Below are 124,614 nucleotides of genomic sequence, written 5' to 3' on the forward strand. Positions count from 1 at the left end.
TAGTCTTCTTCACTCTCTATTCTGAGTCTTTGTTTGCTTTGTCTTGTTCACTCTCTATATTTGTGTCTTTCTATCTCCAAGGAAAACCTCTAGTTTTTGTGGGTGAACTAACATACATACCACAAATATTTTTATAGAAAAGACTATTGCTGGACTATTAATCTTAGGAAAATATTTCATGAATCTAGTGACACCCTCAATTGTACGAATTTTTCATCTTGTAACACATTATCTAGACCGTGCATTTTCAATATTTTTATATGTTTATAGATCTACTTGATTTTAACCATTTTTGGAGCTTAAAATTTTATAATTCAATATGAAAATATGTTTTAGATAATCTTTAAAAAACATTACCACAAATTTCCATATTATGATAAAATTTGGAGGTGCAGCTTAATTGGATTGAAAACGGTTGCAAGCTTTTAGAAAGTAGGAACCACACCCTACAATGAATTAAGCCTTTTCTTTTTGGGGTAATTACTATAGGTATGCCCATTGATGTGTTGCAACTAAAACTAGATCCGAGAACATCGGGTTCGCAATCTTAAAATTATTGGAGCGGGCATCTAATTTGTTTGGGAACCACATCTACAATGTTACGAAGCGAGTTCTATGAGAAAATGGGATCGAGATCCGTGATAAAGGGGAAGCAATCTCCGTTGTGAATGGGAACATGATCTGTGTTTATAAGATATGGCAACGAGATCCATGAAGTAGATAAAGCGAGCTCCATTATGAATGGGAGCGTGATTCCGGATTTAGAGGGAGCGAGCTCCTAAGTGAATGGGATTGAGAATCCAAAAAATTGAAGCGATCCCAAAAAATTTAAGAACAGGTTCCAAGCGAGATCCCACCACTGGAACGCCAGAGCAAGATTCCAGAGTGGGAGCGCCACCCTAACCCAGTAACTATGGGTTGGACATTCCAATTTAGAGTTCATATTTTATGTAATTTTATTTCTGAATATAGCATTTTGTTGTTATATTGTGGTGAGATTTGACTCCCACCAATTCTCTCTCTCTACATGATCTCTTTGTGTGTGTTTCTCTTACTAAGTTGCAGTCCCCACATCAATGTTCAAGAAAACGGATTTAGCTGCTTAGGCGTTCTCGGCTCCTGGCTGGCTAGGTGCCCTCGTAGAAAACAAAAAAAACTGGGGAGTTCTTAGGGTGTGGCTTTAAGCCTTAGGGAGTTATTTGGGAAATTTTAGAGCCCCAAACTTGTGAAATAAGCAAAATGTACTAGTACAACCACATAACGGATTTACAGATACAAGTCTCAAAGAGATTGTAACTTAGAAGACATTAAAATGCTTTAAATTTCAAATGTAATTGTAGGAAACTAGAAGCCTAGACTAGAAATGATACACAAAGTCAACAAGGAAAATTCAAAAAACAAATATATCAAGTGATCAACCAAACAAATTTATGACTTCAGCAGCATCGCCATACAGGGTGCTCAATTGGATCATGAAGAGAATTTGATGATGACGTTTTCATAATATCATCATCAGAGCCATCGTCCTCCTCAACATATTGAGTGTCATCACTCGTCTCCTCTGAATCTACTTCTTCCTCTCTTCATCATTTCTTGATGTCATCACCCTCTTCCTCTTCTTCACCATTGCCTTCCCTTGCTGGGCCTTCTCTTTCCCCTTCCCCTTCCTTTGGATTTGAGTTTGAGCCCAAGTGGTATGTGTAGGGGCATTGATGTCCCAGCAGCCTCATAACCTAGCCCCATGTCAAGCCCTCTCCAAGGAATACCTTAGCATCCCTGGCATCAACCAACCACTCTCATGTGTCATCAATATTAAAAGCTTCAATAGCCTCTCTTTGATCGTGCTGCAGTTGTTGATGGCACTCTTGTAAGTTCTGATTATATTGAATAAAGAATAGGTCGTTCAGTCATTTTCGCTCTAGTTTGTTTCTCATCTTTGTATACACCTAATGGAGAGAAAAAAAAAAAAAGAAAAAAAAAACTCACTTAGTTACTAACTTACTAAGTACTAACTAGTCTACTAATAAATATGTATGACAAATTTAATAAATAATATTATTATTTCAAAGGTGATGAAGTTGCGCTCGCATCCAGAAGAGCTGCGAGTTAGATTTAATATTTTCATGGCCATCTGCCACAAATGAGAGGTGCTTCCACCATGCACCTATTTCATGTAAATCTAAAATTGTGAATGTATAATTCAGTGGATTAGATGTATGGCCATCTAGTTAATTGAAATTAAATACTCAAATTATAAAATCAAACTGAAGTTTTAAATTTACTAGGAGGGATCATGGACCTTTGCCTGATTTTCACCTCCTTACCTAGAGATCCAGTAGCGAGCCTTTATAAATCTAACTCCATTATTGTCGTATCCTGCACTTGAGGATCAAGGTTGAGCTTCACATTCCAGTAGTTGAAAGCGTCCATGAACTCAAGCCTACTATGTAACTCAACATCGATGTAAAAGTAAGTAGGGTTAAGGTAGTATCTTGCTTAGTGTAGGAGTCTCTCGAGCTGGTAGTTCCATTTAGTCTTCAAAAACTTCTCATACCTCTTTTCATCCCCCAAAGATCTCATGATTTCTTCCTTTGCATCCTCCACGGCTTTAGAGATATGCCCCATAGCTGGTTTCTTTTCAGCATCAACCATCTTGAGAACCTTTACCACTTGGACTTGGTCCATGATAACATCCATGACAACTATTCAATCAACTTTCTTGGACCACTTGGACTTGGTCCAATCCTCAGACACAAATATGGTCCTCTATTTGTCTTTCTGCTGAAATAAAGATTGCCACGACAAGTACGAGGTGGCAAATCTAGTCACCCTAGGTCTGACAAAGCCTTTGTTCTCGTGCCTCAACATGGCTAAGACCTGACCAACAAAGAAATCATAAGTAAACTACTCTCAAATCCTCAATAAACGAATGCATTAAAAAAACACAAAATAAGTAACAACTAACAAATTACTAAAGAAAGTAATATAGTACTAAAATGTATACATGAGTGTGACTGCATAAATATACTATAACTTTCTTTGCCTTTTCGATGTTGTCATTAATAGCACTTATTACCAATGGCCTCAAGCATGAGGTCTACGCAGTGTGCTGCACAAGGTAACCAAAAAATATGCGGCCACTTCTCTGTCAATAACTTGGCGGTCGCCTTGAACCACTTTATCCTCCCCTATATGTTTTATACACTGGTCAACCAACTTAAAAATGAACTCTGTATCATGGAACTTATGTGAAGCATCAATAGATATCTTGAACATTATCCCTAACGGACAATTCACCTTCAAATTCATGATGCTTATGTACTTCTTATCACTCCATCCATCGGTCATTACTGCGCAACCATATACATCCCACACTTTGGTGTGGGCCTTCAAATAGTTATCTGTTAGCTTCACTTCTTTCTTGAGTATCAGTCATTTAAGCTCATAAGTACTTGGAGCCCTCAACGCTGACCCAAACTGGCCCACCACTTCCAAAATAGCCTAAAAGTCACTCAAGTTAGCAACATTAAAAGAAATGCATGCTTGGAACATCCACCTCCACACATATTGGATGGCCCTTTCTCTATCGCCCTTCTTGAAATAGGTCTCTAAGCTTGTTTCATCCTTTTCTCATGGCAGTACCTCAAGATTAGGGCAGGGGAAGCAAGTCCATTGGCTCTCTTTTTCTTAGTCTACTAGAAGAACTAACCTCAGTATACATGTCTTTTTCCTCTCTTCGAACTCGAAGAACGTCAACAATCCTTACAATATCATCTCATCTAATTCTCACCTCTTGTTTCTTGGCATTCACCCTCTCCAAGTTCTTTAGCATCTTGTTCCTGTCCTCAGCAGATACTAGAGTGCATGTGACAGGCAGGTACTAGAGTGCATAATGTCACATCCCTTTAATGCTGGCTAGATGCTTATTCAATTTATTGATGCTGGCATTATAATATTTTTTGATGAACTTGCACTCAATCCTATTCTTGTCAAGGGGATTTGGACAAGTTCCATGCTTCCAACTTGGATTAGTTGGCCTACTTGATGCACTAGAAGTCATTATCTTCAATGAATAATAATTGATCAAGTATCATCAATGTGAATTACAATCAATCACATAATTAGAAAACTTGTAAAATACATAAGATTAAATAATTAAGACATTAACTATTACTTTACAATAAGACTTAAATGAATACTGAATATATAAGACTTTAGTTTCACATTCACATAAGACTTAACGCATTAAGATATCATATATTCAATTATTTATCAGATAAACTAAAATAAAAATAATAGAATATCAAAATATGACACATTGTACAAAAAAAGAATCAACTATTCATAAGAATATGATATATGCTCAATTTCATAGCCCAAATGAGAAAAAAATCAATTAATCACAAAAAAAAATCTTTTAATTACAAACATGTAAATATATCGTAAACAAAAAGTTAAAAAAAAGATTACATGATTCATAACATAATATGTAACAAAATAAAATCAAAACACTCTTTCAAATATGATAATACTTTAAAAATATCAAAATCAACCGATGCTGATGTAAACCTCGTCTATTGGGTCGTCAAAAGTTCTCAAAATCGATTACTAGAAGCTCCAAACCCACCCATGAACTACTTCCTTTGTTTTGGGAAGAAATCGAAAAAATAAAAATTTATTAATCTTTCTATAAATCACCAAAGTGTAGTTTTTGGGGGTTTTTTCTCGGCCTAAAGGCCACAGGTTTTGTTTTGGGGTTTAGAATACCCCCCAAAACCCTTTTCCTTTCTTTTTAGGGGGAAAATTTATATTGTTTAATCCTCACCGAGGGTTTTTTTCTCCCCACTTGCAAAGTGTCATAGGGCGGCACCTAGGCGTTTTTTAAAATTTTTTTGCGTAGGCGGCCGAATTTTCAAACATTGCTCAGAGTATAACAACATCATTTGGTATCATAGCCTAAGTTGAGGCTTGGACAGCATTTTATCTTTATTAACACATCCTTTTCTATGGCAGTAAGAAGGGGGAGAGGTGTTCTTGGAAACTACGGAGTGAACAATGCAAGAGACGAAGAATTGGAGGCACTTTGAAGGTAAGTGGAGCAGTTAAACTTGCAACTCAAGTGTCAAGAAGTTTGCAGTAAACATGAACTTAGCCATGAAAACTCAAGCGATAAGTCAAAGACCCAGATGGTGACAGACCTGTCATTCATGGTATGATCATTATCGATAGTTTGGTGCACTATATCATCGACCTAGGTGCTAAGTTGATGGTGATTTGGGTAGGTATTATGCAACTCTATCCGAGAACAACTATGGATAAACGTTGTTCTCATCAAATAGTTCTCAGGATCAACTTTTTGTGGACTGGGACTTACCACCAGTCTTTGACAAGTACCTGGATGATGATTTAGTCATGAGAAGAAAGTTCTCGATGGTGACTTTAATGGCAATCCAATCACTAAAGAGGATCAAGAACAACATCCTACTCTTATGGCCTGTTTGATAACTAGAAGCAAGTTTAGGAACTGTAAATTAGAAGTTCTTAAGTTCTGTGAACTTAAGAACTTCCTGGTTTTTGTGTTTGATAACCTCCCTGGGAAGTTAAGAAGTTCCTGGATTCTGTTTTTGATAATCTCCTGAGAAGTTAAGAAGTTCCTAAGTTTTGTGTTTGATAACCTCTTGGGAAGTTAAAGAAGAACTGTGTATCTGTATTGGATTAGAGAAAAGACTGGCTTTCATCCCATTAGCAAGAGTTACATTTTTCAAATGTCTACCACTAACACAGCATGATAAAATTGCATTTTGGTTTCCAAACCAGCCTATAGTCCTTACCAAAAGAAATATCATGGGGCAGATATCATCTTGAAGTTTCTTAAAAATCAGTGGCAATCATGTAACTTATTTTCTGTTTTTTTTTTTTTGCAAAAAATAGGTGCTCATAGTTTTTTTTTTTGCAAAGAAGTATGGACATGTGTGAAGCAAAATCCATAAAGAAGTGTAGCCTACCTTTGTGAGATTTGTAGTCTCTATTTGACTCTTGTAACAATTTTTTGTTTGTACGATTTTGTGTTTCCACGATTTTGTTTTTGTGCATTCACTTCTTCAATATATTTTTTTTGACAACTTTTCTCAAAATATATAGTACTTATAAACAATGAAAAGAAAAATGCAAAATGTTTCATATCATGGCATTGGAACCAAAAAGATCTTTTCTAAAAAAAAAAATGAACATTTCAAGATTTGCATGCTATGTGGCCCAATGGATAAACTACGAATGAATTTTGAGAGTTAGAAATGCACAAAACTTGCAAGACACTTGGGGTCAAAATATTGAAACTCTATGGAAGCATTAGATGTTTTAGAAAAGGGATGTATAATATCCAATGCTCTACAAAAAACTATACTCCATCGAGGTAATCCACATTTGATGAAATTATGAGTGGTGATGAAGAGGTAGGACCCACCATTGTGATCATATCCTGTTCTAGGGGGTTTCAATCCCTCTTTATACAATTTATCATTTCATTGGACGAGGACCACCCCATGGAATATACAAATGAGTAGCCATTGGATATATGATACACTTTCATTCTAGATATGTAATAACAAATCATAAATGTAATAACTTCAGCACTGATGCATCTGTATAAAGCAACATTCACAATTGATGCGTCTATAAAAAAAAAAACTATGTACAAAACCAGTTCATTCAACAATTAACCTATAATAGTTTAAACAAACATAATTCAAAATAGAAATAACTAAGAAATCAACCCATTCAAATACACATGCACAACGCAAGTAGAACGGAATCAACCCATTCAACAATAACCTGCAATAACTTGAGCGCTACATATATTCAGCATTGATGCATATGTATCAAGCAACATTCACAATTCAGGTACCCATAAACAATAACCTATAAGAAATCAACCCATCCAAATGCACATGCATAAGGCAAGCAATAAGAAATCAGCTCATTCAACAATAACCAATAATAACTTGAGCACTACTTATATTCAGCACTGGTGCATCTGTATCAAGCAACATTCACAACTCATGCATCTATAAAGAAATCAGCCCTAAACACTTTTTTTCACCAATTTTTGCTTAGAAAAATCTCAAAAAAAGCTCTCAAAAAAAGCTCAAATATCATAGCTCAAATAAAAAAAAACTATTTTTTTCTGATTTTACCAATTTAAAAAAATGAAAAACCTCATAAAAAGCCCTTAACGGTAATGTATTCGTACTCTGATCAGAGCTCAAAGATCAGAGCTCAATAAAATTTATAATGTATTCGTACATTAAACACTTAAGGGTGATGAATGGATGATTAGGAGCAAAGAATAATCATCATTTATGAGATATCTTCTCTACCCAAGTAGTATTTATATTTAAGAGATAAAATCAAGTTTATGACAAACATAAGTTGCATTGTGTTGTTTAGTCAAGAAACTAGAGATGGAAACAATTTATCAGTATCACATAGATAGTCTGAAAAATTCTAAAATCTCATCTAACAAGTAATGATAAAAAAGAAACAAGTTATAATTATAGCTAAGCCTCTTTCAAACAATGCAAACTAAGCACCTCAAATGATATAACGGAATATGTTTGCCATTTAAGTCATTTGTCAAAGAAATGCAAATAATGACCCACATGAATTGGTTAAAGTTTCCCATATCTACACAGATTTTTCCACTAGTAAAAAAATAACAATTCTGAAAACATGAGAAAATGAGTCCTCAGATTGCAATTATAGAATACAAGAACCCCCGGGCAGCCAAGAAACATAAATACATATTAGTTCCATTTCACTGAATTTCTACCACAAAATATAAAAAAAGGTCATAATTCCTAGAAGTCGAGTTTTTTAAGTTCTAAATAAAACTAGAGAAGCCTAATGAAATTTGTTTGTTTGATGGTGAGACTCATGAAAATGAAGCATTCAAGCAAGTTTCCCCGAATTTTTTACCAAAAGCCGGATAAAATGGATGAGTTGAGGTGAGGTGTTTTGTTTCCAAAAAAACTTGATGGGCCCTAAAAGTTCCACAACAACATACGATCCAGGTAGCATAAAACTGGAGAAAAATGGACAAAATCGAAAAAGAAATAAATTTCCTCAATAAGAACAGAAAATTTGCAAAGACAGACTAAAATGTTTTATGGAACCTGCAAGTCCCACATTGATTTGATTCAAAGTAGGGAATAGATAAAATGGGTCTTAGGGGGAAAAAAAAAAAATTTAAATATAATATTTGGAAAGAAGTCTTAAAAACCTTGAAACATTTTGGAAATAAGCCTTAGAACCTGATAAATTAATGAAAAAAATTGCTGAAAATACATTTTTTTCTATGTTTTTCCTCTGAAATATATGCGATGGGCACAATCAACTCTTTATAACTCAAGTTCTCTAAGTTTCTAACCGATTCACAATGAAATAGAAGTAAACAAAAAGAATGTTTCCCAACCAAGATCTTTTACGACATAAGGTATGGTTTAGTAGTTGCAGAATCAGAAAATCGTATCTTGGCGAAAAGAGAAACCCCAATCCAACAAAATGGAAGAAACAAAGCCATAAATAGAATTTTTCTTAATCAATCTCTTTACAAAAACTAAAGTCCCAAGAATTGCATATGCATAAGGCATAAGATTATGGAACCAAAAAGAAAAAAAAAAAGAAAAAAATAACAAGAACCAAATTCAAGAAAAGGCTAACTTTCTCACAAAAAATAACCAATTGCAAGAAAACAAATCCACAAGAAACACTTTTTCATACAAGCTCTGCAATTTAATGCCCCAACACTGGTAGAATTGGAAGTAGAAGCTACATAAAAAAATAGAAAAAACTAAAACCAATAGTAAATTGCAAGATATACAAACACACAAAAAGCCTTTTTTCTTCTTTTTAAAAAAAATTAAGTTCTGCATTGTCAAAAGTTCCTAGGAGCTGCAAATGAAATTGAGAAGAACCTAGACTAAATAATAATAACGATAACCCTCAAAATAAAGAACATGAAAGAAGCAAATGAATCCATGAAAATAATTCTTCTCAATCAAGCTCTGCAATTGCAAAAACTAAGGGCCAAGCATATAGAAAATGAGAAACTAGAAGATGCACAGACAAGAAAAACCCTAGAACTAAGAAAAGGCGGTACTTGCTAAAATTTGGTAGAGAAAGATCAGAGATCTGCCATGAAAATACACACACTCTCTCTCTTTCTCTCTCTAAAGCACTCACTTTCAAACACACACTCTCTCTTTCTCTCTCTAAAGCACTCACTTTCAAACACACACTCTCTCTTTCTCTCTCTAAAGCACTCACTCACTCACTTTCAATAGTGTTTGTATAACGTTAGACGCACAGTGCATTTCATAAGCAAGTAACATCCATTGCCCATTTTCAATAGTGAGAAAATAACAGAGAAAAAGAGACAGAGAAAAAAAAAATTAAGAAGACCCAAATTGGGAGTCAACAGAGAGGGAAAACCCCACAAAAAAACTTGTACCCTAAAATCATGGGGTATAAGAGCTCTAAACTTCAAGACCTCAAGAACAAACACCGAGATTAATAATAAGAGTCATTTGCTTCAAGAGCTCAAGAACAAACACAATAATCAATAACAGAGAGAATAAAGTGCATACCTCAAGATCAATGGTAAGGATCACAGGTTTGCCTGAGATAATGGCGTGTTGGCTCAACGGCGGGATGGGAAGTTACGAAAAGAGGGATGCTCAATGGGGTGGGTGCTCAACGGCGCAGAGAGGAGTGCTCAGTGGGGTGGGTGCTCAGCGGGGTGGTGTGCTCAAAGATTAGGGCTTTATCGAAGGAGAAGCGTGCTTTAGGTTATCGAATGGGGAGGAAGTTTAGAGCTTCCTATTTGAGGTTCCGACCTTTGGGTTAGAACTTTTTTTTACATATGGTGTGGGAAGATTAAAACATTTAATTTGGGGTTCTCATTTTTATCAAACACGAAAAGTTGAGAAGTTTTCAATTTCCATAAGCCACTTATCAAACACGTCCTTCGAGAGGATTATGTGGATGCTCCTGCATTTTTATAAAGAACTAGGTGGACATGAAGGAGTTGATTGCAAAATATTGGAGATAACTTGTCTCTTTATCCTAGAAGGAATAAGTGAGATAAATGATATTTATGATGGAGGGTAAGAAGTAGACAGGGAAACAATCAGAGGGATAAATGGTAAATAACTTCTTTCTGTCAATTATGGTAGTGATAATCAAATGTATTTTCACTCCAATGACTTTTTTCTACTACTTTATGACTATTGCCTTTGGTTGTACCCTTGCTCTCTATTTCTTATCTAAACCGCGGATGCCATGGAAGATATGCTCAACGGAGCTGATGCCATTTATATTGGTTGTTCTTATTGATGAGTTTGTAATAAGTGTATAATAATGCTCGCAATGCTAAAAAGAAGGATGAGCTATTATTTAATCCTAAGTGCAAGATCCCGATAGCAACTCACCGACTTCGAATTGAAAAAGGTTGTGGTTGTACCACAGGACTTATCTTAGCCTATGTTTCAAAGTTCATAGGCGAGAATTCTCAAATGAGTTTAAGGCTACCAATATTATAGACTTGCCCTATAGAGATAGTTGTTCTCACTTAGTATTATGGTGTTTCAAATACAAACGCGAGGGCGAGTTGTCCCGAACCCAAAGAGGATGAAGTAGGGCCCAATATGAGACCCCCAAATCCAATTTGGACTACTAGTTTCCATGTGCCTATAATGGTGTAATAGTGGGTTTCGAAAGTCCTGAAAGGGGCAAAGAGAGAGTCAACATTAGGAGTTTCCAAGATTTGGGAGTTGGAGTATGTTTAGCAACTTGGTGGATTGGGCAATGAGAATGGGTTAGCTTTTAATACATATTGGAAACTTGAAAGACAAATAGTATAAAAGGGGTTGGACATTCCAATTTGGAACTCATGTTTTATGTGATTTCAATTTTGAATATAGCATTTTGTTGTGAGATTGAACTTTGACTCCCACCAATTTTCTTTCTCTACATTCTCTCTTTGTGTTTGTTTCTTTCACTAAGTTACAGTCCCTACAGTTTAGCGACATAATCTCTTTAATGAAATTTTGACCCTAAAATTTGAGGGAGGGATGACTGATTTTTCCCTCAAATCTCTCTCAAACCCACCCACGTTCTTTCATCTATCATTTTTCCCCATCCTCTTTGTCTCTCTCTCGCTCTTTGCCATTCCTAATCTACGGTTCAATAGGTGGTGACTAAGGAGGGTTTGAAAAGATCCAGATAGGATAGATGCTCATGGATGAACAAGAGAAAAAGATGAAAGCATAAAAAGTAATTCAACCAAAAAAGCATTGATGGTTAACCTAAGCTAGTAAGCTTTCAGACTTAATGGGATGGGCTTTCAGACTTAATGGGATGGACAGTACATACCTCAAATACGACCCAACACGGTATATTTGATATCTATATTTGATCATTCTCATTTTGTTTCTTAGAGGATCGAAAATTGGACTTAAAATTGCCCAAACACTTTGTTTTAAAGTCTTGGGTAATTTAAAAGTTGGATTTTTGTACTAAAGGCAAATGGGGAAAATAAGGTCACAATTTTTAGAAAATTCAATCCATACCCCACAAAATGGAAGATTTTTTAATTTCAAAGATTATTTAGGGACTACATAAACTTGCCCACAAATAATAGGAAATAGAGATGATGTTATCTAAAAACATAATAAAAAAAGATGCAAAGAAGATGCATAGGTGGCACCACAAGACGAGGCTGCAGATCTTATAATTTAATAGACAGCAATCATAATAGGACTTTACGGCCGTTATGGAGATGTCCAACAAATAAAATAAATAAATCACTTTAAAATTTAATGAAAACTATAGGCTATTCATTTTAAGTACAAGGAGGTCATAGTCATTCATGACTATGAGATGTGAAATCCAACAATTGGGATTACATTACAAAGTTTAAAAAAAATTAGGAACTTTTAGCCCAATCAATGTGCACTTCCAATCGCATGATTTCACATCCGTCAATGGTGATTGTATTATCTTTCTAGGAAATGTATATTATCTAATTATGTACTTCTTAGATAAAAATATCAAATAGTTGAACCGGTGAAGTTTGTTAGTGATATATTAGCCTCTCTATTTTCAATTCTCTGGCCATGGCTTGAAATTTAAAGTATTCTTCTTATTCATGTGCACTCGCACACTTGTAAAATATACTTAGTTTCTATTAAATAATGTTAAAATTATTAAAAAAAAAAAAGGAAATTGCGCCAGAAAAGTTTTATGGAGGCGATGCAACTTTCATGAGCTGTTAAAAGCAAGTCGTAAAATCGCTAAGATGGCATCTCCATTGAATCTGAATTAAAAACCATATCATTTCATTGGTTAAAAAAAAAAAAAATTCAGTTCGAACAGATAAAATGACATCTCTATCAAATTCAAACTAGAAACCCATATCAAGCTATATATAGGGAAATTCACAAGGCTCATGAGAATCAAACCCATGAGCTCTTAAACATACAAAGATAACCCAACAATCTAGAATATTATGGGTTAAAGAATCTAAAAAGAGAAAAAAAAAAAAAAAAAAGGGGGTGGCTCATGGGAATCAAACCCATTAGCTCTTAAATTTACAAGGACGACCGAGCCATCTAGAATATTATAGGTTAAAGAACTTTAAAAAAAGAAAAAAGGACGGGGAGGGGGAGGGGGAGGGGGAGGGGGAGGGGGAGGGGGCATGCGAATCAAATCCAAAAGGGGGGGGGCGCTCATGCGAATCAAATCCATGAGCTCTTAAACATAGATAGACATCCCAACCATGAGGCATATTATTTTATTTATTATCATGTTTGTTCCCTAAGGTTAAAGAGCCTAAAAATAAAAATAAAATAAAAAAATCCCTAGGGTTAAAAAGCCTTAAAAAATACCAGTGGGAAAGAAGTGAAGATAGTAGAAAAGAGAAAAGTCTCAGTCAGAGAGTGATGAGAGGTTTAAAGAGAGAGTCTAAAGACGGTCTAAAGAGGATTTGAAAAGAGGATCTAAAGCGGATTCTAAAGAAACTAGAAATGATAAATACGTAAAGAAAGGCAAGATACTACTTTAAATGGATAAAGATATGAAAATAAAAGTACATGAAGCTTTAATGACTAAGGAGATGCATAACTAAGAATTAACGAGATGTACTCAATAATTGAGAAAGAAGCTAAGATGAATGGACAAGTAAAGGGAAGAAAGAGACATTATGAGAGAAGAAAAGAAGCAAAGGGAAAGCTTTACGTATAGGTAAAAGTGGGTAAATGAGACAAAAATACGATAGATAAACACTTAGTTTTAGAGATGGATGAATTATTATTGCAAAAGGAAATAAGAAAATATGGAGAAACTCAGAAAGAGACAAAATTAGATTAAAGGGAACAAAAGGGAAGCATAGAGAAAAATATTTTTTAGTTTTGTATGTGTTTTTGTTTTTTCTTTCTTTTTTTAAAAAAAATAGGGTTATTTGGTAGGGCAGGTAATGGAGAGGTAGAAAGTAAATAAGGGAGAAGTTAGATGAAAGGGTTGAGTATTGTGCTCAACCGCCAACAATTAGTCAAGATATTCTTTTAAGGGTTGTGACTTATTAGTCATCTCGATCAGATCAGCTACTAAAACAGTTAACAATACATGACGGTGTTCCTAACCGATATTACGCTCACAGTAAAAGAGAGCTTTGTTATCCTAAGTTTCGTCAAGAAGCACAGTCAGATAAGTCCACCAAAGGACTATTGGATCGTGATGAGTCTATCGGGCTTGGTTACCCAATTCTTTGTACGAAGCAAACTCAACTTCACTTCTGGTTCATTTTACACAAAGGGTTACATATATATAGTGAAACATAACCCGATTTACCACACATTGGTTTACAAAACTATGGGCTAAACCATAAATGAAAAGCAAAATCATACAGTACCCTAGTATCAAGTAGATCCACATGTCACTTAAAAAAGACCCATACAACCCTAGTATATCAAGTACTTCCACATGTCACTTATTTGTGCATCCATTTAAAACAAAAATGAAAGCAACAAGTACACAACAATAATTACATACACTCGTTACTCACTCTTCCACATACTGAAAAGGTAAATAGTAAAATCACTCATAAAAAGAAGATACACTCTTTATAAAGTAAAACTACTTCAGGAAAACCTTGTGTTATTTTTTTATGAGATATTTTGAGATGATGCTGGTGACTCATCTTCAATAATGTTGTTGAATTCTTTATAATAAGTCATACAAAAATGTCATCTGGCTTAACAATTCTTGCAATTTTTAAAATTTTTGTAAAAGCTATCTAATAGCTACATTGATGCCGATGGCTTTATAATGGATGGTTAATGATTACAAATAATTTCATCTTTATATCTTCAAATAAAAACTTGCTCAGTGAAATTAATTTTTTAAAAATATTCGCATAAATCATTTTTTCTATATGTATATCTTAATAATTTTATCATAAACTCTCTAGCAATATGATCAAGATATAGTTGTCTTTTGAAAATCAGCAAGTCATCCAATACTTCCTTTTCAATAATCCAGGCAATTAATTCGGGTTCTAAAGAAGTCCATCTGAAATTGTTTATTATTATACTGATTCTTCTGCCGGATGTGAGAAAGCAATCAATATAATGGTAATTTCTTGTAGTTGAATAAGTATTTTCTAGTACAAGAGAAAAATAACTCCTTACCTTTTGACAAATTTTTTGGCTTTTTTTCGGGGTTTTTAAAGACCATGTCAGCCACTCATTTTCTAGATCATTCTTATCATTTTTATTTTTCTTATGAGGGCATCTTGAAGATGATGGTTTGCTCCCGAAACCTTTTCAACTGAAAATTTATAATGGGAAAGGATGATTGTCACCATGTATATCTTTGTAATTTTAAACTACTAGCAATTTTCTTTTTCTTTATACTTATTAGATTGGAAGAGTCAGTTATGAGAATAAATGTTTTTTCAATTAAACAGGTGTAAAACTTTTCGACTCCTCTGACAACAACCAATATTTATTTTTCAGCGGGCCAATAATTCATCTCATGCTTCTTGACTTGGCATAGAAATGGAGAAAACAAAACAAAACAGCAGTTACAGAAGTTTTGGCACAAAGATCACTTGAGAATAAAATATGGAAAAAATTCTAAATGCTATTGTCCTGAACCAGCAAAGCACGAAAAATGAAAGCTGAAGAAAAGACATAAATTCAGAAGAAAGAAATTCAAGAAATTCAGATTTATGAGAAAGTCAAAAGTAAGAAAGTTCAGAAAAAAAAAAAGACGCTTGTTTTGTCTGTGGAAAAAAAAGGACACTTTGCAAAATTGTCCAAAAAAATTATAAGAGGAAGAAAACTTATACTGTTCTTGGGTTTGGGTTTTGGGCTGAGGTCTAAGTAAACCCGTTGCATATCCGTTTGCTACCCCAAAAACCATGTTTCCTACAACCCAGTTGATACCTCCAAGTAGATAGAAAGACAATTTCCAGAACACTAGTTATTCCCTGATTTGCATAAAAGAATGAGACCTCAGCCCCAAACCCAAACCCAAGAACAGTATAGGCCTTCTTCCTCTTATAACCAAACAACACAAAATACCCCACAAATTCCATCGCAAATGCCTGAACAAACCCAGACAAAAGTAGAAACCCACTCAGAAAACGTCCCTCCAAACATGCTATATGAACCATTCATGCCAGAAATCCATGCCTCTTCTGTTCAAAAACCTATGATTTCCAGAAACCAAGAAGAAAGAAAAAATCCTCACAACAGAAGTTGCAAGAGAGGTATGAGTAAAAGGATCCCACAGTTGGAATATTGGGTGAGTGTGAAGAAAAATTTAACTATTTTGTTGAATATAGTTCTCTCTCATACACTCCAGATATTTCTGAAATATTTCCAACTAAATTAGAAGAATGGAATCCTGATCCGGAGCGAGAAATAGCAGTGAATCTATCAGAAGAAATAAAGCAAAATTTTGGAGCCATATAATTGACAATCCTTCCCCAGAAACCGTTGAATCTGCTTGGTACTGTTCAATCTGTCAGGAAACTCAATCAAATGCTTTGCAACATGTGTTTGGAGATGATATTTACCATTGGAGAAATGCATGCCTAAAAATCAATTTCAGTCTGAGCAATAAGCATCCCCATACCCTGCTTGCTTGGGAATGATGCGCTGGCCAATTTTCATGTCCTTGGAATATCTCATAACCCACATATTTTAAAAAAGTGATGTCCCAAATCTTTCAACCCCTGCAAAACCATCTCCTGATATACATAGATGACCTTTTACTCTTCAGCAAAGACATGCAGCATCATGTTATTCTTCTCCAGGAATTCTATGATATCTGTAAGAAATTTGGCATTATGCTTTCTGAAGAGAAAATCAGACGCCCACTGGGAAGCGGTATCAGAGCCTCCAGTAGAAGTTGAAGCTTGTAAAAGAGTTCTGTCTGTGTGTTAATGAAGGTGTGTTTGTTCCTTTTATGTTCCTTATCCTTTCTCTTTAACTGTTGGGGATTATAACAAGCTTAGTAATTGGAAGATTGGGCCATGCCAAAGTTTAAAGAGGATCAATGACAATGCCCTATCAGTTAAAACTATCAAGCCATATGAAGACTTATGATGTTTTTAATGTCAAGTATTTAATTCTTTATGCATGAGATTCCTTTAGTGAGGAAGAACTAACTCAAGGATGAGTTCTCTCCAACCAGGGGAGAAGATGTAATTAAGATGATTGTGCTCGACTAACTGAAGCGATCGGATTACAGTCAAAAGAAGTAATGTTTTATATTTTAATTTATTTTAGTCAGATTTTAGAGAGAGAAATTTTTTTTTTTTTTTTTTTGGATGATCCTTTTGATGGGGGGATAAAAGGAAAATCGACCATGTACTGGTGGAAGCTTTTGGCGTGGATAAGTTCTCTTGCGCTTGTGGGTGTGGGTGTGTAGCGGAGAACTTAGATTTGCACATGTTTCTATCTTCTTGTTAATTTCTTCTTAAACTTTTGTTTCTTTTTCTAAAATGTAGTTGTTTTTGTCCGGTGTTATTAACTAGTAATTTCCGGTCATTAGGTTAGATCTTTGCTCGGCTGCATCATTAGATTGGGTCTTTGCTTATATTTATCTGTTTAGATTAAGTCGTATATCTTCTCTATGTTTACTCATCCTTAGTTGATTAGATTAGGTTTTAGATCTTTGTAGCATATCCTTATCGGATTAGATTAGGTTTTAAGATTTTTATCTTTCTTGCATTATCCTTATCCTACATCAGTAACTAGGTTGTTCGCTTCTTGCTTGTTTTATTACACCCTTTGGCACCTACCACTTGTGTATTGCTCTTCCACACATTCTTATCACACGCAATTTGCACATATTAAAAGGAATTTCAAATGATTTTTTAGAACCCCTATACTGGCACCAGCGTCATGCCGGCACCTAGTCAAACCTAATCGTAACCATTTTCATCAGTTGGTAACCTTGACCAGACCTACCTACCTATAGTCCACTAGTGCAAATTGTTTCAACCTTTATTGTGTGCCTTCTTTATATATCCTACGTTAGAACCATGTCAGTGGTCTGTGGTGACTCAGGCAACGAGTCCACTATTTCCACCAAACCCCCCTGGCTAAGGCAGCCCATTGGGCCCTATGGCACTATCCCTTGGGTCTACCTTGAGAGTCGAGTCAACCCAAAATGAGATTTAGTGGATCCATAATTTTGCATCCTAGGCTCAACATTGAGAACTCGCCTTCTACTCCACAGAGTCTAATGGCTTGGGAAATCTGCATGGCTGACCACTCTGCACAACCAGGGCATGAGGCCCGGGTTGCGTTGAAGGAGGTAAGCATGTAGGACTAAAATCTCCAATTTTAAGTCAAAACGGAGGTTCACACCATCGACAAGGCCCTTGCACCTCCTAACTCATTTAAACCTTAGGGTCAACTTGACTAGGGTCGACTCTCTCGGTGCAAGAACTTGGGTCAACAAGGCCAAAACTCATCCAATATTCATTCTAATGTTTCCAAGAGGTGAGGTTTGAGCCATCACGGCTCATTACATGGATTGATCTAGAGCGCGATTATGAGATCTACCAGTCCTTAGTTGCTCAGCTTAGGAACCTATCCTTGGTTTGGACCTTCTTATAGGCTATTGAACTATTTGGACCTCGACCAGGCCCATCTCTAGCCTTTGGTCGTCCATAAAGTCAAGGTCAAAGGGTTCCCCAGCCCAAGACCAACATAGTTGTTTATACTTGGATATTTGCTAATCTTTGAATGAGATTGACATAAATCTCATGCGGAACGAGTTATTTTTAAAGATCCATACCGAGATTGTGGTTGCTCAAATTATAGGCTCATAAACATTGCATATCTATACAAATCCTGTCATTTTTTAAGTCCACTAGCAATGCTAGCTCCAAATCAACATACAAGACCTTAAAAGCTTTATAAAAATTAACTAAATATAATAAACAAGGAAATAACCATTAAAATAAAATAAAACATAAAAATAAATGAAAAAAAGAAAATGAATAAAAATTAAAAGAAAGAGAGAAAAAGCACATACGTGGGACCCAAAGGGGGACCCGTATCAGGATTATGAGCTGATTTATACATTTTGATGATTTTCCTTGCCTTTTTAAAGAATGGATCTAAGGTTTTGAATTTGGGATAACTTGTTACTAGGATTGGATCTTAATTTGAAAGATGTTACGAGGATCTGGGCTTAAGAGCTTTAGCTTAAGGCTTTTTAGGGTTTTTTCTTATTTTTTTGAAAGATTTTTCTTATTTTTTAAGGATTTTGGGGATTTTCTATTTTTTTAGGGTCTTTGGAAAATTTTCCTCTATTGTTTTAGTCTTTTTAGGATTTTTCCTAATTTTCTTGAATGTTTTCTAATTTTCTAGAGGTGATTACTTAATTATTTGGAATTCATGGATTTTTTGAATTATCTGGGAATTTTCTTAAGGAGTTTACTAAGAATCTTTTCAGTTTTTTTTTTTTTTTTTTTTCATAATATCGTTTTTGGGATTTTAGAGGGGAGTATTTATAGGCTTGAGCTTGGGTTAGGGTTGAAATTTATTGTTTTAATCTACTAGTTCTAGTTGGATTAGGATTAGGCTAATTTTTGGACTTTTTTCGGAATATTCTAGTAAAAAAACACCTTAAATGTTGCCAAAATAAGACTCAAAATACATTTCGGTGATGCGCGGCCTTCATTCGGCAAGTTGCGCGCTTTGCACGTCAATCGCCCGGCACATGTCAAATAACATGGGGGACTAAGATGTCATGTTTTTTAACAATTTTTCATGTGGCCATAACTTTCTAACCGTCAGTTAAATTTGGGCGATTCTTGGACTGTTTGAAAGCTTATGATCTCCTCTATAATTTAGAGCTAAATTTAGGCAAATTTGAGTTACCAGCCTATAAAGCTAGGACTTTAGGGTTCAGTTTCAAGTTTCTGGGTGTTAGATCAACCTTCAGGTTAGTTTTTGGGGTTCATTAGGTTCATGGGTGTCTAAAGTGATTTTTTGAGTATATTAAGATAGATTTTGGGTAATTCTAAAGGTCTACGTTCACTATGGCTCACTAGAGTTATTGTACTCCTTAGGACTTAGATAAGGATTTTGGGAACTTCTTTTAACTAGAATTTCGAGGGGTTTGTCTACAGTTATCCCTCTTTGGCATTCACGTAGGACGTCAAGTGAATAGCAAAGAAGTAAACACCCGAGACACGATAGAAAAAAAAATTGATGAGTTATCTTTTGAATGACCAGTGCCTTCAAGAAAGGCGGTACGCCAATGAATTTTTTTTATCTGTAAGACATTGAACTGGAATTGTACTATCTTTGCTTATGGTCATGAGTTTTAATTATATGGGGATTTGAATTAAGAGATAAGTGATAGTAATGATGACTTTCTGGCTAGTTGAACTTCTGCTTGAAAGTATATACAAAGACTAGAGCAAATTTTCAAGTCGAAAAACAAGGAAAAATGGACACCTTCAACAAGCCACTTGCTAAAAAACAAGCTAAGTGAAGAACTTACAATCATTTTACATAACAATTACAACCATTTCTAGCCTTGTATAACCACTGTAAATAAATACCAACTCCTTATGGGGCAATTACATATAAAGCAAGACTAGCTTATAAATTACACTTTCATAGCACAAATTACATAAACTATGTCTCAAAGCTTAAATACATCTTGCAACTAATCTAAACAAAATTCCAAAGAATAAAATCAACTAAACTGGGAATTAGAATGCCAAATTAAAATAGGGAATCCATGTTTCGAACCCCTTGTGCCGGGGCTACGCAATCGGGCCCTATAAGGACTTAATTCTGTACCTTCCGATTGTATAAAAGTGGTTCAAGCTCACAGGACTGTCTAATCCAAATGGGAAGAAGTTACACACCTTAAAATCACTTTTGAAAATCTCAACATATTGGCATTACCATCCAAAACATAATGAAAAAGGTTTGAATCGAATCGGATAAAGAACAAGAGAGTTATGGCCAAACTATACACGGTGGTCCCTCAGACCACCAAAGCAGTCTTGTATGGAAAGATTATGAACCCCCATAAGTAAAAACATGATGAAAAAGTTCTGAAAATGGAGTGACACTTTGAGACTAAATTATTTGATGGGTTTGAAGCAAAGTAATTAATAGATACTATGCATGATCATGGATTCTCATGCATATAGCCTATAACTCATGAAGGACCACACTATGAATAAACATGATGCAAAAGATGATCAAATGAAGATTTTAAGATCAATGAAAATTTTTTAAATTTAAAACTTCAGCAACTATAGATGCGAAGGATATGATCTTATGAAAAAAGAAAATGCACACTATGGACTTAAGCATAAGAAAGGAGGACCACCATCAAGATCATCATTAATAGAACTCTAAAAGCTCTCTCTCTTCAATTTTCTCTCACAAAACCTTAGAAGAAGTAGGGAAGCAACAATTTTCTAAAATATTTCAAGAGTTGAGATAGATAGGGTTTGAGATCTCATGATGCACTTTTATAACATGGGTGTAACTTTGGATTCAATCAATATCCTTGATGCAGTAATCCAAAGGCACATGAGAAGCTAATGTACCTAGCCACCCATCCCCATTCAACCACTAGGATGAAGGGATGAGATTTCACACCATTATCACTCAACCTAACCCTAAGTTATGCCACTTTACCATTTTGTCCTTGGCCCATGTTTTTGTTCCAATTGTATCCAATATGGCCTTACAAAAATACCCTTAGTTTTTTCTAATAATGTATTAGAGTAGATAATCACAAAGGCTAAACGGCAAAGAAGTAATTGATAAAGCTCACATATGTGTAAATATTTTACTTTATCAAAGCCAATCACTTTATAGATCTAGAATTTCAAACCAATCAATTTAAAGATAATGTCCCCATCACACATCTATGTGAAGATATTTTTCAACTCAAATTTGAAAATGTATTTTCTCTTTAATATCAAATAAATTAATTAATTAAACTTCACACATGCCATGCATGACCCATGTGTGAGTTAATCAAGACATGTGAAAAAAATATAGGGCCTTAATTTATAACATTATATAATAAAATATAACAATATATAACAATACACCATAACACAACCCCTTATAAAATAAGCAACCAAATGCCAATCTAGTCCCACACCTAGGAATCTATGCCCATCTGGGCGGTGATCCTAGAGTGAGGTGTGGAGTGCTATGTAGCAGCCCTATGGCCACTCGGACGCCACATGGCACTACCAGGTTAGAACTAAAGTGGAATTTGAGCCAAACAATATGAAAACCCTCATTTTTTTATCAGTTAAAATTCTGAAAAATTCTTTAAAATTCAAAATAAATATTTAAAGTATTTTTTAGCAATTATTAGGTTTTTCTCATAATTATAAAATCGGACAAAATGTATAATGAGATCTCAGGTTAATAACTATAGGTATCAGAGTACTCCATTGGGCTAGTCCCGAGTGATGTTCTACCGAGTCTCAGATCGATCCAATAGACCTATGTTCCATAGTCTAAAACAAAGACACATAATTGGTCATATCAAAACCGCTGAGCCAAAACTTCTGATCATTTGGCTCTCAATAGATTACAGGTGTACCCCTGTTGGAAATAATCCAACTCAATTACAGGAGTCCTCTTAAAGAACATGTGCACTGGCTCTTCCAAACTCGGATAATGCATTTGGAAGAGTGACTTCCCGTACGAAATGAAAATGCACATGCCATGCAATGGTCTCGTATCAGGATACAGACTTATGTCCCATAAGTCTTGACCATTCAATACAGGACGAATACTCAATAAGTACTCGGGGTCTTTTTTTCTCATTTGGATTCTCCGAGCCCTGGCCGATTGCAACTAAACATGAGGCTAACTTATAAAATCCTAACTAAGAGGTGAACTCACATCTCCTTGAGAAATTGTTTTCTCAACACGTGAACTCCCGATGCCTCATTCGTACTCGGGGTAAAAGAATCTGGGTTCCATTTCGCAAGACACCAAGATTTCAATCTCTCAATCGCTCCCACTGAATGAGAGACTACTGGAATTTAGACCTTGATAGGCCATACTTTCAACACTGTTTGCCTTTGACTCTAAATTCTTAAGGTCCACAGGTTCAGGTTAAGGTTTTGGGAACCTATGAGTTCCTAAGGGTTTTAATCAAAACTTCAAGAATTTCAAAGAAGGCAGAATCATGGCAACATCATATACGAGTTTTTCCAACTCATTCACTTTAGAAAATATTTTTAACGATTTGAAAAAAGGAGAGCTTTTTAAAAACATAACCAGGTGCATAGGCATGCTATTTTAACAAAGAAAAATAAGATTTTTGAAATCTAACAAACACATAGGGAAAAATTTTGAAAAGAGAGAATTTTGAAAACAGATTGGTAAGCTATTGAGGTTCATGCTACCTTGGAGCTCTTTTTCTTTTTTGTCCAGCATGAGTCTGTCAAACCTTGTTTGCGACTTTCAGTACCATAAAGCATTAAGTACTCTTTCCTCACACAAACATGGCTCTTGAATGACAACTCAAGGGAGAGTTTCTTGAAGTTGTCTTATGTCTTGGATGATACTGGACATTGCACATGAGTACTCAAAATTTTCTTGGACTTCTAGTTCCATTCCTCTACTACTACTCATTTTGAAGTTTATAAATTGGTTTCTCAAAATAAGAATCCTAATAAACATGAAAATTCTTCAATATCAATCCCAATAATATAAGATTTTTTTTATGATGGTGATTTTGGATATAACCATATCCAACAATGATCACATTTGAGGTAAAATATTGAAACCCTAAAATAGATAATCAACATAAGAAAATTAAACCATATGAATAGAAAGATAATATAAAGGATTAACTTAATACAGAAAAATCAAACCTTAATACCAAAAATCAATGAGGGAAAGCACTCATCGTCATCGATGGAAAAAAAGAGGGCCAAAAGAACCTCTTAATGAGCGATTAGTCAACTTCGTGAGCGTTGTGAGAGCGAGCCCTTGTCCTGCGAGCAACAGAGCTTGGTGAGAGAGAGTAGGATAGGGTTTCAATCTTTTACACACAACCCAAAGGGGCATGCGTTTCATCTGATAATTTCCGATTGCAGGATGAATTACCCTTCAACCGCGTAATTAGAAGAGGAGAGAGATGGCGCGCACAGTGTGTGTAACAGGGGCGGCAGGATATGTGGGTTCATGGCTCGTGAAGCGCCTTCTAGAGGAGGGATACACAGTCAGAGCCACCGTTCGTAAGACGAGTAGGTCTTCTTTTTCCTACTTCAATTGAAGTACATCTCTTTTACTGTTGTGTTGTTTTGATCAGTTTATATAAATAAGCCCGTTGCTTGCTTCATTGGAGGTCTCCGTCTGCATATGTAACCCATTTAACATGAATATTCAGAAAACAATAATAAAATAAATATCCTATAAAGATATCCTGGGGTAGCTCTGAAAGGGTTACTGTAATTGTATGCGAACTCAGAAAATAATAGTAAAGTTAAGAACATTAAACGATATTCAAGGGGTAGTTCTGTAGTAGTTGCACATGGTGCATCTCTAAAGGCCAAACCATTTTGTATATTGGAAGATTAAACATGAGACAATGTTAAATTTTGGAAACAGAGACTTGCTTCATTGTTCGATATTGCAGTGAACCATGCGCTACAATAAATCTAATACCTTGAAACCAACTGCCTATAACCAACAAATTGATATCAAAAAACTCAAAACACCCAACAATGATATTTGGGAAAATAATTTGGGAAAATTAGTACAAAACCGAGAGAAAAAAATAAAAAAGAGAAAGGAAAACTGAAAATAACAACAACACTCCACAAAGCACACTCCAAAAACCATAACATTATAAATATATGTGGTTCATCCTAATCGCGCTATCTCCACGGGCAACTGGTGGGTTATCTCACAATTGCAATGGCTAAGCACAACTGATTCCCCTTTCTACTGCCATTAAAGAACCACAAAATCAATCTACATCGTCCATTTCATCACCGGTGCTACACCTACATTGCAAAATGGCGATGGAACCATCCAATCTAAGGCACAATGATAGTTACAGTTTTCCCCAAAATCCCCAATGACAACCTTCACAAAAGTGTTCCATCAAAATCTTGCCTCTGCAATATGAACTTAGCTATCACGTAAAGTCTATATACTAACCAAATTATCCTTAATAAAGAGAAAAAATTCATGTTGGGGGTGATTTTGGATCACTGGCCCTACATTAACAACTTCTCGATGCCATTTCTAGGATAGGCCCTTATTTAGGAACTTCTATATCCGCATTGTTTTAGAGAGATTTAATTTGGCGCTTTTTGAATTATCAAGCCAAGTCGTACTTCTTTTGCATTTCCTTCAAGGGGCAAAAACATTGTGAAGGCAAAGCCCATAAGATATAAACTCCACCTGTCATGAAAAGAAGATTGAAGAGAATAGGGACGCAGAAGCAACCATTTTATGTGTGTATCTATGACTCATGGACGCATTTGCTCATGGTTTTATTTGTATGCAGACGTCTTGCGAATGTGTGTCTAACATTCTAGAAACCAAGACATTTTTTCTCGACATCTCATCTACAAATCTCACTATTGAAAGTCTTTATTTTCATCTTTTATACTGCTCCTCCATTCTTGAAATGGTATATGGACTTGTCTTGTCAAAAATGATAATTTTGAGATTAGTTTTTCTGGCAACTATATATGTGTTAGGTACTGACATACATATCCATATTTATGCAACAGACATACATGTATATCTGTGTGTGTGTGTGTGGTGGGTGGGTGGGTGGGTGGGTGGGGGGGGGGGGGGGGGGGGGGGGGGAGGGGGGCGAGTTCATGATCCTATATACATGTATTTTATTATTTTCTTATTCTTTATATTTTAAGGACATTTTCTTCATTCCTATATATTTCAGTTTTTACATGGCAATAATTCAATTGCTGATGCTATGGATCATTCATTTGTCATAGGAGAAGACAGAGCATCTCCTTGATTTGCCAGAGGCAAACATGAAACTCACGCTTTGGAATGCAGACCTTTATGACGAAGGTATCTTTGATGAAGCTGTCAAGGGATGCGATGGAGTTTTCCATGTTGCGACACCAATTGCTTTTGAATCAAAGAACCCTGAGGTGAGTTTTCTTTTCAATTTCACTGCTTATTGGCATTATTTGTTTATTTGGTTACTTCTTAAATGACTCAAAATAGTTGAAAAAAGGCTCTGATGATGATGGTTATGAATTGGAATAATTTTCAATTCATGAACACAATTTTAAACTATCAAATTCTTAAATATTTGGTTAATAATTTAGTTTTCCATTGAATAAAATAATAAAAACATCGGAAACTAATTTTAATATCTATTTTCAAAAGATGTTAATTTCAGATCATTTTGGTTCCTTTCATTAGTGGTTTAGAACTAATAGGTTTTAGACCTCTTAGATTCCTTGCAATGAGAGTCTGGAACTGTTTGTTTCGAACTGCTTTGAGTCACTGTAATAAGTGATTTCAGATAGTTAGGTGCTCTGCTTGGATTCTTTACGATGTGCAGTTTGGAACTATTTTGGGGAAAAATAAAAAAATATGAAAAGTGGAACATGAGCCCAAATCCCCACTGACTTACCACTTGAGAATGGGTTGGGGCCTTGGTAGTAGAACCAACGAGCCCTATGATGAAGCCTTTGACTTCATTCTCACCAAAGGGTAGGGGTCCAAATCCTTGACTTACCCCTTTTTTTTTTTCTCAATGATTTACCCAAAAAAAATAAAAAAGTGAAACATGAGTGTAAGTGTAAAGTATGGGGGAATTTTTAAATATCACCAACTATAAGGGATATTAAATGTAAGTTTTCCTTTTTAAAATTAAATCTCAATCAACTTAATAAAATGTTATGTTTATTAAAGTTTAATTGATAAATCTAAATGAGTTTAGATTTATAATTATAAATTTTATATTTGAGAAATATCATTAATTAATGAAAAAAATTATTATAAGGTTGCAACCTTCAACTATTAAAGTGTGGTGCACCAAAAAAATCCTCTAGAAGAGAGTGTTTCGATGTTGGAAAATCCACCAATCAATCATCTTGACTTCGAGATGTGTGGATATAAAAGAAAAGAAATTTAAGTCCTAAAAATGGTTCATCTTGTAACAAGTTATCTAGACCATCTATTTTAAATATTTTTAGGTGTTTCTATATTTGCTTGATCCGTAACATTTTTGAAATTTTAAATTTCGTAAATAGGGATAAAAATAAATTTTCAAGCCATCGTAAGGTTTTCAAAACCAGAACTACATCTCCAAGCACATTTTAGAGGTGTGCCTTAGTTCTACACTGTAAAGGGGGTGCCATATACAAAACTCACCCTTAATTAATTAAAAAATAAATTTAAGTCAGAACTACTTTTATAGCATAGGTAATACACGTGCCACTCACGTTTTCAATTATCTAATACTTTACAAGAAAGTACTCCCATCAATAAATGTCAAACTTTGAGTCTCAATTAACCGTTTGTGATGATGACATCACCGTATTAATAAAATTATCATTAATATCACTTATAGTTTTTGTTATTACAAAAACATCTAAAATTCTATTTCTTGGGAAAGTATTCAAAGAGAGCATTTACTTTTAATACAAGCATGTCACAATCAATCTTTTCTGTTAGATTTCAAATTGGGTGGTTGTGAGTGTGATTGACTCGACTCAAAGTTCAAAAAAATATTCTCGAATTTTGTGATACACCCAAGCTATTCAATTTGACATATAATGACTAGTAGCAATTGTGACCTCCTTGTAAGAATGGTAAATGGTCTTATTCTATACAATCCCTTATTTTCTACATGACAACTTGTTTTTATGGAAATATTTTGTTATACCCAAAATAGGCCCGCAAAGGTTAGGCTCTACGGATCTATTAGATCTGCAGTGCATATGACACTTCCCAATTTGGGAAGAAGTACCCAAAAAGGGGCCACATTTTGGTAGTGGCGCAAAAGACAATGTTGTTATATGATCTCCATAACGGGGCAAACACCACCACAATTTTGTAAGATCATGTTGGGACTCTTGGTGATCCCTGCATTTTTATGAAGTGCTAAAAACTTCAATGTTCAAACAAAACCGTATCACCCAGTGCTACAGAAATATAGAGCTGTGGATCTTATAGATCCTTTAGAGAGCTCCAGGCAGTACAATTATAATGGGATCGTAACAATGTTATATGATGAAAATTTTCAAGAAAAATAGATATGCATGTAAAAATAAAAAAAATGGTTTTTTGTAATTAACAAATTATGAGGAATATTAGCGATAATTTTGATAATTTTTGTTTAAAGCCTAGGCATTACATTTATTTCATTTTAATTTCTAATTAATTTTATATATTACTTAAAAATATAAAAGTTTTTTTTCAATTACATTCAAATGCGTAATTACTTATATAGGATATCAAATTGTTACTCAAAAGCTAACACACATTAAAATTGTAATTTCGTGTTAGTAGGAATTCTATTCACAATTTAAAATTAAGTTAATAGCATAAAAAAAATAAAAATAGAAAATGTAGTTTTCTAAACCATTTTAGGTGAACTTTTTATTTTACAACATTATTAAAACCATTGCTATCTATTCTGAACATAATATCTATTGATGCTCCCTCAATGCGTACTCTAAGTTTTAAACAATGGATTTGTATATTGCTAAATTGAAATATCATCCCTACATTTTATTTTATTTTCAATAATCCATACGTTCCAAAATGGAGACTAAAATTTACATAAAAATATTCTGAAAATGAGCTTTCTACATGGAGAAAATATATAATGTGATAGTGCAGGATCATTGTCACACAAATTTCTCTATCTCGTTCAAATAAAACACCTTTACTGACGCATTGCATGGATAAAGATTTACGTTAATTGCTAATAAGACAAATAGAACTACTAATTTTATTTTCCTGTCAATTAACATTATTTTTGTCTGAAAAGACAATAGATTTTTAATCGTTTTGAATAAATTTTTTACCAATTTATAATTTCTTCAAAGGAACTTTTCTTAAGATCCAAGGAAGCATTCATTCACTATAGGATTATCTATTTTATGTTTGCAGCAATGGAAATCCTTTTATGTACAAATGAATCAATATTGATTGTGCATTGTGAAACGAAAATAGAGGGATATGGGTAAATGGAAGAAAGAGAGAAAGAGTAGAAGAACGACTTATACAAAACTATAATTAAGTAAATTTTAATTTGCATATTTTTATCAATTTTTCTTTTGAAGTTTGAAATTTTTATCATAGAATTAAATTTTGAATATTTAAAATATAACTAAATAAGTTCATTTTATGTTATGTTAGGGTGCTCTTACATATGAGTATTTTTTTAATTTACTCAGTATTTTTTAACACTCATTGCCCCTTGTTTTGTAATAGAAATTTTGAGTAAGAGCATTTTTCGTCATACTAGGAGCGGTAGGATAGATATTTCTATAAGAAACAGGTGCTATTTTACTAGTGATATTGCTAACAGGAAATTGTTTCTGTATCAATGAAAAAATAGACATAATTTCATTACTTACTGGATCTTGTTGGTTCTTTGATTACCTTGTCATTTTATTTGAGGAACCTATATTTGTATTGACTGGTCACCACTCAAACTTTTTGATGTATCTATTGCATTGCAATCTTAAATAACAGAATTTTACCTGTTAGTGCTTCCCTTTGCTTTTTCTCAAGTCCCTTTTTTTTTCCCTATTAATTTAGGTATTCATATTAAGTTTAGTTATTCTTTTGCTACTTTCCAAGAAAAAAGAAAGGAAAAGAAAAAGTGAGTATAGTTCTTCTGAGAGATGCTGGGTGCAGGTGCTTTGGGTATCTTATGATAGGAATAGGAAAGTCCGTCTCCAACCACTTCTTCATGATTCTAGGAAATCTGCAAAACAAAAGGTGTCCCATTTGATGAAAAGCGATATTGGCAATCATGCCTCTAAAAAGAAGAAAACCTCTGAGAATACGTTGTCTAGATCCCCGTTGGTTCTTCCCATTTTATCATCAAATGAAGGAGCGCCATCTGAAAAAGATGCAGAGGACCAAACAATTCAAAACTTCAGTCATGCTTCTCCACATGATCATGATGAATACATGATTGATAATTCTATCAATGAAGATGGGGATATGGGTACTTTTATCAATCAGTTTACCCATTCGAAGTTGAAATCATCACGCAAAAAGAAATTTCAATGGTCAGATGGATCAGATAGTTAAGAAGATTTTGCATTCAATTGCAGTTTCTTTTCTATTTATGAGGGGATCACCAAAGTGATACATGTAATTTTCAAAATTAAAATGATGCATTTATGCAAAACAGGCGCATGGTGATCAAGTATGCAAGGCACCGTGTGGCTTTGGGTGCAAAATTTAATCGTGTTGACTGGACAACTATACCTAATTTACCTGCACCCCCAGACACTTGCAGAAGAAGAATGGCGATGTTAAGACAAAGCAGTTCAGTGAGAAGAGCTCTTATGAGTCTTTGTAATCTGCTTGCTGATCGATATGTCAAGCAGCTTAATGAGACTCCGATAAGGGAAGTCACGGATGGTGTTTCTACTCAATTAGCCATTCATGGGTCAAATATTCATGAATTTCATTGGGGTGATTTTGACGATCCAAGTATTAAGTTGGCTGTGGAGGAAGTGATCAGGAGTAAGAATATGAAGTTGGATGCTACTAAAAGAGTTCGGCCCAAAAGCAGAAGATGTGGGTTGTCTTCAAAAGAAGGGAGATTTTCTAACTAAATAACAGCAAAGTTGGCCATTTTTACAACATTTTCTAACTAAATAAAACTTAATAAATAACAAGATTGCTCTATGTAAATGGGACCGTGTGACCATATTAATGATTTTGTAAAGTGGTTTTACAAGTTAATTGGTTTTTCCCTTTTCAATTTTTTTTATGAACCTCCTTAATTATTTTATTAAATGATGCCCATATTACCTGTTTAGATATATGAAACATTAACCAGCAAAAGTATTTTGTACTTTTGATAATTTAACCCACTTAAGTTACTCAAGCAAACTAACTTCACTGCCCTTACTTCAAAGATTCTTGGAATAATTATCAAGAATCTTTATGATGAGTTTAGGACCCAGAACAAACATAGACATTTATTTTTTGTTAAGGGACTTAAGTAAATCCAAATTACCAAAATGCACATTTTTTAGTTCCCAACTTAAAAAAAGAAGAACTTTTTTTATTAAAAGATAACTTTTGAGTTTACAACTTGGAGCAATAGTCATTAAGTCATTTGATTAGAGTGTATTAAGATCCTTAACTTATTGATATTCTCAAAACGGAACATAAACTGTAATGTATCGATAAGGTTTGAAAGGTGCCCACCCTATACTATACAAGTAAGACGTACTTCTAAATTTTTGCTAGAAGATATAGTTCTGGTACCAAAAACTTTGACGGCAACCTTAGTTATGAAATTTAAAATTTCAAAAAAAAAGGTGGATATCAAATGTATCTATGGAAACTTGGAAATCTTAAATATAAACGGTCTAGATTACTTAAAAGATGTACTATTATTAGGATTGGAAACTCGTTTTTTCGTTAGATCCATACATGTTAATGTCAAGATGATCAATTGGAAGGCTTTTTAACTTCAAAAAACTCTTTTTTACTAAATTTTTGATGTTAACCTTACTTCAATAGTATAAGATTGTGGCTTTATATAAACTTTTTCTTACATGTCTATAAAGGAACCATTTATCTTTTATACAAGGAGGTCACAATTATTTTCAGTCCCTTGAATTTCAAAATGGATGGTTGTAAGAGAGTCATTGATTAGATATAAAGTTCCAAAAACAATTTGTCTGAGATTTTGTGTCTCACTTCAAACTATTTAATTTGACATCTAATGAATACAATTAGTGTTGACCTTCAATTATGAAAGATAAATGGTCTCTTGATAGTATACTGTAAATATACTACGATAGATTAGCAATAACACTAATCGATGTGGCTCTCTCTCTCTCTCTCTCTCTCTCTCTCTCTCTCTCTCTCTCTCTCCGAATTGTTGAAAAACTTGTGATTGGCCGCTGATGCATATTGTTATCGACCCGGTTTCTATGTGGCCAAGCCAGCATATATAGAAATGCGGGTCTATTAATAAATTTATTTTTGAGATGGATTTTTGGACTTAATATTTAAGGACATGTATCTCTAACATGGAGATCACGAATATGAAACAATAAGTAAATTTTAAAAACTAGACTAGTAAGAAAACATTTGGACCGTTAGTTTCCATTGTTTTTAGATGGAACATCTACTTGCATTCATCTTTAAGATGATGCTTTACACTTTTTGAACCGCATATGTCGTCATACAGTCCAGCCCGCATGAAACAATTTTCCTATAGTGATGGGCCTCTTCTTTCCTTTTTTATTTTTTATTCACTACAAATATTATACAAAAAAACCACCATCATGCTAGAGTTATACGAAACTGCATGTCGGATTGAACAATTGCCACCATGTCGCTCCATAGAGAACTGATAACTTTGTGCGGTTAACTTCTTGGCAAAAAAAGGCGAGCTTGTTAATAGGTTTTTAGATGCATGTAGTTTTGTGTCTCATGAGGCAAAACTGAGTCGACAATAATATCGACAAAAACTATAAGCATTTTTAAGATGCTAGTCTACATTCTGACCGGTGTATTATATTCTTACCAATGTAATGCTAGTAATCTAGTGAGGACATGGCTATCGAACCCCACACAAAATTGTGTATATCTGACCCAAGAAAATGTTTCCCTTTTATGACCGAAGAATATCATCATTTGGTAGTAAACCAATACCGCCAAATTGACGTTTTAACTTAATTTTTTACCAGCTATGAGCACAATATGAACCACATTATTTAAACCAGCTTGGAGAGATAAACGGCTTGGATTTATATATTTACCCCTAGCAAGCATAACAACCTCTCAATTTAGCATGGATGGTGGAGATTGTGCAAAAGAGATGCCATGGTGAATAAAAAATGTCCTTTAGCAGACACAAATTGAATTAGGCCCAAACAACTAATGTAAAACTTGACAAGAACTAAAACAATGCTATTGCACAAAATATTCAGACTAATGTATTTCATTCATTACAGGGTAATCTTCTTCTCTTTATCTATGGTTTAATCTTCTTCTAAGGAAAATTAATAACATTTATCAGCAATAATATTCAATTCATGAGTATATTTTTTCAATAAAAAAATATACAAAAAGATCGATCATTTACTTTTAATACAGAAAAGTCATAATCATCATATCCATCAAATTTCAAAATAGGTGATTGTGAATATGTCATAGGCGATTCAAAGTTTAAAAAAAAAAAATTCTTGAACTTCGTATCACACCCGAAGCAATTTTTTTGAGATATCTAAGGAAGTATCAAAAAAGCTAAAAATGCATAAAATATAAAAATAAGTTTTTTTATGGGGAACCAGGCAGATATATGTTCTTCTCAAAACCGATTCTATTCTTGTTGATTTTCGATCCAGATCAAATGATTTTCAAGCTCACTAGAGACTTTTCAAACATTAAATGATTTCGCTAATTACGTGGAAAACATAACATGCAACCCCAAGACTTGGTCAAATTGTTGCTACAGGGATAAATTTGGAGATTGTAAAAAGAAAAAAGAATATGAGATCCATTCGCTTCATCTGTCTTAGAGAAATGCTCTAATAGAATCATTGGGTATGGGTGTTTGTATAGTTTTTCAAAAGTTTATCGCCCTTTATTTTTTTCATACGAAACGGTTACATTGAATTATAGGGTATGGGTTTTGATATAGAATCCAAAAAATATATTTTGATTTACTTCCTTGGGTAAAACCTTATTTAGGAGTATTTATGACGAAATTATGAGTATATAACCTCCTCCCCTAGCTACGTCTTAAAACAAATGTTAAAAAAAATGGCATCCCTATATCTTCCCATTATGGTTGGCAGAGAGATCCAATTGATTCAAAACTTAAAATTCAGCTTTCATTATTTGAAAATAAAGTGGATTTCAATATCCAAATGATTCTTCTAAGTGAGTCTTTCGCCAGAGTAGATATATCAAGTGGATAAAGTTCAGTAATTATTACTAAAATACTTCTAAAAAAATTAAGTAATAATTACTATAATATCCCTACATATATGAGCAATATACAATATCTTTCTCATCCACAAAGTTTTGTGCAAGTGCTTGATTTTATAAGAAAATTTTGTAACCAAATAAATTGGAACAGGTTTATTTGCAGAACATGATCACGCACACACGAAAAAAGAAAAAGAAAAAAAAAAAAAAGGGAAAACATGATAATGTGACATGCCGTGCTCAGTCCTTATTAAAGGTAGGTGCGCCCGCGGGATGGACCTATTCCAAGGAGTCCCTCCTTCCAAAAGATAGGATTTGGGTCCAAAAATTTGAAGGCTTACAATTTGTACTAGGAAAATCATGATTATTACAAAGGAATAGCAAAATCATGAATATGAAAAAAATAAAAAAAAGAGTTCAGACCCTTAAAATGGTTTATTTTGTATTGTTTTCTTTCCTTCATTTCAAATTTTCAATTATTCAAGGATCAGATCTGCGTCATTTTTTAAGCTTCAAAGTTTATGGAAATGAGCAGAAATTAACTTGCAATGATTTGAGATTTGTTGCAGGTCCTAAATCTCTTGAAATCAAGGCAAACGAGAGCCAGCTGATTCACCAAATACTTTGTTGTATTAATAACCCAAGATTTAAAAGAGACAGAATCGTACATCAAACATCTGTAAGTTCAACAATTCGGAGTTTCTTTCTTAACCTTCTGCAGTGTTCGATTACAGGTCATTAACTCCTTCTGGTTAACCTTCTGCAGTGTTTGATTACAGGCCATTAACTCCTTCTGGGCTTAACTGAGCACTAATTTATGACAGATTTAGTTTAACTATCACACCTGAAACCAAGTAATTATTACATAAAAAATTGAAGGATTTCGATTTTTGAATAAAATCGATAACAGACGGCTTGGACAGGGGAGTCTGTTGGATCGTAAAAGATAAAAGATGGAAATTGGGTTCATATTCAAAAAAAAAAAAAAAAGGGAAAAATGGAGTTCAGAGAGAGACCAATTGCTCAAACATTTCAAGCCACATTCGCCGAAAAATAAAAATAAAACAATTTGATTAAACTTAACTCCAACTAAAATCCTCATTTGTAGAAAAACAAAAATACATTAGTGATATTGAGAGCTATCCTCATTTGTAGAAAACAAAAATTGTCACATTAGAGAAATTGAGAGCTAATCTCAATCAACGCCATATTTGCACTGAAAGTCTTCACCTTCAAGGAGCTTCTCGACCACATCAGAAGGGAGCCCAACAAGCTCCAATGTCTTCTCCCACACTCTCTGAGATGTCTCCACATTGTGCGCTTCTTCCGAGGGATTTGTGGGCCGGCAATCGCAAGAAAGATATGCACAAGTTGGCCAATCGTCAGCCTTCAGAACCCCACAATACTCAGACACTTGAGGATCCGTAGCTGCAAAGATGGCACTTCTTGCACCTGAGATGCACCAGTAAGATATAATCAATTTAAATTTTTAAAAGCACAAACCACAATGTGTTGTATACTAAGATGGTTTGTTGGAATGGTGATTCCAAAAGGGCAAAATCGGTACTTTCAAAAGCATAAAGAGAGAGAGAGAGAGAGAGCTTGTAGACATCACTTTGGAAAAGACTCTGACAGAATCATTTAAAACTGTCTATTCTATTAAGTTCAGAAATATTTAACAAACTTTTGGAAATATTTAACAAAAGCAATCAATGCACCATACATTTCTTTGAAACAATATATGACATACAAACCATTCGCTATAGATCATGCCACACTAGAGGCAATGCTCCCATGTGACATATCACAATGGATATGTATATGCATGTGTGTGTGTGCATATATGTGTATTGGTGTAGTTTTTTCTTTGATAAATGGGTGTGATTATTACTAGGTACCTGATTCGGATGATGGGGTATACTTAACCTCTCAACCCCTGAAAAAACTGGGTACCTTCAATAAGACCAAAGGCCCAAACAGTATATCGTAAACAAACCAATATGAATAATGTGTTAATATTTTTCCAATGCGTTTTTTGGTGGGGAACTTTTTTAACCTCAAAGTACAGTTCATATTTGAAAAAGGATTGGCATTTGATCCAGTTCCGAAAATTTGTGGGTTTCGAGCCAATTTTGCATCCTTTCAAATCAACAATTTATTATTTCAGTGATTTCTCTAGCAAGGAAGCAAACACTAACCTTCTTGAGCATTGAACAGGAAATATGGAATCAGCTGGTAACCAGCTTGAATTATCCGAGGCTGTGTCCTCGCCTGTATGCAAGGAGAATTATATACAAGAACTTAAGTGCAGACCAAAAATAAGAAAAACTGTGCTAGATGCTCAAGAATTCCATCACAATAAAAACAAAAGAGAGCTACAACCACGCATGCGCATACATAGAACTTACAATGTTCGTGTGGACGATGCCAGGAGAGACACAAATGATGCTAATTCCCGCTTCTGAAGGTAGCTTTTTCTGGAGAATGCTGCTGAACATGATCTGAAACCACCAGAAATTACATCACATTGTGCATCCAATGTTTTACACCAGCTTTCCCCATCAAAAATATATATTGTTTTTTTGGTAGTTCAGCAGTAGGAACCGAACTTGAGATGTAGCATTGCCAAAGTCAACTGCTAACAGCACAAGCCCAAACCCAATTCCTAAAAAACCAATTATCAATAAACACTAATAGTGGCCTCTTTCCTGAATTTCTAACGTAAATGTCCATGCTGATCCAGTATGTTGCTTCCTTTCACATCACTCATTATAATATCACATATTTCACCCACTTCTATATATTACAATGCAATGGATATGCCGGTGCCAGACTTTACTTAAAGCATATCATTTTAGTACTTCCAGGGGGTTTAAAATTTGAACCCTATAACCAGGTTTCAGTTAGCCTGGCTGTTCAGTATAAGCCAAGAGAGAAATGAAAATAAAAAGGAATCAACATTTTCTTTTCCCCTTTTTTGCTGCCGCAAATACGAGTAGAAATCAAGTGAATCTTGTACCTGTGCAAGCTTGCTCCCTGTGTATCCAATCATACTGCCATACCTTCTCCTACCAGAAACCAAATTGAGATCATCTGGGTCAACAAACCCTAAATGATGCATCTACAAACACAACAAACAGAAACACACATTATTATGTGAGATACATTACGAAAGAAAAAAAAAAGGCCAGCTTGTTTGCTTTTTCGGGACAAACATCAAGCATTTGAATCCTTGACCTCCCCACCCAAAATGAAATGACTACCACTAAGCTCAAGTTCAAGGGCAACATACTAAGAAATATACATGAGATCTACTGGGAAAACAATAAGGAAAACTATAAAAATCTATTTTTCACAATAAGCATAAATCGTATTCCAATTCACTTGCTACTATCTTCATAGAGTTCAAAAGCAATCTAGGTCATATTTTGCAATTAGTTTGGATATTAAATTTTATTAATCTGCTTTTTCATAGTGCAATTTTTGAACAAACTTGTTTTCTTCTGAATTGTGTTGAAATAGAGTAGCCACCATCAGTACATTCTATCACCTTAAGAATCAAAAGATATCTTGTAATTCTTTTCCGTAACCGGAAGTATCTATTTGCATATGAACCTTAACTTTACAAGTAGAAATGCAGAAAGCTACTCTAACACACGTGCCGATCTTTTAAAGTAGAACTGAATACCAAAACTACTGCAATAATTATCAAAGGGGAAAAGAAGTCCATAACGCAATTGGATGAAGTGATCCTGAAGATTATTTAAAGAGAGATCTTAACATCACAAAATATATTACTGCCAAAATCATGAAAACTCCATCTCCTTCCATAAAATTGGGGCATTCTGAGCAATCAAAGAAAGCAGCTGCTCCCTATTAACTTCTGATTCAGTGGGCAATAATGTTATCCTCGAAAGAAACCAAAATTATCTAACTTCCTTCCTAAGATCGGTAACAAATATTAACATGTGGAAAAATGGGATAGTCACATCAAGAAGAAGTCAAGGCAACACATCCCTGTGAATTAAGGACCCCTATTGTATGGTTCTCTTACATCATTTCACAACAGAGTTCTACAATTCCCTACTTCCCTTTATATCCCAAAGTAAGAGGCAATTAGTGGCACAATCACATGTATATTTGGCAAACCAGGAACTTACAACAGAGTTGACATTAACTATCCGGCTCGGAGTCCCTCTGATCAAAGACGGAAGGAGCAAAATAGTAAGAAGTGCTGGGCCAAGATGGTTCACTTGCATATGTTCTTCATATCCATCCTTTGAAAATCGCTGGGGTGCTGAAACATGTAGATAGACTAAATTAGTACTAGAAATTCATTCTTTACTTCTATCAACGTGTTCAAATGATCAAACACTCGTAATCTACAAAGTGTGTAGTATGAATGTTACACATGCAATCAAATTAACATGGTTAGGCAGAGCAGAGAAAGACCAGGAGAGAACCAGCATTTCAAAATAGTGAATTCAATTTGAATATTCCACACCTCCCACCCTATTGCAGAGACCAGGGTAGAATATGTAGTACCCTTAGCTCCTACTGGATTTCTTTAACCATAGTCAACGGTAAAGACTGGCTTGTTTGCCCATGTGCCATGTGTCCCTAACAACAAGTTGATGTTGCATGTATATGAATTTATTTAATTAAAATACTTTGTCACCCCAACTCTTTAATTTTGCTGACCATGATGATCTCTAACACATGTTAAGTCTTTTTGTTTCATTGATTGTCAGAATGTGCTCAATTCTACAATGCTTTGAATACCTTGAGAAAATATTTATTAAAAAATGCCTTGAAGATAATGATTGACTTGACATAAATTTTAAACATCAATACCACAACGATGTGATACAAATATTTTTTAGCTTAGTTACTATCTTGTTCAAGAGTCCCTGCATAACAATATCAAGTAGTATCTTCTGGTAAAAAGAAAACCATCATAGTGAAGCAAACTGTAAAAGTGAATAGGCATATACAGACAACTATTACAGAAATTCCGGACTCCACCACGATGATGAAAGTAACTAGAACTCAGTATTCTTCCAACATCAAGAAAAGGTAAAATCAGAAAGGAATTGTCATAAATTAAACATTACGCGTACAAACCTCCAATTGAAAATATCCCAGCATTGTTGATCAAAACATTCAATGGTAGTAATCGTGCATTCCATGCGCGTGCAAATCTTACAACAGAATCAAGGGACTGAAGATCAAGCTCCATGACCTGGATATGAGTCACAAATTACAGGATTCTCAGTCATCCCTCCCCCCCCCCCCCCCCCCCCCGACACCAAAAAAAAAAAAAAGAGAAAATGAAAAAGGTGAATCTCATAATATTGCACTGAGAGCAACAAGTACAGGTCAAATAACACACTAATCATGTCTGGTATAAATAGTTATTGGTCATACATAGTTTTTCATCTAGTAAGATGTAGAAATTATGCTGGCACAAATTCCATATTCATGCTATCAAAGGTTGTTGAACAAAGTCATAAAAGTGCTCGCCCGGTCATGAAGACCTAACCACATTACATTATGGTAAAAAATGGAATGTTTGTACTGTCAAAGGTTGTTGAATAAATAATGGTAAAAAGTGGAAAGTTTGTACCATCAAAGGTTGCTGAAGAAAGTGACCAAGGGCATCTTCAGGTTCCAAAGATCTAGCCAGGCAATTCTTGGCCACCATTTGATACAAACTTACGTTACATATTTGTTTCCTTTTTCTACTATTATCAATGGCTATTAACTAAAGGAGGTGCACAGGAAGTACATCACATTAGAGTCCCAAAGTTCAAGCCACCAAGTGACAGTAACTCTGGCTTGAGAATCACCCTCCTCATTATGCTACCTACAAATGTGCATCATGCTCATCAATTCTTCAATTTTCTACAGCTACATCTCTGCCAGTTTCATGGAATTATCTATAGCAGTAAGGTCACACATAGCTGGCAATTTAAGTGAACTACTTTAAACTCTATAAAGGCACATGGAATTTCCTTAAACATCAACAGCAGGGACATTTAAGAGAAAATTTCAGAGTAAGTAAGTTATTTAGGTTTCAGAGGAATCTTATTTGAGCTTTCAGGGTTATAAATCCAGTATACCAATGTAATCAGCAAACAGTCACAAGGCTTATTACAAGAACAAACCATGCAATTTAAACAGGGAGATAGAGGACAGTTTAGATCAAACATAGATGAAACACCACGCACAAGTTCAGCCACCTAATATTGGAGGCTTGCATAACTTCCCAAAACTAAAAAATCTTTACTAAATATAATCAATAAATAATTGCATTCTGTGCACCAAATAATTTCTTTTCTAGGTACTTAATCTTGGGAGAAAATATCATGGAAGAAGATATAACAGTGCTTCATAATCCAAGGTATGGTATTAAAGTACTTTGTGATTACTTGGAATCAAAATTTAAGCATGTGTCTTGGTCCACTCACAACATAACAGCCATATGATTGCTTTCAAAATATATAGAAGCCATGAAGTGCATCAGTTTTCATCAGATTCCATTAAGCTACAGTAACCAAATCCCTGCGTCTACTTTGAGCATAAACTTCATGATTGACTAATGGTATTGCAACATAAAACCAATGCAAAACCTCAATATTTAGAGGAACCCCCATCCCAGTCCATTCTTCTTGCCACTTCTGGATCAGTTCCTCACCAGCTTTTGTGTTTCTACAAGCCATGATCAAATGCGCCCCTGACTCTGCTAATTGCCTGTGTTAAGAGTAAGATTTGCAGCAGAAATAGAATGAAAATGGACATAGAGCTAAATAAAGAAAATTATTTGTGACAAGATGAAAATGAACGTAGTGTAAAATAAAGAGAAAAATGTGATAATAATGACAATAAGCATATTATAATTACAAAAAAATGTAAACTCTTTAAGCATCATCAATTTTGCTATGAAAATTTAGTAAATTATGTGATTTTTTAATAATAATAGGAGTAGAGAAGAGGAAGTAGTTAAGATTGACAGCCAGGAAGTACAAAAAAGACCGCACTTTTGATATCTTGGGCTAATAATTTAGGAAAATGGTGAGATTGACGAAGATGTTGCACATAAAATTAAAGCTGGGTGGGCAAGGTGGAGATGTGCAACTGGAATTTTAAGTGAACGCTACATACCAATGAAGCTGAAGGGTAAGTTCTATAGGATAGTTGTGAGACCAGCTTTGCTTTATGGGGGCAATGTTGGGCGGATAAAAAACAATGTACCCATAAAATGAGTAGATGAGTGATAAGACAGGAAGGGATAGGATCCGAAATGAATCCATTTGAGAAAGTTTAGATGTGACACCAATAGGTGATAAGATGAGGGAGAGTAGACTTAGGTGGGCTAGCCATATGCGGCATTGACCCAGTACAATACCTGTTAGGAGGTGCGAGTTAGTTCAAGTGGAAGGATTGAAAAGGGCAAGGGATAGGTCCAATAGGACGTGGTTGGAAATAATCTGAAAAGATATGGGGACTTATAACCTCACTGAGGATATGGCCTTAAATAGAGAAAAATGACTGACCAGGATTAGTGCAGCCGACCCCAATTAAATGGGAAAAACATATGATGATGATGATGATGATGATGTAATTTAAAAAAAAAAACCAAAAAAGACCTATTTTGGGATCACCAAATTCTAGATCAGTTCCTTAACTTTATGGATTACTAATATAAATAAATAAGATATTAAAGTTTTTGCACTGCTGAACTACAAGAAACCCAGATCTTAGAGAGCTAATGCTGGTTAAATTTATCAAAAGGAGACGAAAGAAAATAAAAAACAGTTCCAATAATTAACCAAAGCAATAGCAAACGCAAAGTTCAACGTACTTCACCGAGAGAAACCCTGATCTCAACAGTACACACAATAGATATCTTTTGAATCATTTACTAGAGGCCAAGGCAAAGAACCAATCCAGACTGACTTTGATTGATGATGAAGCACACAAGGTAAGAGAAGAGAAAAAGACAACTTTTTATTTCAAATAAATTTGGCTACATTGGGCTCTTTACAATAATTAATCTTCTTTCAATTTCTGTCTCTATAATTCTATTACTCATTGTAATATTTTGACATTGTGAAGCCTCGCATCTATGATGTGTCTATACTTGAGATTATACGAAATGAGCCAACAAATATTTTCACAAAAAACCATATCAAGAAGACAATGAAAACAATAAACCAGATCAATTTAAATCAACAAAAAATTTAGAAAAATAAACCAAATAGGCATGAGAACTTGCACTATTTACTCCTAATAATACAAAGCCCAAGTCAAGTTTTGTGCATAAAATGCAAATAAATCCAGAAGTAATAAAACTATACGGCATGAATCTGTAACCATTATTCACGTAAACCCTAAATGCTCAAATATTATAATGAGCAAGACCAATTGGCTCAAAAACAATTCAAATGCAAAAAAAAGAAAAAAAAGAGAAGAAGAGGAGATGGGTTAAAAGCTATGGAGCTTACCTGGCGATTTCCAGGCCTATGCCACTTGTTGAACCAGTGACAATGCAGGTGAGATGATGGAGATGGGGTAAATGCAATGGGTTTTGCAAATGGCAAGCCCAAATCCTCTGAAAAAGAATTTCGTAGAAGAGACTGAGCCAGCCTTTTAGCCATTCTATCCAACCAAGAGCTCGCTTCTGTTGGGAAACCATTATCTTTCTCTCTCAAACTCAACGTTTTTCCTTCCCTTCCTGGTTCGAGAAAGCAGTTTGTTTCTCTCTCTCTCTAACCCAAGTTTAATGGATGGTGCTGGCATAGCCGCAGGGGCACGAATTTACGGTGCGGAACTGTATCAGGAGGAATAAAACTCGGGAAAATTGCTTCATGAGGTGGGGGACGCATTTCTACTTTTGCAAAAACGATCGCTATGGGCGGTCCATCTAAACCAGCTTAAACTAACTGTCCAGATACTTTATTTATAAAATTATTGTTTTTAATTTTTAAAATTTATTTATTTTTCTTATTATGATCTCCATATTAGAGATTATATATCCTCGACAATTAGATCCAGAAAACCATCACAAAGTTAAATTGTTAAGGGGAAACTCATTACTGCATGGACTCTTACAATTCGGTCCAAAAAACCATCTTATGCATAGGAGGCTCTATTTCCCCATCCCCTAAAGCCTTTCCCCCTCTCTCTCTATCTAGAGAGGAAATACTATTTCGAGACTCAAATTGAGCATCAAATTCTCTGTACTGTCATTCCATATATATAATTGAATATCACATATATCTCAAAAGTCCAAGAGACATATCCAAGATTCTTAATCTTATTGGATTTCTATTTTTAGGAACTTTGTCGATATCAATATCAATATCAATTTCATAATATATTGAAATATCTCAATCTCACATAATATGGAAATATCTCAATCCCACAAAATATGGGAATATCTTAATTCTACCTAATATAAAAATATCTCAATCCCACAAAATATGAGAATATCTCAATTCCACATAATATGCATCAATCTCAATGAATTCCATAAATTATGAGATTTCTATATGTGTGGTCCATCTAAAAGCAAGTGTAACTCATGGTCCAAATGTTTTTTAATATAAATACTATTTTTAGTTTTCAATTATTTGTTCATATTCATGATCTTCATGTTAAAAATTATATATTCTCATAAAATTATATTTAAAAACATATTTATTCTAAAGCTCGCATTTTAGCAATATATGGGCTGAGCGCATAGAAACTGTGTCCAAAATCCTTTTTGCTGAGGGCAAAAAAAACGGAATGTCGTTTGTAAAACATGGTGTTACTTTATTACGTTCACTTTTCTGGTACCCTTATTCCTTTCCTCCAAAGTTTAATGCATTTTGAATTTGATGTGCAGGAGCTTCCAAGAAAGGAAGAATAGATTTTTCTTAAGTGATCATCGAATGTAATAGTCACAAGCAATTGACTGAAAAAGAATCTAGGAAAAAGACACCCCAAGATATTTTGTGGAAGATAATAGCCAGAAATTATTTCCCATGTAAATTTGAGGAAAGGTCGCATGCCCTCGTCCCTATCCAAGGAAATTAGTAGGGTTGGCAATGGGCTGGACCAACTCTGGCGATGGGTCTTCATAGGGCTGGACTGAGCCCAACCTAGCCAGATGGGGCCGAAGAGGCCTTGGCTCTGTGAGGACCTGACCAGGCCAATCACAATGTAAAAAAAATAAATAAGAGTAAGAACGAAAAAGGGCAAGCTGGGCCGACCTTATCATGCCGTGTCCCAAGCTAGGCCTGCTCAGCCCTTATCGTCCAGGGCCTTAACATTTTTAGTGTCTGCTGACCGGACCAGGTCATGACAACTGGCTCATTTCCAACCCTAGTCCTACAATCTGTGTCTTTCTTTATATAAATTAAAATATATTTCCTCCCTTTGTCATTTTAATCTAATTGGATTGCTAGAATTGTTTTTGTCATAATGTCACGAATTACTATCCTGACCATTTGACCTTTGATTCAAAGTACTTAATTTTTAAATATTTTTATATAAATTATCTTTCATGAAATTTAGAGCCAGCTCAATATTCAGAAAGGAACAATTTAAAAAAAATATGGAAAATATGAATTAAGGTGATGAAACTTATGTTGTCAGAGTCTTCTTCAGTTTGATACGAAAAATGAAACAATTCAGTACTTCGCCCAATATGAAGAAGGCTTCGGACTTCTTTTTTTAGTTTAATATATTACATAGGTTGTTTTCCTTTAAACAACTTTAATTTGATGGCAACAAAACTCGAAATTGCGCCTCCACCGATAATTCAACATATGACCCCTCATAATGTGTGCTTGATGTGTACTTAAACAGTGAATAGCTTATGTGTTGGTTGACTGATTTTCCGAAATTTCTAAACCATGATTATGTAATGGAAATCTATCCCTAGGTGATTGCTCATCTCAGGAGGATTAATAATCGGTCAAGGTGGAGGTCCATGAAGTTTCTTCCAATTATCAATTCTCTGCCAAAGTCCTCTGATACTGATGCATTCCGTGACAACCTAATGTTGGAACCACACGATTCGTTGACAAGCCGGTCGCCATTCAAAAGAAAGTAGATTTTTAGTACCTGATTTTCATGTTCATACAACAGTCGTTGCTTCTCGGAATGGTGATTTGGTCAATGATGATTTTGTTTTCCGAACACCAAGTCCTCTTGCATCAAGGATAAATCAGCTGATGTGCATTGGGGTGTGACTTCTCAGAATTTGAAGACTTTTTGGAGTGAGACTTCAAACATTTATGATGCCCTATCATGGTGGTTAAAAGGTTGATCTGTCACTCCCTTTCAAAAGTCCCCCTAGTGGGAAGGCACCATTACAATGCAACATAATGAATATCAATCCTTCTAGGTCAATGCCATACTGCCTGCTTTGTTTTATGGTCTTTCTGAATTAGTTTATGAAGTGAGCTTATTATGTACATAGGGTCATAGACATTAACCTTTTTGGGAGGCAGATTGTAACTACCCTATTTCACAACTATAAACTTTTCATAGTGAGGTCTTTCTGAATTAGTTTATGAAGTGAGCTTATTATGTTCATAGGGTCATAGACATTAATTTTTTTGGGAGGCAAATTGTAACTACCCTATTTCACAACTATAAACTTTTCATAGTTAGGTTCCTGAAAGAAAGACCTATGTAATCTGATGCCGGGGAAATACAACTTCTTTTTTTTTAAATAATAATCACCCCTTATAAATTTGGCACCAAGATCACTCACAGGTAGTCTTATTACAAACAATAGAAATTTCAAAATTAAATAACACATCAATAAAATAAATCTCAACATACTTGATGTCATTCATGCAACCTAATATTGTGCTTGAGATTATAAAATAAAAGAACAAACAATTTAAAAACAAATATGTCGGAGATTACCTCAACCGAGCTTTTTCACCCTACACCGAGTCACTACATCCAATGGCACAAGATCAGCGATCCAGCTTCAATCTCGAACCGGGAATGCTAAATCCGGCCATACTAGATAACCACCATTAAATCTCTATAAAACCCTAACTCCAAAATAATAATGCTCGAACCCTAATTTTTCCAACCTTTAGATTAGATCTTGAGAGAGGGAGAGTCTCTATGATGGGGCGTGCCCCCTAGGGTCCTTTTAGGAGAGAGAGAGAGAGAGAGATAGAGTAGAGAGAGAAAATAAGAGAGTAGGGAGAGAGAAGGGAGGAGCGTGGCCCCTAAGGAAGATAGAGAGAGAGTTTGTAGGAGAAAGAGGTGCATGGCCCCTAGGGAAGATAGAGAGAGAGTTTGTGGGAGAGAGAGGTGTATGGCCCCTAGGGAAGATAGAGAGAGAGTTTGTGGGGGAGAGAGGTGTGTTGAGATGAGGTGAGAGCACTTCTATTTATAGTGAAATTTAGGTTTAGGGTTTTCATAGTTTGCCTCTTTTTTGAGATTGAATATGGACCATTGATCAAGGTGACTTCTGGGGTGATAGATCTGAGTCATCCATTCTATAGATGGACATCAACATTATGGAAGGTGCATGAACCATTATCCCCCTTTCCTTAAACCATTTTCCCATCAATATATTTAAATAAATTAAATACATTAAATATATAGTGCATACCATAAATTGCATATTCCATCTCATATTTTCCATAAGAATATTTCAATACTATCAAGTCAAGATACTCCTTCAATAATCACGATAAGATATGGTCAATATTTCCTTATCAATATTTGACCACATGCTACAAGATGTAGTTACCATATCTAACAAACATGAAGACAAAGCAATAAGATCAGGTACACAAGGGTGGGGCGTGCCATCCACGTATGGCATGTGGAGCCCCACCTAACACCCACATGGTGGGCCCATGTGCACTCTGGGCTCCCATGTATATTTTTAATAAATATTTAAAATTTAAACAAAATGAATTTTAAAACATTATAACTTTGTAAAATTAATAACTTCATTTTTATAAGTCCAAAAATAATAAATAAAACATCAAATGACTTATAAAAATTCTAATAATAAATCTAAAATAATTCAATAATAAAATCAACACAATTAAATTGATATGATGGGAAGTGGATCCATATGGTTCAGGAATTCAAGCAACGATCACGAGGTACTCCTCCTTCAATTGTGGACTACAGATCACACTTGCTTTATCGAACCGACCCAGTGTTTCTTATGACCCACAGTCCAAGCAGGGAGCTCATTAGCGGGTCACCAAAGTCTAGTCGATGAACCAAGGAGTCGCAATCCCAGTCTGTGGATTACAGGTCCTCCCCTAGAGAGAAGTCAAGGTCATCACGAACTGATGCGACTACAACTCTATGGCGCATAGGGGTATCTCTCGTACATGCATATGCTTCACCCAAAGGTGGATATTAAGCTTTCCCGAACGATCTATCTATATGCATGCTATGTGATGGAACATGGATGAGGTTTTGGCTCCCGTCTCTGTAGGCCTACCATCACACACAAACGTCACACAGTCCCTCAGCTCACTCATCTAGGCATAAGCTCCGACCTCATCAAGGGCTAACCCAAAAACTCTTCTCTACTTATTTTTTATACCTAGGTACCTTGGGTTTTCCAACCGACTGGCCTAGATCATCAAGCACAGTCCGTTATCCGCAAATATCATTTGCTTAGTATGGTCTTCGAGAGACCACACTCCCACTGAGTTTATGTTCCACTATAGTAAATGTTTTTTATTACACACTCATAAGGCCTGTAAAGGCCACATAAACCCAACATCTCCCACTTGGCTTTTGAAGGCCTTACATTCTCTCTTCATCACTTTCTCTCATCCCCATCTCTCTCACATGTCTTACAAAAACATTAGGGACAACTCCCTTAGTCAAAGGGTCTGCAATCATCAAATCTGTAGATATGTAGTTGATCTCGATCTCTTTCAATCTCACCTCATTTTTCAGGTGATAGAAGTATGGCTTGATATGCTTGGAATTCTTGTGAAATCGAGGTTCTTTAGAGACACAAATAGCCGCTGTGTTGTCACAAAAAATTCGCACTGCCTCACAACGTACAGGATGGAAATTAAGTTGATTAAAAAACTTCTTAATCTACATAGCCTCCTTGGCTGCTAGACAGCATGCCACATACTCGAATTCCATGGTGGATAAAGCCACAATATCTTGTTTCTTTGACTTTCAAAAAACCGCACCCCCCCCAAGCATAAACACATACCCAGATGTAGACTTTGTATCATCTGGATCCACGAGATAGCTTGCATCTGAATATCCCTCTATTGCTATTTTAGTTTCCCCCTTATATGTGAACTCCTAGTTCATGGTCCCCTTTAAATATCTGAGAATTCTTTTTACTGCTTTTCAATGCTCTTCTCCTTGGTTGCTTTGGAAATGACTCACCAGATTCATGACGAAGGACAAGTCAGGCCTTGTTCCCGTAATGGCGTACATAAAGGACCCAACTGCGCTCATGTATGACACTCTTTCCATGGCTCTTATATCCATGTCTTCGGTAGGACACATTTTATTATTAAGCATTGTCTTTTTGTCAATTGGGGTTGACATGGGCTTACACATACTCATATCAAACTTTCCAGTATCTTCTTACAATAGGTTGACTGGGAAGTTGGATAGTCTTCTTTCTCTTGTTTCTTATTATTTTGATGCCCAACACATATGAAGCTTCTCCAAGATCCTTCATATCGAAATGTTGTGCAAAGAAATTTTTCGTCTCTACTACTACAATAATTGAGCTACTAACAATTAGAATATCACCCACATATAACGATATAAAGACCACATCACTCCCACTGACCTTTTGATATATGCAATAATCTTCATTATTTGTAGAGAATCCTACAAGAGCAAGAGTCTCTTGGAATTTTATGTACCACTGTCACGATGCTTGTTTCAGGCCATAAAAGGATTTATTAAGTTTGCATACAAAGTTTTCTTTCCCTTTCTCCTCAAATCCTTCAGGTTGGGTTATGTAAATTTCTTCTTTTAAATTCGCATTTAGAAAGGCTGTTTTGACATCCATTTGATTAACCTCAAAGTCAAACTGGGCTGCTATAGCTATAAGGATTCAGATGAATGGAAATTTGGCAACAGGGGAAAAAGTTTCATCATAATCTATCCCTTCTTTCTAGGTGAAACCCTTTGCAACCAACCTAGCTTTGTATTTTTCTATTTTCTCTTTAGAGTTCAACTTTTTCTTGAAAATCCACTTACAACTAATCGCCTTACGTTTTTCAGGTAGGGGGTACTAATTCCCATACATGGTTTTGGTTAATGGAAGCATACTCATCTTTCATGGTTTCTACCCAATATTCACTTTAGGGACAAGTCAAGGCTTCACGATGAGTTCTAAGTTCTGAATCTGGATCTTCCTCAACCTTATCAAAATGTTCTTCAAGGTAGACAAAATGTTTTAGGTAAAGAGGTGGTCTACTGACTCGGTTACTTTGTCTTGGTTCAGGTAAAGATTCACTTTCTTTAGGGAGTTCAAAAACAGGTTGGGTTGGTTTAGAAGTTTCAGGTTCAGGGTCTCGAACTACATCCTTGTTTTTTGCTTCCTCATAAAAGTTGACTTGTTTTCTACTCACCCTTGCTTCAAGGAATTCTTCCTCAAAGAAGTGAGCGTCGCGGCTCTAAAACACCGTACCAGTTTCAAGATTGTAGAATCGATACCCCTTACCATGATATGGGTAACCAATGAAAATGGTTTCACAACTTTGGGTTGCAATTTGATTCTAATTTGATGTGGGATAAGGACATGGGCTGAGCAACCCCAAACTTTCAGGTGTTCAAGGGAGGGAGTACGACCTGTGAAAATTTCGTGAGGAGTAAGTGATGCAGCTTTTGTAGGAGTCCAATTAAGGATGTAACATGTCGTTAATACGGCTTCTCCCCAAAACTCCAATTAGAGATTTGCATGCCCATCATACTCCTTAGCATTTTCACTAAAGTCTTATTCCTTCTCTCAGCTATACCATTTTGTTCAGGAGTATAAGGCATGGTGTACTGATGGATGATCCCATTTTCAATGCATAATTCTTTAAAAAGGTTAGATGAATATTCCCCCCCTCTATCGATTCTAAGGACTTTAATTTTCAGGTTGGTTTGATTCTCTACTTGGGCTTTATATTCTTTGAATTTTTCTAGGGCTTTTGATCTTGCATAAATAAGGTACACATGGCCATATCGCGAGTGGTCATCTATAAAAGAGATAAAAAATCTTTTTTCACTTTTTATGGTCACATTCATAGGTCCACATGTGTCACTATGAATGATTTACAATACGATAATGGATCTTTTTGCCCTGGTGGTATTTTTCCTTACTAATTTTCCTTGCACACAAGACTCGCACACTTTCTATAAATGTCCCTTATAATTATGAAGAATCTTGTCCCTTTTTAATCTTTCAATTCGTTTGATATTAATGTGTCCTAACATCATATGTCATAGGGTAGCATCTAATTCATTAGGGGAGGAGACACGTTTTTTTTTATTTCAATGGTAAATAGCCCGTCTACAAGTCATCCAGTTATGATCACATATTTCCCCTTCTTGACCACCACTTTCTCCCCAATGAAAGTGGTTATGAATCAAACCATAGATATATTAGTAATCAAAACCAAACACTTCCTCATATCAGGAGCATATAGTGCTTGTTTTAGGATCAAGGTGTTCCCACTCTTTAGTTTCAGCTTAAAATCTCCAACTCCAAGTACATCAGTTTTCTGATTTCCTCCCATATAAATATGCTGCTGTCCTGGCCCCATGGGAATGAAAAAACGGAAACATTCTTTAGTGTTTATGACATGAGCTGTAGCCCCTGAGTCAAGACATCAAGAACCTTCCTTGGGGTCAGTTAGCATGGACTCGAAAACCACACATGCCAATTCTTTGTTAGTTCCACCAGATTTGTTGGATCGACAATTATTGGCGATATGACCCACCTTCTAGCAAATAAAACAAGTTCAAGTCTCTCTCTTTGCTCTCTTATTTTCAAAATCTTTTCGTTTGAAATATCTTTTCTTCTCAAAAGTATTTCTTCCATTTCCTTTCTTAAATTTAAAAGATGGCTGAGATTTTACCATATGCACAACATCCCTTGGGGTTTGCCTTGAACTCCTCCTTTCTTCTTCAGATTTGATGGTCGTAATGAGTTCCTCCAATTTTTGTGCCTTTCCTCCAGTAGAGATGGAAGATATGAACATCTCTCATTGTAACAATCCTAAACTTTCAAAAAAAAAAAAAAAAAAAGGGACAATAAACTTTTAATAAGTGATGGTCTATATGAGCATGATGGTCCTTAGGGACCATCACTATTTTCAAAATCTTTTGGTTAAGTTTCTTTTGTTTGCTCCTGCCTTGCCACGTCAAGTGGATGTCGGCTTTAAGCATATAAGGGGTATTGTAACGGTTACACCTCGTTTATGAGGTGTCACTTAATAAAATATTATAATAAGGTGTCGTAAGAGTTTAAATACGAGAGGCGAGGACTCCCACCATAGAAAACTTTTGAAATCTTTCCATTTCTGGTCGAAACACAGTGAGCTCCTCTCCTTAGCCGAATTTTTATCGGAAGCTCCCTCTCAAATATTTTAGGTAAGTGACATCGTCTTCTTGAAAAATAATCTGTTTTTAATAAATAATGATATTTCCGTCCAGGATCTTTATTTTATAAGTTTTGTGTGTAAGTGATATCGTTTTCCTGAAAAATAGTCTGTTTTTAATAAATAGTGATATTTCCGTCCAGGATCTTTATTTTATAAGTTTTGTGTGTAAGTGATATCGTCTTCCTGAAAAATAGTCTGTTTTTAATAAATAGTGATATTTCCGTCCAGGATCTTTATTTTATAAGTTTTGTGTGTAAGTGACATCGTCTTCCTGAAAAATAGTTTGTTTTTAATAAATAGTGATATTTCCGTCCAGGATCTTTATTTTATAAGTTTTGTGTGCAAGTGGCATCGTCTTCCTAAAAAATAGTCTGTTTTTAATAAATAGTGATATTTCCGTCCAGGATCTTTATTTTATAAGTTTTGTGTGTAAGTGACATCATCTTCCTGAAAAATAATCCGTTTAATAAAAATTGTGATATTTATCTATGTTATAAATTTTAAATGCTGTAAATTCTTAGAAAAATAAATTTATTTATTTTTCTTGGCTATTGTTAGAAAATTTTAGATACTATCAAATTATTAGAAATAAATGTGATATTTCTGCTTTTAGTAAAATTGTGATATTTCTTTCTACTGTTTGAATATTTAGACATTGAAAAATTCATGTGCAAATGACTCCCTTATTATTTAAAAATTGGTATTTTTGCAATTGATTATAGTATTGTTGTGAAATATTTATTTGTGGATTGATATCCTATAAATTGTGATAATTCTGTATTCTTGAATTTTTATAAGAGTTTTTTTATACATATTAAATTGGCAATTATGCTAGAATGCCTTTACAAACTGCTACCTTTCTAAATTTGAGCCCAAAATATTTAATTGGTTATTTTTGAAATGTTATAGAGAGTGACTGTTATTAATGGTTTAAGTGAAATTCATATTAATGATTTCAGTGATATGTTGAGTACATGATATTGCTGCTTTCGAATGTTTAAAGAGATTTAGAAATAATTTAAGTATGCAAGTGCACTCATCCGGTTCGCCGGTGAGGTATAAGTGGACCTATCTGAGACGCCGGTACGGATTAAGTGGACTCATCTGGTACGCCGGTGAGGTATAAGTGGACCTGTAGGGATTAAGTGGACCTATCTGGGGCGCCGATAGGGATTAAGTGGACCCATCAGGACGCTGATGGGGTATATAGGTGACCTACTTGGGATGCCAGTAGGGTATTTTGTGAAATCCTTTGAATTATGCACTACCGTTACAGTGTTATATGCATTTCAATTATTCGGATTATACTTAATTATGCATTTATTGAAAGTGAAACTGTTGATGCATTTCTGTTAATAGATCTCATTTTGGAAAATATTGATATCTTTCAATCATGATTATTTTTAGGATTATGATTATGACTTACTGAGTAGCCAAACTCATCAAACTATGGTAAACATTTTTTCAGGATAACTGCGGATTCATTTTGAGTGCTAATCAAGATCAACCTTGGAAGATACTGTTGTTGTGCTAGCTTTCTTTATTTACTTTGTAAGACCTCGCCAATGTAAATTTGTCCTATCAATAGATGTATATATGTTTTGTCTGTCACATCTCAGGAATAACAGTATTGTAAATTCTTGGGGTGTGACAATTATGGTATCAGAGCAATAGGTTTAAGATTCTTAGGAAATTTAAAAAGAATGTACTTAAAATCACATTTATTGTGTGTACAGACCGGGATAAAGTCAAGATCCAGAATAGCTAAAGCCAATATGGAAGGAATTCACAAAGCCTTGAAAAATATGGTTGCTCTAATGCAACATTAGATGGAAAACAACAATCCACCTAGGCAGTCAGTTACAGGAAATGGTGGGAGTAATATCGAACAATTTAAGAAATTAAACCCACCTTCTTTTAAGGGTGTTGTAAACCCACTGGAAGCCGAGGGATGGATTATGTAATTGGAAAAAATATTCGAGGTTATGGAATGTCCTGATGATAGGAAGGTGGCCTTGACAGTCTTTATGTTAGAAGGTGAGGCACAACACTGGTGGCGAATGGCAAAAGGAGTATTGGTCAAAGAAAATAAAACCTTGACTTGGGAAGTATTTCTAGAGGCATTTAATGAAAAGTATTTCCCAGATTTTATTCGAGACCAAAAAGAAATGGAATTTCTAGAATTAATCCAAGAAAATAGGACAGTAGCACAGTACGAGGCCAAGTTTACTGAATTGGCCAGGTTTGCACCACATATGATTAACAATGAGGCAAGAAAGGTGAAGAAATTTGAAAGGGGTCTCAGGCCAGCTATTAGAAGCAGAATATCAGTCTTGAAATTAAGAACTTATGCTGAAATAGTGGATCGTGCCCAAATTGTCGAAAAAGATTTTGAAGATTACCAAAAGACGAAAAATCAGAATAGTCATGTTAGACCTACATCATCTAATCGACAACAGTTTGAAAGGCCAAACAAGAAGCCAAGGCCCTCTCCATTTCAAAACCCAATAGAACCATGTAGAAAATGTGGGAAAAATCATGGATCAAGCCCTTGTTATTGGAATACCGGAGCCTGTTTTAAATGTGGAAAATTGGGACACCAGATTAAACAATGTCCTAGCTTACAGACACAACAGCTTCCAAAGCAGGGAGAGATAGCTCCAAAGCCTCAGATGAAGGGAAGAGTATTTACGATTACCGAGCAAGACACTCAGGCCTCAAAATCAATGATCTAAGGTACTCTTACTATCTTCCAAAAAGTAGCTCATGTTTTGATTGATTCTGGATCTACTCATTCATTTGTGTCACAACACTTTGCATGCCACTTAAAGGTAGAACCAGAACAATTAGAATACATTCTAGAGGTAGCCACACCGATGGGAGATTCAATTAACACCAATATAATGTACAAATCATGTGTAATAAAGATAGAAGAAAAGGAACTGTTGGTTGATTTAATACTCCTAGAAATTCAAGATTTTGATGTAATCTTAGGCATGGATTGGCTTTCTACATACTATGCAAGTATTGATTGTTATAAGAAAATTGTTACCTTTAGTATTCCGAATCAACCAGTATTTTACTTCAATGGTGTCAAAGAAGACTCCCCATCATATTTAATCTCTTGTATTCGAGCTAATCGCCTCCTTCGAAAAGGGTGTCAAGGCTTTCTTGCCTATATCAAAGAAGATGGGAAGGAAGAAATAAATTTGGATACCACTCCGGTTATTCGAGAATTTCCCGACGTTTTTTCAGAAGAATTGCCAGGATTACCGCTTGACAGAGATATTGAATTCTCCATTGAATTATTGTCAGGGGTAGCACCAATTTCTAAGGCACCTTACAGAATGGCTCCTGCAGAACTTAAGGAACTGAAACAACAATTAGAAGAATTATTAGATAAAGGTTTTATCAGGCCCAGTGTGTCACCTTGGGGTGCTCCAGTACTATTTATCAAAAAGAGAGATGGGACTATGAGATTGTGTATTGATTATAAACAGTTGAACCAAATGACAGTGAAAAATAAGTATCCATTACCTAGAATTGATGATTTATTTGATCAATTACAAGGATCACAAGTGTTTTCAAAAATTGATCTTAGATATGGATACCATCAGCTTAAGATTAAAAGTGAAGATGTACTCAAGACAGCTTTCAGGACAAGGTATGGCCATTATGAATTTTTAGTCATGCCTTTTGGATTAACCAATGCACCGGCTGCATTTATGGATTTGATGAATCGGATCTTTAAGCCCTTTTTGGATAAATTTATTGTGGTATTCATCGATGATATTTTAATTTATTCCAAGAATCAGAAGGAACATGAGCAGCATGTAAGAATGGTATTGCAAATATTAAGAGGAAAGAACTTGTATGCCAAGCTTAGTAAATGTGAATTTTGGCTTGAACAAGTGACATTTTTAGGACATGTCATATCAAAGGAAGGTCTATCAGTTGATCCTTCAAAGGTTGAAGCCGTTGTTAATTGGAAACAACCAAGTAATGTGACTGAAGTTCGAAGCTTTTTGGGATTGGCAGGATATTACAGAAAATTTGTAGAAGGATTTTCTCGAATCGCAATCCCATTGACTCGATTGACACAGAAAAATATCAAATTTGAGTGGACAAGTGAATGTGAGGAGAGTTTTTAAGAACTAAAAGTTCGATTAACTTCAGCACCTATTTTAACTATTCCTGAGGGGAGTGGGGGATTTGTGATTTATAGTAATGCTTCACATAAAGGTTTAGGCTGTGTATTAATGCAATATGGGAAAGTAGTGGCATATGCACCTAGACAGTTGAAAGAATATGAGAAAAAATATCCAATTCATGATTTGGAGCTAGCTGCAATAGTATTCGCTTTGAAAATATGGAGGCATTATCTATATGGTGAGCAATTCGTAATATACACGGATCATAAGAGTTTGAAATACCTTTTCTCTCAGAAGGATTTAAATATGCGGCAGATAAGATGGATGGATTTCTTAAAAGATTATGATTGTACAATCCATTATCATTTAAGAAAAGCTAACATTGTGGCCGACGCTCTAAGTAGAAAATCCACGGGAGTCTTAGCTCATCTAATGATCCAAGAAATGCGATTGTTAGAGGAAATAGTGGATTAGCATCCAACTCCGTCCATTAATGGTGTGGTAAGTATGACTGCCAACATTAAGGCGGAACCCCAATTAATCCAACAGATTCGATTGGCACAAAAGAAAGACCCTCAGCTTATAACAATTATAGAAGAGATGAAGCAAGGAAAGAGAGATGAATTCTCTATATGTAGTGAGGATTTGCTAAGATTCAAAGCTCGGGTTTGTGTCCCAAATGATAAGAGTGTAAAGAAAGCTATCTTAGAAGAAGCACATCATTCTCGTTATACGATACATCCCAGAAGTATTAAAATGTATCAGGACCTGAAGAAAACCTTTTGGTGGAATAATATGAAAAAAGAGGTAGCACTATTTGTGTCTAAATACCTAACATGCCAGCAAGTAAAAGCTGAACATCAAAGGCCCGCTGGGTTGTTGCAGCCTTTACCCGTGCCAGAATGGAAGTGGGAGCACATCTCTATGGATTTTGTCTCTGGCTTGCCTAGAACAAATTCAGGACATGATAGCATTTAGGTCATTGTGGACCGGTTGACCAAAGCTGCCCACTTTCTACCGATTCGCACGACGTACACCTTGGATCGACTGGCTCAGTTGTACATTAAAGAAATAGTGTGTTGCATGGAGTTCCTGTCAGTATTGTATCGGACAGGGATACTCGGTTTACTTCTAAATTTTGGGCTAGACTACAGTCAGCCATGGGAGCGAGACTCGCCTTTAGTACTGCCTTTCACCCCCAAACTGATGGACAATCAGAGAGGACCATCCAAACCTTGGAAGATATGCTGAGGGCCTATGTTATTGAACTTACAGGAAGCTGGGATGATCATTTACCCCTGATTGAGTTTGCTTATAATAATAGCTTCCAAGCCAGTATTCAGATGGCACCATATGAAGCCCTATATAGAAGGAAATGCAGGTCACCCATATGTTGGGACGAGGTTGGTGAAAGAAAGCTTTTGGGGCCAGAAATTGTCCAGATAACCACAGATAAAATAGCATTAATTAGTGAAAGGCTCAAGACAGCTTAGTGTCTGCAAAAGAGTTATGCCGATAACCGAAGGAGAGATCTTGAATTTGAGGAAGGTGATCGAGTTTTCCTAAAAATCTCACCAATAAAGGGCATTATGAGATTCGGCAAGAAAGGAAAGTTGAGCCCACGTTACATCGGACCATTTGAAATCCTGGAAAGAATCGGAGGTGTCGCTTATAGACTTGCCTTACCACCCGAATTGGCAAACGTCCATAATGTCTTTCATGTATCTTCACTACGAAAATATCAGCCCGACCCATCCCATATCTTGAAATATGAACCTTTACCGATCAGGAAGGACCTATCCTTCTTTGAGCAGCCAACTTTGATACTGGATAGAAGGGTGCAAGTGTTGCGTAACAAGGAGATTCCTTTAGTCCGTGTATTATGGCAGTACCATTCAAGAGAAGAGTCGACTTGGGAACGAGAAGACGATATTAGAGAAAAATATCCCTATCTTTTTCAATAATCAGGTACATAAATTTAGAGGACTAAATTTCTTCAAGGAGGGAAGAATGTAACAATCCTAAACTTCCAAAAACAAAAAAAAAAAAAAAAAAAAGGGACAATAAACTTTTAATAAGTGATGGTCTATATGAGCATGATGGTCCTTAGGGACCATCACTATTTTCAAAATCTTTTGATTAAGTTTCTTTTGTTTGCTCCTGCCTTGCCACGTCAAGTGGACGTCGGCTTTAAGCATATAAGGGGTATTGTAACGGTTACACCTAGTTTATGAGGTGTCACTTAATAAAATATTATAATAAGGTGTCGTAAGAGTTTAAATACGAGAGGCGAGGACTCCCACCCTAGAAAACTTTTGAAATCTTTCCCTTTCTGGTCGAAACACAGTGAGCTCCTCTCCCTAGCCGAATTTTTATCGGAAGCTCCCTCTCAAATATTTTAGGTAAGAGACATCGTCTTCCTGAAAAATAGTCTGTTTTTAATAAATAGTGATATTTCCGTCCAAGATCTTTATTTTATAAGTTTTGTGTGTAAGTGATATCGTCTTCCTGAAAAATGGTCTGTTTTTAATAAATAGTGATATTTCCGTCCAGGATCTTTATTTTATAAGTTTTGTGTGTAAGTGACATCGTCTTCCTGAAAAATAGTCTGTTTTTAATAAATAGTGATATTTCCGTCCAGGATCTTTATTTTATAAGTTTTGTGTGTAAGTGACATCGTGTTCCTGAAAAACAGTCTGTTTTTAATAAATAGTGATATTTCCGTCCAGGATCTTTATTTTATAAGTTTTGTGTGTAAGTGACATCATCTTCCTGAAAAATAATCCGTTTAATAAAAATTGTGATATTTTTCCTATGTTCGAAATTTTAAATGCTGTAAATTCTTAGAAAAATAAATTTATTTATTTTTCTTGGCTATTGTTAGAAAATTTTAGATACTTTCAAATTATTAGAAATAAATGTGATATTTCTGCTTTTAGTAAAATTGTGATATTTCTTTCTACTGTTTTGAATATTTAGGCATTGAAAAATTCATGTGCAAATGACTCCCTTATTATTTTAAAATTGGTATTTTTGCAATTGATTATAGTATTGTTGTGAAATATTTATTTGTGGATTGATATCCCATAAATTGTGATAATTCCGTATTCTTGAATTTCTATAAGAGTTTTTCTATACATATTAAATTGGCAATTATGCTAGAATGCCCTTACAAACTGCTACCTTTCTAAATTTGAGCCCAAAATATTTGATTGGTTATTTTTGAAATGTTATAGAGAGTGACTGTTATTAATGGTTTAAGTGAAATTCATATTAATGATTTCAGTGATATGTTGAATACATGATATTGCTGCTTTCGAATGTTTAAAGAGATTTAGAAATAATTTAAGTATGCAAGTGGACTCATCCGGTTCGCCGGTGAGGTATAAGTGGACTTATCTGGGACGCCGGTAGGGATTAAGTTGACTCATCCGGTATGCCGGTGAGGTATAAGTGGACCTGCAGGGATTAAGTGGACCTATCTGGGACGTCGATAGGGATTAAGTGGACCCATCAGGACGCTGATGGGGTATATAGGTGACCTACTTGGGACGCCAGTAGGGTATTTTGTGAAATCCTTTGAATTATGCACTACCGTTAAAGTGTTATATGCATTTCAATTATTCGGATTCTACTTAATTATGCATTTATTGAAAGTGAAACTGTTGATGCATTTCTGTTAATAGATCTCATTTTGGAAAATATTGATATCTTTCAATCATGATTATTTTTAGGATTATGATTATGACTTACTGAGTAGCCAAACTCATCAAACTATGGTAAACATTTTTTCAGGATAACTGCGGATTCATTTTGAGTGCTAGTCAAGATCAACTATGGAAGATACTGTTGTTGTGCTAGCTTTTTTTATTTACTTTGTAAGACCTCGCCACTGTAAATTTGTCCTATCAATAGATGTATATATATTTTGTCTGTCACATCTCAGGAATAACAGTATTGTAAATTCTTGGGGTGTGACACTCATGAATTAAGAGAGAATTCATTAAATGAATCACTTGCATAGATTCATTGGGGTTCATGTCTATATCTTCCAAATCTCTTACTAGATCACGAAACACGTGCACATGATCTACAAACTTGTTATCTTCTACCATTTTTAAATCATTGTACCTTCTCATAGCCATAGTTTGTTTCATGAGAGAGGGTTCAGCATACTCTCCATCAAGTTTATCAAAAATCTCACTTGCAATATAGATTGACTCGTACTCAGAAGCATACAAGTTAGTCATGGCACATAAAAGAATATGCTCGCATCTCAAGTTCTTCCTCTTCCAGTTGGTGTATTCATCTTTGATTATTTGCGATGAGTAGTCAGTTGGATGATGAGGTCGATCCTCAAAGAGTACCTAATGCAAGTTTTATTCATAGAGCACAAATTTGATTTTTCTTTTCCACGAAGCAAAGTTGGTCTCATCAAACCTTTCGGTTTTCAAGATTTCAGAGATGAAGATACGAGCAGCTATTATTTTGTATTCTAAAAAAAAAAGAAAAATGACTCCTAGTGGCAATCAAGTAAATCTAGCTCTAATACCAATGAAAGAAAAACCTATGTAATCTTATGCCAGGGAAATACAATTTTCTTTCTTTTTTTTTTAATAATAATCACCTCTTATAATTTTGGCAACAAGATCACTCACAGGTGGTCTTATTAGAAACAATAGAAATTCCAAAATTAAATAACACATCAATAAAATAAATCTCAACTACTTGATGTCATTCATATAACATAATACTGTGCTTGAGAATATAAAAAAAACTAACAAACAATTAAAAAAAAAAATATTGGAGATTACCTCAACCGGGCTTTTTACACCCCACATCGAGTCACCACATCCAATGGCGTAGGATCAGCGATCCAGCTTCAATCTCGAATCGAGAAAACTAATTTCGGCCAAACTAGGTAACCACCCTTAAATCTCTATAAAACCTTAACTCCAAAATAATAAAGCTCGGACCCTAAGTTTCCCAACCCTTAGATTAGATCTTGAGAGAAGGAGAGTCTATATATTGGGGCGTGCCCCCTGGGGTCCTTTTAGCAGAGAGAGAGAGGGAGAGTAGAGAGAAAATAAGAGAGTAAGGAGAGAGAGGGGCATGGCCCCTAGGGAAGATAGAGAGATAGTTTGTGGGAGAGAGGTGCGTGGCCCCTAAACAAGATAGAGAGAGAGTTTATGGGAGAGAAAGGTATATGGCCCCTAGGGAAGATAGAGAGAGTTTGTGGGAGAGAGAGGTGTGTTGAGATTGGGGGAGAGCACCCCTATTTATAGTGAAATTTAGGTCTAAAGTTTCCATAGTTTGCCACTTTCTTGAAATTAAATATGGACCGTTGATCAATGTGACTTATGGGGTGAGAGATCTGAGTCAACCATTCCATAGATGGGCATCAACATTATGGAAGGTGCATGAACCATTATCCCCTTTTTCTTAAACCATTTTCCCATCAATATATTTAAATAAATTAAATCCATTAAAGATATAGTGCATACCATAAATTGCATATTCCATCTCATATTTTTCATAACAATATTTCAATAATATCAAGTCAAGATATTTCTTCAATAATCAAGATAAGATATGGTTAATATTTCCTTATCAATATTTGACCACATGCTACAAGATGTAGTTACCATATTTAACAAACTTGAAGACAAAGCAATAATAAGATAAGGTATTCAGGCGTGCCACCCATGTATGGCATGTGGGGTCCCACTTAATACCCACATGGTGGGCCCATGTGCACTGTGGGCCCCCATGTATATTTTTAATAAATATTTAAAATTTAAACAAAATAAATTTTAAAATATTATAACTTTGTAAAATTAATAAACTTCATTTTTATAAGTCCAAAAATTAGAAATAAAATATTAAATGACTTATAAAATTCTAATAATAAATCTAAAATAATTCAATAATAAAATCAACACAATTAAAGTAATATGATGGGAAGTGGATCCATATGGTTCAGGAGTTCAATCAACGATCACAGGGTACTCCACCTTCAACTGTGAACTACAGATCACACTTGCTTTATCGAATCGACCTAGTATTTTCCATGACCCACAGTCCAAACCGAGGCTCATTAGCGGGTCACCAAAGTCTGGTCGGCGAGCCAAGGAGTCACAATCCCAGTCTGTGGATTACAGGTCCTCTCCTTGAGACAAGTCAAGGTCACCACGAGCTGATGCGACCACTGCTCTATAACGCATAGAGGTATCTCTCGCACATGTCGATGTTTCACCCAAAGGTGGATATCAAGCATTCTCGAACGATCTATTTATATGCATGACGTGTGATGAAACATGGATAAGGTTTGGCCCTTGTCTCTGTAGGCCTACCATCACATACAAGGGTCACACAATCCCTCGGTTCACCCATCTAGGCATAAGCTTCGACCTCAGCAAGGGCTAATCCATTATTTTTTATGCCAAGATACCTTGGGTTTTACAACCGACTAGCCTAGATCGTCAAGCACAGTTCGTTATTTGTAAATATCATTTGCTTAGTATGGTCTTCGAGGGACCACACTCCCCTTTATCCCAAGAGAACAGTTTTGTTATCAGATTTAGATTTACAGAGATCAATAGCATGCATTGTCAATTGTATTTCCAAGTGTTTTGAATCTTTGATCTATTGTAGCCACAGTCTAGGAATTTACCTCGGCCAAGTAGTCGCCTTTTGCCGGAGGTAAGTCACTCGAGCAAGTCCGGTATAGGGTCAAAGGCTTTAGGATTTTTTTAAAAAATAGAAAAACATCAAAAATCAAATAACTTTATTAAAAAAAATTTAAAAATAGAAAATCTTGGAAAATCAAATAACATCTCATAAAGGCAGTAAAAGTGGATAAAACCAAAAGAATCCTTAAAGTCTAAATAGGCTAGGAAAAATGGGTTTAAAAAAAAAATTTGATTTATAATTGGGGGCACTTAAAAAAAACCAAAAAAAAAATATAAAAATAAAGATAATGGCAAAAAACACTCTAGCCGATGGAGTTCGCCCGAGTAACTTGGCCAAGTTATGAAAGACTGGTTCTAGCACTCTCGCCCTTGATAAAATGGAAGATGTTGGTGAAACCACATTTTCTGTGTGCCACTAAGTATGAGGAATTCGTATATGCCATGCCTCTCTTAGCCGTCAGATTTTAATGGACGACTAAGATGGTCTAGATCACAATGTCACACCCAAATACAATTTTATTTTTAATTTTGTTTACAAAATATATTGACACCAAATTTGGGGTGTTACATCCAGTTATAGAATCACGACTATAACAAATATAAAAATATATTCCTGACAGCAAAATGACCAAATTGCCCTTGGAAATTTGAAGGGCAATTTTGTGATTTTTTTTTTTTAGAAAACTTTTTATATTTTTTTTTTGATGCACCGCATTAAGATGATGACATGCATTTATGTACATATTATTTATAAAAAAAATTAAAATCAGAATTCTCTAGGCTGTCAAATCCAGATCAAACAATGAGAAGATCAATTGTGAAATATGGTTGAAGCTATCACATCCATCCATTCAGATTGCACGACTGGAAGAGGGCGGCATAAATGAATTCCCTATGCCTAATGGCATATAGGACGCTTTTGTTGTTTATTAAAGTGTCCACATTAAGGGATCAAAGTAAGGCGCACCATTAAAACCTATTTCTACCCTTAACTATAAAATTTTAAGGAGCAATGATCTAATGCAACGGTTGTATTATAGTATAATGCAACGACACTTCTAGAAAACCATGTTTGTGGTATTTGTATGATCCCAAATTTTGCACACACACTCTCTTCATCTTAGTAATCAATCCTCCTAAAAAAAAGTTCAATTTGATCCCTAGATTTGGTCAAAATGAGTCCCCTCCAAAAACGAATCTAACCCATTCATTTTGTGAATTTTGAGATCTTAGTTTTAATAAACTCAAAATCATTTTTTTCTTTTTTAACATTGTTCATCTAATGGTAATAAAGCCATCCAAAAGAATTTGGAAAATAAAAAAAATCATTCTAAGACCTAGATCTAGGCATCTCACCAAAATACGGCCTATGTTAATTGGGCTAAAAAAATATTTTATAGGTTGTATTTTCAATTTTTTTTTTTTTTTTTTATTGTTCATTAGAACGAAAAGAGTGCATATTTTAAAATTTGGATCAAACAAATAGCCATAAATTGGTTTTTTAAGGTTGTTGCATCATATTACTGTACACTGGTTGCATGATATCATTGCTCAATTTTAAGTTCCAAAATATTGCAAATCAAATATGTCTATAAATAATTGAAAATCTTGAAAATAGGAGTTATAGACAATGAGCTACAAAATTCATTATATTTTGGACTTGAAATCTATTTTCTTTTATAACCATGTCGAGATCTAGATGATCACTTGGAGGGGTTTCATCTTCAAAAGAACCTTCTGATTTTTGAGTTGCACCGTTATTACTTGCATAAACTGCTTTTATCACTATGATATGGGTGAGCCAACCAACCTTCCCTTACGGGAAACTGTTGATAGAAGTCAGCCGTTGCCTGACAGGACCTAATAATGGAATACTGGCCAATCACCATTATCTATGCACAAGATCGATGGTGGATTGCCGGTTTAAGCAACCCAAATATTAATTATAACCAGTATTGCATATATTCCCTGTCATTTGTAGGTTTCTATACATTAAGCACAGTTAAGGAATTCCTAAAATAGATAACAAATCAATTAAACACCATATCTCCACTTCATATCCAAGAGTTTGAAACTTCAAAAAGTGTACATATGATCTTTCAAATTTTGAAATAAACAATTAAAAAACCATAAAGTAGACTGTTTTCAAAGTTCAAATCTATTTTTTTTTCAAATAGTAAAAGAAAAAGTTTACATTAAGGAGAGGCTCTAAACAATTAAATAAAGGCACACCCCAAAAGAGGGGGTTTCAATACCCAACAATTTTCAAATTGAGAATCTGGACCTCAAGATGTATGGATATAAGAAAAGTTGTATTTCAAGTCTTAGAAATAGTGTATCATGTAATAGATTTTCTATACCTTCAATTTTTAAGATTTTTAAGTGTTTATAAATCTACTCAATCTACACTATATCTGAAGCTTTAAATTATAGGAAAATTGGTTCATACTGACTGGACTGTATTTCTACATATGATGACCAGAAAGTGTAAAGAATCCATCTTAAAGATGGATACAACTAGGTGTTCCATCTAAAAATAATGGAAACCAATGGTCCAAATGTATTCGTACTAGAATTATTATTTTTAGTTTTTAAAATTTATTTATCTTTTCATATCCATGATCTCCATGTTAGAGACACATTCCTTAAAAATTAAGTCTTAAAATTCGTCTAAAAAATAAATTTATTAAAAAGCCCACATTTTTATATGTGTTAGCTTGGCTGCATAGAAACCGGGTCCTAAATTTCATAATTAGATATAAAAATAAACTTTCTAAGCATTACAAAGGTTTCAAATATTGAAACAACTTTCGATACTATTTGAAGCCGGCTTTGCTTTAACTATTTAGGGAAAACGACACCCAATAGTAAAAAATGGACAGTCCTCCAAAATTTTGAATCCAAAATATCTCCTAGATGATTTTGAAAGGGTAGGCTCATTACAACCAGTGTACCTTGCACCTATCCTCCATATTTTGTGCCTACCCATGACATGGTCCAGCACATGGAGAGGTCAGAGCGGCACAATTACCTCCACTCATCTGATGAAAGCCATGTATCTTTTTTTCTGCTCTCTCGTAAAGAGCATTGAATACTTTTTGCCTCACTTTTTGACTTTACATGGAATAAATATATTGTGGAAAATAGGTGGCATTCACATGCTCTTCGTCATGAAAGTATTTGTTCGAGAAGGAAGTAGTAAATAAGAAGACGTGTATCCTGAAAATCAAAAGAAAGATTTCGTCACTTTTCTTTTTCTTGATATGTGCAAATTGAAATCTCTCCTTTTAAGAGAATCATTTGAAAAATGGCAAAAGTTTATCTAAAGGTACTATATCTTTACAGCTACCGTTGCAACTCAAAAATCCATCAAAAAACGATGATTTTAATATTGATTATCTCGACGACGAGTTGTAGGACCATGAGCAATAAAACAATTTTAAATCTAACAAATAGTATATTTTACAACATATTATCTACACCGTCCATTTTCAAGATTTTCATATGTTTATACATCTAGTTGATTTTAACCATTTTTAAAATTTAAATTTTATAATTAGATATAAAAATAAATTTTCAGATAATCCTAAAAACATTTTATGTCAAAATTATATACTGTGATAAAATTTGAAAGTCCACCTTACCTCTACAGCTATGGATGCGTCCGTATGCCAACTGCAAAGTGTGGATTGCATCGAGTCGAGGTTCTAAACAATCAAAATAAAACACACTTTCAAATAGTATTGAAAAATCTAATTTTAATATTAAAAATCTTTGTCATAGCCTTAAAATACATTTTTATCTCTAATTATAAAAATTAAAGTTTAAAAAATATATAAATGGAGCAGATCTATGAAAACTAAAAAATCATGAAAATTGATAGTCCAAAATTACCTTACATGATGCACTACTTTCAAAATTTGAAATTCATTTTTTCTTTATCTATGCATGTTGATGTCGTGATTATCAATTGAAGATATTTGAGCATCAAATCAACCTCTTCTAGAAATTTTTTTGATGTAGGCTCTAATTGAATTGTTTAGAACTTATCCCTTTGAAAAAAGAGCGTGCCGACATGCTCCTATAGGAGCATCTTGTGTGCATGCTCCCTCGAGCAAACGACATGAAGGATATTTCCATCTGAAATTTTCGGATCCAACTTAGATTCATGGCAATTATTTTAAAAAAACATAACATTTTGAGTTGTTCACATAGATCTCACCCCGAAAAAACTTAGATAGTCTCTTTTCAATATTTAGACATTGATATTTTGTGATATAGAGCGTATCCTTAGATTGTTTTTTTTTTTGTTTTCCATACTGAAATCAGTTCAAGAGGTAAATCCCAAAATTTGTGGTCCTAAAAGAGACCCTAGATTTATCCAAGGAGTAGTGAACAATGTGCTCCCTCAAGAGCAAAATATCTCTAAAAAAGAAAAAACCACCGACCATATTTGTTTAGGGAAAGGGTCACCATCCCACTTGCTATAAAGCCAGAATAGAGGGCTTTCTTTGCTTCTTAAAATCTCGCTAGCTCTTGTTGGCACCTTTACAACCATCATTCACCTCTGTCTTTCTCAATGGAGAGAACCATTGTTCTGATCTCTTACCTTTTACTTTCAGCTTCCAAATGATCTAAGAGCCCCATGCTTTCCATCTCGTAAAATCCCTGATTATTACCTTTGTTTTCAAAACCATCAAGATTATTCTTTCATTTGGTTTTTTTTACCAGACCCACAGATCCCATTGGTAAAGCAAGAAGTTTATCAAGCAAGAGAGGCAAGAAGTTTATCAAGTAAGAGAGACGGCAGGGAAGGAGATTTGGATACAGCCATGGGAGTTAGAAAGATCACCGGACACCGAGCAAATGTGAGATTGCAGGCAGGCTGTGAAAGAGGAGGAAAAGATGGTGGAAAGAGAGATCAGGGCAAACAAGGAAAGATATGTCACAGAAAGTGGTGTGCAAATCCTTGGTCTCACTATGAACTTGATGAGGAAGTAGTGAAGCAAATTGTCTCCATTCAATATTGTTTTTTAAGTGTGAAGGTTTGCCACTTGCGATCAGCATAGCCCGGTTGTACTTTACCCGGTGGAGATCATCCAGCATATGATGTAGTTACACTCCATGAAAGTGCATGCATGCTAAAAACTGGAGATGATGAAAAGATACAAAGCTGAGTCTGAAGCTTAAAAATTGCATACACGATTGAAAGTGGAGATTAGAAAAATGATGCGAATATGAAAATTTTCATGATGAACCTGGGTGTGCGGATCGCTTCAATTAGGTTGGAGCATGATCCCATATTCATAATGACTCAATGTTGTTGGGTGTTTAATTAAAGAAGTCAACAGACCTTTCAACCAAGAAGCAAAGAGAATCCCATTGATGAATGACAATATGGATATCTCTCCATCATCAAAATGGCCAAAACACATCTCAATACTATTTAAAGGCATCCGTTCGGTACTGCTCACCCCATGAATCAATTTATGCCTGGAATCTTGTAGCGGTCATCCCATTCAATTGACGTCTCCATTCCCCTAATCGCCATCAACAACCTGAGGAAGACCTTGCTAAGCCTACGCTGGGTGGGACCTTAGTTTCTCCGCCCCATCTCGACCTTTCCAATTCACCTAATATCCAACAAGACCCCAGGCTGAGCCCTAGTCCCAACTCAGAGGATTGGTTTCCATTCCCGCGTCCATGCCCACCCCACCCGCCCCAGCCCCAGCCCTGGCCCCGGCCCCGGCCCCCGCCCACACCAACACCACCAGACAACCCCAGCCCCTCCCAACCGCCACCACATCATCAACCACCGCCACAGGCCCCTCCCTCTCCTGACCACCCAGCTCCGGATACCCCTATCGATCCTGGTTTGTGTCCTCAGAATCCCCATCCCAATAATGGGATGAGGCAAGTAGATATCGGAGGCATGTTTCTCGACATGTCCTTGATTGAAGCTTTCCTTATCTGGTGGCACTGGTAGTTAGCATTACACTATAGTACGTGTGAAATATCAATCCTGTATTTCCCTTTCTGCAATCAGACGAATTCTTTGGCAGCGATCGCTACTGCAGTCCATGTAGATTTGAGTGCAATGTAACATTCTTTACCAGTGATTGATTGATACTGTATCAACTTGTACAAGTGCGTCTGTCCTGGATTCTTTTCTTTGTTTCTATTCTCTCTCTTGTTTCATCTTTTTATTTCCCGGTCCTCTTCGTTTCTTCCTTTTGAACCCCATCTCTCTCTCTCTCTCTCTCTCTCTCAATAGCAACAACCGCACATTCAATTCTATGCAGCTCACACTTGAAAGAGGACATCAACAATAAAAAAACTAACACATGATCTTCCCAAAACCAGACAAAAAAAAAAGGAACTCAACTAATATATCCTCTACACAACTACCATCGAATTAGGAATTATAGCATAAGAGAGAGAGAGAGAGAGAGAGTTGAGCGAGAATTACTCAACAACTGTGTTGCGCCTGGTTGTCGAACTCTTGTTAACTTCAGCTCTGCGTTTTTGGTACAGATTTTTCCTTTTCTACCAATTGACAATGATAGCAAGGCATGTCTATTTCACATTCCTATCTCTGACTAATTGCACATACAAAAAACTGAAAACATAAATTGGAAAGAAAAGGAAAAAACAGTGGATTATAACCTTCAAATTGAAACATGGGTATGGCAACACTGTCAATCCAGAAGGAGGGAGGGTTGTTTTGAATGAGTGGCTGCAACTGAATCCTGTCTTCTCCTTGAGAGCTCTGCAACTTGTGAAGACAACGGTATTGCAAGCGCACACTCTCCCCCATGTCAAGAATTTTCAACAGGTACCTGCAACCAAAATTGCATTTTCCTTCATGCAGTTAAATTATATTGAAATTGTAATAAAACAAAAAGGTTCTAAAGGAAGTCAAATACCACCGTAAAATGAGAATCTGAAAACAGGGTTGAAATTGAGGGTAACATGGTGATTGAGGAGTTTTTGGCAATCAACCAGAAAGCCCAAGAGAAATAGAAATGAAAAGAAAAAAAAAGGCAAAAGTACAAATCACAGTAAAATCAGAAGACATTTGATCATTATTTCCACCAAAAAAGATCCTAAAGTTCTCCCACACAGACAAGATATTACGAGTGCACAATAGTTCCAAGTTATTCTCACAATTTGAATAAAGAACAGCTTTCCGTAGTTTTCCATCTTGACGTTATTCTGGCAGTAAGAAAAGTACACAAACTCACCAGCCATTGAGACATTGAGATGTGATCACTGCTTCCCTTCCTACAAATTTATCAGGAGTCCTCCTGTTCCCCTGCATAATTAGTCTTCCTTTAGTTCCCTCAATAAGAATTTACACGGAGAGGTTTTACCGGAACTTAATATCTGAGTGTGTATACTACCTTGATAAGAACTTTCTCATTAACTGCAAATGGATACTGGACTCCCTTTAGGTGTTCAGAACCATCTCCGTCAACACCCATATCCCCATTTTCCTGTAAGATCAATGTTTGAAAAGTCAGGTAAAGGCAACAGGAATCGCAAACACAAATATTTTCTTTTCAATGAGATAAAAGCAATTTTTCAACCCTGGCATCTCTCTGGAAGAAACAATAACAGAAAAGTTGAGCTACTGCTGATTGTTGAATTTCTTCTTCATTCCTTCTGTTTCTTTTTTTGAGGAAGGAGTATAAAAGGAGATACACATAAGAAAGAGTTTCGAATTTGCATGAATACCTTGTTAAGCCTCTTGATTGCATCTGTATGTTCCCCAGCTTCTTTTCGGCGCTTTCGAAGTGTTGCATTGTGGAATAGCCTTCTAATCATCCTCATGTTTTACAGCAGCAGCAGCAGCTCTCAAAGCTGTAAAAAGACATCGGTTATTTTTCTATTTTTAGTTGAAAAATTCAGCTTCTTCAGAAATTAAAAGAAACAGAACAACTATTTAATTACCTACTTATTCTTGGGGGAAAAAAATTGAGCATATGACAATTATTATAGCTAACATGCATCTTACCATGATTTGGAATCAGAGTGGAACCATCAATCTCTGCGCCACAAATATTGCATCTTGACAGGAAACCATATTTAGTTCCTCTTCGGAGCCGCATTTAGTAGTTCAATGGCAAAACAATGCACAGATATCTTATTTTTGAATTATTATCACTTAGAAATACAAAGATTAAACCCACCATAGAAACCATCCTAGTATTAGAAAGATGTACTTTAGATCGAAATTTCAAATATTTCGTTATAAGCAATACTTAATACGTGATAAATAATCCAAAACAGATATGATGGTCATGTTAATCAGAGTATCTGTAGCCAGTCCTAATTTTCCCACATGAAAAGACAATGGCATCCTGCCATGTTTCACCATTAAGGCAACTTATCATTAATAAGGTCAAAGAAGTGCAGGATAAATATATATACATGTCAGAAAACCCTGGGCCAAATGGCAATATGAATAATTAAACTGTGGAAAATAAAAAGAAAACTACAAACGTTGAAACACATATGCAAAATGGTACCTCCCAACCTGTTAAGAAAACGCACTAATTAATGAAAGCTGTAATAGCAATCCAGGAAGGAAAAAACAAAGCCATCACACTTTTCAAAGGTAAAAGAAGGGTTTTGATAAAATGTATACATGGAGGCAAAACATTGTCATGAATGACCAATCCACCTTGGGCCCTAACTCCTGAAAACACTTATTGCACTCTTTATTCTCTAAATTGGATGTGATCAGAAAGAGTCATTGAGGTTGTAGTGTTCATTGTACTTGGTGATTGGGGGAGTGGGTGGGCGGTAAGGGGAATAGCATCAGTTGGTCACGATATCTTCTGCTTATAAACTGTTCTGTTTCAGAGGTATTTTGCTTCGGTTTTTAACATGCACAGTTTTCCTATCTTTTGCAATATCTCTTGCATTACAAATTAAGACAGGAGCATTTGTTACCATTTCAAGGACCTTCCTCAGCATGAGACCACCAAATGAATGCCCGCAGGAGACCACAAAATGAATGCCCACAGGAGACCAACATGGCATCTTCAAGGAATACACTACTGGCAACATCATATAATTATACGCAAATAGTAGCCTTTCATATATTCATTCGCATATACCAACATTTGAGCTTTCAAATTGTCCAGATCAACCCATAAGGAAAGCACAATGTTACGACAGCATAATTCAAGTGATAGATGGAATCTAGCCTTCACCATAATCAATAAACAAACTGCTAAAAACTAATTTCTAAGATGAATATGGTATACAAACATTTTAGTCACTTCAATAAAATTTACAGCACAAGAGAGCATTGAAAGATAACTCTGAACTCTTGATTTCTTTACTCGAGCAGAAATATTCCATTACTACAAAAAATTCGACATTGTCAGCTTTCTTTGATGAATAATATTTTTATAGCGTGTAATGCAGAGCACAAAAGATGGTGCTCCCATTATACAGTACACAGAGAAGCTTTAGAACTTACTAAGTTACTATACACACTGTCACCACGGCACTTCATCTAGGCTGGTGTCCCATGTTAACACTGCAACTGGGTAGATTATAAACAATTAAGTATTGTGTAGGGGCTGACGGTAGGGTTTGAACCCAAGGCCTCCTGGCCTACGGTCCTCTACCGCCTGGTCATCCACTTATTATTATGTATTGAGAAGGATATTTTAGCGTAAAAAAGTGAACATTGCATGTTATTTATATTATAATATAGTCATATGGAGGTGTCTAGCCTTGTCTGCTTTTTAGGACACAATAATAGACACATTGGACATTTGTAGACACCAATAGTCATGTCAATGTTCATGTATCACAAACAATACGTTGAAAATCCATATAGGCACCCCATGCTTTCCATGAACATGAACAACTATCTCAAAAAAGGATACACCATCCACTATGCAGAGATTTTCTAAGACAACCCAATTGATAGCAGAAAAGCAATTAAAGGAACCACAAGATGGAGTATGCAAGCTGTAAAGGAAAAGCTTCAATCAGTCCCAAGTCCCAAACAAGGCCAAACCTTCGTTGTATACCCATCTGAACAAAACTTCATTTAGAAGTTCCAACAATGAGGTTAGTTGCCACCACTCATAATTTGGATGGCTTAATATTGCATTTAGAAGTTTCAATATATATTGTGATTTCTGAAACTATCGATCTGGCCATTTTTTTGAGGTATCTGTCTAGTATAATATGCATAAGACCATAGAAAGGGAGTAGAGAGGTCACTATGGAAACATATCCTTCCACTGAAATCTAGGACTGACATTGCATCTCAGTCCAAATCTATCACATGGGTTTGTGTTCAATGGCTTCAAAAATTCTCTTTCGGGGAGACCAGGAAAGGTATGGTCAAGGTTTCAATGAAGAGATAGAATTGTACAACAGGTCTAGAGAACCAAATGTATAATGTTTATGAACTTAATGATAGTTAGTGTCTACATCAATATGCAACAAAAAACTTTCAAATGAAATGAGTTAGCTTGCAATTTCAAGTGACACAGTAGATAACAGCCATCCAAATTAAAGAGACAGCAATAGTCCATCAAATTAGCTCCAATAAGAAAAGGAGAAAAGTATCAAAGGAGGAAACAAATTACACATCCTTTTAAGTACCTAAACAGGCCACCTCCCTTAACACAATACATATATCAAAATGAAAGAGAATAAGTTTGCATAAAATCAAGGCTATCAGATCAGCAAGAATACAGAAGAGCAACAACCAAAATAAAGGAGCATGAAAGACGATTCACAAGACAAGGGATTTGTCAGTTCAGAATTTTGGAGACAATACATGTAAGGTTCCTAAGGAAGGAGATACTGTTACTTTGAAAGAGGAAAGGAGATACTGTTGAATATATTAAAACATGATTCTCTCATTTCTTTCATTGTCTTGTAAATATGTATTTTGGAGTCAGGAGCATCTTCCAAAAAAGCCAAAAGAAAGGAAAGGGGAAGGGCAAAGAGGGGGAAGCAAGCAGTTACTACAAGGTCTCCTCCTCCCTATTCCACAGGTGAAAAGCAACTCATAAGATGGTATACATTTTATCATTATTTTTTATGCATCTGCTCCTCCAATTCTTCTACGGGTAAGTTTTAGTTCTGAACATACAAAGTACACACTGAAGAGGAGGGAAATAACAAGAAGCTCCAAATCCATGAGCAGGAACAGATTAAGAATATCAAAATTACAAAAGATTGCATTCCCAAACTTGAAGACTCAAAACTACAAAACTACTTATGATAGGGGATCCCAGAGAACACTCCTCAATGTTGGCTCTGAAGTTATGTTATTCCGAGGTTGCTGTCACCCCAAAAAAACATCGAGGATAATTATCTAAAAATGAACACAAAGTGTACAAGACAAAGAGGATAGAATATTCTTTTAACAAATTCTAGAAAAAATGTTCTTAGAGAGGATAACATAGAATAGGGACAACTGACTCATGCAGAACAATGAACTCATCGCTTACCAATAATAAATACATGACAAGTACTTGTATAACTCATAACTACACAAAAGATGCACAAATACATCCGTTAATTAATAAAGAAGATTGAAAAAGCTTCACCATTAACAGCAGAAGATCCTAAATCAACACAAACAAGAAGATCCCAAAGCTAAATTGCACCACACAACTTAACAGCAAACTTCATACAATGGAATTTGGAAGAGACTGATTCAAGACAAAGTAATATATCTTTATAAATAAGAGATAACTAGTATAGCATTTCATGCTATTTGAAATAATATTTGCTCTCAACCCACTTTTGTGGCATTGAGACACAATACAACTTGCGGAATTTGGAGGAGACTGATTCAAGACAAAGTAATAATCTTTATAAATAAGAGATAACTAGTATAGCACTACATGCTATTTGAAATAATATTTGCTCTCAATCCACTATTTTAAGAGTTGTATTGAGACACAATACAACTTGCTGCTGACAATATTGACATCCCCATGCCAAAAAGCTGGCAATATCAAAGCAAGACTGTTTCTTTCAATGCCAACCCACCAAACTAAACATCAATTGCACTATTAAAATAGTGAATCAATCAAGCTAATATGTTTTCACCAAAGAATAGGACTCCTAATAGTGTTGATGCCCTTTTGCATAAGTAACACCAAAGTGAGAGAAACAATCACAAAAGACTTGTTCCTTAAATTCAGCCTTCATGAATGTCCACTCATTTTTCATAGATTTCAACCTAGCAATTTTAACTCCTGTTTCAGTTTCAATCCCCACGCAGCAAATATCTCTTCCAGCCACACTGATTTCCCTTTTCAGCATCAGAATTTTCTGTAACTCATGCATAAACCTTCACCAAAAAGGTTGTCACTATTCCTCAAACATTTTTTAAGTAAAACAATCTCATCCCAGGCAAAAGTTTTCAAATCTGAATGGCATAGAAACACCACCAGACAATGTAATCCGGCAAGACCAGGCTACAGACTAGAGCCAACCTCAGAGGGCCCGTTATGCCTCTATGGGGAAATGCAACTCTCATCCCATTAATATTGGGACTCAGTTCTCTGAAGTCATAACTAGGTCAATCTGATTATGAGAACCACCATCCAAATTGCCCCATCGAAGGGCAAGCCCACAATTTCAGTTTTTCTCATGATAACCAACAACCTCTCCAAGCTCCTCATAATGACACCAAACCCCTTTCTCAAAAAATTTGGTTGATATTCCAAGCATTGATCGAATAATGACAGTCTAAAGTGGATAATGAGCAAACTTTTGATGCAGCAGAGAAGCATTATCGAATAATTGGAAAGCTCATAGAACTTGCCAGCAGGACCAATATTTACCATCAAGAATAAGCCTATGAAAAATATCCCACACTGCAAAGAAGGGAAGCCTTCCAGACAATCCTATACTAAACAATAGAAATAGTTTTGTTGTTAGTCTCCAAGGATATCTGCATAATGAATAGTTAATAGTGGACGGATCCCCAAAAGGATTGTGACCCTACACCCTCAGCATCTGTCAGCTCAGGTTAGGACAAAAGATGATACGGATATTATCAAAACAAAGTGATTCAGAATGAACTTATGGACCACTAACTCAGAAGTTGAAGCAAATCAACATTCGAGTTATCCAAATAACATAAGTGCATCCTAACTTACGTAAGTATTTTCTGCACGGTTGTTGCACATTGCATCATCTCCAGCAGATAGATCATCCATAAACTGGCTTACAGTGATGGGCACAAAGCTCTGTGGGATAACATGACCAGCTGCTGCTATTGGGGAACAGTCCAATAGTGCATTGCCTTGGGGCATGGTCTAAATGCCAAAGAAGTCCTGCAATAACAACAATATAACACAGATATCACATACCCTACTTAGCACAAAGGTTTATCATGCAAACATGATTATAAATCATTAAGGTTAAAAACACCAACAAACTGAAGTACCAAATATTTCCATAAATAATGTTTACAAAGCAAATCGAAGGAAAAATGTCAGCATTGCATATGTAAATTCAACCTGCCACCAGTCATGGCGCCTGATGTTTAGTCAGGAGCTGTCTTATAAGAAGCAGCAAGCTGAAGGCCAGCAGTGGCATGGCTGAGAGCCCTGCCTGTGAGCAATAAAATATCCCCAGCCCTGATCCACCATCTGCTACAAACCAACGGCCATTTGGGTCACAAACCTACAGAAGAACCAACTGTAAAGATGATTTGAGGATCATACTAAACACAATATTGATGATCATCGAGTACAAGAACCCATAAAAGAGTAAAACAATAATAAGGAAATCAACAACCTTCTTCAAAATTGGAATAAGCATGTCTACTGAATAATGACAACATCAGAAAGAGAATTTTATCTACTAAGGAGAAAATAATCACGTGAAGTCCTGGACAGTCTGAAGCAATCAAGATCAGCAATCCCTTCTCCACCTCATAGATCATTCCAGACTTTCCTCCACCAACAGCCACCTTCCCATTCTGTACAGAAGCACGAGAATAACTTGCAACCAGTACTGAGGAAGATGCCTCATTGGGAGGTAAAGATGTATCATCCAGCAATTGGTTAAAAACACTGCCAAGGGAGAGAAAAAAAGAAAAATCAGATGAATGAGAGAAAGCAAATGTATTTGTGAATAGTGAATGAGAGTAACTGATATCATGATTTATTAAACAATAGTATTAATATTGTGATTACTCGCTGCGCAGACGAAGATGTCTTGCAATAGCACACAAGGCTGCACGAGACACTTTCCCCAAACATCTAAAAACCTCCCCCATACAAGGTGGATATGAATCCCGCTCTTCTAGAGCCCTACAAATCAAAAGTAGTCATTATTATCCCATCCACCAAAACTTTTGCAACACCAAACTACGGGAAGGCACTGGAGATTAGCAAATAAGAAAAGAAATGAAACCAATGCAACATGGATTGACAGAACTATGCGGCACACTGTGCATCACACTGACAAATGGATAACCCAGAGAGTAACAATATTCTGGATGTGATCTAGCACCAAAAAAGAAAAAGGGAAATCATCTTCAGTGGAAGATACACATGAGTAAGAATTTGACGGACAGGTATAACGTTGGACAAGAAATCATGCAATACAAAAATGAAGACAGAAAAAAAGTGAAGAGAAGTGGAATAAAATCAATCCACCCATTTAGATGGGTGGCAAAAGCAAGTAAAATGCATAGAAGTAACCAAAATTATTGTTGCAGGATTCTTATTATTCCTTATGACCCAATTCTTGCAAGGCATGGTGTAGGAAATATAGAAACCAAATTATGCATATGAGCAAGGAATGGTGATGCTTTTTTTTCCTGGAAGACTTAGATCATGAGGGCACTGTTTCTTTCTCCACATCAGAGGAGGGGGAAAAAAAAAAGTTATATATATATATATATATATATATATATATATATATATATATATATATATATATATATATATATAGGGTGTGGTTTCTATAAGGTTGCAACCTTAAACAATCCAATTAAGGTTTATTATAACATGCAATTTTGATGTAAAAAATTCTTAAGATTATCCAAAAATTTATTTTCATACCTAATTATAGAATTTTAAACTTTAAAAATTGTTAAAATCAAGTAGATATGTAAAAAATTGGAAATCTTGAAAATGGACGGTCTAGATAATGTTTTGCATGATGCAATATTTCTGGGATTCGAAATCTTTTTTTTTTTTTTTTTCATTTTCATACATCTCGATGTCGAGATGATCTATAGAGGAATAAAAATAATTCTATATATATATATATATATATATATATATATATATATATATATATATATATATATATATATATATATATATATATATATAGGTTGTATAAGGTTGCGACCTTAAAATGTAGAATTATAGATGCACCTCAAAAACATCCAATAGAAAAGGTTATTTTAATGGTGAAAAAACCTCTAATTGGTCATCTCGATATCGAGATGTATGAATATAGGGAAAAAAAAGATTTTGAGTCGAATAAATAGTGCATCTTGCAATACGTTATCTAGAGTTTAGACAGTCCATTTTCAAAACTTTCATATGTTTATAGATCTACTTGATTTTAACCTTTCTTGGAGCTTAAAATTTTATAATTAGATATGAGAATAGATTTTGAGATAATCATAATATATATATATATATATATATACCAAACTAACCCTAGGCCTATAAATTTAGAACCTTTGAAGAGAAAAACAATATTTCAATTGCATAATCCAAAAGGATAACTAACTAAAAAGACAAGATATGCTATTTAATCAATTTTAGAAAAATATATTTATGATTCTTGAATAATAAAGCAGAGCAAATATTATAACAATGACTGAGAATGGAGAAATATCTAGAATTATCCAACTAGTGTAAGTAATTCCACGAACTTTTATACTAAATATGAACTTTAATTGCATTTCTAATTACAACAGTATAAAGGTTATGCCTTAAACAGTAACTTACTGATTACATATGCAAAAGCTGGCAAACAGCTTCCATTCATCACGGTAATGACTTGGAAGGGAACTAAGATTACAATCACACATTACAATATCTAAAGTGGTTTATAGCATACCACTATTTACATAGACCAAGTAATAAAAGAGTAGAGTACATAAACAGTTATCCGGGCAGTTGAATAAGAAGAAGTACTTAGTTTACAAGCTTTCGGTATGGCTGGACCAAGAGAGAAAGAGGGGTGAGAAAGTTTTTACAGAAGAGAGGGACTAAAAGAGGGATTAGAACTGAGAAGTTCAACCTTTTCTTCACTTTTAGGTTCTGCCTCCTTTTATAGAGGGCGGAATTCAAAGTTTATAGGTTATTTTTTATTTTTGGCACTTAGTGGAGCGTCGGTGATTCCTTTTGTCGGACAGCTGGTATCTTCTTTTTGCTAATGGAGTGTCGGTGATTCCTTTGGTCGGACAGGTGGTCAACAGCTCCTGTCAGATAGGTGATGTTTTTGGATGCTAGTGTTGGTAGAGACACTGTTATGTCGGTAGTGGATGCTGAGCTGGCGAAATACTATTTTGGCAAGACACTGTTATGTCGGTAGTGGATGCTAAGCTGGCGAAATACTGTTCTGGCCAATATTATTTTATTTGATATTGGGCGTCGGGCCTTGGGCCGGCTTTTTATTGATAAAGGTCAGCTGATATTGTTGCTTCACAGTCCTCATTTTCCATCCTGTAGTCTTCTTCATCATCATTTTGCTATGAAGTTGTGGTATTTGCTTCTTCCTCAAAGATTTGTAATAATTGTCTTTCTAATTCTTCTTTGGTCGTCTAAGGGTGCTGTTTTCTCATTTTTCTGGTATATTCTGACAGACTATTTGGGTTTTCATATTGGGATGGTGTTGGTATTTTCCTCAATTTTATTTTATCTGGCTCCAGATTTTTGTTCTCAAACACATCCCACCATTTAACAGATATCTTTTTTCTATGGCTGGGAATATATTCAAAATTATTGGTAGTATTCTCAGATATTCCATATGTCCATTTCATAATCCATGATATCTGATTGATAGCCATGAAATACAAATGGTAATCTATATTTGGTTCTTTATTATTGAATTCCACAAATTTTGCTTGGGATACTTGGAGATTTTCAGGTAAGATCTGGGATCCCGATCCCCAAGTTAGACATCAATTCCTGAACTAATTTGGGAATGGTTCAGTAATAGGCATTTTTATTTGGACAAACCATGTATGGAAATTATTGCTATTTTGGAGAGAAAATATTTTGTGCCAGACATCTATATATTCCGAATATTTATAATATTTGTTCTGGAACTCTTGTGCATGTAATTTCCTTCCTCTTGAAGGGTCTGAGCCTTAATCACTGTATGGTAATATTTTCCTTATTTGTAATTTTGAATATGCAACTATTTTGGTATTATGCTGATAATAATGAACCAAAGAAACAGAACCTGTTTCCAGTAAGACTGCCTCATACCATTCACGTGTCTTATTTCCGTTTGAGGGATTGAGGTTTCTGAGCAGATATATGTTAGCAATTCTGGCTGGGTCTGCCATTGCATGCTCATCCTCTATGATAGAATCAATTTAAAAAGTAGTTTCTTCAAATTGAGATTTTCCTGAAGGGGACAATCTCTTGGGAATAGGGGATTGAGAAAATACTGGAGTCTGGTAGGAAGTTATTTGGCTTGAATATTCGGGATAATTTGTTGGACTGGTAGGTGGATAGCTCATTATTGGAGATCCAACTGGAGAGGATGGAATTATATCCATTTTTAGCTTTGCCTTTGTGCCCTTGTTTTGGCTATTCATATTTATTGTATTGGGTAAAATTTTCAGATTATCAGAAATTTCTGGCTGGTTATTGGTGTACACCTGGTCCCGACGCCCCCTGCAAAAATTCACGAGTCAAAAAATCAAGACGAGAGTTAGCAATACCACGTAGATGCTCAATAGTAAAATCAAAAGAAGAAAGAATAGCTTTCCAACGAGCAAAAATTTATTTAGAAACGAGGTTTTGAACATTTTTTAGTAAAATATCGCGGGCTGCTTTACAATCGGTGCGAATTTAGAAGGTTGTATTAAGAACATCGCTTTGAAATTTTGTAACACAATGAACTATTGCAAGTATTTCTTTTTTTACCGTAGAATAGTTTTGCTGAGTACTATTCCAGGCTTTTGAAGTGAAGCGAACTAGTTGTTCTTTATCACCAATCTTTTGTTTGAGGATACCTCCGAGACTTAGTTCAGAAGCATCACATTCTATTATTTTATCAGCATTTGGGTGTGATAATGCCAAGCATGGTAATTCTTTTGCCTTGCTCTTGAGGCGTTGGACAGCTAAAGTATGTTCATCCATCCATTTGGGTGGATCTTATAGATGAATTGATTGCAAAATTATCCCATTTAGACCTCAAAGAAAAAGATTCAAATAATAAAAGACAAAAGAAATAAAGGAATTATCATACAAGAACCTGCGGCACTAACCCTTCAAGAGGAGCCAGTAATAGAAAATACTGTAGAAAATATGGAAATTGCTTTTACTGAAAGTAGTCAACCTAATAATCAAGATATTCATAGAATATCTTATGGAACAAAATGGAGGCCTGTAGCTAACAAAAGAATGTACCATACTTGACCAACCCCTGTAGATATCCAATTCGAAGAAGATATAATATCCCATATAACTTCCTATTCTGGAAGACCCATAGTTAATTGGAACATAGATGGAATGTCTGAACACCAGATATTGGATACCATGAAACATATGACAATGTACGCTTCAGCCTGCAAAATGGTAGGTAATCATGATCAAGAAGTAGCAAAAGCCATAGTCTGTGGATTCACAAAGGATGGCGGGATTTTTATTTAAATGATAATACTAAACATCAAATACTTACCAAGACTCGACAATGGGTTGTAAAGAATGAACAGAATCAAGATATACCCTACAGTGAAAGTGATGCAGTTAATACACTCATATATACAATAACTCTTCATTTTGTAGGAAGTACAGCATTACTAGAAGCAAGATCAGAAGATCTGCTCTCTAATTTACGATGTCCTACTTTATCCCATTATAAGTGGTATAAAGATATTCTCTTTTCCAGATTATTAACCAGAGAAGATAGTCATCTAGATCATTGGAAAGAAAAATTTATTGATGGATTACCTTATCTTTTTGCGGAAAAAGTTAAAAATCGTCTTAAAACTAAAAATGGTGGTATTATACCATATTCCTCTTATACTTCAGGAGAACTTTCAGCAGAAATATGTGCAGAAGGATTAGCTTTGTGCACAAATTTGAAACTAAAAAGACAATTAGATAAACAGAGAATGACAGGTAAAAAAAGAATTAGGAGACTTTTGTGAACAATTTGGATATAGTATCAATACATCTTCGAATAAATTAGGCAAAAAGAAAAAAGATAAATCAGCAAGAAAAGATAAAAGAATATCCAAAAAATATAAAAGAAAAAAATTCATCGAAAGATTCTCTCCTAAAATCATATATAAGAAAGGAAAAAAGAAAGTACTTGTATGTTACAAATGTGAAAAAGTTGGTCATTACAAAAATACCTGTAAAATAAAAAAGAAGATTGATACTATAATACTAGATGAAAACATTAGAAATAAAATATAGGATATCATACAAATTTATGATGTAGATTCATAAAACAGTTCAACTGAAGATAATAGCAGAAGATAATAGCAGTGACTCATTAATAGGAAATATTGAAAATATATATATATATATATATATATATATATATATATATATATATATATATATATAGAGGATGAAAATCTCATATGGAGCAGCTCGGATTCAGAAAAAGATTCATTCAATGAAATAGAAAAATGTTTCTGTAATGTGCTTACTAAAGAAGAAAATTTGATTTTAGACCTACTAGATAGAATTTTAGATCCAATGAAAAAAGAGAAGCTATTACCCAATATGCGCAAATTGCTAAAAATAAAAATGAACCCCCACAATTAATAAAACTGCAAGATGAATACAGTTTTTCTAAAATACTTAAAAGAATAAATAAAAGGGAATCAATACAAAAGGAACCTACTATAGCTGAATTAAAACATGAGATAAATGAAGTAAAAGTTGAAGTCCAACAATTAAAAAATAGGATTCGTATATTAGAAATGGCAACAAATTTTTCTGAACCTGAATCAAATGAAGAAATAGAATTTGATGATTTAATAAATTCTAACCAAAAAATTTCATTAGGAGAAAAGCCTGAATCTTCTGGTACAAACCCTGAAATACAAGAAGACCATCTAAATATTATTGATAAAGTAATAAATAAAAAATGGTACATTTTAATCCGAATAGTAGTACGAGAAGAATATAGTTTTCAATCTTTAGCATTAATAGACTTTGGAGCTGATTTGAATTGTATAAATGAAGGCTTAGTACCTACAAAATACTTTGATAAGACCACCCAAATTCTAAATACTGCAGATGGAAGTAAACTTATAATAAATTATAAATTGTCTAATGCAGCTGTATGTAATAATGGTGATTGCTTCCAAACACCTTTTATAATGGTAAAAGGTTTAAGTAAGGCTATAATATTAGGCACTCCATTTTTAACTTTATTGTATCCCTTAAAGTAGATAATACAGGGATAGAAACTGAAATAAATGGCCATTAGGTCAAATTCAATTTTATAGATAAGCCAAAAATTTTAAAAAAATTAAAAAAATTCATAATGTGAAACAATCAATTGAAAATAAACAAAAATTTCTATGCCAATTAAAAACAAAAATAAAATATAAAACTGTAGACGATAACTTAGCACTTCCAAAAATAAAAGAAAAAATTGACCAAATCAAGAAACCAATAGAACAAGAAGTATGTAGCGAATTACCGAATGCTTTCTGAAATAGAAAAAAACATATAATAACTCTTCCATATGAAGAAGGATTTACAGAAAACAAAATACCTACAAAAGCAAGACCAATACAAATGATTTCAAGACTGTTGGGATCACTAAGTTAAGTGTTAATACTTTTAAAATTCAAGACCAATTCATATCAAATCCTTGAGTCTTTAAATTAGGTGTTAATACTTTTAAAATATTGGGATCACTAAGTGATACTGAATAATCAGGAAAACAATTGAAGTAAACTGGTCCACTACATAGACTCGATTTTACTATGCCTAATAATGAATCAGAAAATTTGCTTTGTCTATTATCTCTTAAACATATTAATATGGAATTATTAAGTCCTAATCTAGTTAACGGTTTTATGGCTACTTAGATTAAACCTATATGTAAGTACTTATAATTTTTATCCTTATGTACTTGAATTACTTTATTAGATAATAATTGGAAATTTTTCTTATTACTTGTGACTGATAGACTTTGCTCTACAATCTTAATTGCATATCCTGTTTTTAATTCAAATGTTCCTTTTTTATAAACATCAAATGCTGGAACCTTAGGTATGTTCCAATTTTGAATTTGTTTTTCAATTTTATCTATTAAAATTTTTTCTTTATTTTTTATTCGTAAAGTACTACTAGATTGAGGTAATGCCTTATTAGACAGATTCTTAATGAAATTTTCCATTAATAAGTTACAGATGAGTGCCTTTAGATCAACCTCTTATGTATTTCTTGACCTCAGCGTCTTTCTTGGCCTTAACGGTCTTTTAGACTGGGCATCAACAGCCTCAACTCTCGGTCCAACTTATACTAGAAAATTTAATTAGGTTTTTAACTAATAAGATATTACCTTCAATATAGTAATAATTTACTGCATAAAGTTTCTAATTCTGGTTTCTAGCTCTGATACCAACAACACAAGATCGCTAAACCAAGAAACTGATTAAGCAAGCATCCTAACATATCCAAAATACTGATTAGGCAAGCATCTTAACATATCCAAAATATATTAACATACATAAAATGAGGAAAATAGAAAAAGGAGCTATATCAAGAATGATCCAAATAGTATAAGTAGCTTGGCGAATTTTGATACTAAAAATAGCTTTTATTTGCATTTTAACATCTCATACATACTTTACAACTCATATAGGCAACTACAAAATAACTATACAACTTATATAATTAACTATTTATAAAAACCAAATTAAGCTTCAAAGCAGAAGTATACTTACAATTTACTGACGCAGTAACTACATAATAACTTCCACTCTAATGGACAGTAGCTTGGAAGATTGGCGAAATTACATTCACACATAACACTCAATTATACAAGCACTCAAAGATCACTCATAACACTCAATTGTACAAACACCCACAGAAAAGGAGGACTGGAAAACTTAGAAAGAACTGGCAAGGCTTCTCAGCTGCCTCCCTTCTGACCTCTGCCTGTCTGAAGGAGGAGATCTTTTTTAGGCATGGACTTCAAATTCTTTTCTTAATTGGTTTATTACTTTTTTCCGATGGCTCTGGATGCTTACAGATGGATGGTGGATGACTCTTCTGCAGCTGTTGGTGAAGAAGTAGAAGACAGATGGATGGTGGAGATGAAAAGTAGAGAGGGAATCTTCTTTTGATTGTCGGTGAGTTGTCTTTTTCTGTTGGTGGTCGAATATTTTTTTTGTAGCAGGGGATAGGTGGATGATTCTTTGTTAGCTGGTGATCAGCTTTTACTGTAGTAGGGAACTGTAGCAGGGACAGGTGGATTATTCCCTGTCGGCTGGCCTTTATCTTTTTGTTTTTGGATTTATTTGGGATTGTTTTTTGGGCTGGGTCAGGCGAGTCCTGGCCTAATACAAAGTTTGCTTCGGAGAACAACCATGTACTAACTGATCTTCTTCAATTTCTACACTGTTTTCTTTTTCATTCTGTGCTTCTTCCTCAAATATCTGGAGCAATTGTTTTCCAAGTTCTTCTTTGGTGGCTTTCGGGTTTCTTTTATTCATTTGCCTTATATATTCAAAAAGACTATTTGGGTTCTCATAGGAGAATGATCCTAGGCTTCAGGAATTTTCCTTAGTTTAATTTGGTCAGGCTCTAAATTCTTATAAACAAATATATCCCACTATTTTACTGATATTTTCTTCCCTATACAAGGAATGAATTCATAATTATTAGAATTATTTTCAGATATTGCAAAATTCCATTTTAATATCCATGGTATCTGATAAAGAGCCATCAAATATAGATGATAATCTATATTAGGATCTTTCCCATTGAACTCAATGAATCTGGCTTGAGATACTGTAAAGGTTCTGGTACTATTTGAGATCCTGATCCCCATACTCTAAACCAGTTTCGGAACCAATTTGGAAAAGGATTAACAATTGGCATTTTGAATTGAAGAAACCATGTGTGAGAATTGTAATTATTTTTGATTGCTAGAACTTTGTGCCACGCGTCCACATACTCAGAGTGCCGATAATATTTATTTGGGAATTCCGAGGCCTGTAATTTATTTGCTTTGACTGGGTCTGAATTCCATTCACTAAAACATAGAATTTTTCTAATTTGCAATTTTGAATAAGATACCATTTAAATATTTTTGTGGTAATAATGAACAATTGTGATGGAGCCAGTTTCAAGGAGAATGGCCTCATACCATTCTCTTGTTTTGATACCATTTGAAGGGCTGATATTGTTATGTAGGTAGATTTTTGCAACTCTATTTGGGTCTTCATTACATGTATGTCTTCAATGATTGAGTCTACAAGAAAAGTTGTTTCTTCATACTGGGATTTACCAATAGAAGAGGTTTTTCGAGGGATTGGTGATTGTAAAAATACTGGAGTTTGTGTTTGAGATGGAATCTAGCTTGAATATTCAGGATAGGTTATTATTGGACTACTGGGTGAATAAGGTGAAAGGCTTATTGGGGATCCAGTGGTTTCAACTGGAATTAGGTCCATAGGTGCTTTGCTTTATGCATATTATTATTTAAAAGTATTATAGATAATGGTTGTTCTGGTGGATCAAACTGATCTGTACGGCCCTCCCTTCAAAAATTCTCGAGTTAAGAAGTCAGGAAGGTAGTTAGAAGAACCTTTCAAATGTTCAATAGTGAATCAAAAGCATAGAGGATAGCTTGCCATCGGGCAAAAATTTGCTTTACAACTAAATTTTGGACATCTTTTACCAAAATATCCTTAGCAGCTTCACAATCGGCTAAATTTTGGACATCTTTTACCAAAATATCCTTAGCAGCTTTACAATTGGCTCGAATTAAGAATGTTGTATTAAGAACATTATTCTGAAATTTGGTAACACATTGTACAATAGCTAAAATTTCTTTTTTAACAGTAAAATACTTCTTTTGAGTAGGGTTCCATGCTTTTAAAGTGTATCTTAGCAATTGTTCAGTAGAACCTACTTGTTGTTTTAAATGCCTCATAGTCCTAATTCAGAAGCATCACATTCTATAATTTTATATGCATTTGGATCAGGTAATGCTAAGCATGGTAATTTATTTGCTTTAAGTTTAAGGCGTTTTACAGTTAAAGTATGTTCTTCTGTCCATTTTCATAAAAATCAGCTATGTATTTCAAGCATCCTAAAAACCTTTGTAACTCTTTTTTATCTAAAATAATATCAGGGAATTGGTCAGGAAATTGTATTGCTCTGTCTATTGGAATAATTGTTCCTTGGTATATATTATGTCCTAAAAATCTAATTTTAGTTTGATATAACTGTATTTTCTTTGCAGAAATAACTAACCCGGCATGTTCTACTGTATTAATAAAAACATTTAAATGTTTAAAATGTTGATCTATATTTTCTGAAAAGATTAGCACATCATCTATGTATACTATCATGAATTTGAAATAAGGATTAAATACATCATTCATAATTTTTTGAAATTCTGATGGGCCATTTTTTAACCCAAATGGCATGACGTTTCATTCATATTGACCAAATGGTACATTAATATATTTCGGATATGTTACGATGCTTGCTTAATCAGTATTTTGGATAGGTTAGGATGCTTGCTTAATCAGTATTTTGGATAGGTTAGGATGCTTGCTTAATCAGTTTCTTGGTTTAGCGATCTTGTATTGTTGGTATCAGAGCCAGAAACCAGAATTAGAAACTTTATGCAGTAAATTATTACTATATTGAAGGTAATATCTTATTAGTTAGAAACCTAATTAAATTTTCTAGTATAAATTGGACCGAGAGTTGAGGCTGTTGACGCACAGTCTAAAAGACCATTAAGGCCAAAAGAGCCGCTGAGGTCAAAAAAGACATAAGAGGTTGATCTAAAGGCACTCATCCGAAACTTATTAATGGAAAATTTCATTAGGAGTCTGGCTAATAAAGCATTACCTCAATCTAGTAGTACTTTACGAATAAAAAATAAAGAAGAAATTTTAATAGATAAAATTGAAAAACAAATTCAAAATTGGAACATATCTAAGGTTCTAACATCTGAAGTTTATAAAAAAAGAACATTTGAATTAAAAACAGGATATGCAATTAAGACTGTAGAACAAAGTCTATCAGTTACAAGTATTCAGGAAAATTTCCAATTATTATCTAATAAAATAATTCAAGCACATAAGGATAAAAATTATAAGTACTTACATATAGGTTTAATCCAAGTAGCCATAAAACCATTAACTAGATTAGGACTTAATAATTCCATATTAATATGTTTAAGAGATAATAGACATAACAAATTTTTTGATTCATTATTAGGCATAGTAGAATCGAGTCTATGTAGTGGACTAATTTACTTCAATTGTTTTCCTGATTATTCAGTATCACTTAGTGATCCCAATATTTTAAAAGTATTAACACTTAATTTAAAGACTCAAGGATTTGATATGAATCCAGGGTCTCAGAATATTGCATTAGTTTACAGAATTTGTTATAAAGTAATGAATACCTTATGTCCTAATGTTTCACAAGTAGATACTAAGGGAAAAACCATATTTTTTCAAACAAATGTTGAAAAATCTAATACTATAATACCAAAGACAATTGATTGGTCTCAAATAGTATTACCAAAACCTTGGTCGATTTACAATGAGAATCAACAATATAAAACACCTTCTAATAATAATCCTAATCAAATTGTAGAACACCCGGATGGGGGAGTAGAAATCCAATTTGATAATAATAGAAAAATTAAAATAAATAGCAAAGATGACTCTGATATAAAATCACAAAGTAAGCAATCGGAACCCGCTAGGCATTCTACATCAACATCAAGTATACAAAATCCCATAATTCAAGGGTTAGTATGAACCAAGAATAATGTTCATATACCTCAATATAAGCCAGCAAGTAATCATCCAGACTTTTCAGATACTGAAATAGATTTCCAAATTTTAACCCTATAAGAAAAAAGAAGAGTAGATTTAGAATATCTAAAAAATGATTATTTAGCAGAAAAAAATACCCAAATTAGAGAATGATACCTTGCTAAATTTTAGAAAAGAATAATAGAATTGCTACATAAAAAATATAATAAATTTCTAATAAAGGAAAAGCAAAATGTAGGATGTTTTAGTTGGCTAAGGGCAATACTTGCAGAAAAATAAGTTCCTATTCCCAACTTTGAAATACATACTCTAGAAAAACAATATCAAACATTTCAAGTAGTAGAAGGAGACAATATAACCAGTATACATCCACCAGAAAGAAGTATTGTAATTAAGGGACCTCATAAAGATAAAGAAACAGACGCAACCATAGTTTCTGGAACTAAAGCAACCCCTTATAAAATGACCACTGGAGAATCTACTCACAAATTAGACTTATTACCCCATATAATAGAACAAAATAACTATAAAAGTTTGTATATACAAACATTAGGAAAACAAACTACAAGAATAAAAAATATTTTAAGAATACCACAGGAGAAAGAAAAGCAAGAAATCCAAAAGAAATCAGTCCTAATAAAACCTACTCCTGAAATAAATAGAGCCAGATTTAATGTTAGAGAAGCCCATAAGGATCTTATAGATGAATTGATTGCAAAATTATCCCATTTAGACCTCAAAGAAAAAGATTCAAATAATAAAAGACAAAAGAAATAAAGGAATTATCATGCAAGAACCTGCGGCACTAACCCTTCAAGAGGAGCCAGTAATAGAAAATACTGTAGAAAATATGGAAATTGCTTTTACTGAAAGTAGTCAACCTAATAATCAAGATATTCATAGAATATCTTATGGAACAAAATGGAGGCCTGTAGCTAACGCCAGAATGTATCATACTAGACCAACCCCTGTAGATATCCAATTCGAAGAAGATATAGTATCCCATATAACTTCCTATTCTGGAAGGACCATAGTCAATTGGAACATAGATGGAATGTCTGAACACCAGATATTGGATACCATGAAACATATGACAATGTATGCTTCAGCCTGCAAAATGGCAGGTAATCATGATAAAAAAGAAGCAAAAGTCATAGTCTGTGGATTCACAGGATGGCTTAGAGGATGGTGAGATTTTTATTTAAATGATAATATTAAAAATCAAATACTTACCAATACTCGACAATGGGTTGTAAAGAATGAACAGAATCAAGATATACCCTACAGTGAAAGTGATGCTGTTAATACACTCATATATACAATAACTCTTCATTTTGTAGGAAGTGCAGCATTACTAGAAGCAAGATCAGAAGATCCGCTCTCTAATTTACGATGTCTTACTTTATCCCATTATAAGTGGTATAAAGATGTTTTCTTTTCTAGATTATTTACCAAAGAAGATAGTCATCTAGATCATTGGAAAGAAAAATTTACTATCTAGATCTAGAAAAAGGAGCTATATCAAAAATGATCCAAGTAATATAAGTAGCTTGGCGAATTTTGATACTAAAAATAGCTTTTATTTGCATTTTAAAATATAGATGATAATCTATATTAGGATCTTTCCCATTGAACTCAATGAATCTGGCTCGAGATACTTGTAAGGGTTTTGGTAATATTTGGGATCCTGATCCCCATACTCCAAACCAGTTTCAGAACCAATTTGGAAAAGAATTAACAATTGGCATTTTGAATTGAAGAAACCATGTGTGAGAATTGTAATTATTTTTTATGGCTAAAACTTTGTGCCACGCGTCCACATACTCAGAGTGCCGATAATATTCATTTGGGAATTCCGAGGCCTGTAATTTATTTGCTTTGACTGGGTCTGAATTCCATTCACTAAAAGATAGAATTTTTCTAATTTGTAATTTTGAATAAGATACCATTTTAGTATTTTGTGGTAATAATGAACAATTGTGATGGAGCCAGTTTCGAGGAGAATGGCCCCATACCATTCTCTTGTTTTGATACCATTTGAATGGCTGATATTGTTATGTAGGTAGGTTTTTGCAACTCTATTTGGGTCTTCCATTACATGTATGTCTTCAATGATTGAGTCTACAAGAAAAGTTGGTTCTTCATACTGGGATTTACTAGTAGAAGAGGTTTTTTGAGGGATTGATTGTAAGAATACTGGAGTTTGTGTTTGAGGTGGAGTCTGGCTTGAATATTCAGAATACATTATTATTGGACTACTGAGTGAATAAGGTGAAAGGCTTATTGGGGATCCAGTGGTTTCAATTAGAATTAGGTCCATAAGTGCTTTGCCCCTATGCATATTATTATTGAAAAGTATTATAGATAATGGTTGTTCTGGTGGATCAAATTGATCTGTGCGGCCCTCCCTTCAAAAATTCTCGAGTTAAGAAGTCAGGAAGGTAGTTAGAAGAACCTTTTAAATGTTCAATAGTGAAATCAAAAGCAGAGAGGATAGCTTGCCATCGGGCAAAATTTTGCTTTGCAACTAAATTTTGGACATCTTTTACCAAAATAACCTTAGCAGCTTTACAATATGTTCGAATTAAGAATGTTGTATTAAGAACATCATTCTAAAATTTGGTAACACAATGTACAATAACTAAAACTCTTTTTTAACTGTAGAATAATTCTTTTGAGTAGGGTTCCATGCTTTTGAAGTGTATCTTAGCAATTGTTCAGTAGAACCTACTTGTTGTTGTAAAATGCCTCCAAGTCTTAATTCAAAAGCATCACATTCTATAATTTTATATGCATTTGGATCAGGTAATGCTAAGCATGGTAATTCTTTTACTTTAATTTTAAGGCGTTTTACAGTTAAAGTATGTTCTTCTGTCCAGTTTGGAGGATTTTTTCTTAATCTATCATATAACGGTTTTGCTTCTATTGCTAAATTTTCATAAAAATCAGCGATGTATTTCAAGCATCTTAAAAACCTTTGTAACTCTTTTTTATCTAAAATAATATCAGGGAATTTGTCAGTAAATTGTATTGCTCTATCTATTGGAATAATTGTTCTTTGGTATATATTATGTCCTAAAAATCTAATTGTAGTTTGACATAACTGTATTTTCTTTTCAGAAATAACTAACCCGGCATGTTTTACTGCATTAATAAAAACATTTAAATGTTTAAAATGCTGATCTATATTTTCTGAAAAGATTAGCACATCATCTATGTATACTATCATGAATTTGAAATAAGGATTAAATACATCATTCATAATTTTTTGAAATTCTGATGGGGCATTTTTTAACCCTAATGGCATGACGTTCCATTCATATTGACCAAATGGTACATTAAATTCGGTTTTATATCGATCCTCTTCTTTTATCTTATTTGACAATATCCAGATTTTAAGTCAAATTTAGAGAATATACATGCATTTAATAATCTCTCTAACAGATCTTTTTTATTTGGTATGGGATATCTTATCCATTGAAGTACTTTATTTAATGATTTATAATTTATTACTAATCTTGGCACTCTTCTTTTTGGTTCTGCATTTTTATTTACATAAAATGCAGCACAGCTCCAAGGAATTTCACTTTTCCTTATTAATCCTTTCTATATTAACTCATCTATTTCTTTTTTGTAAAATTCTAATAAACTTGAATTCATTTGTATTGCCCTTGCTTTAGTAGGAATTTTATTTTCAGTAAAGTTTAGCTCATATGGTAAACTTACCATATGTTTTCTTCTTTCCCAAAAAGCATTGGGTAAGTCACTGCATAATTCTGTTTCTATTTGATTTTTAAGTTTATGAATTTTCTCTTTAATTTCTGGAAGTACTAAATTTTCTTCTACTTGTTTGTATTTTATTTTTGTCTTAAGGTGACAGAGAAAATTTTCTTTATTCTCTATGTTATTTTTTACATTATTTATTTATTTAATTTTTTGGTTTATCTATAAATTCAAATTTTATCTTATGGCCATCTACTATTGTTTCTATTCCAGTAGTGTCTATAGTTATTGGATAAATTAGGCTTAAAAATGGTGTGCCTAAAATAACTGTCTGACTTAATCCTTTAACCATTATAAAAGGTGTAGTAAAACAACTTCCATTGTTGCATACAACAGCATCAGATAATTTATAATTGATCATTAATCGACTTCCATCAGCAGTATTTAAAATTTGGGTGGTATTATCAAAATATTTAGTAAGGACTAGACCTTCATTGATGCAATTTAGGTCTGCTCCAAAGTCTATTAGGGCTAATGACTGAAAGCTGTATTCATCTTTAACTATAATTCTAACTAAAGTAAACCACTTCGGGGCAATAATTCTATTTACTAAATTTACACTTAAATTTTCATTATTAATCCTGATGATTCACGTTTATCTTGTGCTATTGATTTTTGTTCTCTATGATTATCTATTATTTGATCAAATTCTAATTCGTCTGTTTCTGAAATTTCTCCTGAAACTTCATTTTGTAATTCTAGAATTTTTATTCTATTTTTTAGTTGTTGTAATTCTAGTTTTACATCATTAACTTCTCTTTTTAATTCTACTATGGTTGGTTCTTTTTGGACTGCATCTCTTTTGTTTATTCTTTTTGTTATTTTTGAGAAACTATATTTATCTATATGTTTTATTAATGGTGCAGGTTTGTTTTTTGTCTTAGCTATTTTAATGTACTTCTTATATCTCTTTTTTCATCGGGATCAGTTATTTTTTCTATTAGATCTAATATTAAACTTTCTTCAGTAGTTAATGTATTACAGGAGCAATCTTCCATTTTCTCAGTTTCTGATTGTTCCTCTGAACTACTCCATACTAAATTTTCATCTTCAATATTTCCTATTAATGAGTCACTGCTATTATCTTCAGTTGAACTGTTTTCTGAATCTGCATCATAAATTTGTATGATATCATATATTTTATTTCTAATGTTTTCATCTAGTATTATAGTATCAATTTTCTTTTGTATTTTACAGGTATTTTTATAATGGCCAACTTTTCCACATTTATAACATACAGGTACTTTCTTTTTTCCCTTCTTATATTTGAATTTAGGAGAGAATCTTTCGATGAATTTTTCTCTTTTATATTTTCTGACTATTCTTTTATCTTTTCTTGCTGATTTATTTTTTTTCTTTTTGCCTAATTTATTTGGAGATGTATTGATACTATATCCAAATTGTTCACAAAAGTCTCCTAATTCTTTTTTACCTGTCATTCTCTGTTTATCTAATTGTCTTTTTAGTTTCAAATCTGTGCACAAAGCTAATCTTTCTGTACATATTTCTGCTGAAAGTTCTCCTAAAATATAAGAGGAATATGGTATAATACCACCATTTTTAGTTTTAAGCCGATTTTTAACTTTTTCCGCAAAAAGATAAGGTAATCCAGCAATAAATTTTTCTTTCTAATGATCTAGATGACTATCTTATCTGGTTAATAATCTGGAAAAGAAAACATCTTTATACCACTTATAATGGGATAAAGTTGGACATCGTAAATTAGAGAGCAGATCTTCTGATCTTGCTTCTAGTAATGTTGTACTTCCTACAAAATGAAGAGTTATTGTGTATATGAGTGTATTAACAACATCATTTTCACTGTAGGGTATATCTTGATTTTGTTCATTCTTTACAACCCATTGTACCAAAAATGGGTAGGGTAGGGCCTTCTTCCCCGCTGACTTACCAGAAACGGACCAATTACCCTTTAAGCAACCAATTACCCATTAAGCTATGAAGATGAGATCCAATTAGAATACTGATTGACCCAAAAGAGATGGTAGGTGACATCTACCTGTAAATGTCAATTCACTGGGGAATAGCGGTTGGAAAGCCCGACAAGAAGCACCTTTCATTGGCACTTTGTCTCTTCTTTCTTTTTCTCTCCTCTATTACTAGAAGCTGACAAACAAGCATTTGATGTGAAGTCACATTCCACAATGAATGTTTCAAGTGTGCGGTTTGTATAGAGCCCAGCGGTTTGTATAGAGCCGAGCCTCTAAACAATCAAATTGGAGCCCACCTTCAAATAGTATCGAGAAATGTGGTTTCAAAACTGAAAATATTTGTGATAAGATGATTCTGGACCAGGGAGTGGATGGACTTAAGTTGGTTCGAAGTTGGCCTTCGCATAATCGGATTCGGGGCCTAAGATTCCTTAGAATATTTTTCATCTCTAATTATAAATTTAAAACTTCAAAAATAGTTTGGATTGAGCATATCTATGAAAATCTTGAAAATTAACGGTCAAAAAATATGTTACAATATGTACTATTTCCAAAACTTGAAATCCATTTTTTTTCTCATGTCCATGCATCTTGATGCGGGGATGATCAATTTGAGAATATTTGGGTATCGAAACAACCTCTTCTGGTGAAATTTTTTAGAGAGGTTCTAATTTGATTATTTAGAGCCTCGCCTCTACATAAACTTTTCCCATGTTTTAAACGTTTCTCAATTATTATAAGCATTTAAGAAAAAAGTGTATATAAAGGTGAGGCCCTAAACAATCAAATTACGGTGAGCTTAAAAAATTAACTAGAAGAGTTCTTTTCGATACTCAAAAACCCTCATTTTGATCATCTCGACCTTAACATATCTTCATACGAGAAAAAATACATTCAAGTCTCGAAAATACTGCATCTCGTAATGTATTATCTAGAACATCAATTTTCAAGATTTATAAGTGTTTATAGATCTGTTCGATCTATATTATTTTTAATCTTTAAATTTTGTAATTAAATATGAAAATTATTTTTCAGACCATCGTAAAGATTTTTTATGCTGAAACAATATATTTCAACATTATTTGAAGGTGCTCTTTACTTTGATTGTTTAGAGCCTCAGCCTTATACAAACCACACTTATACAAAAACGCATTTGATGCAAAATGTTTTAATGTTTCTCAATTACTAAAAGCATTTGTTTTAAATGTTAGTGGGATTGTACCGGGTGAATTAAAAAACTAGAAAAGAAACATCAAGAAAAACAGCAACATAACTGTTTCTAAAACTTTAGTGCCTAATATAATGGAAGATTATATTGAAAGGCCTGGTTAATTCCTTGTAAATATTCTATTATGTGATATAACTTTTTTTTTGTGTTCATTAAAAAAACAAAATGGGTATGTACTCGTTTTCCCCACCCAAAAAAAATATGAGGTGGAAGATCTTACATCCCTAGTCAAGAACCGGCACCCCTCTCTCTCACACACACTAGATTGCAGTAAAGAACGTCAGATGTGAGAGAGAGGTAGGTGTAGTAGAATGATTAGCTGAGGGTAGATGTGGATATTGGAGCCCATGTATATATATGAATGGCCTTTGCCATGAAACATGCATTCAAGTTCCCAGAGAGAGATGACAGGGGCTGCAGCAACAAAGGAGACGGTGTGTGTGACAGGTGCATCTGGGTTTGTGGAATCATGGCTCATCATGAGGTTGCTGGAGCATGGTTATGTAGTCAAAGCAACCGTTCGTCACCCTGGTTTATCCCTCTTTTTTTTCTTTTCTTTTAAACGTTTTACATTTAGATAACTCGATTTTTTGTCATGACCTAAATCTTCCACAGGATCGTAAAGAATCAATCAATTTAAATCATGATTATGGGCAAGTGCACATATATACTCTGAAATAGAAGTGGATATAGGAAGCGTTGTTGATGGGATCTATCTATTTTTAAAGAAAAATTGTTTCATGCGAGCTGGGCCGCATGACTACATATGCATTCCATCTTAAAGATGGATGCAAGTAGGCATTTCATCTAAAAACAATGGAAACTAATGGTTCAAGTGTTTTCGTACTAAAATTATTATTTTTAGTTTTCAAAATTTACTTACTTTTTCACATTCATGATCCCCATGTTAGATATTACACGTCCTTAAAAATTAAGTCCAAACATCCATCTCAAAAATAGATTTATTAATAGGCCCGCATTTCTACATATGCGGGCTTGGTCTTATAGAAACCGGCTCCATTTCTAAATATCCTCGTAATTCCTCTATTGAAAAGCCAATCTTCTTTTTCTTTTTCATTGCGTAAGCTGCTTTGCAAAATGCCCATCGACTGGTAAACTAATGACTTCATTTCTCAGGAGGTTTATCATATGAAAGCAAAGTATATATTGTCTACAAGTTAATGTGGACCGTGTATATATAATCAGTATATTTGGAAGGGTAGGTACAATATCTTGGCAAGCCTGGATATACTATACGTGCTTTTTATTTATTTCTATTATCGTCATATGTAATTGTCTATGTAAGATAAACCAATATATTCATATTCATCAATGGACACTGAGTCTCTTCAGAAAAACATTATTCCCACTAAATGTGAGGAACAATGTAGTGCTTAAAAACTTTGTATCAAGCAAAGCTATTTTCTATTCATGTGGGGATATATTATTCATTTACTCCCTTGGGCAAAACAAATGCCATGGATACTTTTTAGATCTCATACTTTGGGGATGTAATTTCCATAATCCATACACTAATCTCGATTAAAAAAATTGAAGCAAACTATCTATGTACTAAAAAAAAATACCTCATCTAATTTTTAAATGGCAACATCTAAGCATCACAAAACTCAAAATTCAAACTTTTTATTTTGAAAATAATCCTGTAGTGGTTCTCATGTGGTTCCCAAGACTCTAAACTAAAACAAAACTTTCTAAATAGGTGTATTGGGCGAGGCAGTAGATATACAATATGCTCTTGTGGGAGCATAATATATGTGCTCTTCGCAGACATACATACACAAACTAAAATAGAAATAGTCTTTAATGGAAGTATATTATGTGCTCTTGTAGTAATACGCAAACATACAAAAACTACAATAGAAATCCCCACTGGCTAACAACTTTTGGGAATGGGCTGGGTCATGGTGGTAGCCCCACATCCTAGTTATGGGGTTGTGGTTTCATCTACTTGAAAAAATGAGTAGGGCCTGTTTTCCCTATTGAATTATTAAAAATAAAAAATAAATAAATAATACATAGTACTAAAATAAAAAGGGTGTGGAGGGTGTGGTTTAAACCTTCGAATAGTATCGAGAAATGTGGTTTCAAGATTGGAAATCTTTGTGATAACCTGAAAATATATTTTTTCTTTAATTAAAAAATTTAAAACTTTAAAAATAGTGTTGATTGAGCAGATCTATGAAAAATTGAAAATCTTAAAAATCGACGGTCCAAAAATGCATTACAAGATGCACTATTTCTAAAACTTGAAATCCATTTTTTTTTAATGTTCATGCATCTTGATGTCCAGATGATCAATTTGAGAATATTTGAACATCAAAACAACCTCTTGTAGTGAAATTTTTTATGTGAGCTCAAATCATATTTGGTTTTCTATTGTACAATTGAAAACTACTAGCGGCATATTTGGTGGGACCCACTCTCCAACCATTACCCTCCAACCCTAGCAATAGTGATGGCTTCTAATGGCCTCACTGTTGAATATGTATCGTGTTAGTATTGATATACATTATTATGGATACATAAGAGTGCAGATATGTATCTGTATTGGCATATATCTCTTGATAAGTTTAAGTATCTAAGTATCATTTGATTATGATAAGATTAGTTATACTTATTAATAATTATCTAATTATCAATAACTGTTTATATCTATCCAGAACTATTATTACTCGTATATTTATACCGGTTATATTTTTTATAAATCAAAGAGTTCTCTAAAATATTCTCAAATTCTATTACCTATGACCACATAAGCCACATCAAATTTACCCTTTTCAAATGATACACACTAAGTAATAAATTCCCCTTGTATGCGAGTCCTCGGACCCTGGGTACTCTGCGGTTGTGAAGTTTGACATTGTCACGTAACCATGAGCCTTTTGGATCCAGGGAAAAGGATTACTTGGAAATTTTAATTTTTTTTAAATGTATTTCTTGATAAAAATTATTTCGTATAAAATATATTTGTGCTATTTGGATGATATGGACATATAACGTTTTCACGGCTTCTTTTTTATTCCTTTTTTTTGTTTTTCCGTTAAATGCTTTTGATTGTATTACTCATTATAATTTCAATTTTTTCATTAAATTTGATATAGTTTCTCTCTTTAAATATTTTGAGATAATTTCTCTCTAAAAATTTTCTAGTTTCTCTCTCACAAACTTGATATAGTTTCTCTCTAAGCATTTTCAAGTACTTTCTCTTTATAAAACTTAAAATTTGAGATTGTTTCTCTCTCTAAAAATTTTGTGATTCTCACTCTCCAAATTTTGATATAGTTTATGTAACTAAAACTTTAAAATATTTCTCTCTCTAGAACTTAAAATATGAGTTAATTTTTCTCTTTAAAAGTTTTTCGCTAGTTTCTCTCTCTAAATTTTTTTTGATAGCTTAGTACTCTAAAATTTGATATAGTCTCTCTCTCTCAAATTTTAAGATACTTTCTCTCTCTAAAATTTAAGATACTCTCTCTAAAGAACTTAATTGAGATAGTTTCTCTCTCTACTAATTTAGAGATACTATCTATCTATAAAAACATAATTGAGATAGTTTCTCTATTTAGAAATTTGGAGATAGTTTCTCTCTCTAAAAATTTTCAATTACTTTCTCTCTCTAAAACTTCTCAAAATTCTCTAAAAATTTTGAGAAATTTTCTTTCACTAAAAATTTTATGGTACTTGCTCTTTCTAAAACTTAAATGTGGAATAGTTTCTCTCTCTATAATTTGATATATTTTCTCTCTTTAAAATCTAAATATAATTTCTCTATCTAAAACTTAAAATTTGAGATAGTTTATGTCGCTAAAAATTTTGCGATAGTTTCTCTCTAAAAATTTTCAAGCACTTTCTCTCTAAAACTTAAAATTTGAGATAGTTTCTCTCTATAAATTTTGAAATAGTTTCTGTCTCAAAGACTTAAAATTTGAGATAGTTTTTTTCTTTAAAAATTTTGAGATAGTTTCTCTCTTTAAATATTTTTAGGTACTTTCTTTCTCTAAAATTTAAAATTTCATATAGTTTCTCTCTCTAAAAAGTTTGAGATAGCTTGTCTCTTTAAAACTTAAAATTTGATAAAGTCTCTTTAAAAATTTTGAGATAGTTTCTCTCCCTAAAATTTTTCTGCTACTTTCTCTCTCTAAAACTTAAAATTTGAGATAGTTCACTTTAAAAATTTGAAATAGTTTCTCTCTCTAAAACTTAAAATTTGATATAATAGTTTCTCTATCTAAAAAATTTTCAGATATTTTCTCTCTCTAAAACTTAAAAATTGAGAGAGTTTCTCTCTTTAATACTTAAAATTTAAGATAATTTCTCTTTCCAAATTTTTTTGATAGTTTCTCTCTTTAGAAATTTTTAATTACTTTCTCTTTATAAAACTTAAAATTTGAAATAGTTTCTCTCTAAAAAATTTCATGTACTTTCTTTTTATAATACTTAAAATTTGAGATAGTTTTTCTGTCTAATTTTTTTTTGCTAATTTCTCTCTCTAAAGCTTAAAATTTCATATATTTTTCCTCTCTAAAAATTTTGGGAGAGTCTCTCTTTCTAAAAAATTTCAAGTACTTTTTCTCTCTAAAATTTAAAATTTGAGATAATTTATGTCCAAAAATATTGAGATAGTTTCTCTCTCAAATGTTTTTAGGTCCTTCTCTCTTTCAAATTCAATCTTGTTCCCCTTTCTAAAATTTTAAGATATTTTCTCTCTCTAAAACTCAAATTTTGAAATAGTTTCTCTCTTGTAAAAATTTTTAGATAGTTTCGCTTTAAAAAAATTTAGGTAGTCTCTTTGTCTAAAATTAGTTAAGAGCTTTATATCTCTAAAATTTTACTAAAATTTAAAATTTGAGAAGTTTCTCTCTCTAATTCATGGTGGTATTTGGTTGAGTTAATTATATTTTAAAAGTGGGTGTCTCTGTGGTATGGATGTTTACAATGCAGATCGGGACAATCTCTGAATGAGATTCGACCAGATCCAAACCACAAACTGATTTTAAAAGTGAGTGACGGAGAGTAAGGGTCAATCGAATTCTAATTTGAGACCAGATCTACTAAAAAATGAGCAGATCTACTCTCAAATCAATGACAGTGTCAGCATCGATCTGAAATGTAAAATACTATGCAAAATGCAATAAAACTAATTTAATTCTAATAAAATAAACAAAAATAAAAAGAAACACAGGAAAGAGTAAAATACCAGACTGGGCCAATTGGCACGGGGCTTCTGAGGCTTCGAGACATCGCCCGTATCAACGCTGGCTGAGTTTATGTCGTGCGTCATATTTGTTTATCTTCACATTTTGACTAGGCCTTGACTTGGTTGGATGGATCTCTTAATCTAAGAGTTGCAAGTAGCCTAAAGCTAAGGTTTTCCTAGGTCTAGGTTTTTCTCAGGTCTCACAATCTCAAAGTTTTCTCTGGGCACACAAGCCAATAAGGTCGTAAGAATCTCATCTAAAATGATTCTGAAATGACATTTTTATAGGTTGAAAAATCGTCTAGAATGGGTAACAAACCATAAGCCGAAGATTTCTCAGTCTAGACTACCGTTTTGGTGGTCCAAGGCTTGGGCGACACTGATAGTGTCACCCAGACCAAAAGGGTCCAGGTTCATTGAACCAAGCGAAAAATGATTCGAGAGGGGTTGGCGTGTAGAAACTGCCAATTTGGGGCAGTCGCAGCTGGGCGACACCACTTACAGATTCCAGTCTGGGGGTGATTTTTGGGTTATTGAGATGTTGTCGGCTAAAAATTAGCCGATTTAGGTTAGTCTAGGCTGGACGAAATCAGTGATGTCGTTCAGACTAAATCTGCATGGAATTGACAGATTCTTGTCAGGCTAATTTCGGGGTTGACGGGATGCTGCCTACTAAAAATCAACCTATTTGGGTCAGTCTGGGGGGGGGGGGGGGAGGGGGGTGGCACCAGTGGTGTCGCATGGGCCACAGTGGTGTCACCTAGACAAAATCTACCCAGAATCAGTAGATTCTAATTCTGAGGGGATCTGTGGGCTCTTGTGATGCTTCTTGTCAAAATTTGGGTCAAAACAAGATGATTTATTATTTTTAATGATTTTTTTACTAAAACAAGATGTTCTACAGGATTCTACAGGATTCAAGACTATGGTGGTCTATAGTATGGGGGTTTACTGGGATAGTGTAGTCCTAAGGTTGTCTATAGTTTAGAAAACCATTGCATTTGCCAGATTTCAAGATGGGGTGTCAACAGTTACCCCTCTTTGGCACTCCCTGTCCTTCTAGGGACAGGTGAGTGTCAAAGAAGTAGATACTGCTAGCATTCTAATTTATCTAATGTCACGTGATCAAATGGCACACCAACTTTCCCTCCAAGACAATGCGCTCCCCGCTCACCCACCTAAGGCATTTTCATCTTAGGGTTTTTGTCGTGAGATATTCCGGTGATTTATGAAAGCTTGAAACTCGAGTTAGATTTTCCAGCAATGTCACTTAACTTCAGAGGTTTTCATTTTTAAATTCTTGAACTTGACATTTCTTTAATTTCCTTAGGGTTTCCTAAGGTCTTCTATAGGTTTTACTATTACCTAGTCAATTTTGAAGAGAGAAATGACGCCGCAAAGTGGTAATCATCATATACAGGTGTCCAAGCTCCTTTGTTTTATGAGATGCTTTAGAAATTTAGAAAATAGGGAGAGTTTTGAAATAGAACCAGGAGTTTTTGACATGTTATGATTTTAATAAGGTTTTTGAAACACAAGACATATAATAAATCATTTCGAAAAGAGAAAGATATTTTAAAAAACAAATTTTTAGTTAGCAGTTTTAGCTCCTGCAACCATAGAGCCCTCTAAGTAGTTTAACATCATACAGCGATAGACAAATACACCCGACCCATTATGTCATACGGGCTAGACGAATACACCCGACCTTTTATGTCATAAAGGGCTAGACATTTTCTGAATACACCCGACCTTTAACGTCATACGGGGTTAGATATTTTTCTGTCTCGGCTCTTTTACATCACACAAATTTGACGTTTTCATAATTGTGATTTTGGTTAGCAGTTTAAACTCCTATCTCCAGGGAGTATTTGAAAATTTTTGAAAATTAATTAAATGTCTGAAAACAATCATTTTTTGTAAGAAAAATACATAGAAAAACCAACTTTTATTCCAGAATGCTCCAGACTTGGAACAGGGGCATTCTTGTCCAAAAATATTTTGGACAACACTAGTAGCGTCACCCGGGCTACACGCCCGGCGTCGTGCAATGACCTAGGTGAAACACCCAAGTCACCAACCTCCAAAATCAAAAGATTTTGATTCTGGAGTTTTTGGGGGTTACCATATGCTTATTTTTTGGGTTTTCTTTCGAAATTGGTTGGCAGTTTCGATGCGTGCCACCGAGGAGCATCTGAAAAGTTTTAAAAATCTATTAAATATATGAAAAACAACCTTCTTTTTAAAGAAAATGTATAACAAAACCAACTTTGGCCCCCAGAAGGCTCCAAAATTGGAGAAGGTTTTATCCAAAATGTTTTGGGAAACACGCCCCTGTGCCGCCCATTTTTTTCATTTTTTAGTCTATTTTATTTTATTTTACTTTAGAGGAGCTGGGCGACACAAGTCGTGTCACCCAGATGACACAAGCAGTGTCTTTCAAAAAAACATATTTTATTTTTTAAGGGGAGGACACATCATGTGTCCTCTTGAGCTAGGTGACACAGGCTATGTCGCCCGGGCAACACAGGTAATGTCGGCCAAAAAAAAATTTTTTTTTAGGGGATTGCACATCACATGTCCTCCTGATCCTGAGCTGGGCGACCAGGCTGTACTGCCTGCACGACACAGGTAGTGTCTCCCAGTTATTATTTTTTGTTTTTTAAGGGGAGGACACATTACGTGTCCTCCTGAGCAAGGCAACACGGGTAGTGGTGCCCAAAAAGTTTGTTTTTTTTTTAAGGGGAGGACATATCATATGTCCTCATGAGCTGAGTGACACAGGGTGAGTCGTCCAAAAAAATTTTATCTTTTATTTTTTATTTGTCTAAAGGGTAGGACATATTATGTGTCCTCCTGGGTTCGGTGACATAGGTTGTGTAGCCCTTTTTTCTTTTCTTTTTTTATCTCTCTTGCTCTTACTCATTTTCCTTTTTTGAATGTATGCTTGGCTTTGATTTTTGCTCTTTTGTCTCTGAATGATGTGCGAAATCTTACATGTGCAATTGATTCATTGAGATTTGAGGGACACTTATTTGCACACACTTTTCGGACTGAATTTTAACAAACTCAGTCACCTCTATTATAGGGTTTTTGTCCCAAAATTCCGATCATCAGACCGTCATACAAATTTCATATTCATATAATTTGTATAAAGAAATCTAAAACTAAAACACTTTGAGACATCGAATCTAAGATCAAACGATGAGTGGCTTTCTTGATCAAAATTGGACAGCTGGATGGTAGGGAAAGCATAGATCTTCTATGCTGTAGGGGAAGTATAGAAACATTTCCCTCTCCTTATATCTTCTTCTTGCAATGTGAGTTGGAGTACTACGGACTTCCCAAGTGGTCAAGCATCCTATTCTCCCATCCTTCATTGTTTCATCCTAGAAAAATCTCCCATGTCTACGCCCATACTGGAATGAAGGTCAGTAATGGATCCTAAAACCTCTTTTACTGTTTATACTTATAGGATCCAAATCCGACTTGAGCTAATTAATATTTTCCAATCTTCGAATAAATACTTCAAGGAAATGTACAATAAGGCACTGTATTTTTAGTATAAGAAAATCATAATTTCTCTTAGCCATTGGATTCGAGATACTGTATTTTTAGCATCAGAAAATCACAAGTTCTCTTAGGCATTGGATTCGAGACACAGGATTTTTAGCATAAGAAAATCACAATCTATCTTAGCCATTGGATTCGAAACTAGGCGGATATGGCTATGCTATATACAACTCTTACAATGCAAATTTGTTTTCTCAAAGTTTGTGATACATCACTCATCACCTGATTTCATATATAAAGGTCAAGCATGGTTGTGACCTTTTTATGCCAAAAATAAATAGTCATAAAGCGCAGAGTCATGTGGTTTTATAGACCAGAAAAAAGGCCTAATTAGTTCTATATGGTAGTTATCTAATCTCGACAAAATTAATTTCCCTAAAGAATGTTGGCAAAATATGTTTGTGAATGTAACAACAAACACCCGGAAGACCCAGCATCTATTGGACCTTCCAGGTGCGAAGGAGAGGTTGAGATTGTGGAAAGCAGACTTAAATGATGAGGGAAGCTTTGATGAAGCCATATTTAGATGCACAGGTGTCTTCAATTAAGATCAATAAAAGATGAAAAAAAAAAAGAAGGGAAAATGAGTGATTTCGAATCACAAGACCCCGAAGTAATCACTCATTTTCTCTTCTTTTTTTTTTTCATCTTTTATTGATCTTAATTTGGAGTTAAAATTCCACATTAGTAGTTAGTATGGAGGAAATGTTACAATTGTCAAGTATTAAATAGTGTTAAAAATGGAGCTTAAAAATAGTGTCAAGCACATCTTTTTTTTTTTTGTCAAAAAAAAATTGGTGCTTAAATTGGAACTTACATCACGCTACAATGACTAACCCATGCAAAAAGCAGACTATTAGCCATGTTGGATGCATGAAATTTTAAGAATAGCTCCTTATTTTTTGCCCACCCATTTAAGAGTGATAAATCTTTTAGGTTAGTTCGCCATTAGTCACTAGAAAACCCTCTTTTTCTTTTTTTTTTTGTAAGAAATTTTAACCTAAATCTTAAGAATTCATGATCTACGTTTAGATGATCATGAACATGAAAATAAAATAACATTTTTTATATTTAAAATGTGATTTTTACAAAAAACCAATTCTACACCGTATAAGCCCGGTGAGTTTTTTATAACATCCATCTTAAAGATGGACGTTAGTGAGTCAACGGGCTCTTGCACCCCACTGACTTATGAACAAATTTTCCTTTTTATAATCCTACTTATCCTGAGAATAAGAATTACATAACCCTATTTATCTACAAAATACTAACAAAGGGCCCCATACATAACAGGGGGGACGGAGGAAATGTATACAGTGAGACTGTTTATTGTTTATACACAGAGGTTAGAATCATCATTGACTATTAGATTTGAAATTGGGTTGTTGAGGATGTGTTATTGTTTGGGCACAACACTCAAAATAAAATTTTTCGAATGTTGTAACACATTTTCATCTATTGAATTTTATATCGAATAGCTAAAAGTGATTGTGACATCCTTGTACTAAAATTTAATGGTCTTATAGTGTACAATCCCTATATATATATATATATATATATATATATGGTACTCTGACTTAGAGAATTGTGCACTTTACTCCGTGACATTGCGAGGCATTTGGTTTACAGCTTAAAGGGGACCCACTTGCACTAATGGAAAATGTACCTTTCTTTCTATGAAAGATATTTAATTTTATTAATTACTCAACAACATGCAAAAGATCAAACTAAAAAGAACCAAAAAAACGTAGAGTAAGTGCTGATGAACTCTTCCTTTCGCCAATTCATCCACCTCTACATTAGCTTCCCCATAAACATGACAGAAGGAAACCTCCATGTTTTGATAAATATCAATAATTTCAAACAGATATTTAAATCTTTGAGGTACCTTATGTTCATTCATACACCATTTAATAGCATTTAGGGAGTGTTTTACAACAACTAACTACCCAAACTTTTGTCTTAGATTAATCTTAATCCTTGCAAAATTAGTCTTAACTTTGCCTCATTCCCTAAAGAACTCACTTTTTACCGATTCCTCAAGAGAAACAGTGGAAAAACAAAGTCCAAAAGTTGCAAGGAACTTCAGCAAACAATCGACTGGTCTCTTAGAAACAAGGTAACAAATAACAAAGAACAATTGTTTCATCCGGGCTGGATTGAAAGAAAGACCCATGTGACCTTTTGTGGGGGAATATCAGTTTTTTTTTTTTAATCACCTTTTTGTTTTTGGCAAAAAAGATTACTTACAGATGGTTTTATTATAATCAATAAATATCTCAAAATAAAACTATCTTAACAATTAAAACAAAACTCAACTGCTTGATGACATTTTCACAATTAAATACTATGCTTGAGAATATAAAGATAAATTTGCATGAATTAAAAGATGATGCCGGAGATTACCTCAACCGGACTTATTATACTCAACACCGAGTCACCAACATCCAATGACACGGGATCAGCGGTCTAGCTTGAATCTTGAACCGAGAAAGCTAATTTTAGCTAAACTAGATAATCACCTTTAAATCTATACGAAAACCCTAAATCCAAAATAATTAGGCTCAAACCCTAATTTTTCCCAACCCCTTAGGATTTTAGGTCATGAGAGAGAATGGGAGGCCAAAGGTTTGGGGTGTGCCCCTTAGGGTTTTAGCAGAGAGAGAGAGCCTGAGGAGAGAGAGTGGGGCGTGCCCCTATGGGAAAGAGAGTTGTGGAAGAGAAAAAGGTGTAGAGAATAGGAAGGGGGTACACCCCTATATATAGTGCAAAATTAGGGTTAGGGTTTCTCATAGTTTGCCTCTTTTATTGAGATTGAATATGGACCGTTGATCAGGGTGACTTGTGGGGTGAGAGATATGAGTCATTCATTTCATAGATGGGCCATCAACATATAGAAGGTGCATGGACCATTATCCCCCATTCCTTAGACCATTTTCCCATCTATATATTTAAATAATTAAATTTATTAAAATATCATGCATTACATAAAATTGCATAATCCATCTCATATATTTCATAAGAATGTTTCAAAAGATATCAAGTTAATATTTGCTATCTCAATTAGATAAGATATGGTCAAAATATACCATATAATATTTGACCACATGCAACAAGATCAACTTTCCCAATATAAATAACTTGATCACAAAGTAACAAAAGGGGTATGCAAAGGGTGGGGCGTGCCACCCATATGTGACACGTGTGGGCCCCACCCACTTGCCACATGATAGGCTCATGTGCAATATGGGCCCCATGAGATTTTATAAATATTTTAAAATTAACAAAATAATTTGAAAAGATTATTTGAATTTTATAACTTTGTAAAATCAATAACTTTATTTTTATGAGTCCAAAAATTATAATGAAATATCAAAAGACTCGTAAAAATTCAAATAATAATTCTAAAATAACTTCTATCATAAAACAAACACTATTAAATTATTTTAATGGGAAATTGATCCATATGGTTTAGGAATTCAATCTGCAATCATGGGGCATTTCACTTTAAATTATGGACTACATACCACACTTGCTTTATCGAACCGACCCAGTGTTTCTCATGACCCATAGTCCAAGCAGGGGCTCATTAGCGGGTCACCAAAGTCTGGCCAATAAAAAAAGAGGTCGCAATCGCAATCTGTGGATTACAGGTCCTCCCCTAGAGATGAGTCAATGTCACCACGACCTGATGCGACCACAGCTCTATGACGCATATGGGTATCTCTTGCACATGCATATACTTCACCCTAAAATGTGGCTTTCTAGCTTTCCTGAACGATCCTATCGATATGCATGCCTTGTAATGGATCATGGATGAGATTTTGGCTTCATCTCTGTAGGTCCACCATCACACACAACGGTCACACAGTCCCTCGACTCACTCATCCAGGCATAAGCTCTGACCTCATCAAGGGATAAACCAAAACCCTTCTCGATTTATTCTATATGCTCAAGTATCGTGGATTTTTCCCGACCTGACTGGCCAAGCATAGTCTGGTATCAGCAAACATCATTTGCTTAGTATGGTCTATGAGAGACCACACTCCCACTGAGTTTATGTTCCACTATAACAAATGTTTTTATTACACACTCATAAGGCTTTTAAAGGCCACATAAACCCAACTTAGATCGCATTTCTACAATATGCGATCTTGAGTATAAAGCATCCATCAATTAGGTGGTCCATCTAAAACAAAATTGTAACTAACGGTCCAAATGTTTTTTTAATATAATTATTATTTCTAGTTTTTAAAATTTATTTATTTTTTCCTATTTATGATCTTCATGTTGAAGATTATATATACTCTAAAAATTAAGATCAAATTATATTTAAAAAGCATATTTATTACCAAACCCGCATTTCTACAGTCGCCACATCTAACGCGTCTAATAACAAAAACCTTCACTAATATTTTCAAGTAGAAATGGCCTGAATTTCAGTAATGAGGCTAATAAATTTCCTTCTTGATATATACATGTGTATGTGTATAAGATGGGATTTCAGTGCATCAGCGAACTCACTTTGTTTAAGACAGTCACTTTCTAAAATCCATCTTAGGTATGGATTTTGGATCCAAAATTTAACAGGTTGGTTTTGAAAATAGAATAGATCGAAAAAATTGACTATTTTAAAGGAAAATTTTATGTAGAGCCGAGGCTCTAAACAATCAAATTAGAGCCTACCTCAAAAATTTCACTAGAAGATGTTGTTTTGATGCCCAAATGTCCTCAAAATGATCATCTCGACATCAAGATGCATGGACATGAGAAAAAATGGATTTCAGGTTTTGGAAATAGTGTATTTTGTAATGTATTTTTGGACCGTCAATTTTCAAGATTTTCAAGTTTTCATAGATCTATCGATCTACACTATTTTTAAAGCTTTATACTTTATAAATAAAGATTAAAATATATTTTAAGGCTATCACAAAGATTTTCAGAATTGAAATCACATTTCTCGACACTATTTGATGGTAGGCTATAATTTGATTGTTTCCAGCCTGGGCTCTATCCAAACCGCACCCTTATTTTAAACTTGTTTTTGGACCACGTTTTGAAAGCTCATTTTGAATCTTCTGAAATAATATTGGATTTATGATTTTAGTGGTAAGACTGCACTTAAATATTCACTCACTATTTTGGGGAGTGATTTCATGTAATTGTCTTATAGTAATATAATGAAACACTAATCCAAAAATCAAGTTAGGAGCATTTATTTGATCCAAAGTTTTTAGTATATGCTCAATTCACTATGGTGAACAATCTCCCAAAAAAAAAAAAGGAAAAAGAGAAAAGGAAGGAAAATAAAAATAAACAAACAAACAAAATTAAAAAATGCATCAGAAAATTATTTTTTAACTCAATAAACATAGATTGACCATTTGATGGGATGATAAGAGTCATACTTTAGAGGGATTCTTTTTTATCCTATTCACGGGATGAAAATTTCTTTTAATATATAATGATTTTGAATTCTTAAAAGCCTAGATTTCAATGTCCACCAAATGGATAGTCTAGATTCATTGTTGGAGAGTGACTTATTTTGATATTTTTTTCTAAGATGCAAATATAATTTTTACCTTTTAGAATTAATTATTGGGATGAGGACTACAAGTGCAAAATTTGGGATGATAGAAATGTCACAAATATAAATTTTTAAAAGAACAGTTCCATTATTTTATAATGTAACGATTACATGAAATCCTCCTTATATGTTAATGGGGAGTGATTTCATGCAACAGTTTTATGATAATATAATAAAATAATTTTAAAAACCATGCTCGGAACATTCGTTTAATCGCAACTTTTAAACATATGCTCTTTTCATTTAAATGGAAAATCACATTAATTGAATAAATTGAAAAAGCACCTTAAAGTAACATTGGCCATATGTTTGATGAGATTCTTAGTTTTAGGTTCTTGAAGAATTTTTATCCTTTCCTAAAAATTTTAGATAGCTTTGTTATCATTAGATGAACAAGTAAAAAAAGAAAACAAAATCCTAAAGGCCTAAATCTTAAAATTTATCAAATGCATGGAGGTGGACTCATTTGGACCATATTTAAAGGTACAAACTATTTTTTTTTTTATTATTATTGATTATTTGGATGAAGAGAGAGCCTATGCAAAATTTGAGGTCATATAAATGCGACCAATATGATTTTTTAGAAGTTTCATTATGTTATAATGAAACAACGAAATGAAATGGTTTCGATAGATTTTCCAGAAGTGCAATATCATTTTATTATAATGACACAATAACATGGTGTTAGGTGTCCTATCACGTAGTGGGAGGGGCACCATTGAAATTTGTGCAAGCTAAAAGGGCAGTTTGTGAAAGACAAAAAAGAAAAAGAGTGAAAGTTTGAAAAGAAAAAAAACTTCTCCCGGAGAGAAGAATCTCAGAGAATAAAACCTAGAGAGAGAAAGTCTCTAGAAGAAAGTAAAGAGCCCAAAAAATGTTGTTTTTTATAATATCATTATAACTTTTGAGTTAATAGTGAATTTAATCTCTTTCTCCTATTGACGTAACCTGAAAAGGTGAACCATGTAAATCTCGGTGCCAGTAAATTTTATTTCTTATTTTCTTTATTTGCATGATTTCTCACTCATACACACATCAACTTTGGCATATTTTTGTATCTCGTATATTCACCTTCCACACTGCCGATCCGCATTCGTGCGATAGAGCTCTAATTGGGTGAGCCCAACAAATAAACATGAGGGTCAGCTTCATGTAAAATCAATACAATAAGAGCAGGGGGATTAGTAACAACTGCATGACTTGAGGATGACATTGATGACTATAATAAAATCTGGGCGTCGTGCAGAACGAGGTGATTATACCGACCATCAAGAGGGTCTTGGACATTATGAAATCATGCCTAATGGCCAAAACAGTTCGACGTGTGGCGTATACATCCTCTGCCGGAACAGTTAATGAAGCAGAATAAGCACTATCGGCGTGCGGTGAGAGTTGTTGGAGTGATGTTAAATTTTGCCGCGGAGATCGAGATGACGGGTTGGGTAAGCCTTTTCCTCCTCATGCACATGTACCATACACCCGTGTAAACATGTATATTACCTCCGTGTGTAAACGTTCAAAAAATATTTATTTATTGTCTGTTACCTTTATAATACTTCCAGGGCTTTCAGATCGTGGGTCCCCTCCCACTAATTTGTACATTTGGACCCTAGAACATTTGCTTCGGATATTGGTACAACCTAAAATTTTCTTACATCTTTTCTTTGGGTAGTTAACTTTCTTACATCTTTTATGCATCCTAAGATCAAGGTCAAAAAAGAAAAAGAGCATACAAAATTGTTGATTTGAAACTCAAAGTTTCCCCACTTTGTGCTCCATCAAAATGATGTTTTGACTTTAGGTACATTATGAGCTCCAAATACCATAGTTTCATCTTTTTTTTTTTTTTTTTTTAATGTAATCCATTTTCTTAAATTGAATAAGCAGTTTCAGGATCCCTTAACCCACTAAATAGGTATTTGACGCCAATGAATTGATTTGGTCCCTAAAATACCACATATCGGTGATTTTTCCTGGCATAGATGTTGTGAGACCTTGTCATATATATATATATATATATATATATATATATATATATATATATATATATATATATATATATATATATATATATATATATATATATGTGTGTGTGTGTGTGTGTGCGTGTTAAATAATCCATTCAACCAGCCTAAATGGACATGTATTGACTGGTCTAAAAAGTGTTAAAAAAATAAAAAAAATATAAAAAAATAAAAAAAATATATTTGAAGCATGAATAAACAAAGAACATCCAAAATGAAATTGAAAATCAGTCAAAAAATGGATTTTATTTAAAAAATCGATTTGTACTCAGGAATATTTTTTTAAAAAAAATAAAAAGATGGGAAAATGTAAAAATAAGTATTCATAGCCAAACCACTTTTCAATCTTTGCCAACAATAATTTAAAAAAAAAATTCATAAACACAATACAAACAAATCCCTTATTTCTGGAATTTTATATAAATTTTTTTTAATTTTTTAAAAATACTCAATCTGACCACCAAAACCCGATCAACTAGTGTCCAGTTCTACTTTGACCGGCCGGTTCCGAATTGGACCAGCCAAGTTTGCAAACACTGATCCATTCTCAAACATATATCAGCCGAACTCTGTCTCCACACAAGCAAAGGAAAACAAGTAAAAAATGTTCCTCCAATAATTCTGTAGAAAACATAAAGGAAAATTTACTATAGTCCTCATGATGGCATGTATTGCCATATTCTCAAATATAATTTATTTTATTTTTAGTAATTCAATGGGAATCGAACTTGAGCTGTAGTGTTGCTATGTCAAAGGCTAAACACTCGATCCTAAGCCAGATTCCTAAATAGTAGCATGAATAAATATTGAGTACACTAAAGAGAAAATTCCAATATAGCTAACAATATCCAGAGGAACATATCACATCCTACAAATTAAAATATACATTAGTCCATCTTATACTTTGACAAAGAAATTAGTCAAAAGATTATTATGCTCCCTCAGGAGCATATCCTCCACTCATTCTACTCGACATTATTACTCTCACTACTCTTCATGAGACACTTCCTTCGAATTCTCAAGAGAGAGTAAATAATAAGGGTGCAGTTTGTATAGTACTCTAAGAAAAGGGGCAGAAGTCGTGATGGAGTACACCCTATATCCCATTGACGGTTTCAAAACCACTAACTAAATAAAAATGAGTAGGGCCCATCATTCCCACTGTATTTTCCCAAAAAAAAAATAATCCTGGAAAATTGTATATACTTCAAACTTTGAACATATATTTTTTTTTATTGTTGGTGTTCAGATGTATTTTGTATCCAAGACATTGGCTGAAAAAGCTGCATGGGATTTTGCCAAGGAAAATAATATAGATTTCATCAGCATCATACCAACCCTTGTGGTTGGCCCATTTATCATGCAAAGTATGCCACCTAGCATGATAACAGCTCTAGCACTTCTCACAAGTATGCTCTTTGACTTCACACCTTCTATTATTATGATTATAAGCGTAAGTACAATTATTTTTTAATTTTTTTTTAATATTTAAAATTGAAGTCTTTTGTTCTTATATTTTGCTTAGACACTCTTATTGAATGTACCTACATAAAATATCAAGAAATGAAGCTACAAATCCAATTTGTTCGTTTGGATGAATTGTGCAATGGCCACATTTTCTTCTTTGAGTGCCCTGATGCCAATGGTAGATATATCTGTTCTTCTCATGATACTACCATCGTGGAACTCGCGAAAATGCTGAGAGAGAGATATACCCAAAGTATGATATCCCTCCAATGTAAGTGACAACCCTTGTTCAGTCTTGGATACTATTTTTCCAAAAATTGGCTTCAAATACCAATACACATTAGAGGACATGTATGATGGGGCCATCAAAACCTGTGAAGAGAAGGGATCGATACCACTAGCCTCAGAGAAGAAGCCGGTCCTTGAGGAGAAGAAGCCAGCCAATGAGGGGAAAGCATAGAACTTGCATTCTTTTTGTGAGTTCACGTCCAAGCAAGATAATAAGGAAAAACCATTGTGGAGCCAAATAACTGCATAAATTTAGTTTTAGTGATTGTACCTCTTTGTTGCTTATGTTCATGTTGTGTTATTTTGGATTTATGCCCTCTGCTTTTTTTTAATGAAGATTATATAAAATTACGTAGAACGTATTTATTTTGGACAAACTTTTTATGGTTAGAAGAATAATAGATTGATTAATAAAATATCATTAAAATAGTCAAACCACCAAGAAAAATCGTGAACGTACTTATTTTGGACAATCTTTTTATACAATATGAAGATTATATAAAATTACTTCGAACGTACTTATGTTGGACAAACTTTTCATGGTTAGAAGAATAATAGATTGATTAATAAAATATCATAAAAATAGTCGAACCACCAAGAAAAATCGTGAAGCTAGTCAAATCTTAATTTAACATTAAAATGATTGATATATAAGTATTTTTCACTTAGGTAACTCCTCAAAATTTAAATACTCAATGTATCTCTATATTGGTTTCAAAATCCCAAACTAGCAGGCTAATTTTTTATAACTTAGCATCAGTTAAGTGGAAATATCCCACTTGTTTGGGATTAGGAGCCAAGAACAAGGAATTCCAATGGAAAAGATTAAGTTTTGGGCTCTTACCTTGACGAGAGGGTGCAGAACCATTATTTTTCTAGTAGCACTTAATTCAAGCAAAATGGTGATATTAACATCCATGTTCAAGGTTTTATTAGAAATCCACAACATGGATTTCATATTAAAAAAAGCTAGTTCTAGGTTCTTAACCCTGAACAAGTGAGGGTAGAGCCACCATTTTCTCACCTAATTTAAGCAAAATGTTGACACTAATTCTTCATGTCTAGGTTTAGGTTATGAATATGAAACAAGAATTTCCAATGAGGAGGAGCAAGTTTTGGGTTCTCTACCCTGAACAAGGGGGATATAAGCAGTATTTTTCTTAGGCCACTTAATTCAAGAAAAATTATTATGTTGCCCCTTTGTGTTTAGGTTTAGGAGCTTAGGTTTAATTAAAAGCAAGTTTTCAATTGATCAACAGATATTTAATTTGCCATTTGGCCCGTTTGGCCTTGACCTGAGTCGTGATGACACAGGTACCTCTCCTTCTAGTTTAAGAATTCTAAACAATAAGATTTTAATCTGAAAAATATGTTCCATGTTCTTAATCATCATTGGGCTTTAGCTATTTAGTTGAGGTTAAATTACTAAAATGCCCCTACTTAGGCGTTTATTGGTTACTTCAGGTATTTCAAGAAGGTCTCTAGACGAAAATAAGCATAGAGGTTAAACCTAGAGAGTGGCCTATTTAATGATAAATTAGTTGATTTGGTCATCTTAGTATACTTTTAAAGTTGTTTCTCCCAGTAGTATAAATAACGGATCGGTGCCCCGGATCAAGCACCTCAAAACCCATATGGATCTGTGAATCGGCAATCCGGATCGAGAATCGGTCGAATCGATCCGGTTCAGCTTTAAAAAAAATCCAAAAAAATTATTAAAATTCATTATAAATATTATTTTTTAGGAATCCAATAAGAAATGGGGGTACTCCATTAAGAACTGTCATTTTTTTGCATCAATATGCGAATATTGAGATGTTCTTTCCCTGTATAAACTAATGTTAACCATTAAATTTACATCACATAAAAAGAGAAGCATAGAATTATTATGGATGAAGTAAATCGTTATACATAGACTACAATAAAGCATACAATTCGTAAAATACGACCTAATAATAAAATGAAAGACAACATCGTTCTTCATATGGTCACAGTGGTACCATTGATTGAATTCACGTAACAATCCATTGACTCGATCTAGGAACGAATCATCCAAATTAGTAGGCACCTGACTATACCCAAATCCCTGAATGTTAGTGTTTTGTTGTGCTCCTAATCTAAAATCCCCAAAGCTTGTCCATCCTTCAAACTCACCTACACTGTCGTTCTTGTTCCTACCCTCTTGCTGTTGGAACTCGGTAAGTGAATAATTTGGTTGGGATAGGGTGGCCTCAGAATCATCATCTCTCTCATTTTCCTTATATCTCATTCCCACTTTCCCTCATTAGGTGTAATACCACCGATATCTCTTACGAATTGTAGATATGTTGGTGGGTTGCTTCCTCTTTCATGCTACTCATCACCTTCTTCAAGATCTTCCTCACCAATAGCCTCAAGGAACACTCTCTTGTGCAACATTGGCTCATCTTCCTCTACTACCCATTGTTCTGCTGTCTTTGTGAAAAATATTGTGTCCAAGTCTATCGGCCCGTAGTCTTCAACCTTCCTTCTTATTCGTCGCTCTCAGATGTTTAAGTTGTAATGAACGTAGACTAGTTTACGAAGCCTCTTCGAAGCGAGTCGATTCATCTTAGTAGTGTGCAACTATTGGAACGTACTTCAGTTTTGCTCACACCCAGTAGCAGAACATGTCTGGGAGAGAACCTTGATTGCAGAACATGTCTGGGAGAGAACCTTGATTGTTACCTCCTTGAGTGAGGTGCGTCACTACCATATATCTCCTACCATTCAGCTGGATTAAAATGCAGAAAGCACCGTAAGGGTAAGATTAATTCATAAGATTAAATATATGAAAGAACAAAATATTAGTTAGGGGTTAACCTGGATCCATCTTAGTTCGAGAATTCCTGGCAAGTCTAGTTCCGAATGATCCTACAGCATCCCTATACATAGAAAACTAAAACAAAATATTTTATTTTTGTGCACTAGTAATTCCTCCCAAATATAATAACTCAATGAAGTTCTTATCCAACTATTAAATATTACCTCTTGTATTGCCGCTACCTGGTTTCGATGGCTTCTCTCCAGGCTGGCAATAATGTATTTGAACCCTTCCATAATCTTATGGGGATGTTCAGGTATTAAATAGAAAAATTTTGAGTTAAAGTAGTAACCTAGAAAATATATAGATAGATAAAGGTCATTTAAATTATCATTAAAAAATATTTTAGAATTAAACATTCTAATGATATAAATATATATGTACCTGCATAATGAATTGGATGGCCAAATTCGGTGTTCCACTTTCTTTTTATAATCCCGATCACTTTACTAACAAAACTATGTTTCTCCCCAATAGCTGATTTAGCCCTCTCAATACCCTCCTAAAGGATGCCCATGGTAGCTTTCTTGTCAGCATCCAACATTCTTAACACCGTGACCAAAGGGGCAGTGGCCTCTATGATACTGGAACACCGAGACCAAAACCTCCTATTTGTGACTATACCCTCCACTTTTAGCCCATTACTGGACTTCGAGAGGCGGTCATTTGACCACTCTTCGCTGGTAAACAATCTCTTCAATGTAGTTTGGGATTCTCGAATGGAGTCTATAACCATGTAATCTATCACAAAACGCATTATGACAGGCCTGATTATCTCTTTTTTCTAATATTGTTCCCTGAACAAAAATAATATTTTAGAGTGGTTATATATAAATCTTGACACAACCTCACTGCCTCTAAAGTCTCCTTCACAATTTTGATCTAGCCGATCTCCTCTAACATAAGATCGATGTTGTGTGTAGCACACGGGATCCATACTAGATGCTTCCCCTTATCCATCAACTTGCTGCCTACAGAAACACAAGTACCCTCATTGTCCGTAATAAACTGGACCACATGCTTATCTCCCTCTTTCTCCACTATCTGGTTATATAGTTGTACCAAGAAGTTTGCATCTTTCTTTTTGCCTGAGACTTTTTTGCTAAACAAAAAGGCTGTACCTTTTGGGGAATAGGCTAAGAAGTTAAAATTATATTTTTTGCTAACTTTATTCAATCAACCATCACTCATGAGAGTAATGCCTATTCTTGGCCAACCTTATTTATATTTTTCAATCCACTTCCTAACTTCCTCCACCTCTTCATCCAAGATAGGCTCACTAAGCTCATATGCAGTCGCGAGCTTTACCTTGGGCTCGGCTCTCTGGATTGCGTTAACTATAGGTGGGAAATATGGGCTATTAGCTGTATCAAAGGGGATCCCTTTATCGTAGAACCATTTATCAACATATCTACCAATATGTTCCTGGTAATTTTTATCATGCATTTGAGGGTCATTTGTTGTGACTTGGGCTTTGAAAGAAATGGGTCTATACGACCATGACCTGCAATATTGGTGCTCCTAGATATGCCAAGAACAATTTCTTCAACGTTCAGTGCCTCTAGATACATATTGCCACCAACCCCTCCATATATATTCGAGCTGAGCCTGCCATACATGCTCTAGCTGGCCCCGCCATGCATACTCGAGCTGAGCCTACCATCCATGCTTGGGCTGGGCCCGCCATGTATGCCCATGCCATAACCACCAGGTATTTCGAACTCATTTTTCCTCTAGTATGTTTTGTGCAAGCTCATTCTTGTGGCCATCTCCAAGTCATGATTATATTGCTCTTCTGGATTCATCCCGCTCGATGGTGTATATAAGCCAGCTTTCTCCTCATTCATCCTCTGCTTTACGACTTTTTTACCCTTGGTAGCCTTGATAATGACCGTCATCTGTTTTCTTACATTACTATGAACGCTATTGCACGTAGAAACATCTCCCTTAACCCCTGTCAAGTGTTTCTTAAACCTAAATACCCCACTACTAATCACTTTTTGACAGTAATTACAAATAATTTAATCTTTTTTGTTGAGATCAAGTCTGACCCCATGTTGCCATGCAGGGTCTTCCATTGAATTTGCCATGGTCCAACTGGTTCAAGAGCCCTTTTGGGTTTTCAGCTGAACTAGATAGAAGTGGCATCATTCAAATGGTTTTCACCAACTTCTTTTTATATGGCTCCTTTACCCGTGACTTTGAGGTCACGTCCACCTTTGATTTCCATTTTTTCTCATGGCGCCCTTTCGAGTTTTCACCATGACCAGTTTTCTTATTTTCAAGACACTCTTACTCATGGCGTCATAGTCATGCCCACCTGTCATTTTTACTCATGTCGCCTTTGTGGGTTTTCACCATGCTCCATTCTCTCTTTTTTTTTTTGCTGATTTTACCCATAGCTTCGTGGCTATGTCTGCTTGAAGCTCTCATTTTTACTAATGATGATCATCATCGGATGCTCATCATGCCCGGCTTCCTTTCTTCTTCGTCGTCTTCTTCTTCTTCTTTTTGTGTTTTTAGAGAAATCGTCCTCCTTGACAATGCATAAGACATAGGGATTATATCTGTGTAAGGCTCATTAGGGTAACATATACAGTGGATGAGGCTTTTATTTTTGGGAAGTGAACCATTCTAGGGATTTTTGGGTTTCTTTGAGGTAATGTATGGTTCACATGTGTTGGGTATAGGGTTTCAAATAGTTCAGTGGTTAGTTGACGCATAAAACTCCACAAGGGATTGGAATAATTAAGGACAAAAACATCCTTAGAGTCCATTGGATTTTATTAGACTGAATCCAGGGTTATATTGGATTAACATGTTCATGGTCTAGGGTGAGAGGGTTTGGAAATGGGGGCTACTGAGCTCAAGGTTATAGCTTGAGGTTACCCACTGAGGGGTTAGTGTGTGGTAGTACAAGGAGCATGGCTCGCTTGTCTACCAAGTGTTGTCATGCACAAGTGTTTGCTAAGCCCATGGCTAAGCGAAAGGCTTGTGTGGGTCTGTGAATGAAAAATTAAAGAGAAGAGGCATATGCCAACAGGGCTGCACGAAATGCGCATGCCCGAGTTCGCGTGAGGGGTTGGTAAGACAATTTAACGGAATTGCACAAGCGTGTGTACCCGTGAGCTTGGACGAGAAACTGGGAACAAAGAGGATGAAATTGTGACAGGGATGCGCGGGAGTGCGTGCCTGTGAACTTGGATGTGAAACTGGGCGAGGTATGACAGAACTACACGTTCGCACAGGAATGCTTACCAAGACCGCGTCATGGGCGTACGTGCGAAGATTGAAAGAAGGGTTTTTGACTAAGCCATGCAACATCTGGGTATCCGGGTTTGCAAGAAAGGTAGGGAAAATAATATTTTCAGACGGGGCTGTGCGCACGCACGAAGAGGAGCAACGGGGCCATGGTGGCATGCAGGGAGGCATGACGGGGCTGCGACGTTGTGCATACACGGAGATGCGTGTATAAGAGAGAGATGGGTTGAAGTTGATGGGTGAAATGGTAGTCAGGCTGGGATGACCATTCAAGGGTTTAAATGGTGCCTAAAGTGAGGTGAGGACTCCAAGGGGATGATGAGCGACGCGAATCTCAAGAGTTGGGATTTTGGTGGGGAGCAAAGGTTTACTCTCATGGTTGGTGGGGGGCTTATATGAGAGTGGCAGCGTCATGATGGTTATGGATGGATCAACTCCTTGGAGAGTAAGTGGTTGACTGAGAGTGCTCAAGTAGGGGTGATCACCTCATTGAGGGAAAGTTTAAGGTCTTCACCCCTTTTAGACCAAAGTAGGGGTGCTTTTAAACTCCTCACGATTGTTGGACATGTGCAAGGGGTCCCTAATCGTCAACTCTTGATGGACAAACTCGAGGATCTTTTAACGTCATCACTCTTGTTGGACGTGTTGAGGGAAAGTTTAAGGTCTTCACCCACTTTAGACAAGATAAGGGTGCTTTTAAAGTCCTTACCCTTGTTGGACATGAAGAGGCTTTTAACATCTTCACTTTTATTGGATGTGATCAGGGATTTCTTAACGTCATAACCCTTGTTGGACATGTGCAGGGGGTCTTTAATCGTCATAACCCCTGATGGGCGAGCTACGATCATCTTTTAAATTCATAACTCTTGTTGGACATGTTCAGGCGGTCTTTAATTGTCATAACTCCTGATGGACGAGCTCGAGGATCCTTTAATATCATAACTCTTATTGGACATGTGCAGGGGTTCTTTAATAGTCATAACCCCTGATAGACGAGCTCGATGATCTTCTAACGTCATAACTCTTGTTGGACGTATGCAAGGGGTCTTTAATTGTCATAACCTCTGATGGACAAGCTAGAGGATCTTTTAATATCATAACTCTTGTTGGACGTGTGCAGGGGGTCTTTAATCATCATAATCCTTGATGGACGAGCTCGAGGATCTTTTAACGTCATAACTCTTGTTGGACGTGTACAGGGGGTTTTTCATCGTCATAACCCCTAATGGACGAGCTCGAGGATCTTTTAACGTCATAACTCTTGTTAGACATTTTGAGGGAAAGTTTAAGGTCCTCACCCACTTTAGGCGAGTAGGGATGCTTTAATAGTCCTCACCCATGTTGGACTGTTGAGGTAGGGGCACACATGACATGAAATTGAATCATGGGCCACCATAAGGTACAATATCTAAGGGATACCTACAGGTTTCTCAACAGGGTGAAGAATGGCTTATGGAAAAATGGGTGACACATGGCATTTAAGGTGCCACATAGTTCGGGACTAGGGTAATGGTCCCGTGGTTTACCCCGAAACATGAATGATGGAAGTTCAAGAGAGCCATGAGTGGTGTGACTCAACTAGGGAAATGGAGACCAGAAGAGTCGTGAGAGATGACGTGGTTGCTGGGGAGCAAATGCTCATGGATGAGATGATGTGTGAAATAGTTAGGACAAAGTTACACAGTTGAGATTGTGGCATGCCTCTAATAGGGATATTATTGTTTTAGTATGAAGAAGCGGCGACGTGGTCCAAAGTCCCCTAGTCAATAGTGTGGTATGCCTCATTGGGGCTATGACTTCTACAGTGTTGAGTTTGAGATGATGGTGCTTTTCCACTGAGGATATGACTTTATGGAGAAGCAATTACATGTTTTGAAGTCACACAGTCGGAACTGTGGTACACCACAATTTTGGAGTAATAGTGCTCCTCCTCTGGGGATATGGCTTTATAAAGAGGCAATTTCATGCTTTGAAATGACACAGTCGGAACTGTGGTGCCTCCATTGGGAGTAGCACTAGAGATGATGGGTTTTGAAGCAATGGTGCTCCTCTGTTGAGGGAGTTTATGAAGAGGTGAAAACATGGTTTCAAGCTGCATAGTTGAGACTGTGGTATGCCTCTTTTGGGGATATTGCTTTATGTAAAGGGGTGGTTATATGCTTTAAAGGTTATAAAGAGGCAATGGCGCGGTCAGTAGTCACATGGTCAGAACTGTGGTACGCCTCTTTTAAGGAGAGCATTTTTGTGTTATTGAATTTGGAGCAGCGAGGCTCTTCCATTGGGGATGTTGGAGCGATGGTGCTCCTCCACTGGGGGATACTTATGAAGAGGCAGTGGTGTAAGCTGCAATCACACAGTCAGAACTGTGCTACGCCTTAATTGGGGATATTGCTACTATAAAGACACAAAGTCAGGACTATGGTAAGCCTCGCTTGGGGGGAATTTCACTTTGGAGTGATAGTGCTCTTCCATTGGGGATATGACATTATGGAGAGGCGATTACATGCTTTGATGTCACACAATCAGAACTATGGTAACGCCTCAATTGGGGAGAATACCTTGGAGTGATGGTGCTCTTTTTTTGGGGATATGACATTCTGGAGAGGTTGCATTAAGGACACACAGTCGGAATTGTGGTACGTCTCGCTTGGGGGAATTGCACTTTGGAGTGTTGGCGCTCTTCCACTAGGGATATGACATTATGGAGAAGTGATTGCATGCTTTGAATTCACACAGTCGAAGCTGTGATACACCTCAATTGGGGAGAACACCTTGGAGCGATGGTGTTCTTCCACTGGGGATGTTATGAAGAGGGACACGATAGGGCCTATATGTAGCAAGGTGTCATGTGGCAACCCTATGGAGATATGTAGGAACGAGAAGCAGTTTATAGTTGTGCAAGCGGACTGTATGTCGCATAGTTTAACGTCATGATACAAGGACATAAGACTATGACACCTTTATTCATGATGACCTGTAGAATAGGATCAACACATCCTTATTTTGAGAATGAGTGCCCCAAAGGGTCTTCACCACACTCCCTTTATTTTTGATACTTTTGCCCATAGTGCCCTTGCAGGTTTTCACTATAGATGTCTCTTCTCTTTTCTTTTTGACATATTTTTCCCATGGTGGCTTTTGAGGTGCACACCATGTCTGTCATTTTTTTTTCTCTTTTTCTTTTCTTTTCTTTTCTTTTCTTTTGATTCTTTTACCCATGTCGCCTTTGTGGGTTTTCGTTGTGTCCATCTTTTTTTTTTTTTTTTGAGGCAATTTTAAGGTCCGCCGTGACCGTGGGGAGGTATGTTTAAGGTCATGCCCCATGACCTTCGAATTGGTGTATTTTAAGGTCATCAACTAAGATCAAATGGAGGAAAATTTAGGGTCGTTCCTTCAAGACCGTGTGTTATGCAGTTTAACGTCATACCACTAGGACGTGTGCTGGTAGTTTAGGGTCATATAGCTTGGATTGTTGTGTGATGCAGTTTAAAGTCATGTGGTTGGGACGTGTGTTATAGTTTACTGTCATATAGCTTGGACTGGTGCCACACAGGTTTAAGGTCGTGTGGCTTGCATGTGTGTAATAGTTTTTGGGTCGTATAGCTTGGACCTTTGTACGATGCAGTTTAATGTCATACGACCAGGACGTGTTCTATAGTTTAAAGTCGTATAACTTGGACCGTTGTACGAAGCAGTTTAACGTCATGCGGCCAGGACGTGCGCTATAGTTTAAGGTCGTATAACTTGGACCATTGTGTAAAGCAGTTTAACGACATGCGACCAGGACGTGCGCTATAATTTAAGGTCGTATAACTTGGACCATTGTGCGAAGCAGTTTAACGTCATGCGGCTAGGACGTGCACTATATTTTAAGGCCATTTAACTTGGACCATTGTGCAAAGAAGTTTAACGTGATGCGGCCAGGACGTGCGTTATAGTTTAAGGTCATATAACTTGGACCATGATGCGATGCAGTTTAACGTCGTGCAACCAGGACGTGTGCTATAGTTTAGGGTCATATAGATTGAACCGTGATGCGATGCGGTTTAACGTCGTATAGCCAAGATGTGTGCTATAGTTTAGGGTCATATAACTTAGCCTGCTATCGTGCAATTTAAGGTCATGCAGTTAGGACCGTTGTGCAGTGCAGTTTAACGTCATGCAGTCAAGACGCATGCTATAGTTTAAGGTCGTATAACTTGGACCATTTCCACACATGTTTAAGGTCATGCGGCTTGGACTGTGCCACGCAAGTTTAAAGTCGTGCGGCTTGGACCATTGCATGGGCTCATGAATCATCTTGCATGGAATCGGGCCTAAACTTCAATTGCTTATTGTCTATGATGTTTTGGATGATGTCTTTACTAGCACGACAATCCTCGGTCATAAGACCAAGCATTCTATGGTATCGATCATTCCCTCAGATATGGTGTGGGTAGATCAATCATTCGTCCAGCCTCTTTAGTGTGGGTAGATCGATCATTCCCTCATATATGAGATTCAAGCAACTCGGGTCCATTCCTTTGTCAAAGGAATAAATCTTGTGCCAGTTTTGGCATGAGGAATGCATGGTATCTGGCATGGTGACTGCTGATTGATCTCTATCCTCAAGCACTGTGAAGGGTTTTGTTATGGTGTTTGAGCAAGTCTTCCATTCATACTGCTTTGTCAAACATTTTGGTGAATGTGGAAGGACATGATGTGCTGACATGCATTGACAATTCCCGATGCATTCTTTCTACACAGTATTCCATATCTTGAAGCTCGCTCACTGGAGTGGCCAATTTTATATCCAGGATGTGCCACCTTCTGATGTACTCAATCATTGCCTTATGTGGCCTTTGCCTTACATCAAGAAGTTTATGAAGCTGCACATTCCTTTCTATGTAATACAAGCACTTGAGGAACTCTCTCTCCATTTGTTCCCATGATGAAATCGAACCTGGTGGTATCA

The 124,614-nt window shown here is 34.8% G+C and overlaps 1 protein-coding gene and 2 pseudogenes across 5 annotated transcripts; 1 reads left to right on the forward strand and 2 right to left on the reverse strand.

Moving 5' to 3' along the window:
- Positions 1–23,565: 23,565 nt before the first annotated feature.
- LOC105420826 (dihydroflavonol 4-reductase-like) lies at positions 23,566–113,729 on the forward strand (annotated as a pseudogene). Its single transcript, XR_016050992.1, has 6 exons — positions 23,566–23,843; positions 24,927–24,930; positions 25,568–25,729; positions 111,025–111,220; positions 113,052–113,211; positions 113,328–113,729. The product of XR_016050992.1 is annotated as a dihydroflavonol 4-reductase-like (transcript).
- LOC18422532 (dehydrogenase/reductase SDR family member FEY) lies at positions 34,783–45,874 on the reverse strand. Of its 3 annotated transcripts, none has more exons than XM_088860535.1 (8): positions 45,669–45,874; positions 40,373–40,493; positions 38,865–38,982; positions 37,901–38,037; positions 36,760–36,861; positions 36,149–36,241; positions 35,939–36,011; positions 34,783–35,192 (listed from the first exon to the last, which is right to left on the reverse strand). In XM_088860535.1, exons 2-8 carry the CDS (start codon positions 40,460–40,462, stop codon positions 34,936–34,938), a joined length of 870 nt encoding a protein of 289 aa, XP_088716661.1. In that variant the 5' UTR covers positions 40,463–40,493; positions 45,669–45,874; the 3' UTR covers positions 34,783–34,935. The 3 variants fall into 3 exon arrangements, with proteins under 3 accessions (XP_088716661.1, XP_006878523.1, XP_088716662.1); XM_006878461.4 differs by lacking the exon at positions 45,669–45,874 and adding an exon at positions 42,248–42,969; XM_088860536.1 differs by lacking the exon at positions 45,669–45,874 and adding an exon at positions 42,248–42,683 and having other exon boundaries at positions 38,865–39,606.
- Positions 68,682–78,493, reverse strand: LOC18422619 (uncharacterized; annotated as a pseudogene). The gene is made up of 11 exons (XR_016052357.1): positions 78,200–78,493; positions 76,421–76,537; positions 76,105–76,297; positions 75,740–75,905; positions 75,377–75,553; positions 71,174–71,324; positions 70,234–70,290; positions 69,954–70,079; positions 69,620–69,712; positions 69,461–69,531; positions 68,682–69,055 (listed from the first exon to the last, which is right to left on the reverse strand). The product of XR_016052357.1 is annotated as an uncharacterized LOC18422619 (transcript).
- Positions 113,730–124,614: the final 10,885 nt, after the last annotated feature.

This window comes from Amborella trichopoda, chromosome 3 (assembly GCF_054954075.1).
Source record: "Amborella trichopoda isolate Santa Cruz 75 chromosome 3, AtrichopodaSantaCruz75HAP2 v2.0, whole genome shotgun sequence".
Taxonomy (NCBI): domain Eukaryota; kingdom Viridiplantae; phylum Streptophyta; class Magnoliopsida; order Amborellales; family Amborellaceae; genus Amborella; species Amborella trichopoda.

What these genes read in the sequence shown, in the direction of transcription:
- LOC18422532 (XM_006878461.4), bottom strand. Translation starts at nt 42,438, where the DNA reads ATGGTTTCCCAACAGAAGCGAGCTCTTGGTTGGATAGAATGGCTAAAA. An exon ending in TGGGATATTTTCAATTGGAG is followed by an intron (nt 38,038 to 38,864) that starts GTTTGTACGCGT and finishes TACATGTTTCAG; the next exon opens with CACCCCAGCGATTTTCAAAG. An exon ending in CAGGGAGCAAGCTTGCACAG is followed by an intron (nt 36,242 to 36,759) that starts GTACAAGATTCA and finishes TGGTGGTTTCAG; the next exon opens with ATCATGTTCAGCAGCATTCT.